The sequence below is a fragment of the Chanodichthys erythropterus genome, chromosome 23 (genome assembly GCF_024489055.1).
Source record: "Chanodichthys erythropterus isolate Z2021 chromosome 23, ASM2448905v1, whole genome shotgun sequence".
NCBI lineage: Eukaryota > Metazoa > Chordata > Actinopteri > Cypriniformes > Xenocyprididae > Chanodichthys > Chanodichthys erythropterus.
In genome coordinates, this window is record NC_090243.1 from 23,948,413 (window position 1) to 24,066,022 (window position 117,610).

Sequence of the window (117,610 nt, forward strand, 5' to 3'; positions counted from 1 at the left end):
GGGTTATAACTTGTGGCAAGAGATTCCTCAAAACCGCGCATGCGTCAAACACCTGTGTACACAGTAAAATCCCCAGAGTTAAATCAACTCTGCTCGGAGTACATATGGTCCCTCTCTAAATAGTGTTAAAGTTAATGAGATAATTAAGCAATTAATAAGGCTGTGACTGAAGTCAGTTGTAGTTCTTGTGTTTCTCTTTTCTTCAGTGATTCTGCTTGTTAACAGCAGGTGTTCATCACTTATGCACAATCATCACTTAATTAATTGTTTAATTATCTCATTAACTTTAACTCCCTCGGGTCGGCGGTCACGCCGGCGTGATCACCGTGTTTTTTTTCTAACCAGTGTGAAAGAGACTCAAAATACTCCGTCAATGTTGCACATACAATTATAGTGTGTGTACAGTTATACACCATTTTAATCTGTGGAATATGTTCTTTTATTTGTGTACACTCAGAGTAAAAACAAAATGTTGTGCTTTTTGTAAAATAAAGAAAACTAACATGATGCGTGATCTCTCGTCTCCCTCTGAACGAAGTCCAATCTGATAGTTCTCAGAAAATGAACTGTAACTTAGTGAATACTAATCACACAAAAAATTAGACTTGTATCTAAAGAAATGTTGAAATGTCAGGTTTTAAATCGTGTAAGTCAAATCGAAAACAAACCTTCTGTGTTTATGTAATCTGTAAGAAAAGAGAGCCATGTCAGAAGTCCTTGATTCAGCTCATTATCCGCCAATGCGGCCACGCTCACAGAGGGAGCACTATTCAGAGGCAAATTCAGTCAATACATGCATTCATCGTCTCAATCGTGTATTTATTGTCTTGAAAAGTGTTTTGAATAGCCATAGTTAGCGATCTCTGGCCTCTCTTAGTTCAGTTATTTCCTGGATTGCCTATTCTTCTTTAGCATTGGCATTTGTGGACTAAAGGTGCACAGAATGCCCTCCGGCTGCAAGTATGAATTGTAAACACAGTATCCAGCGTTCACAGTGACGACAACAAATAATGAATAAATACTCCTCTGCATAGAAATTGACATAAACATGAGAATCCATCAATATTTTTCCAAATGTGCATGCTTTTAAGCTAAAAGCCTATATGAAAAGCCAGAGGTAACATAACTGTTCATAAACTTTGTATAATAAAAATGCATTATATTTTAATAATAGAATACCATTATTTGTAAATAAATTGTAATAATATTTCACAGTATTGCTGTTTTTTCTGCATGTTTGATTTACATTATGATGAGCTTGAGACATGATCAACAGAGGGTTTTTTCACAGCCTATCTGACTGAAAGGCCTCATTATTTATGCAGGTCATTAGAGCTCTTTTATGCGATTATTTTGTATTCTCAGGTGAGAATCACCCATTATTCATGATTATTCACGCCTCCTGTGTTTCTTGACCAAAGATGTTTTAGAAAATTTAAATCTCTCTATTATTTTATATGAAGGAGTAGGAATGATAATTTTTACATAATTTTGAAGCAAAAACTCTAGTCTACAACCTACAATACCCAGAAGTCTTGTGAACACAGATTTAATATATATATATATTTCAGTGACTTGTTTTTTGTTTTTTCAATAACCACGCATAAACGTTATTCCTTCAAAAATACAAACATGTACATACATGTTCCTCACATATTATTGTAGCCTAGTTTGTGCTGAATACAGTGTAATGACACTTTTTCCATTAATATGTTTATGAACAACTGAAAAAGCACAAATGTCAGGGCATGTCAAAACTTCTCCAGGCCCCAAATCAGCCACAGACCCCTGAGGGTTAACTCTGCTTCAGTGTTATTTTAACACTGTTTAGAGAGGAACCAAATGTACTCTGAGCAGAGCTGATTTAACTCTGGAGATTTTGCTGTGTATGTGTATGAGTCACATGAAGTATACTTTGTGCGTTCCACTGTGCACCTACACGAGCGAATGCGTAAAAAAGAAGAAGAAAATACTGACTTGAGTTATGTTGTGTTGCGTTATGACAATGTACAAAGCCTTTCAGATCAAGCATCTCAGATATGCAAATGCAACATGGCCATACTGTATATGCAGTTTGAAATGGGTCAAATGGATCAAAAGGAAAAAACACACAAAGAGGAGCTGTTCATTTGTGCTATGGCAATCTGTGTAGTAATGCATGACACAGAATTCAAACCTCTACATATGATATTGTGCAATCATATGAAAGACATGCAACCATTATTATGTATTAATGCACTTGCTTTGACTAGTGATGAAAGACAGATGAAGACCAAACCAACTGTGTACACAATTTTTGTTCCATTTTTGAATTATGGCAGATATAAAGCAATTAGGGGGAGAACAAGAAGTTTTAAGAACTCATTCATACCAACTGCTATTTCAATGTTAAATAACCTGTAATTTAATATGTTGCTACTTGAATTGATGAATAGTTGATTCCCCTTACCCACCTCTTATTTTTTTTATTTATTACTCATGTTTCTTATTTTGTTTTTTCTTTAATGAATGCTTATGTGTGAGGCTGTATAAATGTGATGTGTGCCATCTGTGCAAACTAAATTTTAACTGGTGACCAATTCAAAATCAGATTTTATGATTTATTTTTTATTTATTTGGATAATAAACCCTTCATATAAATATTTGTGAGGATCACAGTGTTGATGGATAGGTAGATTTTATGGTAATATGTAGTATTATTTAGTAGTTATAATTTATGTTTATGTTAAAAGCCTTGAGCTGAGCTTCAAAGCATGTTCCAGATAGAGTCATTCACACAGAACACGTTTTTAAAAGTTGAAGTTATTTTAACTTGAGCACTGTTTTTAGAACACCATGTGATGCACGAGATGATGCAAAAGATGAGATGTGAGAATAAGTCAAAATTATCTTTATTTTTTATTCTGTGGCAAAAACAAGCTTTCATAGTTCAGTGTATTTCATAAAGCAAACACACAAATTATACAAACAAGCAAAACACACAAATCTCTGAGAATATGAATGAAATCACAGTGATTTATTACATATACATCAATCAACATCATCAACTCTTTTGCTAGTTCATTGCACTTTTTCTTTGGAGAATAAAAGCAACATGCAGCTATTTTCACTCACCATATACATTACTATTCTGTCTTAAGCTAATGATCTGCTGCTTCCGCTTACACTCATATGGCTGGTTAAACATGAACCTCGATTCATCAGCACTCCTCGTACATGATTCTGGAACTTCCTTCCCAGAAAGGTGTAAAAAACAGGGTTGATGCAGAAATACAAGTGACCGATGTTACCAGTGATGAACTCGGCATACGAAAGTCTGTCATCGCACTGTAGAGGGTCTCGATTCTCATTTATCATGCGTATGATATTATGCGGACCCCAGAAAGCGAAAAACATCAGGACTATTATGAAAATTAGCCTTACAGTGCGATGTTTCCCTACCATCCGCGTGGCTAAGACTGTTAGTGTTATCCGGAAGTAGCAGTAGACGAAAACAATCAACGGGAAGATGAAGAACAGCACAAACTGCTTGTAGAGGCTGAAGACCTTCCACTTCAAATCGCTCGAGTCTTCACAGATCAGTCCATACTTTGGATACTCCTTAACGGTGAAGTGGATGAAGGAATCGAGGCTCGCCAGAAGGCTAATACCCCAGGCCGCTGAAGATAATGCCAGGGCGTAGCAGCTTCTGCGTTTTTTGTTGGCGACCACACAATGAACCACGGCCAGGTAGCGGTCGAATGTCATGAGGGTGAGGAAGAGGATTGAGCTGTAGAAGCCGAAATAGTGGGCGCTGTACACCAACTTGCAAAGAGCTTCTCCAAAGATCCACTGGTCGGAATGGTGAACGGCCTGAAACGGGAGCGTAAGGGTAAAAATGATGTTGGAGGCCACCAGGTTGAGAAGAAATATATTTGTGACCGTGGTGAGCTTTTCAAACTTGTAGATGACAAGGACAACGACTCCGTTGCCGATTATGCTGGTGATGAAGATGATGTAGTAGAAGGGTGGAAGAAAGTTTTTGGCGAATTCGTTGGTGTCGATAGGGCTGCACATCAGAGATTGAGACCCATCAGTGCTCATCTCCGAGTAATACTCATATTCCTCGTATTCTTCTGTTGCATTAGGCATTTCCATCGTGATGGTTACCTACAACCTGCAGGATTGAGCTAGTTTATTAAAATGAAAAATTAGAAAAATCATTAAAAGTATGAATTTTACACTTACCGCAAAACACTTTTCACTGTTTTTATGGCAAGTTCATCAAAAGAAACCAGTCTTCTAAAATGGAGCAGCAACAAGGGATGTGTGTCCGTCTACTGCTGCAAAGAATCTGAATCATGTCTTGAAATAATCCTCAACTTCCTTGTTATATGACATCTGAGTTTACTCAAGACTCAGTATGCGTTTGAAGCCATTTAGTCACTAACAACATACATGATCATTATCATGAAACCACAGATCAACCACCAGGATTTTAATCACCTTTTATTTACTAGTGATTTCAGTAAACAACAGAGGATTAAATTTTCCCAGAATCACTGCAGTTTTTTAATGTACAAACAACATCCCAGCTAATAAAATTACGTAATTGCAACGTAATCTGGTGACCAAAGTTTCGTCATGGCTGGAAAAGTGAAAGGTGCCTGTGGGTACACGATCCATTCCACCTGCACGATCCGTTCCACCTGCATGATGAATGAAACTAATGAAACACTTGACGGCAAGGTGGCACAACTTGCGGCATATTTGTGTAACGTTAGTTGTATTGTGTTTAACATTTAACAGCGGGTCTATTTTGATGCCTTTAAATGTAGCTTACGCTATGCATTACGATGTGTTTACGTGGTTGCCAATCCAAAATAATAAAGGAGGTGTGAGTCGTTACATGAACATACATGTTCAGTTTCCTCCATACTCTCCTTTGCGATTCATTGCTGGTATAAGGCTTAACTTACTTAAAGGGGAAGTTTAATGCAAACGGAGTTTAATGCAAACAGAGATATTTTTTTTTAAAGTTATGTCAGTTTAATGCCTACAAAAACGACTGGTTTGACATCATAAACCCTGCAAAACACGCCCCCGGGAACACGCAACAAAGTGGGCGAGGCCATATCATGCAGCATAATGAAAGCGGAAGAGTTGTTTACACCTGTCGCGAGCGGTGCGACGCGACGCATCAAAAGATAATAGAAACCATTATAATCTGTGATATTTTCTACACTGGATGCGATGCTAAAGACAGCTTCCAGAATCTACATGAGTTCAATGCTGGATGGCTATTACTGCACAAATGCACAAAGGCTTTTACTGAAAGAAGCAGTTCCCACTTTAAAAGCAGAAGCTGCTGTTTATCAGCTCCAAACTGTAAGTAGGTTTTATTGTTTGTACATGTCTTTTAAACATATAGTTCTATTGCTATTTTTTGGTTGCATCAAGGACGTAAACAAAGAGCAACTCGTTTTTGCTTCGCTAGCCAGTTAGCTGTATTATAGCAGCCTGGTCTCATTGTTAATACGTAGTTATTAATACGTAACTTTAAAAGACACAAAACGTACATATTTGTACGTTTTGAATGGTGCTAAAACGTACAAATACTGACGTAATTATGGCACCAAAACGTAAACATACTTACGTTTTTACTGCGAATAAAACGTAAAATATTTTACGAATCTTTCATGTCATAAAAATATATGTATAAAATATATATAAATGTTCCCTTTTTAACATTTTTAGATTAATGTAATATCCCTAAACCCCACCCCACCCCGAACCTAAACCTAAGTTACCCATTTTATACATAATGTTAAAAGAATAAATCATAATGGACAGAAATGTGTAGGAAAATGACAATTTTAGTAAAAATATTACATTAAAACGATATTTTGAGCCACTTATCCTACACCTACCCCTAAACCTACCCATAACAATTTCTTAAAACTACATCCCAGCTAACACACGACGTAACAGTTACGTAATGTATTCGTACTTTTTGGTAATGTAATGACTTACTAACTGACAACGTAACTACGACGTCGCATGCCAGTAATTTCATTACCTTCAGATTACCATCTCACAACGTCGTCAGTACGTTCTCCTAACGTTATAAGATTACCAAGAACGTTCCAGATACGTCCTCTATTCGTGATATATTGGTAATTCCATGACTTACTAGTAACGTAACTACAACGTTGTATGCCCGTAATAATATTACCATCAAATTACCATATCACAACGTCGTCAGTACGTTCTCCAAACGTTACAAGATTACCAAGGACGTTCCAGATACGTCCTCTATTCGTAATATAATGGTCATTCCATGACTTACTGGCAACGTAGCAGCAACGTCATGTGCTCGTAATTTCATTACCATCATTTACACATTCTTTATATGTTATTATTACCAGAATTTGCAATATAAAACGTGTAATTAAATGTCAGACACAAGACTGAAATGTCCCCTTAAGAAATTTTTTTTTTCTTTTCACCAAATCAGAGTATGGATGACTGGTTTTTATATATAGTGACGTGACATACAGCGCGCGCCTCCACAAATGTAGTGCGCGCGTGCCCACAGTATGTTAATAAGAGTGTAAAGTTAATTTTTCTGAGAGAAGAATTTATTTTTCCGAGGTGACAACGAATAAATGGCTTTTATAAAAATGTATAAAGTTAACTTTGGAAAGACGCAAAACCTTTTTTATTGTTATGTTTACGTTAGTGCAGGTGGCCGTTAGAGTTGCCATGGCAACCGGGAAAACATTCAAGCTGCTGGAGAGGACAGCGTCGACGTTTCTCCGTGTTTCTCGTCAGTTTTATAGCAATAAAGTTCAACAACTGCGTCAGATTGGTTAAGTAACATTACCCACAGTCTACTTTAAGTACTTTTGTTAATATTTTTACCTCTGTGATTTCCTTGATCGTCTGAAATATATGTTAGCAAAATGTTACGTTAGCATAGCATATGTTTTTAATGATACTGAGAGCAAAACGTCTTGAATGCTTTTATTTTATGTTTCGTTGTAGGCTATATGTTTTTATTTATAGTTTGAGTGTATTTCATTATTTTTATTTGGAGTTTTATTCATGTTCTGTGTGTTTTTCAAAATAAATGAATTGAATTCATTTCGAGTCTGCATTCATCGTTCACAGCTGTTGGAATAGCCTTTACATTAGTTTGGGCAAATGAGGACATAAATTAGGTTAAACTACTGCATGTCCGCCCATAGAAAAATAAATAAATATAAGAATTACCAACTGATGACCAACACACAACTATTGATACACAACGTTGCCACGACGTCGCAGTTACTAACTGGCAACGTCACAAAGTTACGTTGTGGCGACGTATAGGCACCTTTCACTTTTCCGGTTGCCACGACGTAACTAGTTACGTCGCCACGACGAAAGTTTGGTCACCAAATTACGTTGCAGTTACGTAACAGTCACGTATTTTGGTTAGCTGGGATACTGTTAATAAATGAAAAACAGACAAACAAGCGTAACGTTAATCACAATCATTTATTTTTGCAAATATGTCAAAAGTGGTACCAAAAGTTAAAATGATGATGAGTTCCAGTCGCAGTCCTCTCTGGCTGTAACGTAATAGTTTTTATAGGGTACAGAGCAGAATATAATTTATTAATCCGTGAAATTATGAATCTGTCTTCTCTCCGTGAAGGCGCGCACTCATTTCAAATGTCAATCCACTGAAACACTGCAAATCGCAATCTGCGACGAAGCAGGTGAGAACCAATGAGCGTTCGATATCAGTGCCGTAAACCATGTCGTAACGCTTCTCGAGGGTGGCGCAGGCGCACTGGCGCTATTTTTTAAATTTGAATCATAACGTGCGCGGGCTGTGACTGTGACGGTCGCTGTTGCTGAGAATGAAGGTGAAGATCGACAGATAAAGGGCTGAATTTGAATCTGTTCCTCGCAAACATATGGATTCTAAAGATATGGAGTACAGCAAACAAATAAAATGGGTGTGATTTGTTAATTTATGTTGTGCTTTGGTGTATCTGATGGTTGTATTGTCAGTCACTGCATAGGAAAAAATAAAAATAAATCGCACAGCAAAATATTACAAAACGATTATAGAAATGTTATTCATTTTAAGGTTTCAAAGTGTAGTCTCGTTTAACATTATGTAACGTTAATGACAATTGAACACAACATATTTGAATCATTAAAGCCACGATTTTAATATTAATACATGGTAATTCATATACATTCACACTTTACGTTAGATGTTTTACGTTTTTTAAGCTGCTAATACTAAGTATTTGTACGCTTTAGTGCTATAAATACGTCAATGTTGTACGTTTTTGTGTGTATGAAAACGTTAGTAAATGTACGTGTGGTAGAACCACACTTCACGTAAAAATACACACGTATTCTCATGAGATCACGTTGATTATAGTGCATACTTCTCCAACAAACGTCTCTGTTCATAGACAAACAGTTGTTCATGCTATAAATTAAAGTAACCTTTACAAAAATGCTACTACTCAGTCATGTATTCGGCTACAGTAAAGCTTTAATCAGGATAAAACTGTATATTGAAAGCTAACAAACTAACAAACAAGCTATTTTTGTAAATTAACTTAAGTTTTGTATATTTCTTAGACAACATATGAATTACTTTAGGGTGGTTCAGGGAATTTTGTCAAGGCTTATTGTCTAATATAGCCTAATGCTGGGCTAACTATGATTATGGCTAGCAATGTGGATTATTTTAAGAGGCCATTCAAAGGATGGCACACACATCTATCGCTGTATGTTTGTTTAACATTTAAGCTAGCTAGTGCGCTGAAAGTTGGCGAATTTTCACCTATAAAACAGAAACTTGCTTTTCACCTATAAAACAGAAACTTGCTGATTTGTACTAGATAAAACCAACACACCATATGCATCGATTATTTTACCTGATATGAAGTGTGCACTGCAAACACGAGTATTATTTATGATCGTCTCCGTCCAGTCTGTACGCCGTATTGCTTTTAACCACAATTATCTTTTTGATTTCTGTGAAGGAATGTCTGCCGGAATCTAGTAAAACTTTAGTTGTGAGCCAAAAGTCCTATTCCTTCTATTCTGGCAGCCAAAAACACAACAAGACGACATTTTAAAGTCAAAACCTCAAACTTTTAGCGCGCCCGCTATTAGTTCTTATATATGTTTTGCCTCCAGCTAGAGCGGTGACGTCACAGTGACGTAGGCGATTAAGGGGTCTATATAACCAAAGCTCACGTAACTGGTAACAAATGGTTAGGGGCGTGGCGTTTCCGGACGCTTCAGCGAATCACGATGGCTCTGGATACACTGGGCCAGCTAACCAATCTGAGCACATTGCGTATTTCGGAGGGAGTGGCTTCATAAAAGCAGTAAGTCAAATGAGCCGTTCGAATGACAGTGGAAACAGAGGTGTAGAATAAAGGTAAAATATATGGAAAATACAGCGTTTAAAAAAAAACGAAGCATTAAGACATGTTAAACTGCGCCCAAAAACACAATCAAGCCTAGAAAAAAACTATTGAACCACCCCTTTAACTTGCTGTGTGTAGGGGATCTACATAATTTTATTTGATAGAGACTTTTATTTTGATTTTTGCAACGGGCGCCACCATTACATCAAGCGAAGAGTGAAGAGTGAACGGTGAGACGGTGAAATGAGCTGTGACGCACTGATGAAAAATGCGTTGATATTTCGGGTAGTTTATAGTGTCAAAGTTAAGTTTAGACCCGTGACGCACATTACAGACACATGATGTTATTTTCAAGTCTCTGTTCGCGATAACGAGTTTGTTATAGATCATGACGCAACAAGTTTTCCGTGGTGTCTATGTGTGTGCGTGAAGCTGAAAAGGCCTAACGTTACTAACAGTTAACAAGTGATTCTCTGTAGGAATTGAATACCCTCGCTTTTCTTTGAGTTTAAATACAGTTTTTGTTTCATTTGTTCAAACGAACTTAAAAACAGTGAACGCTGCTACTGAATCGTGTGGAAAAAGGTTCGTTGAGTCGTCGGATTGGGCTGTGTGTTGTTCGTCTTCTCAATACGCTTCCATCAGCGGGGATTGCGGCCTTGTTGGATCAAGCTGCTGTCATCAGGATCGCGGGTACAATCGCTGTGGGTTATTGAGTGAAGAGACATTACCCTGCCATCCGTTGGACACCATTCAACACCTCGTCCACGAACTAAGAGTGGTGATGTACATTATTTTCTTCGTTTTCTTCTGAACTCTGGTAAGCAAACCATCGTTTTCTTTCCTGAACAGAACTGAACTGTTGAATCGCACAATTATCATTATTGGAATTGTGAATAGTGAATTTACCTGCAAAGGGATTCATAGACTTTCTTCTGTGCACATTCTTGAACTTTTTGATTCGTGAATTCAGGAATGGACAGAGAATAACTTTTCCATTTTTTGCCCTGGATTTTTGAATTGGATTTTTGAACTTTTCATGCTGAATTGGAGTGAATTTAAGTGAATTTTTTATTCAAGTGAACTTAAAAGTGAACTTTAATTGAAAGTGTGAGTTAACTTGAATATATGTAAACATTTTCAGAGTGTTTAAAAAGGGACACTGATTCTTGTTTGTTTGGTATTGAACTGAAATTGAAACATTTGTTGATATTCATTTTCTTTGTTTTTTTTATTGATTGAAATTGAAATTCGATTGAACTTGAAATTTGTTTATCTCCTGTGAAAACAAAGAAACAAAGAATAACAATTAAGAAAAAATACATTTCAGTTAATTAACAAATATATTTATTTATTTACTAAGCTGAAACTTGTTAATTTTGAGTCACTTATACTAAGGAGTGGGGACGTCTTACCTGTCCTGTTAGATCTGGGGAGGGTGGGTTTTGCTGCATAATGGCGTCATGAACAGGATAAACTAGCGAGTGTTCTAATTAAGTGCAAGTTCCTGATCTTGGATTCAACGCAATGGCTGAATTGGAAGACTTAAAGAGACAGTTTGCAGAGATGCAAAGACATTTTGGTGAGCAGGCAGGAATGTTAGAGCAGTCCAGAGCCGAACAGAGAGAAGCGCTTTCCCTTGCTAAAGCTGTTATTGATCAACAGGCTGCTACCCAAAGAGCACCATCTACTGTTTACATCCCAAGAGACCGTGAACTCACAGAATTCAGTGGATGTAGATCCAGACCTTGTGAGTTGAGTGAAGAGGAATGGATAAGTTCAATGAAGTCCGCCTTTAAGGTGATGAAAATTCCAGAAGAAGACAAAATCGAGTTTAAACAGTATTTAAAAGATGAGGCTAAGATGACAGTCAAGTTTATGCTCAACGGAAATGAGAGGTCAGTGGATGAGATCTTTGATGCTTTAGACCAGACTTATGGGGACAAACTTCCCATTGGCAGCAGACTGAAAAATGCCTGGAGAAACCATCCGTTCTTATGCTTATGACTTGCAGGAGAAGCTGAGTATTATCCAAAACCGTGAACCATCCAGAGTTCCTGATGCTGTTGGTGTACTGAAAGAACAGCTTGTGTTAGGCCTCAAAGATGACTCGCTACGACGTGAAATGAAGAGGAGAGTAAAAACTGAGAGGGACCTGACATTTATCCAGCGTATGCAGGAAGCTATTACTTGGTCGGAAGAAGAGGAGGTGCAAGTTCCAAGCAATCTGAGAAGCAGTACTCGTTCACGCTACCACTGTGACTGATAGTTCAACCCCTCTCACACTGGAGAATCTTCATGGAGCTATTCAGCGGATAGCTGCCAGACAAGAAGAACTGTTTCAGATGGTAAATAATAAAAAGTGAAACCTCAAGAGAAGGAGGGCAAGACGAAGAGTGCACCTTTAAAAGATAGCGAAGGAAGATACATCTGCTATACGTGTGGTAAGCCAGGACACACTAGCCGACGTCCTCAGAACAGAGAGAATTCAAGTGGAGTGCAAAATCTGAAATACAAAGTGGAGGTGGAAAAAACAGCTGATCAAGTTACCTCAGTACCAACGTGTCCAGGTCCATCTGTGATCAGAAGCCACACTGCAGACTGTGATGCAGGGAATGTTTCCAAGGCTCTCTGTGAAAGTGCTTTTGGTGATTGTGATAGTAGTCACTTCTGAACCTTTGTCCAGGAGGCAAACAGTTCTTATACCAGCAATTCTCAGCTCAATAGTAAGACAGAGTCGCATTTCTAGAATCACTTTGGAGAAGTTCTGTTGTCGTCTGCCAACTGGGTTCGACTGACAGCGGCAAATGGTTTAGACATTCCCGCCATAGGATGTTTGGAAGCAGACATTGAGTGCATGGGGAAGACGTTGCATGGAAAGTGTGTTTGTGATCAAAGAGAGCAATCACAATGGTACTGAGCTGAAAGGATTACCTGGCATTGTTGGAATGAATGTGTTGAGTGACCTCAGAGATCTATTCATGGCTACTGAAGGTATGAAGAAGATGGACAGGTATACCCAAGGTGTTGGAGAAGCCAAAGTTCAACGAGTGTTAGCTAACATTAAGATGCAGACTGAGGCATTGAGCTGTGGAGACAAGATTGGTTTTGTGAAAGTAGCTGGGAAGCAAGCAATCACTATCCCCCCTTTCAGTGAGCGTTTTTTGGAAAGTCGCTGTAGAATACCACCAAAAGTGAGCTGCCAAGTGTTTGTTGAGGCCTCATCAGAAGTCAGCTTGCCCAAAGTGTTCTGATTGCTAAAGTCCCATTCAGAATGTTGAACTCTAGTGAGAAACTGTAAAGCTTATGCCGCGATGTAGGATAGCAACACTGTGTAAGCCGCAAGAAGTTGTTCCAAAAGTGCTTGTTGAGTTTGAGGAGAAGGAAGGAGTTTTGCATGTCAAGGCTGTGCAGCAACATCAGGTGAAAGTGGAGGAAAGCACCATTGAGCAGTTACCTGTTGCAGTGCAAACAAATCTTGAAAATCTTATAGAAGCTCAACGTGGAAAACTCAGATCTATTGACAAAGCACAGTGATGTGTTTTCAAAGAATGACTGTGACTTTGGTTATACAACATCTGTCACACACAACATCCATACAGGAGATGCTCCTCCTATTAAGCAGAGACATCACAGAATTCCACCCCAGGTATTTCAGGAAGTGAAAAGACATGTTGGAGATTTGGTGTCTCAAGGTATTCTCAGAGAAAGCTGCAGTCCATGGGCATCTCCAGCTGTAATTGTGATTAAGAAGGATGGCAGTGTGAGATTTTGTTGCGATTATAGAAGGCTGAATAAAGTGACTTGCAAAGACGCTTACCCCCTTCCGCGTGTCGAGGAGTCGCTTGACGCCTTGGGAAATGCGCAGCTGTTCTCCACGCTTGATCTTACATCAGGCTATTTCCAAGTGGCCATGAGTGAGGAAGATCGAGCAAAGACAGCCGTCACCACTCCCTTTGGCCTATTTGAATGGACAAGGATGCCGTTCGGACTTTGCAACGCTCCTGCAACTTTTCAATGTCTGATAGGAGTAGTGCTTGGTGATCTGACGTTTGACATTCTGCTCATCTACCTTGACGATATCATAGTCTTTTCGAAGGATTTTGATAGCCATTGTCATAGGCTGGAAGTTGTGTTCAACCAGTTGAGACAACATGGATTGACGTTAAAACCTAGCAAGTGCTTCCTTTTGAAACCTGAAGTTAAATTCTTGGGTCATCTAATTTACTTCAAGGGAATACAGGTGGATGGAGAGAAAACTCGGGCATTGGAAACCTGGCCTGTACCCAAGAATGTGAAGGAGTTGAGGCAAGTTCTTGGATTCATGAGTTACTACAGGAGGTTTGTTCCTGGTTTTGCTCAGTTAACCCGACCACTTCATGCTTTGGTTGGAAAAGGAGGAAAGATGAAAATATTGGAACCTTTTAACTGGACAGACTGCACTTGACAATCTCAAGCAGTGTTTAATGTGTCCGCCAGTACTCGCATATCCAGACTTTAGCCAGCCTTTTCCACAACTGACGGGAGCCTGCATGGTCTCGGGGCTGTCTTGAGTCAACGTCAGGGAGGATCTGAGCGTGTGATCGCATATGCGAGTCGGGGTCTTCATGGGTCAGAGAAGAACGATCAAAATTACAGTGCTTTCAAGCTAGAGCTGCTTGCTCTAAAATGGGCAGTGACAGAAAAGTTTAAAGAATAATTGATCTACTCCAAGTTTTCTGTGGTCACTGATCATAACCCTTTGCGCTACTTGGAGACAGCAAATCTAGGAGCTGTTGAGCAGTGGTGGATTGCTCAGCTGGCAGAGTTTGATTTTGAAGTCTACTATAAGCCAGTCAATGGATTGTCAAGGATTCCATCTAGTGAGGAGCCTGAGCAAGAGGACTCTGCTAAAGACTTCATTAAGATGAACTCAGATGAAGTGCGCACATGCTTATGGCCAGTCTCTGAAAAGCAGCAGAAAGTACAAACATCAGTCCAGGTATCTGTGACTAGGAGAGTCCCTGGATATAGCTGGAGTGATATAGAAGAGAATCAAAAGAACAACTCTAATATAGCACCTATCTACCGTGCTGTACTGAAAAATAAGAATCTGAATCCACCCGAACAGCGAAACATGGATGTGTAGTTGAAGAAACTTGCTAGACAATTCATTCGACTCGAGCTTAAAAAAGGAGTGCTGTTCAGAACTATTCTTGATCCAAGAAACGGGGAAGAAATTTGTCAACTGGTGGTTCCAGAACCTTTGCGTTACAAAGTGTTTGAGAGTCAGCATGATCATTGTGGTCATTTTGGAGAAAGAAGCACGCTGGAGAGCATGAGGAGAAGCTGTTACTGGCCAACAATGACTAAAAATGTTCAAAGTTGGATCCATGAATGCAAGAGATGCACTCACGCAAAGGATGTTTTCCCTAAAATTCGAGCCCCAATGACGTGCACTAATGTGTCTGCATCGCTTCAAGTCCTTGCCATGGATTATACTCTCCTGGAGGAATCTGTGGGAGGATATGAGAATGTCCTTGTTTTAACTGACATGTTCACTCGTTTCATGGTGGCAGTGCCAACCACAAATCAGACTGCCCACACCACAGCAAAGGCACTTATACAGCATTGGTTTGTCCACTACGGCTGTCCCGCACGACTACATTCCGATCAAGGTCGTTGTTTTCGAAGCCAATGTCATCAAAGAACTGTGTAAAGTCTATGGAATTGGAAAAAGTCGCACAACTCCATATCACCCACAGGGTAACTCCCAGTGCAAAAGATTTAACAGAACTATGCATGACATGCTAAGGACATTACCCCCAGAAAAGAAAAAGAACTGGAAGCAGTATCTACCGGAGTTGGTCATGACATACAATAGCTGAATCCATGATTCAACTGGCTATTCGCCATTCTACTTAATGTTTGGAAGGGATGCCCGAATGCCGATGGATATCCTTAACGGGAGAGACTTGGAGGAAAGTGGAGTTGAAAATCTTGATGACTGGGTGAAAAACCATCACGATAGATTAAAAACAGCTGTTGAAGTGGCCAACCGTGCAGCACAAGAGGTTTCAAGACAAAGAAAAAGAGCCTATGATCGCAGATCACATGGAGCACTTATGATACCTGGTGACCGTGTTCTGTTACGGAACCATTCACATAGGGAAAGAAAGAAGATACAAGATCACTGGGAATCCCTACCTTACATTGTGGTGAAACAGAACCATGCAGACATTCCAGTGTACACCATTCGCCCTGAGAAAGGAGGCCCATGTAAAGTTGTACAGGGATCAACTCAAGCATTGCACTTTTGAGTCATCACCACTACCTTGCACATCTAGAAATAAATCAAGAGAACGTACAGGACAGGAACATACTGACTCTGAAGGCACTTATGTTCTTGCAGTCAGTGCACTTGCACCTGACTCACACACAAACTAGTGTTGCACGATATACCGGTACTAGAAAGGCATTGCGATACCCTGCTTTTAAAAACGGTACGGTTCTTCATTTTATTAGTACCAGTACTTTGAGTGCCAGCTGTATTTCCTAATGTGCGACAGCAGGGAGCAGTGTGTGTGCAACGTGCAAGTGTGTTACAAAATAACTCAAGCGAAGGGAGCATCCAACTTGGCAAAGCCTCTTGCCGACAAACATCCCGATTTGTACAGAGAATTTAAAGAGCGACAGGTTAGTGAATGTGATGCCAGCGTTATGTTTATGCTCTCAAAAATTAAATGAGTGTTATTTATATTACTCATGCAAGCAGACATCTGCAAAGAGGTGTATTATTGTGTCTAATAAGTGATATCTGGTTGCTAAAATAAAATTAATTAAAAAAAAAACAAATATGTGAAGGGAATATACAGTTATATTAAACCAACTTATGCTTTAATAACATTGCTCTAATTATTTACAGTAATCAATATTCTCACTGTCAAAACACTTACATGCAGGGCTTGATGACAGCCACTCCCACTAGCCATTTTGGCGGGTTGAATATAATTTAAGTTTACAGCCAAATGGTCGTCGAAGATCGTCGTAGCACAAAATTACAGTCCAATCACACAATTCGTTATTTACGTGCAGTTAGTGAAGGAGGGATAGGCGGAATTGCGCTGAATGACACACAACAGAAGCGCTCTCTCGCTCTGTCTGTGTTGCGCCCGATCAGTTCTCCTCGCGCCTAAATAGTCAAATACACGTGCACACAGATGTCTAAATGTCCATCGTGTGGAGTATCTCGCGTGAATACAGTCGGTTATGGCTTAAGTGGATGTAAACAGGTGGGTAATAACTGAATATGCGTCAGTTACGTCCATGCATTCAGCAGCCCAATTAAATAGGCCTGTCCATCATTACTGTTAATCAAAAAACAAAAGCTGTTAAATGTTAAATAAACCTAGTGTATCTGAAAAAAAGATTATTTTTAATTTACTATTGTTTTTGTAATTTTCTTCTTTGTTCTTTTATATAGCCTAACACAAATAACTTGTTCTCATACTAGCTCATGCTCATATTGTCCACCTCTTTCCCACCTGTACATACCAGCTGATATACAATGTAGTCTTGATTTGGGTGGTCAGTCTGCATATAAAAGTTTGAAAGTGTTTTAAATCTTCTAAATCAAGTAAAATGACTCAAAGTAATTTAAGCATAAGAAAGTCAACTTTAATCACATAAAGTGTAATTTACCAACATCAAAATTGTGGCCAATAAAAATGCCGAGTGGCTAGTTACTTTGGAAAACCACTAGCCACAGTTCTGTCATATGTTATTTATTTACTTTCCCTACTGTTTTAGGTTTTTGCCATAGTATCGGTATCGTGATACTGAAGTTGGGTATCGTATCGAAGTCAAAATTTTGGTATCGTGACAACACTAACACAAACATAGGGTGTAGAAGTGAAGATGGGGATGAACTAGATGTGGGTGTTAGAGACCATGATAATGATATGTCAGCTGATGATTCAGTAGGTCAGTCTGTAATTGAGTCTGTAAATTCAGGTGGTTCTGATGCTGAAAGTGAAAATGAAAGTATTCCTGAATCTAGATGTTCTCAACGTCAGAACGGAGGTACTTTACCTGTTAGGTATAGGACTGACTATGTCTTGAAATAATTCTATACAAAGCTGAGTGTTCTTGAAGTTACATTTATTGTAAATGTATCTCAAATTTCCAAGTTGAGTAACTTTGAACCTTTTCGTGGTTTTACTGATGTTTTACACTGTGAAGAATTTTTACCTGCTATTCTCTGTTCTTTATTTTTTAGGGACTGAGTTGCTGAATGGAAGTCCAATGGTATGGCAGGGTTTAGCAGGGGGAATGTAGGGGATCTACATAATTTTATTTAATAGAGACTTTTATTTAGATTTTTGCCCTTGGCGCCGCCATTACATGCGCGCGAAGAGTGAAGAGTGAAGAGTGAAGAGTGAAGAGTGAAGAGTGAACGGTGAGACGGTGAAATGAGCTGTGACGCACTGATGAAAAATTGATATTTCGGGTAGTTTATAGTGTCAAAGTTAAGTTAAGACCCATGACACACATTACAGACACTTGATGTTATTTTCAAGTCTCTGTTTGCGCTAACGAGTTTGTTATAGATCATGACGCAACAAGTTTTCCGTCGTGTCTGTGTGTGCGTGAAGCTGAAAAGGCCTACTAACAGTTAACAAGTGATTCGCTGTAGGAATTGAATACCCTCGCTTTTCTTTGAGTTTAAATAGTTTTTGTTTCATTTGTTCAAACAAACTTGAAACAGTGAACGCTGCTACTGAATCGTGGGAAAAAGGTTAGTTGAGTCGTCGGATTGGGCTGTGTGTTGTTCGTCTTCTCAATACGCTTCCATCAGCTGGCATTGCGGCCTTGTTGGATCAAGCTGCTGTCGTCAGGATCGCGGGTACAATCGCTGTGGGTTATTGAGTGAATAGACATTACCCTGCCATCCGTTGGACACCATTCAACACCTCGTCCACGAACTAAGAGTGGTGATGTACATTATTTTCTTCATTTTCTTCTGAACTCTGGTAAGCAAACCATCGTTTTCTTTCCGTGAGTGAACAGAATTGAACTGTTGAATCGCACAATTATTATTATTGGAATTGTGAATAGTGAATTTACCTGCAAAGGGATTCATAGACTTTCTTCTGTGCACATTCTTTAACTTTTTGATTCGTGAATTCAGGAATGGACAGAGAATAACTTTTCCATTTTTTTGCCCTGGATTTTTGAATTGGATTTTTGAACTTTTCATGCTGAATTGGAGTGAATTTAAGTGAATTTTGAATTCAAGTGAACTTAAAAATGAACTTTAATTGAAAGTGTGAGTTAACTTGAATATATGTAAACATTTTCAGAGTGTTTAAAAAGGGATACTGATTATTGTTTGTTTATGGTATTGAACTGAAATTGACACATTTGTTGTTATTCATTTTCTTTATTTGTTTTTTTATTGATTGAAATTGAAATTTGATTGAACTTGAAATTTGTTTATCTCCTGTGAAAATAAAGAAACAAAGAACAATAACCATTATAAAACAAATACATTTCCGTCATTTCATTTTTTGTTAATTAAGCTGAAACTGTTGTTAATTTTGAGTCACTTACACTAAGGAGTGAGGGCGTCTTACCTGTCCTATTAGATCTGGGGAGGGTGGGTTTTGTAGACGACAATAGCACATAGTTTCACCACATCTTGAGCATTAGATATTGCAACACGATATGCATCACACACACAACTAACAATTTAGTTGTACAAAGACTAAAAGCATTGGGTGAGATGACCAAGATCCTGTTGCTCACTCAGTCTTTCTTAGATAAATGTTTAATATTTCCAAAATAAAAAAAAGTTCAAAAATTCTCTCTCTCTCTCTCTCTCACACACACACACATACACTCTCTCTCCCACACACAATTGTGTGGAACAGATCGGGCAGTGTCGTAAATCGTGGCAAAACGATTTTTTGCACAAAAATTTGCGCACATGCGTTTTCTAAAGAGTCTACTACGCATGGGTATAACGGATTGTGCAGGTGGAACTGCGACGTCGTGGCAACGTTGTGTAGGCCATCTAAAGTTGTGTGTTGGTAATTAGTTGGTAATTTTTATATTTATTTATTTATGTTTCTATGGGCGGACAGGCAGTAGTTTAACCTAATTTATGTCCTCATTTGCCCAGACAATTTTAAAGGCTATTCCAACAGCTATGAACGATGAATGCAGAGCTCAAAATGAATTCAATTTACAGACTCACAATTCTGTCGTTTTCCCCTCAGAATTGTGAGACACATGCAACTCTGAGAAAAAAAGTGAGAGAAAAAGTCAAAATGATCTGTTTTGATAGTTCAGTGTATTTCATAAAGAACTAATTTGAACAAGCAAACACACAAATTACACAAACAAAGCAAAACACAAATCTCTGAGAATATGAAAGAAATCACAGTGATTTACATATACATCAATCATCATCAACTCTTTTACTTGTTTATTGCACTTTTTCTCATGTAGAATAAAAGCAACATGCAGCTATTTTCGCTCACCATATACATTATCATTGTGTCTTAAGCTAATGATCTGCTGCTTCCACTGACAGTCATATGGCTGGTTAAACATGAACCTTGATTCATCAGCACTCCTCGTACATGATTCTGGAACTTCCTTCCCAGAAAGGTGTAAAAAACAGGGTTGATGCAGAAATACAAGTGACCAATGTTAGCAGTGACGTACTCTGCATACGAAAGTCTGTCAACGCACTGTTGAGGTTCTCGATTCTCATTTATCATGTGTATGATATTATATGGACCCCAGAAAGTGAAAAACATTAGGACTATTACAAAAGTGAGCCCTAAAGTGCGATGTTTCCCTACCATCCGCGTGGCAAAGACTGTTAGTGTTATCCGGAAGTAGCAGTAGACGAATACAGTCAACGGGAAGATGAAGAACAGCACAAACTGCTTGTAGAGGCTGAAGACCTTCCACTTCAAATCGCTCGAGTCTTCACAGATCAGTCCATACTTTGGATACTCCTTAACGGTGAAGTGGATGAAGGAATCGAGGCTCGCCAGAAGGCTAATACCCCAGGCCGCTGAAGATAATGCCAGGGCGTAGCAGCTTCTGCGTTTTTTGTTGGCGACCACACAATGAACCACAGCCAGGTAGCGGTCGAATGTCATGAGGGTGAGGAAGAGGACTGAGCTGTAGAAGCCGAAATAGTGGGCGCTGTACACCAACTTGCAAAGAGCTTCTCCAAAGATCCACTGGTCGGAATGGTGAAGGGCCTGAAACGGGAGCGTAAGGGTAAAAATGATGTTGGAGGCCACCAGGTTGAGAAGAAATATATTTGTGACCATGGTGAGCTTTTCAAACTTGTAGATGACAAGGACAACGACTCCGTTGCCGATTATGCTGGCGATGAAGATGATGTAGTAGAAGGGTGGAAGAAAGTTTTTGGCGAATTCGTTGATGTCGATGGGGCTGCACATCAGAAATTGAGACCCATCATAGTTCTTCTCCGAGTAATACTCATAATCCTCGTATTCTTCTGTTGCATTAGGCATTTCCATCGTGATGGTTACCTACAACCTGTAGGATTGAGCTAGTTTATTAAAATGAAAAACTGGATAAATCATTAAAAGTATGAATTTTACACTTACCGCAAAACACTTTTCACCGTTTTTATGGCAAGTTCATCAAAAGCGACTGTAGTCTTCAAAGGCGGAGCAGCAACAAGGGATGCGTGTCCGTCTACTGCTGCAAAGAATCTGAATCATGTCTTGAAATAATCCTCAACTTCCTTTTTATATGACATTAGGGCTGCGTTCAGCCCTGACAAAACGTTGCAAAGCGTTGCAAAACGTTTTTTAAATTGAATCGGAGGTGTGTTGAACACCCTGTTCTGATGACGCAGGAGTTGCAACTATGGCAGCTGAGAAGGCCATTCTTTGTGTTCTTTTTGAAGAATTTTTGGAGCCTGATGAAGTTGGTATAAATAGGTGTTTAATACTGCAAAATACGCTCGATGTTAGAGTCACTGCCCTTGCCATCCAGAATAAAACATCCCAATCCAGTGAAGGGATTTGTGGAAACTTCTAATTATTGTGATACAACACTTGCCTTGCATTTCAGGATGAAAAGACAAACATTTCAGGTGAAGGATAATCCACTTCTTACCTCCAAGACAGTGTTATGATGTATATTATTTTTATTGTTTGTATTAGGCTTATCATTATTGCTGATCACTGTTGTGCTTTGATATTGTAATATTTACCATTATATAATCAAAGTAGTATAGAAAAGTTTATGAAAGTGTCACTTCACAATACAACAGCAAAATATACAAGTATAGTATTTTTATGTTACATTAATACCCATTGTGCGAGCTGTCTCTTTAATATCGCATGGTTTATGTTGATGCTGATTGGGCTGACATTTCTGACATGCCCACCAAACAAGAGAAAACGCATCTCAAACCCGTTGCACACCATTGCAGACCGTTAACAGGAAACATGTCGTTCGACCCGGAAAACGTAGCAAAACGTTGCGCACCGGTTTGAGCTTGAACGTGCCCGTGAGTTTACTCAAGACTCCGTATGCGTTTGAAGCCATTTAGTCACTAACAACATACATGATCATTATCATGAAACCACAGATCAACCACCAGGTTTTTAATCACCTTTTATTTACTAGTGATTCTCAACAAACAACAGAGGATTAAAAGATAAACTGGACTTTCCCAGAATCACTGCAGTTTTTTAATGTACAAACAACATTACACTTTTGCAGTTCTAGAATCACTTAGTTCTGACTTACTTTCAAACCACACTCTAACAAATGCTCTAAAAATGGACAAACTGTCATGTCTTGTTTTGGTTTTGTTTCATGTTCACGGTTTTTGGTTTATTTTCACTGTTTTGCTATGTTTGTTTTCCTTGCTTTTTGCCATTTACTTTTGTCATGTGATTCCATTGCCCTCATGTGTTCATGTCATGTGCTTCCCCTGTCTGATGTGTCATGTTCTGATTGGTTTTTTGTCATGTGACTTCAGTTCTGTGTTGTCATTGGTCCTTTATCTTCATTGTTCACAGGTGTTCCTTGTTTGTCATTATTCCTTTTGTATAAATAGCCCTCATGTTCCATTGTTTTCTTGTCTAGCTTTGTTTATATGTAACCTGCTTTTGGTGAGTGTCAGTATCTGTTTTCAAGTCTAGTCTAGTCTCGTCTGTGTTTTTGTACCTGTTTGTGTTCTGGATTATTCACATTAAATACTGCACTTGGGTTGTAACTACACTCGCCTCCAGTGGACTCCCCTCCGTTACACAAACCCAGTGATTGGGTTGTTTTATCCCAGTGGTTGGTTTCATTTAACACCTTCCATGATACTATGTACTAAATGTACCAAATACTAAATATTTTTGGTGGTTTTGGCAAATAAAATTGTGTGAAAGAACTGAAATAGTAATTACATTTCAGTTTTGATGTCAGAAAATAATACAGATATAGGGCCCTATTTTAACTATCTAAACGCAAAGTGTAAAGCGCATGGCGCAGGTGCACTCGGGCGTGTCCAAATCCACTTTTGCTATTTTAACGACGGAAAAATGGTCCGTGCGCCGGGCCGCATTTTTGAAATGGGTTGTCCCTATTCTCTTAATGAGTAATAGGCGTAACGTTCAATAAACCAATCAAGAGCATCATCTCCCATTCCCTTTAAGAGCGAGATGCGTTCGCGCCGTGGCGGATTGCTATTGCAATTTGTTGGCTGAAAAGCTGAACGCTTTTCAAGGGAAGAAACCAATCTGCTCGTGCGCGAAGTTATATATATATATATATATATAATTATACGTAACATTATAAAATACACTGACTTATTAAACTCACCGATTCAACTGAGGAGTTCAACGAGTGATGTTTTGCTGAAATTACCTGTTAAGTGGCCAGTCAATCTTTCAGTCGTTGGATGCAGGCTTTCAAATAGCTCCGCGCGATGAGTCAGTTAATATATATATATATATATATATGTGTTTATATTGGCACGATTGTTCAATTAATTAGCCAATTTCGTTCATCATTATAAGTAGTAATAGGCTGAATTGAAAATAGGTAGCCTAATTCTAATACAAGCAATGACTATTCATCATTACATTTTTATATTTATGTAGCCTACACAATAATATTCTTTTTCACTGTAATCCTTTTGTTTTTAATATTTGGCATGTTTGTGTGATGCGCAAATGTGTGTAATAAGCAAAGTCAACGCGCACTGTGGACGCGCCCAGAGGCGCAGTTTCTACCAACGCGCTCTAACAAAAAAATATTGCGGCATTGACTTTAGACTTTAGACCAGGTTTGAGTTGGTCTATTGCGCAGTCTATTTTCAGCTCCTTAAAATAGCAATGCGCCGGCAATGCACCTGAACACAACTCTTTTTTAGACCAGCACGCACATGGGCGCACTAACTGGCGCAAATGCATTTACTAATTTAAGGACGTGACGCTGAACAGGAAAACGCGAACGGCGCCGGACGCAAACTAGCAAACACACTTGCGCTGCGCCTTGCGTCGCATTGTGCCGGGTGTATTATAGGGCCCATACTGTTTATCAAAACAGTAAAAGATCATGCTTAATTATTCATGCAAAACCTGATTAATATTAAACTCATTGGCATCATAAAACAAAAGTTATTATAGTTAACTACTTAAAACTAAATTCATAAAAACATGTTATGAATGCTACTTGAAATAAATGGTAAATGAATTCAAAATATTAAAAACTATAATGGTATTTCAATTATGTTAAAACAGCATTGAAACATAACTCCCATGCAAAAAAAACAAAACAAAAAAGCAAACAGAAATAAATAAATCTCTAAATCAGATGAACTGTTGAAAAGAATGTATTACAAGGACCAAAATCGTGAGGGTCAGTGTTTGCATGACGTGAATTTCGTCATCAGGATAGTCTGTGCGTACTGAACACACACCACTGCTGTAGTGACAAACTGGGTCCCAATTCAGATCTACTTTAAAGGCTTAGTTCACCCAAAAAATATCCAGATGGAGTCATTCACACAGAACACATTTTTAAAAGTTGAACTTATTTTCAACTTGAGCATTATATTTAGAACACCATGTGATGCAGGAGATGATGCAAAAAAATGTGAGATGTGCGTAAAACTGTGATATTTATTCACAATTATGAATTGTGAAGTCTGAACTGCAAGATATAGACTTACAATTCTGTCGTTTTCCGCTCAGAGTTGAGACACTTGCAACTCAGATAATTGACACTTTCTCTCACTTTTCTTCTGTTTTATCTTTTTCAGTGGCAAAAACAAGCTTTGATAGTTCAGTGTATTTCATAAAGAACTAATTTGAAGAAGCAAACACACAAATTACACAAACAAAGCAAAACACACAAATCTCTGAGAATATGAAAGAAATCACAGTGATTTACATATACATCAATCATCATCAACTCTTTTGCTAGTTCATTGCACTTTTTCTCATGTAGAATAAAAGCAACATGGAGCTATTTTCACTCACCATATACATTATCATTGTGTCTTAAGCTAACGATCTGCTGCTTCCACTGACAGTCATATGGCTGGTTAAACATAAACCTTGATTCATCAGCACTCCTCGTACATGATTCTGGAACTTCCTTCCCAGAAAGGTGTAAAAAACAGGGTTGATGCAGAAATACAAGTGACCGATGTTTCCAGTGATGAACTCGGCATACGAAAGTCTGTCATCGCACTGTAGAGGGTCTCGATTCTCATTTATCATGCGTATGATATTATGCGGACCCCAGAAAGTAAAAAACATCAGGACTATTACGAAAATTAGCCTTACAGTGCGATGTTTCCCTACCATCCGCGTGGCTAAGACTGTTAGTGTTATCCGGAAGTAGCAGTAGACGAAAACAATCAACGGGAAGATGAAGAACAGCACAAACTGCTTGTAGAGGCTGAAGACCTTCCACTTCAAATCGCTCGAGTCTTCACAGATCAGTCCGTACTTTGGATACTCCTTAACGGTGAAGTGGATGAAGGAATCGAGGCTCGCCAGAAGGCTAATACTCCAGACCGCTGAAGATAATGCCAGGGCGTAGCAGCTTCTGCGTTTTTTGCTGGCGACCACACAATGAACCACGGCCAGGTAGCGGTCGAATGTCATGAGGGTGAGGAAGAGGACTGAGCTGTAGAAGCCGAAATAGTGGGCGCTGTACACCAACTTGCAAAGAGCTTCTCCAAAGATCCACTGGTCGGAATGGTGAACGGCCTGAAACGGGAGCGTAAGGGTAAAAATGATGTTGGAGGCCACAAGGTTGAGGAGAAATATATTTGTGACCGTGGTCAGCTTTTCAAACTTGTAGATGACAAGGACAACGACTCCGTTGCCGATTATGCTGGCGACGAAGATGATGTAGTAGAAGGGTGGAAGAAAGTTTTTGGCGAATTCGTTGGTGTCGATGGGGCTGCACATCAGATAATGATTAGGGCTCCTCCCCGAGTAATCCTCATAATCCTGGTATTCTTCTGTTGCATTAGGCATTTCCATCGTGATGGTTACCTACAACCTGTAGGATTGAGCTAGTTTATTAAAATGAAAAACTGGATAAATCATTAAAAGTATGTATGAATTTTACACTTACCGCAAAACACTTTTCACCGTTTTTATGGCAAGTTCATCAAAAGCGACTGTAGTCTTCAAAGGCGGAGCAGCAACAAGGGATGCGTGTCCGTCTACTGCTGCAAAGAATCTGAATCATGTCTTGAAATAATCCTCAACTTCCTTTTTATATGACATCAGAGTTTTCTCAAGACTCAGTATGCGTTTGAAGCCATTTAGTCACTAACAAAATACATGATCATTATCATGAAACCACAGATCAACCACCAGGTTTTTAATCACCTTTTATTTACTAGTGATTCTCAGCAAACAGAGGATTAAAAGATAAACTGGACTTTCCCAGAATCGCTGCAGTTTTTTAATGTACAAACAACATTACACTTTTGCAGTTCTAGAATCACTTAGTTCTGAATTACTTTCAAATCACACTCTAACAAATGCTCTAAAAACAACCCAAATTGGGTTGAAAATGGACAAACCCAGCGATTGGGTTGTTTTATCCCAGCGGTTGGGTTAAATGTTTGCCTAACCTGCTGGATAGTTTAACTCAACTAGTGTTTACAAATTACTGTATTGTTGCTTAAAATGAACCCAAAGTATGTTGGAAATTAACATTTATTAATTTTTAATAAATTAACATTTATTAATAAGTTTAATGAATAACAATTAAACAATAATCATTTATTAAATTGCTTATTAATAAATGTTCAGCTTTTGATTATTATTCTTGTCTCTAGTAATTATGTGTCTGATTTCTAATTTCCAACATATTTTGGGTTCATTTTAAGCAACAATACATTAATTTTTACACAATAGTTAATAAAACTACCCAGCAGCTTGAGCAAACATTTAACCCAACTGCTGGGTTAAATCACTGGGTTTGTCCATTTTCAACCCAACTTAACCATGCATTTTTTACAGTGTAGTTTTAAAATTAACACAAGTTTGTTCTAATAAACTAAAGTGAGTGAATAAAACAATAGATTAGAAGTGAATGTTAGTGACAGATTATATAACAGCAAAAACTGTAATGTATCAATTTAGAAAGAGCAAAAATATCGAACATATTTCACTGGGGGGAAAAAATCTGTAACAAGCAGTTTGTATGGATTCACAAATAAATGTGAATATTTAAAATAATTACACCTGTCAAATTTGTATCTCATACCTTGCACATCTTAAATATTTTACTGCCAAAAGAGAAATATAAAATTCATGAGTTCCTGAACACACACAAATGGAATAAATAGTTGATTTAATGGTTCATGTTAATTTTATTTAATGGAATAATCAGTGAGATTTGCATGAATTTACCTTCCCTTCAGGCAGTGCAGATCATATAAAAAGTATGCAAATACGTAAATAATATAAAATAATAATAGCCAGCTATTTAAAGTACAATTATTAATTCAATGAAATGTGAAATGATGATGTCTGATGAGTCGATCAGAATATTTCCAGTCAAGTATTGGGGAAATCAAAATCATTTTCCCCATTATTTTTAAAGCATGTCTCTGAACACTTATTCTTAATATTCATTAGTACCAAATGACAAACAAACTAACATCTCTTATCGTGGTGCAAAGCTTCCTTGTTTGACAACAAAAAGTCATTTACTTTACTAATACTTAATATTCAGAAGTAATGGTGATAAATATTAATGTTAATTGCTATGTTTATGACATATCAACATCTATCCACTCGCGGTATTATTTCACAAATGACCTTATGAACGTGTTAATGGTGTTTACAAAACCCGCTGTGCACTGAAAGGCAAGTTTCACATCTATAAATGTCACTATTTTTCATCTAAAGGCCACTGATGTTTCATTGCACCATAGCAGCGCTCAGACAATGTCCCAAGCCATGTCTGTAAATTCCTCTGGATTTGCTATGGCGCTCCTGGCAGTCCGAGAGCTGAGCCCATGTGTTCGCTCAAATGTGTGTGTTAGAAATCCGGCCCTTTACTGTAGTGCTCATCCCTGAGGTTATAGGACTGGTAGCAGATGGACATGTCACACACGCCGGCCGGCCCTGGAGGACCTGGCTTGCCTGGAATGCCCGGAGTCCCGGATTTACCCGCTATTCCCGGAGGACCCGGAATACCAATGCCATCACTGCCGCGAGGACCCTGGATCCCTGTTGTTGTTGTTGTTGAGGGAATGCACAATCTGACAGTTACACAAGACTCGTTCCCAAATGCTACGTATCCATTTGTGCATTTTTCTACATATGCATGACAAATCACTGACAAAACAGATATTAATCATGTAATAATGTCACTGTACCCGTGTCTCCAGGAGGCCCTGGGTATCCTGGTCTGCTCTCTCCTTTATTGCCTTTAAATCCCCGTGGGCCTGTGTCCCCTAAAAGAATGACAAACATATTATACAATTAAAATACAAACCCAAATCCATTTCCATCATTTGGAAGCGTTAGAGCCAGACATCTTTGTCACCTTTAACCCCTGGGGGTCCTTGGATGCCCGGAGGCCCTGGGTAGCCCTGAGAGCCGTGTCTGCCGGGATAGCCGGGGGGGCCGCTGGAGCCTTTGGGCCCTGGAGCTCCGGGGTGTCCCGGGGGTCCTTTAACGCTCTCACAGGGTTCACAGCGCTGAGAGCCCATCGTCTGCAGCAACCGGGGCAGCTGATCTGATACAGACGCATTACACTGGAGATTACGGAATGGGGCGTATGATGATTTTTCTTGGACACACAGTAACTTTCCTCCAGTAAAATTCCCTCCACAGAAAGAGCATTTAAAAAAGCTGTATCTATATTCACATGCATCTTATTGTATTGTAAGTGATTCATGCATGCATGTTTTGTTTTAAAAAGCCAAAAATTATGATTTGTCATAATCATTATTTGTCTTTAAAGGACATACCAAGACAAAATTATGACATTATTATGACATTACAAACTGACATAAAACCAAAAAAGTAAAAATTATTAATTTTATCCCAAAATTTCGACCTAATTATCTCATAATTGTGAATGTCATAATTTAATTTTTTTTGTCATAATTTTGACTTTTAACGTCATTTTTGACTTGGCATTTCATAATTTCAGAATTACTATTATGATTTCTATGTCAGTTTCAACTTTTTATGCAATCATTTTGACTTTTTATCTTAGACTTTTTGTCATAATTTGACTCATCTCATAATTATGACTGTCAATTTTGACTTCTTATAATGATGAATTTTTATCTCATAATGACTTAGTATGTCATAATTTTGACTTTTTATCTCATAGTTATGACTTGTCGTATTTTCAACTTTTTATCTCAATTACGACTTACTTGGTATGTCATAATTTCAACTTTTATTTCATAATTATAACAGTATGTAATAATTTCGACTTTTTTAAATCACATAATTATAACTGGCTTAGTATGTCATAATATCGACTTGCTATATCATAATTATAACATACCAAGTCATAATAATGAGATACTAAGTCATAATTATGAAATAAAAAGTCATAATTGACATTGTATGTTATAATGTTAATTATTATTTAGTATGTCAATTGCAGTGGTGTAATGTAACGAAGTAATAATACTTCGTTACAGTACTTAAGTATTTTTTGGGAGAATCTGTACTTTACTTGAGTTTTTATATTTCTGTCAACTTTTACTTTTACTCCACTACATTTCCTAAATAAATTATATACTTTTACTCCGATACATTTTCCCAAAGCATTTTCGTTACTTACTACAAAATAAAGTCGGAAGAACACAGACTGCAAGCAAGCATGTGCAAACAAGTGCTCGCACAACCGCGGTTGATTTAATTTTCCGGGTTGCGTCCATTGCTGGAGCGGCTGGGAAGTGCGCTGTCATTACGAGACATTACGAGAGCGGCCTCTAGAGGCGAAATAAAAACTGTAATAAATCACTGATGCCTCGAATGGTTTCTTTTGACACGTGATGTGAGGCTGCGCGCAGAGCGGGTCACTTCAAAACGATTTAAAACGGATAACAAAACGGTATGTTATACAATGTACACTACAGTACATGTTTTCATATCACTATAAAGTAATTAGTTTGTTGACTAGATGCTGCATTAGTGGAGAACAGTATGTTTGTCGTCGAGGCTGAGACATTAGTAGTAACCTCAAGCGGTTAAAACAATGTGACAAAAAAACATTAGTTTATAACTATTTGTTCGCTGTTATGCATTCATTATCCGGCAAAGTTGCATATTTAAACTGTATTCTCATACAGCGACAGAAGCTTAACAAATCAGAAATGTAGCCTATTCAATTTCAGTTTTTAGCGGCACTGTAACACATATTTTGATTAGATAATCATCAATTTTTCTAAAATAGAGCCAAATAATGTGTGAAAGTACACATATAATAGACCCATGCTATGCCTTTGTGTGTAAAGATGGTAATTTTTAAGCATGACTGTTTGGATTTATATGAAATAGTAACATTTTACAATAAGACTACATTTGTAACATTAAATAAGGTTAATAAAAGTATTGTTCATTTTTAATTTCATCATTTACATTTTAACATTTTAAAGTTGTCTCTTGCATTAGTTATAATGCACTATAAATTAACATGAACGAATCATAAATGTATAATTAATATATTAGTATTTTTTATGTATAAAAATTACAATAAACCTTTAGCCAATTTAAAGAAACAAAATGTAAGAGTTAAAACTGAACACAATCTTGCTGCTCAAACTGTGTATAGAACAATTTTTAATATTTTTTTGCTCCTTTTGTATTTTACATTTACTTGTACTTTTACTTTCAATACTTAAGTACATTTAATATCAAAAAAATACTTTGCATACTTAAGTACAAAAAAAATCACATACTTTAAAACATTTACTCAAGTAACATTCTAAACAGCAACTTTAACTTCTACCAAAGTCATTTTCTGGCAAGATATCTATACTTTTACTCAAGTATGGTTTTCGAGTACTTTATACACCACTGGTCAATTGTGATTTTTATATCAAAATTATGACTGGCTTAGAATGTCATAATTTTGACATTTTATCTCATAATTATGACTTAGTATGTCATAAGTTTGACTTTTAACGTAATTTTTGACTTGGCATTTCATAATTTCATAATTATTATGATTTCTATGTCAGTTTCAACTTTTTATGCAATCATTTTGACTTTTTATCTTAGACGTTTTGTCATAATTTGACATCTCATAATTATGACTTTTTATGTCAATTTTGACTTCTTATGACGAATTTTTATCTCATAATGACTTAAAAAGTCAAAATTATGATATACTATCTCATAGTTCTGACTTGTCGTATTTTCAACTTTTTATCTCAATTACGACTTACCTTCATAATTATGAAATAAGTTTTTTTAAATCTCATAATTATAACTGGCTTAGTATGTCATAATATTGACTTACTAAATCATAATTATGACATACCAAGTCATAATAATGAGATACGAAGTCATAATTATGAAATAAAAAGTCATAATTGACATTGTATCTTATAATGTTAATTATGATTTAGTATGTCAATTGTGATTTTTATCTCATAATTATGACTGGCTTAGAATGTCATAATTTTGACTTTTAATAATATTTATGACATTGTATGTCAATTGTCTTTTTATGTCATAATTAAGATTCACCAAAGCATGATTATTTTTTTTCCTCCCGTTGCAGAAATGGGTTTCCATAGATGACCCCTTTAATTCAAAGCAAACTATAAAAACTCAGCAAGTTTCTGTAACAAAAGCTCCTTTCCAGTGAACTTTGCTTTTATCTAACAGCTTTAATTGGACGCTGCACGCTATTTTCAGCTCTTTACATATCAGGCCTGTTTCGAGTTAAAAAAGAGAAAAGGAAAAGCTCCTCAGGCTCTTGGCTCTGGAGAGAAGAATGACCTTGAAGAAGGTCGGATACTCACTTCTCAGAACGTCCCCACAGAGTTTCATTAAGTGCTCCTCTGAGGGAGGCTTACCCTGAAACACACATCGAGTCACTCATTAGATGGTGTCTGTACGTGAAAAACACACAGCAGCTATCAAAGAAATCATAATGCCTCACGGATAATAAAGGAAGAAACTCAGTTACACTGTCTTGACCTCAGGCCTTGTGGATTCTTTCATAACGCCTTTCATGAATCAGCCGAAATGATGCGTCCTGACATTGCCCCGGCCCATGCCGTGGTTTGTTTACCATTTGTTTATTTCTTGTGAAAGGAAATACCTGGTGGCTATAGCAAAAATTTTAATTGCTATCATGTAGTTTTGAGAAATGTAGGAAAACTCACAGGCTTCCCTGGAAAGCCCGGAGCGCCGGGTTGCCCCGGTAAACCATCCTGGCCCGGGAATCCGCGCGGTCCGACCACACCGATGTGTCCCACGTCTCCCTTCTGGCCATCGGGACCTTTGACCCCAGCCTCACCCGGCGTACCTTTCTAGTGGATTGAACACATGACCAACACTTATATCAGCCCACAGCCATGAATACTTGCAATGATATTCCTTCATGCTAGTGAGATTATTGCATTTAACAGCAGAGCAGAGCTGCACAATTAATGAAATTAACATCAAAATTATACACTGCATATTAAATGAACACATATGGTTTAAATGCCTTGCATTGCTTATAACAAGATTTGTCAAAGCAAAGATTCTCATAATTTCTAATATGTTTCTGTGCAGGACATTATATTGGATAATGTAATTTGAATAAATATAAGTTACTATTTTATTTTCTATTACTGTAGTATAATATACAGTGTTATTTTAGTATTATTTATAGTACTTTGAATTAGCTTTTATGTTTTTATATTTTCAGTATTCATTTTCATTTTAGTTTAACTTTTTTGTACTTTTATCATTTTTATTGTTTATAATCAGCTTTATTAATTTTACTTCAACATATTTTATTTCAGTTAGTTGAAAAAACAAGGACGCTTGTTAAGCAGCAAGATGAAATGTTAAAGATTAAATCTCAATCACAATCAGACTTTAGTGTGGAGTAAACACACAGAACGGAAATATTTAATAAGCCTCTTTTGGAGGAAATAAACATTCTTTTAAAGGAAGCGAGTGATTTGCATATATGTCTGGTACTGATTTGCCCACAAACATGAAATAATAAATATACATGGGACATTTGCTGTAGTTTGCACAGCATCGGCTGCGGCCTGACAGCACTCTGAATCCGGCTCAGATGAAGTGTCAAGCTGTCAAACGTGAAGGCGTTGTGGACGTGCTTCACGGCGCTCAGAAGTGCTCCGCCGTCCCATACGTGCTTCAGGAGGTGGAGACCATCTTGTTTCTTGTGCAAAATAGGCAGGGATGGTTTAATGTGACTGAACTGTGTAATTATACAAACCTCTCCTTTGCTCCCTCTGGGTCCGACTTCACCCTGGTTCAGCAGGAAAGACGGAAAGAGGAAACTGTTTTAAGATCAAATCAGAGACGGGCTCAATCAGGAAGAACGATGCCTGTTCCTCAGACTGAATCAATGACAGAAGTTGGACATTTCAGTGTCAGCACATCATAAAGAAGAATGCTTCAGACGACAAAACTGTGTGTAAGTTCATACAAGCAAGCAGTGAAGAAACTGAAAATACATACTAATACATAAGTTTTCAGGAGAATCATTTTCTCAATTTCCTGAATCCAAATGTTGCTCTGATTATAGACATAAGTTATATATTTAAAGAGATACTTCCTCCTAAATGTCATTTAGAATTATTTTAGAAACCTGATTTTATTTCATCTGAAGACTTGTCATATTTGCGACATGTTCTCTGACACAAATGGTGAGTCAATGTCTGTGACTAAAGTTTCTGGGGCCTTGCCGAGTTTATTCCCAGAAATCAGGAGTATCTTCTGCAAATTATAGAATGATTCAATGGGATAAACGTATCCGAATTTGGCAATTCAGCTGTAGATCTTTGTATTTGCTCTTTGAAGAAAAGGTTCTATTTGGAACCTTAAAGCAATGTTTCTCAGCTCCTCCGCTTCTTCGTTTTGTACGTCTCCCTTATTTAACACACGTGATTAAGATCATCAGCTCGTTAGGAGAGAGCTCCATGAACTGAACTGAGTGTGTCAGATAAAAGCGATAACAGAGGGCAGAGAACTTTTACTGACAAGAAGTGAAACTCCATTGCAACACAAACGCCCAGCAGCTGCCCTGCGCTTCCGCCAGTCCACTAGTTTCTATGGCAATATCAGCTGCTTTGTTAAAAAAACAAGTACATTTAAAGCTGAAATCCAACAACACAGAATAAAACACTATCACTAGTGATAATCAAATCCTTTTTACAGTTTATTTTACACACATTGGGTCTCATTCATGAAACATTCGTAAATATACGAGTAAATACGTGAGTGATTTGCGCGTAAAGAGACCTTCCCGAAAACTCTTCTCCTGATTCACAAATACTTCGTAAACGTCAGAAATGATAGTGAAATGTGTGTGTGTGTGTGTGTGTTAATGAATTCCAATCAGTCGTAAATGGGACGCACGTGCACGCTCATTCTCAATTACCATAAATCCCGCCCATTAAATCCGACTGACAACTATATATGGGCATCATATTATGACACCAAATGAAGGATTTTGGCCATTTTATAGGAAACAATTTCCATAACAAATAAGGGGGCCATTAGTTTGCCCAGCCCTATTGAAATCACTTAATTATTTGATTAAAGTGCTCCGTTTGCAGACGCTATTACTGGCTCTCACAATAAAAGTAAAAAGAAAAAACGTATGTAATTACTATATATATAATATTTTTTTCAAAATGCTGTGTAAATATGTACCTTATTAAGGTGAATTAAAATAAAACCTTATTAATGAGCAAAACGTTCGGATGTTACACACACTATTTACGCGTGGCTGGGAGCAGGTGTAGATTTCTTTCGTACCAACTAACATTTAGAAAATACGAACATTTTAATAAATCCGAAAATTTACACCAGAACCACTTTACACACGATTTACACAAAAATTCGTTCTGCTCGTGTTTCATGAATGAGACCCTTTGTGTTTAAGTCTTTCACTTTTTTCACAAAACCTTTGCTCTCTAGAAACCCAGTCAGTTTGGGTTCAAATTCTTTGAAGTTCAAGTATTATCATTATAAACACTGAATTAATACTGACATATGAAATTAAATTCAGGACATACATCAGAAAAATTGGGAATGTTGGACAATAAATATATAACGGAATATAACAGCTTGACGGTAAACTGTTTTTGCAATGTTGTCTTATATTAGTGTCAGACTATGTAAACTAAAAACACAGCTCTGTGTCCAAAAGTGGGAGTTATGGGATAACAGACACAGCGATGCATCATGTTCTATAAGATCATTATGTTTATTATGTGTGATCCATGGGATTAAAACATATATATTTCAGACCTAGTGGAGTAATTTACTATATTGTCTGAAATATATATTGTAAGTTTTAATCCCCTGGATCACGCTACAAACATGATGATCAAAATTACTAAATTTGAGAAGTTTTCTATTGCGTTTTTGACTTGGCTGTGAGATTCGCCGATTTTGAGTGCGTAAGATGTGATGGATTCTACTGGCCAGTTGTCATTTTCACCCCATAATGGCGGCCGTGCTACCGAAGCGCCATCTAGTGGCTGTTACCCAAAAAGCATCAGAGTTTCACCTCTTGGGTTCTGAGCTCTTTGCAGAGGGTCCCGAGGATGAGAAACACTGCCTTAAAGGGTTCCGTCAGGCACTTCAAAACCTTTTAGTGGATCCCATAATTTTTTGGATTTAGTTTTAATGATTTTTTTTTTTATTATTATTTTTGTTTTGTTTTTTATTTTAACGAAATTTCATGAATTAAGCTAATCATAAACATACACTCTAGAAAATGTGTTTTACATGGGATGTTTTAAGCCAGCGATTGGGTTGTTATAACCAGTGTTGGGTAAGTTACTTCAAAAAAGTAATTAATTACTAATTTCATCATCAATGTTGTATTTAAAATACTTTATTTGCAGGCAGAGTAATTAGAAAAGTAATTTATAAATAGAAGTAATTTGATTACTCAATAAGTAATTCAACAAATCACTTCTTAAAATCCCTATAAACCTGGACCGTATAGACAATACAAAGGAAACTCATTTAATAATTTAAATTATTAAGTCAAACATGGAATAGTTTAGCCTTTTATAGCTATTTAAAACATTTTAGCTTTATTAAAACATACTATAATATTTACATTTTTTAGTAACAAATAGGGATGTCACGATACCAAAAATCTAGTATTTGGTGCTGGTACCACCAAAAGTGCACAATACACAATTTGCTGGCAGTGTTGGGTTAAAACACTGGTTATTAAGTATAACGCAAAGAATGGGTTGTTTTAACCCGGCGATTGGGTTGTTTTGACCCGGTGAATGGGTTGTTTTGACCCAACGAATGGGTTGTTTTAACCGAGAGATTGGACTATTTTTAACCCAGTGATTTTAACCCAGTGAATGGGATGTTTTAACCCAGTGATTGGGTTGTTTTGACCCAGCGAATGGGCAGTTTTAACCCGGCGATTGGGTTGTTTTAACTTGGCAAATGGGTTGTTTTGACCCGGCAAATGGGTTGTTTTGACTCGGCGATTGGGTTGTTTTGACCCAGCGATTGGGTTGTTTTAACTTGGTGAATGGGTTGTTTTGACCCGGCAAATGGGTGTTTGGACCCAGCCAATGGGTTGTTTTAACCCAGCGATTGGGTTGTTTTGACCCGGCGAATGGGTTGTTTTGACCCGGCGAATGGGTTGTTTTGACCCAGCGATTGGGTTGTTTTGACCCAGCGATTGGGTTGTTTTTAATTAAAAGCCAAAGTAGGTTGGAAATGAACATTTATTAATAACTTTTATTAATAAGCAATTTAATAAATATTTATCATTTAATTATCATTCATTAATGTTCACCTTTTGATTATTATTGTTTCCTCTAGTAATTATGTGTCTGATTTCTAATTTCCAATATATTTTGGGTTCATTTTAATCCAGACATATAGTCATTTTTAAACAATTGTTGAGTTCAATTAAACTACCCAACCCATTTGCTGGGTTTGTCCATTTTCCACCCAAATTGGGTTGTTTTTAATCCAGCATTTTTTAGAGTGCGTACTTTATCACTAGAAAAAAGAAAAAAAAAGTGTGTGTTAAAACAATATGTTAAACAATAAAGTATTATGCAACCCTTTTGGCATGAAGTGTTCTTTAAACCCTGAGTTCTCTATAGAACCCCACTGAACGTTTTTTTCTAAGAGTGTACAAGTGAATATAATCATTAACATCCTACTGAAACCATAATCACTTTATGAGTGTCATTCAGAATTTAATTTGAAATGCACCTGCTATAAGTGTAGTTTTTAATAATACATTTTTTTTTTTTTTTTTTTTTTTTTTGGTGATGTGATATTTATGGGATATTTCCAGAAAGCTTAATGATGTAATTATCTATGTCGCAAAACATCCTCTGCTGTGTAAATTCATCTGAATTTCAGTTTAGTGAATTCCTCTTTCTGACATTCCAATTTAACTGATTTGAGCCACTTCTTAAATTCTTAATTTGGTACATGTTGGCTTTTCATCCATTCAAACCAAAGCAGCGCTGTCCATCTTCACATGCAGTGCATTAACAGGAGGCGCCCCCTGGTGGATGTAGGTGTTTGTACACTTACTGAAAAGCCTGGCATCCCAGGAAACCCTTTGCTGCCTTTTTCACCCTGTGAATGGGAGGAGGTCTGTGTTAGCAGGGGTCTCAGACTCTAAAAGGTTATCATTAGCATTCAAAATCAACGGGTGTCTCCCTATGACCTTTACAAGACTGTGTCACATGCTGTTTACTGAGAGATACTGAGCTAACTACACTGAGGGTGATGTTCCCTACAGAGACTGTTACGGTAATGTACACATCACACTGCAGCAGTTGAGCTTGTAATGTAAGCATAGCAACAATCACTAATGAGTGATTATAATATCAGTAAACATTATAAGCAAGCTTTGACATAATTAATAACTGGACTGAAGCGATCATCAGGGCTTTGAGGAAGGTTCATCTCTCAATCATCATTGTATTGCATTATATGTTTAACTACTAAAGAGCTTTGATCATAAAACTAAGCATTTAACTATAATCTTACTAAGACATATTGATATTTGTATGCATTTTATGTCAGTATCTGCTATATCAGATCTTGTTGATTTACATTACGAGCATTAGAATTTCATCTTAGAACTTAACAGGGTTATAAAGTCCATGATAAAGACCACACTAAAGCTGACTTTATGCTTTGAAAACATCTCGGTTAGAGTTAGATTTGAGATCTAAGACAAATCTGAATTTGTGTTGAAACCAAAACCAAACCTTTGATAAATCACACACAGCACTGGTAAAAAGCACTTTTCAAAATGTGAATGAAATGACAAAGGATCCACCTGAATGCCTTTGGGTCCAGACTCTCCTCTCTCTCCCTGAAAAACAGAGAAATATCAGTGTAACTTCCCCCTCTCCGCAACAGGAGAATAGTGTTCAGTGGCATATCAATCAAAAACTAAATTTAATGAGCTGAAGAGCCTGTATATCAAGCATATCTTCCACGCAAGCAGTCATTTAGCAGACACTTCATCCAAAGTGACTTACAATAGATTTATCGCAGTGACAGTACTGCCACCTTTCATAATACTACATATATGAATAGTCATGTAAGCCTACATAACACATTTACCATTGTGAGTAGCAAAATACGGCTAAATCACCTCAAGCTGTTTTGGATCAGCTGGTTTAGGTGTCTGACCAGCCTAGACTAGCATCTGCTGGGGTTTTTAAAATCTGGTAGACCTGGTCAAGAGTCCAGCTGGAAAAACCAAGGTAGCAGGTACAAGATTGTTTACCATGTCCTGAAGCGCAGTTCCCACACTAATATGGTTTAGCTTGATGTTGCAGCAGGGAATTGCATTCCTTTATCGAGATCAAACATTGCCGATGACCAAACAGATGCTGAATTATTCACTTGACAGACACTTTCATCCAAAGCAGCTCAAGCCACATCTGGGAATCTAATCTAAGACCTCGATGTCATTAGTGTCATGGACAGCTTCATTTCAGTATTTGGTTGTATAGCTTAGTTTATTCAGTAAGGACGTATTTAATTATGGAAGCTTGTTTTCTTTTCTCAGATATAAACTCGTAATTCTTCTTTTTCTTCTAATAATTCTGACTTCTATTCTCAAAATTGTGAGATATAAACACACAATAAATTATATAAAAATACTTTTTTCTGAGAATTGTGTTTATATCAAAATTCTGACTTTATATCACAATTCTGACTTTATATCTCGCAATTCTGACTTTATAACTCGCAATTCTGACTTTAAATCTCGCAATTCTGACTTTAAATCTCGCAATTCTGACTTTATAACTCGCAATTCTGACTTTATAACTCGCAATTCTGACTTTAAATCTCGCAATTCTGACTTTAAATCTCAATTCTGACTTTATATCTCAATTCTGACTTTATATCTCGCAATTCTGACTTTATATCTCGCAATTCTGACTTTATATCTCAATTCTGACTTTATATCTCAATTCTGACTTTATATCTCGCAATTCTGACTTTATAACTCGCAATTCTGACTTTAAATCTCGCAATTCTGACTTTATATCTCGCAATTCTGACATTACAACTCGCAATTCTGACTTTATATCTCGCAATTCTGACATTACAACTCGCAATTCTGACTTTATATCTCACAATTCTGACTTTAAATCTCGCAATTCTGACTTTAAATCTCGCAATTCTGACTTTATATCTCGCAATTCTGACTTTAAATCTCGCAATTCTGACTTTATAACTCGCAATTCTGACTTTATAACTCGCAATTCTGACTTTATAACTCGCAATTCTGACTTTAAATCTCGCAATTCTGACTTTATATCTCGCAATTCTGACTTTATATCTCGCAATTCTGACTTTATAACTCGCAATTCTGACTTTAAATCTCGCAATTCTGACTTTAAATCTCAATTCTGACTTTATATCGCAATTCTGACTTTATATCTCGCAATTCTGACTTTATATCTCACAATTCTGACTTTATATCTCACAATTCTGACATTACAACTCGCAATTCTGACTTTATATCTCGCAATTCTGACTTTATATCTCGCAATTCTGACTTTATATCTCGCAATTCTGACTTTATATCTCGCAATTCTGACTTTATATCTCGCAATTCTGACTTTATATCTCGCAATTCTGACTTTATATCTCGCAATTCTGACTTTATATCTCGCAATTCTGACTTTATATCTCACAATTCTGACTTTACGTCTCGCAATTCTGACTTTACGTCTCGCAATTCTGACTTTACGTCTCGCAATTCTGACTTTACGTCTCGCAATTCTGACTTTACGTCTCGCAATTCTGACTTTACGTCTCGCAATTCTGACTTTATATCTCACAATTCTGACTTTATATCTCGCAATTCTGACTTTACATCTCGCAATTCTGACTTTATATCTCACAATTCTGACTTTATATCTCACAATTCTGACTTTACGTCTCGCAATTCTGACTTTATATCTCACAATTCTGACTTCATATCTCACAATTCTGACTTTAAATCTCCTAATTATGACTTTATATCTCGCAATTCTGACTTTATATCTCGCAATTCTGACTTTACGTCTCGCAATTCTGACTTTACGTCTCACAATTCTAACTTTATATCACGCAATTCTGAGAAAAAAAAGTCAGAATTGAATTTATTTTACTTATTTATGTATTTATTTTTATTCAGTGGTGGAAACAAGCTTCCATATTAAACTGATCAAAACAGTAAAGACATTTATAATGTTACAAAAGATTGTATTTCAAATAAATGTTATTTTGAACGTTCTATTCATTAAAGAATCCTGAAAAATAAAATGTATCACTGTTTCCACATAAATATGAAGCTGTTTTTTTGAACACTGATAATAATCAGAAATGTTTCTTGAGCATCAAATCACCATATCAGAATGATTTCTGAAGGATCATGTGACTCTGAAGACTGGAGTAATGATGCTGAAAATTCAGCTTTGATAACAGGAATAAATTACACTTTACTGTATATTCACATAGAAAACAGCTGATCTACATTGGAATAATATTTCACTGTTTTACTGTATTTTTGATGAAATAAACACAGTCTTGTGTGAGCAGAAGAGACTTCTTTCAAAATATCAAAAATCCCCAACCGTTTGAACACTGGTGCATGTAGAGGTTTTATGATGTTTGTAGAACGGCAGCATTACCTTGTGTCCTTTAAATCCAGGAAGGCCCATCGCACCTTGAACTCCTGGAAATCCAGGCTCGCCCTGGTCACCCTGTGTGATTCACAATACATCTGAGAATAAACTCTTCACCTCACTTATCCATGAGAGCTCTGAATGCTAACATCACAATTGCATGACTAACTGCACAAAATTGGAGCTACCAAAAGACTCTCACCTTTTGACCTCCTGTACCAGGATTACCTGCGCTGCCTTTTTCTCCTGCACTACCCTGAACACAGACAACAGCCAAATGAGTCAACATCCACAAACACACACATCTGAGCACTCAAAACCACAAGCCAAACAACATCTCTCCATTATAACTTAGCTTGAAGAAGCCATTTGTTTCCAGGAACAGATAAAAAGACTATTAATCACTGTAAATGCTAAAGGAAATGCTGCAACAAAATGATTCTTCTATAATCCATTTGATAAGGGCACAATTCCAGGGATGGAATAAATGTAATCTCAGCACGGCTATTCCCACCAGATTCAAGTCAAGGTATTTGCATAATTGCTAAAGGTAATGTTTGGAGCAGACCAACCTTGGGGCCGTGGAGTCCGTCTGCTCCAGGGGCCCCTGAAGGGCCCGGCGCGCCCTGAAGGATTTAATCAGACAGAATGCAGAGTTAAACACTGTCTGACCGAAGCGGCCAAAGCTGATAACACACATTGTGTCTCGCTCTATAAATAAAGTTTCAGCACAACTTCAGAAGATAATTATTCAACAAAATGAACTCACTCAAATTAAAAAGCGCAATCAGAAACTGCATAAATAAATGACATTGGAAATTATGATGTGGAAAAGAATTACATATTCTTCACTTATAAAAGAAGTTCTCACTTTGGTTTAGGGTCCAATTCTCACTATTAACTTGCTTATTAGCATGTAAACTCTAAATAATGCTGGGATAAAAAACACCCAAGTTTGGTTGAAAATGGACAAACCCAGCGATTAGTTTGTTTTAACCCAGCGGTTGGGTTAAATGTTTGCCCGGTGTTTTATTTTTAAACCCAACTATTGTTTAAAAATGAATATATGTCTGGCTTAAAATGTGTTGGAAATTAAAAATCAGACACATAATTACTAGAGGCAACAATAATAATGAAAAGGTGAACATTTATTAATAAGCAATTTAATAAATGTTTGTTTAATTAATATTCATTAAACGTAATAAATGTTCATTTATTAAACATATTAATAAATATTAATTTCCAACCTATTTTGGGTTCATTTTAAGCAACAATACAGTAATCTTTAAACAATAGTTGAGTTAAATAAAACAATTAACCCACCCACAGGTTAAAACAACCAAATTGCTGAATTTGTCCATTTTCAACCCAACTTGGGTTGTTTTTAACCCAGCATTTTTTAGAGTTTACCCAATACCTAAACAACCTTACTAACTATTAATAAGCAGTAATTAGGAGTTTATTAAGGCAAAAGTCATAGTTAATAGTGAGAATTGGACCATAATCTAAAGTGTGACCCAATAAACTTACTTAAATTAAGAAAAAACTTTAAAATTAGTTTAGGTCGGTACGATAGGAACAAAAGTTTGTTTAAATAAATAATGTTTTGCTGAGCCAACTTAATAAATGTTAGTTCCTGTGTCATACTAACCAGACCCATGGTGCAAAAATGACTATTAATTTCAATTAAATTAGTGTACTATATTTTAGTTAAATAATGTTTTTTTATTTAATATTTTGTATTTTTACTGGATTTTTTTTGGTACTAAATTATATTTATGGAATAGTTATGATCCATTTATTAGGCTACATATCGATCACTTTTTGAGTTTTGACCTGAAAATTAAATTTCCAACTTGAACTGGAAAATCTTGAATGCTTTGAAGCACAGACTGGAGTTTGATGTCTTTTTAAAGAAGACACTTGGCAGATTATTGCTGAAGTGAAAAAAGTAAAAGAAAAAAAAAGTGAAACTAAAAAAAGTTAGTTTATTACTATGAAAAATGCTTAAAAAAATACTTACTCTAAATCTATGAGAACATGGAAGCAATAAATCTAAACAAGTTGTGTTTCAAATTTGAGGTTAGTATCTTATTAGCTTTCAGTAAGAGTTTGTTTGGGTGCAGTACCAAACGCTTCCACTAGATGAGATTCGCTTCCCATTCGTTTCCAATGTGATAATTTATGACCGCGAACAATACAAGTGTGACTATTTTTTTCAGAACCATTTAAACTTTTCGAATCATTTCCCTGATTTTCAAAAAAAAAAAAAAAAAATTATATATATATATATATATACTATATATACACACACACACACACACACACACACCAAATAAATAAAAACATAAGTAAAAAAAAAAAAAAAAAAGAGAGAGAGAAGTGACGTAAATTAGACCCTTGGGTAAGATGGGCCACCAGAATTGGCACTGAAGGACCCGAGTGGCATATTGTTACTACTGATTTTATTTCTAAATTTATCATAATTAATGGGGTTATTATTAAACATTTCCAGAATTAGATTTTAGACATTTGCTTCACATTAAAACCTACAGGCTAAATGAGCAAAATCATTCAATTTGAATTCATAATGTTGCTATAATGGCATATCTTCATTTAAAATATGGTCAATTCAGTATGTAAATAGTCATATGCCTGTATATAAGTCATGAAATTTGCCTTTAGATTCTGATTTGTCTGCCATTAATTATTCAGTTATTCAACTAAATTGTCAAAATACAATTTTAAATAGAATAGTTTTTTAGTATTTTACATTAATGACACTTTAAACACATATAATCTTGCATCTTGCCCCCTTTGAATAATTTTACATTTTGTGCTATAAGAACTAACTTGGCAAATGTTTCTATTTATTATATCATTTTTGGCTGAACTATCCCTTTAAAGAGGGCATGCTATTCCCCTTAAGTTTCCCCTTTCGACAGATGGAAATGAAAATGAAAGACTAACAGATGTAGGTGTTCAGCTACATCTAATTGTCTTGATTTCATTTTTTAGATTTAGAATATATCTTAGTATGGTATTTCTAAATTGCTGTGTAAAACCCAGGAATTGAGAAATATGTCCTAGTGAAAACTGTAATGACGTCTCAAACACCACTAGGTGGCAGCAGCACTTCCTCTGACGCAGGCTGAGTGTTTGGCTCTGGCCTTTAGAGGTCACCCTAACATTGTTTAGCCGATCGCTTAACACCTGACCTCTGTCCAAATTGCTCTTTCTCCTCTCTGGCTTTGAGCTGCGGATCTGATGAGCAGCTCTACTGCTGTCTGGGACGCGATCCAATCCAATTTCTCTGAAGTGTCCAATTTTAACGGGTCAGCTGACACAATAAGAGGGTAAAGAGGTACGCCTGATGTATTCTAGCGGGACGTTTACTCACCGGAGGTCCTCTCGGTCCAGGTGATCCTTTCTGCCCAGCTGCTCCTCTCGCACCCTAAACCCCCAAAGATTCAGTTTGTTACCGTTAAAGATACAGCGACGGTCTGCTTTAAAGGCAGTTAAAACATCTTGTTACACATGTACTGTATAAATCTATATATATTAATGACACTTTGAAACATCTATATGATGTGGTGTGTGAGTTCATACCTGTGGTCCGTTCTCTCCTGCTTCACCGGGAAGTCCACGAATTCCCTGGAGAAGACAAGATATGTCAGCGGCACGCTTCATGTACCGCCTAACGCTCTGACGGACGGGACAAGCGCTGCTAATGACCTTGTGTTTCGGGATCAAGCCCGATGTAATTCCATCATTCATCATGTTACTGTTATTACAGCATTACCAGGATGCCACTCAATTAATCCTACGCTCTGGAAAAGCTATTGCTCAAACGGTAGCCTGCCAAGGATAAGGACACAATTGACTCTCTGACATTCACACATTTTCAGTGTCTGTTTTTCTAGTCTACTGAAAGACTTTAATTGAGATCCATTACAAAGTCCCTCCGTCCATCTGCTTCCTTTGAGGCTCCAGTAAGTCAGCGATGCACCTCGTTTTACAGTACGACCAAGTCATTAAGCACAGAAATAAAAGAAAAACTGCACTGTTAGCACCAGCATGTTCCTCAGAAGTCTGTATAATATCAAGTTCTTTCTTGTGCTGCTGAAAACCCTATAACACGGTCAAAATGAAAATGCTTATAAATCTCACATTATGCCACATCATCACCTCATATTGGATTCAATCTTTTTGTCAGCTTGTTTTCTATTAATTCGGGCAGATTTTGTATTTATTTTTGGAACTGATTGATCGTAGGCCTTATTTATCTGAACTTATCTACCTCATTTTTTGAGTGAAAAAAATTATTTGTGCATAATTATGTCAATTTTACCTAAAATATGAAAAAATGTGCTGTTTATCACACTAGTGTGCTTTAAAGTTTAACCAGGAAATCTGTTTTGAAATGCTTTTATTTCATGGTCAAAAATGACCGGCCTGCAGAAAAATTGCTTATAAATCACTCGTTACACTATTTTATCACCAAATATTGCATTCAGTCTTGTCACGTCAGCTTGTTTTCTTTCAGTTGAGACAGGTTTTGTGTTTATTTTTGACGCTCCTGAACACTAATTTTCAATCGGTGTCATTTTTGACCAATATAAGCTCAAATCAATAAGGCCTACGATCAATCAGTTCCAAAAATAAATACAAAACCTGTCCGAATTAATAGAAAACAAGCTGACAAAAAGATTGAATGCAATATTTGGTGATAAAATAGTGTAATGTGAGATTTATAAGCAATTTTTCTGCAGGCCGGTCATTTTTGACCATGAAATAAAAACATACAAAATAAAAGTGTTTCAAAACAGATTTCCTGGTTAAACATTAAAGCACACTAGTGTGATAAACAGTGTAATTTTATCATATTTTAGGTAAAATTGACAAAATTATGCACAAATAATGTTTTTCACTCAAAAAAATGAGGTACATAAGCTCAGATAAATGAGGCCTACGATCAATCAGTTCCAAAAATAAATACAAAACCTGTCCGAATTAATAGAAAACAAGCTGACAAAAAGATTGAATCCAATATTTAGTGATGATGTGGCATAATGAGAGATTTATAAGCAATTTTTTGCAGGCCGGCCATTTTCGACACTGAACATCACAGTGTTACAATGTGAAAAAAAAAACAGAAAAACAATTTGTTAGACTCTGGGTGAGTAAATTCAGTAAATTTGAGTCCAATGAAATAACATTAATTAGCATTTTATGAAAATCATTTAAAGATTAAAGATAAATTCTGCTGACATTTGTACTCTTGTAAAAGGTCCTCAGAAACCTTATAACTTTTAATTGCTTTATTATTTATATACAATTATATATTTATTAAAAAAAAAATACTTCTATGTTAATAAGAATCATCAATGAAAAATAATGGGAATTGAGAATTAGCTAAAAAGTACCCCAAAGCTCTTTTTATACAACAAAATATCTCATATTCTACATTAAAGCATCATAAAACGTAACATTTAAATAGCATACATCAGCTGATCTTTCTGAAAAAGTTGCTTTTAACAAAAAAATACCTTCACAGATGAGTGAACGCTCTGTTAACACTTAAAAACTACCACTATTTACTCCAAAAATGAAATGCGAGAACCAAACGCCTCTTCCTTCCTGCCACAGTCTGGATAACATCTTCCCACAACCTGATGAGAAACTTTCACTAGAAAACACTCGTGCAACAAAGTGGGCTTTAGTTTCCGAGGGTCCCGCATCGCAGCATTCTTATGGCTTGTTGCCCAAATGTTTGCATGCAAAACAATTAATCTTCTGCAGTAGCTTCATAACTCTGAATAACAAGCATGTGACCGGATCCGGCACCTGTAACGGCAATGCTGAGAGACGTGTGGAGGAAACATCAAGGTCCGCGTTTGATTCAGCCGCCCCTAGAGATCATACAACCAAGGGTGAAATACAGTCGCACAGCTTTGAAATGGAGATGCCTGCATATTATCTAGCCATAATGAGTCATTTCATAGTGAGCGGCCTCCATCGATCGCATTTCACTCAAAGACTCTTCTTCTTTCAGAGAAGCTGAATTACATCAAAAAAACTTCTGAGGTTTAATTTGAGAGGAAACACTGCAGAAGGAAGGAGAGCGAGACTGTAAATGTAATTACATGCAAGATGAAAGGTGTCGCACCTGACGAGAAAAAGGAGTCGAGTGTTAATTTTCCAGGTTGAGATGTAATGATTAGCAGCAGGAAATGACTTATTAGCAAATCACAGTTATGCTTTCAAGTGCAAAGCAAAATTGTCCAAATATAACTGACTGACTCAGCCGAAGCAGCTCATTACTGGCACAGGATATTTATCATTATTTATAAAACAGAAATTAGTAAAGCAACCACATGTGGGTGACTCTCACAAAATCTGCCAAGAATGTGTTTGGGTCACATTGCACGTTAATATCAAAAGAGAAAAAGAATTAATAATATTTTGCATGAATAAAACAAGGCCTATTTAGGCCTTTAAAGGGTTAGTTTGCCCAAAAATTTAATTTCTGTCATTAATTCCTCACCCTAAGACCTTCATTCATCTTCAGAACACAAATTAAGATATTTTTGATGAAATCCGAGACTCATTCATTAAAACAGTCATGTGACTGCAGTTGATCAACCTTAATGTTATGAAGAGACGAGAATACTTTTGTGTATAAAAACAAAAATAAGGACTTTATTCAACAATCTCTTCCATCATTATCTTACGCAGGTGACGCAGTAACACAGCAAATGCTTCCATGTTCACGTCTGAATGCCAGCTCAGTATTGGCCAAAGCTGATCATGTGACGCATGCGTGTGACGCTGACGCAGGAGCCGGCCAATATTGAGTCGGCGTTCTGATGTAGAACCTGGAAGAGCTGGACGTAAACAACGAATGAGAATGACACAGAAGAGATTGTTGAATAAAGTGGTTATTTCACAAAAAAGTATTCTCGTCTCTTCATCACATTAAGGTTGATCCACTGCAGTCACATGACTGTTTTAACCATGTCTTTAGTACCTTTCTGGACCTTGAAAATGTTGATTATATTGCTGTCTATGGACGAGTCTCTCAGATTTCATCAAAAATATCTTAATTTGTGTTCTGAAGATGAACAAAGGTCTTATGGGTGTGGAATGACATGATTGTGAGTAATTAATGATGAACTAACCCTTTAAGATTTTTTTTTAAATTATTATTTATTTATTTATTTTTGCTTTGTGACAATATTTAAATAAAAAAATAAGCACTTAACAAAAAAGAAAATTAAAAAATAATCATTTTACTATTACTTATTTTTTAAATCAATGTTCTGGGGTCGATAAGATTTTTATTGTTCCTGAAAGAGTTTCTTCTGCTCACCAAAGCTGAATTTATTTGATCAAAAATACTGTAAAACAGTGAAATATTATTCCAATGTAAATCAGCTGTTTTCTATGTGAATATGTAGTAAAGTGTAATTTATATCCAGTGATCAAAGCTGAATTTTCAACATCATTACTCCAGTCTTCAGTGTCACATGCTTTCCTGTAGCTCAGTGGTTAGAGCATGGCACTAGCAATGCCAAGGTCATGGGTTCGATCCCAGGGATTGCACATACTCAGATACAAATGTATAGTATAATGCAATGTAAGTCGCTTTGGATAAAAGCGTCTGCCAAATGCATAAATGTAAATGTAAATGTCACATGATCCTTCAGAAATCATTCTAATATGATGATTTGATGCTCAAGAAACATTTATGATTATTATCAATGTTGAAAACAGTTAATATTTTCGTGGAAAATACATTTTATTTTTCATGATTTTTTAATGAATAGAAAGTTCAAAAGAACAGCATTTATTTGAAATATAATCTTTTATAATATTATAAATGTATTTACTGTGACTTGATCAGATTAATGCATCATTACTGAATAAAAAAATGCTTTTGAAAAAAAAATTTAGTGGACTTATTTATTTTACAAATAATACAGTTATGAAAATCACCACTGAGAATGATGACAATGCAAAGAAATAGTCTTAAAATATATATATATATATAGAAAATATATTGTGAGATTCACCCTTATTATTGAATAATCCCGTATGAATGAACACGATGCCTCATGATATGAAGTGTGTCCGTGTTCCTCGTGAGGTGTGAGGCTGTGTTGAGTGGGAGGAGCGCTTCATTCAGACTCTTTATTAAGTGTGTGGGCGACATTAACAAGCAAACCACGCTTGTATATTTTGGTGCTCTGCTGCCAGTTTCTACTCTCCACTGAGGCTGGATGCTCATTTGACATGCAATTACTTAATCTCCACTGCATGTATGGATTGAACTCAGATGTAGATCAAATATAAAATTCATTTTTCTCTCATTTAAGCATACAAACAAAGCTAATGCTAATTGACTACAGATGTAAAGCTGCCCACATCTGAGGCTGTAACGTGGAATTGAACTGTAACCTGTTCTACAGTGTGAGAGATCTGTGGAGGATGCTGAACTGCCACAGACTCAAATAAAATAAATATTTTTTCTATCAAATGAGCAGGATGTTTTGACATGGAAACTGTTGTAGAGTCATGCTGGCTCTCTGTCCATCTGTAAACACTGCGGCTGATGCAGGGCTTTAGATTCTACAGTCTTTTCTTTACTCGGGGTCTCTAGAGTTTTTACAATCAAATTTAAGGCTTTATAAATAAAATATAATATTATATGGGTGGGTAGAGTGATGTAACACAAGTTCACATGATACAGGTTTTGACCAAAACAAATTTATAAAATGGGAAAGAAATGGGAAAGTCAAAATTAGAGCTATTTTGTGTTTGCAAAGAGCGATGATGCAAAAGTTTATATCTTTCAGTTCTTAGATGGAAAAGCAGAATTGTGAGATATACTTGTTATTCTGTCTTTTTTCCTCAGAATTGCAAATATATATCCTGCAATTCAGACTTTTTCTCCTCTCAGAATTGTGATATAAACTCATAATTGCGAGTTATAAATTCTGAACTGGGAGATATGCACATGCAAATGTAAAAAAATAAAAAATAATAAAAAAAAAAAATCAGAAATGTGAGATAAAAATGTTGTTTAACCCTCTGGTGTTCTGGCAACTGAAAATGTGATTTTTTTTTTTTTTTTTTAAATGTAAATAAAATGTTTACTTCATCGGAATGGTACAAAACTTGGTAAAAGTTTTGGCACTTGCTATGTGAACACAATAAAAAAAAAAAATCACGGACATGAAAACATTGAAAAGCTTAAATGGTCCATAAATTAGTCACACTTGTGCTCCTCGCAGTCAAAAATGAGCGCATTGGAAATGACCGGGAGATGAATTTCATCTAGTGGAAACATTTGGTACTGCGGTCTAACAAAATCTTACTGAAAGATAATTTTTTGAGATATTGACCTCAAATTTGGACCACAACTTATTTAGAATTATGGCTTTGATTTTCTTGCAGTTTTAGAGTAAAACACTTTTTTTTAAAAAATATATATATTTCATTAAAAAATTAAAATAGTATTTTTGTGCATTTTTCATAACTTAAATTTACAGAATTTAATATTTATTGTTAACTTTTTCACACATTTTTCTAAAAAATTAAAGAATTCAAAATTTATGACAGTTTAAGTTGGAAATTTCATTTTCAGGTCTATGCTATGAAAAAGTCATTAAATGGATTATAACTACAGCATAAATATAATTTAGTACCATAAAATCCCCTAAAAATACAAAATGTTAAATAAAAAACATTATTGGACTAAAATACAAATTTTAAATAAAAAAAAAATAAATAAAAAAAAAAATCTGTAATTTTGGACTAACGCATGAACAGCACCAGAAGGTTAAAAGTCATGTAAAATGTTATTTAGGTTTAAATATTATTTAATTCTGTAACTGTAAATGTGTGTCGCCTATGAACCGCATATGTGAATATTATAGTGTTTACATCAAATAATGCTTTAATATCAGACTAATCATCGCAGGCTTCATCAGGCCAGTCTGTGACTTGCAACATAAACGTCTCTGTTTAGCTTCAAATGGCATCTTCAACAACGCTATTCTTTAAAAATAAAGACTATTTTTTTGCATTCAGATTCTGATCCCAAAAGCACAACAAAACATTTTTCTCTAATTCTGTGGTTTTTCCTTCACTTGTTAACGCTATATTTCTGCCACCACCATGTGAACGCAGCATGTTTATCACACAGAATGTTTATCTTATTCTTAAAACACGTTATTATCTTATTATGTTTCGTTTTTAAGAATGCACATTAGCTTCTTATTTCGATCCACCGGCTGAATGAAAATGCAGTTTCACTCTCTGACAGTAGGTGGCGCTTATGGAATATCAGAAACAAAGCTGCGCTTTTTAGAAATGCAACAAGTTTACGATATGACATTAACACCATTAAAAACACCACAAATTAAACATGGTCATCATTCATCAGTATATCTGTGGTATTCTTTGATTGCGAAGCACTTTGAAACCACGAGCCTGTAGAAGGTTTGACAGCGACAATTTTTTTACTGTAAAAACATGAAGCAATTTCATTAATTTCCTTAAATCGTCGCCTTTTGAAGTTTAATAACCACCTTAAGCCATATCACGATTCCCGTCCCCAAATTTAACACCTCTTGAAATTATAATTGAAGTGAAAGTGACTCTCTAACCATTAGGCCACAACTGCCCCAAAACTTCCACACTAAGATTATTTTTATAAACTTTAAGATTTTGTATGACCTTAAATTTGGTACAGCTGAATTGAGGACTTTTATGGACCCTGGTACTGTACTTTATGGAAGCAATGCAAAGGGATTGTCAGGTTTTTGACACTGATAATTAAAAAGGACTCAGTCAACATGTTTGTTTGGATTAAAAATCTGGTATTGAAGTGCATTTTAATACATGTGACATATATTTAACAAATGCAGCTTCTGTTAAACAGGATAAAAGAGGAAGAAGAGCAGAAGCGACTCACTGGAACACCTTGCGATCCATCTGCGCCCGGCAGCCCGACGTCTCCTTTCTCTCCCTGAGGAACAGACACAACAGATGTGATCAACAATTCACTCTTCAGATCTGAAACTGTTTAACTGTGGCACTCACAATCACTTTTAAGTAACAAGTTTAAAAACACTCTCAGAAAAATAATAAAGGCTCCATAAAGGGTTTGTAGTTGAACGAGAAACATATTCGGAAGTGAACAGAGAATATGACTTTATATTAAAGTGGCTTTGCGTTTGTTTTCTTGCAGAGTGCCAGATCTCGCTGGACACATAAAACAGAGCCTTTCACTGCAAAACAAGCCGGCAGTGCTGTACTTGAAAACCGTTTGTCTGTCTTTTCTATGTTCTTAGTGTTTAGTATAGGATACACTACTAAGATGCATAAATACATAACACATCATCTTGTTTTCCAGTAAATATATCAAAATATATTAAAGGGGACTTTTCACAAGATGTAATATCAGTCACTGGTGTCTCCAGAATGTGTGTGTGAAGTTTCAGCTCAAAATCCCCCACAGATCATTTATTAGAGCTTGTCAAATTTGCCCCTATTTGGGCGTGAGCAAAAACACATCGTTTTTGTGTGTGTCCCTTTAAATGCAAATGAGCTCCGCTTTCCAGAAGAGGGCGGAGCTTTAACAGCTCAACAACAACAAAGCTGGAGAATCTCACGCAGCCAAAATGACGAAAGTGTTCAGCCTTACATTGTTCAAACCGGAGTCGACACTGATGGAGAGACTCAGGAAGAAGTTACAACTTTTAGAATGAAACTGGGGGCGGGGTTTATGTAAATTTCAGAGTTAGTGATGTCACTAACCCATGAAGAAGCTTGTTGTAGTCCCTACCAGCCGTTTGTTGTAGTCATTAAAAAGCAATTTCTGTAAAAGAAAATATCTCTCTTTGCATTGAACTTTGAGTGTCGTAACTTTGCAGATGTTGTTTATGATCAAACAGCAACATTACACACTAACTAAAGTTAAAAAAGTGAAATTATAATCAACCAGCCCTTTAAATATATAAAAACAAGACGTAATTGAGAAGCAAAACTGTGCAAGACAAGACATTTTCATATGAAGTTTAGTTTTGGACCCCATTTATACATTTATTTATATATATTTTGAAGCATTATCCTGACTAAATTATGTTAGACATGCATACAAAAAGAAACATGCATAAAAAACAGAAAATTAAACATAATTCAGGATATATTTTCATACAAACAATGCACAAAATAATTGCATAAAGTAATTAGTATTTTTGCTGTGTTTTTTCTATAAGAAAATATTAATTCATTCAAAAATATTCTTAAAATAAATTAAATTAAAAGCAAAATTGTGATTTTGCGATTGCTTTTCTTATTTTTCTGGCTATATATATATATACAGTACAGTCCAAAAGTTTGGAACCACTAAGACTTTTAATGTTTTTAAAAGAAGTTTTGTCTGCTCACCAAGGCTACATTTATTTAATTAAAAATACAGTAAAAAAAAAAAAAAAACAGTAATATTGTGAAATATTATTACAATTTAAAAAACTTTTGTATTTGAATATATTTCACAAAGTAATTTATTCCTGTGATCAAAGCTGAATTTTCAGCATCATTACTCCAGTCTTCAGTGTCACATGATCCTTCAGAAATCATTCTAATATACTGATCTGCTGCTCAAGAAACATTTAATGTGTACAATTGTACAAAATATTTGTGTACAATATTTTTTTCAGGATTATTTGATGAATAGAAAGTTCAAAAGAAAGTGTTTATCTGAAATCTAATCTTTTGTAACATTATAAATGTCTTTACTGCCACTTTTGATTGATTTAATGCATCCTTGCTGAATAAAAGTATTCATTTCTTTAATTTCTTTTCAAAAAAATAAAAATTCTTACTGACCCCAAACTTTTGAACTGTAATGTATAATGCTACAGAAGCTTTGTATTTCAGATAAATGCTGTTCTTTTGAACTTTCTATTCATCAAGGAATCCTGAAAAAAAAAAAAAAAAAAAGTACACAACTGTTTTCAACATTGATAATAATCATAAATGTTTCTTGAGCAGCAGATCAGCATATTAGAATGATTTCTGAAGGATCATGTGACACTGAAGACTGGAGTAACGATGCTGAAAATTCAGCTTTGATCACAGGAATAAATTACTTTGTCAAATATATTCAAATAGTACACAGTTATTTTAAATTGTAATAATATTTCACAATATTACTGTTTTTTACTGTATTTTTAATTAAATAAATGTAGCCTTGGTGAGCAGACGAAATTTCTTTTAAAAACATTAAAAATCTTAGTGGTTTTTTTTTTTATGTTTGTTTTTTTAAGCTTAGTCCTTAATAAATGTGTTAGATTTATGCTGCTAATAAGTGTATGCAAAATAAACATCCTTAAATGGATAAGTTTAAAATGTGTAAAATGCCTTATCTAATGTCTTACTTGATGTACAGGAAATGTCTCTTGTCTTAAAATCGTTTGGCTACACTTTTATTTATTTATTTATTTCAACTGCATTTAAATGCCGGGAGTGAATCGTTCCATGTGTGTACGGAACACAACTCACTCCCAAAACTGCATGCAATAATTGACACCATGGCAACATCCTGGCGTCTTGCGTGTTTGGTGTCCAATATTCTGACCAAAGAAATATTACAGCGTCAAAAGACTCATTCTGTTCAGCCATTTTAACTAAATCACAGTCGACAGAGGCGTCATGTTTTGCTTCTTCACAAAGAGTGGCTCTCGTGTAAATGCAATCGTCACTATACCTGCATTTTTCAGGAGTTCATTCAGAGGTGGAGTGCAGTTGTCACTCCTGTAAATGACTGAACTGTGTGTGAACAGAACAGGATTAAGCACTAAATAGTGAACTGACCATAGAATTTAGCTGTAGTGTGTATGTGGATATTGTGAAGAACATTTTAATAATTTGCAGTGTGATGAATGTTAAAGGTTCTTCATGAAAGGTTCTTCATTTTAACAGTGCATTTCTACTGTAAATAACACCAAATATTGCTTTTTTTTCCCTTTCTCTCTCTTATTTGAGTGCATTTGTGAAGAGCAGATTTTGATCTGCATTAGTGCAGGTGTAGAGGAAGCAGGCGTCCTGTTCAACAGACATTCCCCTTAAGTAAAGATCAAATATTTGCCCTCCATGAAAGCTTCAAGTACACTCACTAACACTTCGGCTTTGTGAAGCCGTTTGAAAGGCTGGAAGAAAGAGAAACTAAGAGCTTGGCCTTCGAGGACATATAAAAACATCTAAGCAAGCAAACCGTTCATTAGAAGAGCAGTGAGACTGAAAGAGAAAACACAAATGTGGACTGCGGTGGCCTGGAGCTGGACCCAATAACTACTTCAACTCTGGCCTGACATCTGTAGGTGTGTTTGGCAATATAAAACATGTTCTATGGTGAACAAACATTCAAAGCATGCAGTTTGTGGAAAAGATGTCTCAGACACAAAACTACACAGTCCATCCCACTAATGTATGTCCAGCTTTAACACATGCAGGATGGCTAGACATCAAAACATCATCCATGCATGTACTATAAATGCTTTCTTTTAAATCAACTCTGCTTAGAGTACATATGGTCCCTCTTTAAATAGTGTTAAAGCAACACTGAAACAGAGTTAAAGTCAGTAGTTCTTGTGTTTCTCTTTTCTTCAGTGATTCTGCTTGTTAACAGCAGGTGTTCATCACTAATGCACAATCATCACTTAATTAATCACTTAATTATCTCATTAACTTTATCACTATTTACAGAGGGACCAAATGTACTCTGAGCAGAGCTGATTTAACTCTGGGGATTTTGCTGTGTATGATTCATTTTCAACACACATTGGAAAAACATGCCTGTGCAAATTTATATTACGTCACTTCTTGCACGTTTCAAAGTAAAATGCGCAGTGATTGGTGCTAAAAGTGTGCTCAGCTTTATCTCAGACAGGTGAATGTGAATCTGGCAATGTTTTTTTTTTTTAATGTAGACTGCTGTTGTTATCGCGGTAGTTCAGAGATGAAATGTCCGGTGAGTGCCGCTAGATGATTGCATTTGAAATGAATGAGGCACCTACACTAAACCAGACCGAAAGCAAAAGCGAATGTGAGATAAAACACGTGCTGAAGCAACCAAGACAGTTTAGCTGCTTCTACAAGCTCTTTTATCGTGACTTGTGTTTCACGGGGCTCGTACCCGAGCGCTTCACATCGTAAGTGTATCAGATTTGTATTGAGGAAGTTTACAACATCAGAAAAGCCAAACGAATCAATTTACAAATCATGCACTTTGGTAAATGTGTTTTAAGGTCAGAATGTAGTACTGTGGAAGAAACTAAGTCTCGAAAATCTGCCTTTGTGATCATCATTTGTGTGAACAGGAATAAAACTTGTTTGTGTTTATTTCAGCTGTAAACTGAATTTTATGTATAGGTCAGTTTTTGGAATTTTGCACAAAATGTAGGTGGAGGAATGTTTTTCCGATGTTGAAACAGTGTGTGACCAAATAACATACAGAGAGTTTACAATTTAGGGTGAGAAGTTTGTTCATGTCTGTAACCCTAAAATATGGACTAAAGTTTGTTTGCTTTAACAAAAACCACCAATTGAACATATGCACAGTTACTTCCTGGTTTTCCTTAAGCCAACTTGGGCATTTCCAGTGAACGGTTAGCTGATCATTCTGTACTCGCTTATTTTAGGGTTCAATTCTCACTTTTAACTAGTTGCTTATTAGCTTGCATATTACTAGTAAATTGGATATTTACATATAAAGCACATTTTAATGCCTTATTCTACATCCCTTAATCCTACCCAATACCTGAACTTAATCACTACAAAAACTAGTGAAAAAAATAGTTAGTACCTTACTAACTATTAATAAGCGGTAAATTAAGAGTTAAATGAGGCAAACATTGTAGCTCATAGTGAATATGTGTTCCCTATACTCAAGTGTTACCAAACCATCGGTGGTTGACACTTTAATGTTGTATTTATATTTTAATGCAGTTATCACATCATTTGCCAATAAACAGTTTTATTGATTGCAATAAAGACAAAGCTAATGGGAACATTTGAATATGAATAATGAAGAAACGTGGTGTCTGTAATTAGACATGCACACGCAACATTTTTCCAGCAATTCAAATGTTATTTTTAATGTGATGAACAAAAAAAAATTTTGTTCATCCTTCTAAGATTGTCCATATTTGTAAAAACAAATGTTTCAAGATGTAGGAAATTCAACATTTGATAGAATAAAAAATTAAAAATAAATAAAAAAAGACATTAATTATAACCATCAGATGGCAGCAGAGGAGCATTTATTGGCTCATATTAGCCATTTCCTGAAATAGTTTCCTTTTGAATAAATATTAAACATTATAAAATCACTAGGTTTAAAAATACATTTCGTCAAGGTGAAGTATGAAGTACTCACGACATCTCATGAAAAACAATAACTTTTCTTGTGAATGAATGACACAGAAAGTGAGAAACCTCACTCTCTCTTTATAATCACAAGATCAATGATTTCAGCACATTTGTGAAAACTCACATTTTGTTCAATGAATCTAAATAAAGTGCACAATAAATCTTTCATTTACAGTGTGTTGATGCTTTTTTCACATGAAAGTGTTAAAACTGATGGTCGAATTGAGCAGTGAGAGTCTTTATGTCTAAGTGACATTTCACCGGAAGTTTTCCAGCTGGATTATATTATTATATTATTGCGGAAGTTCATAAGAACGTTCTGTGCATATGGACAATTATGTGCAAAATACTAAAGTAGACATCTGTTCTTAAAATCTACAGAAAGCCTATCAAAATAGATCGTGTGAACTAAAATAAGAGGTTTTTACATGGATGTGATATTGCTTAGCAACACAGTTTCCCATAGCAAGTCATCCCACTCCACCCACAGCAATCACATCAGTATCACATTTTAACCAGATGTTAAACAAAAACAAAGAACAAGCTACACATTTCTGGCTTTAAACCCTCTGGAATTCCTGGAAACATGTTCTTTTCAATCACCAGAATGACAGGTCAAAATGATGTATCTGATAATACTGTAAATACTGACAGTAAATGCGCCATAAATGCTGTCCATGAGCACAGATATATGCCTAAAACAAATCTGCCAGCTCCATAATATGAAGTTCATCAATCTATTGACAAAGGGTCTTTCTCTACATTCGGTCAACACTGCAGTCAGTGGTTTGTGCAGGGTCATGTCCTGTCTTTTAGCCTTCCGCTTGCAAAGGTACATTTTAAGCAACAATACAGTAATTTTTAAACAATAGTTGGGTTAAATAAAACCTATAGGTTAAATCAACCCAATTGCTGGGTTTGTCCATTTTCAACCCAACTTGGGTTGTTTAAACCCAGCGTTTTTAGTGTATAATATTCTTTCTCCGCCCTGAAACTCAAACCATTTTCAGATGCCAACCCCAGTATGCCGTGTGTTAATATCATAAAAGTGTGACTAGTATCATAAATCAACGACTGGAATAATTCATTTACAAATCCATTTCCAGGTCAACCCACAGCGAATAGCTGGTCTGTTCCTCACACAAATCCAACATTTGACTTTCAAAGACTTATAATATTTGGGCCATTTTTATGACACGCTTATAGTCCTTTAATTTCGGTACTAATTTTGTTGGATCTAAACCAACGGTTCTTAATCAGGGGGACGAAGAGTGGCTTAAAATGAATCAAATTGAACTTATTATTAATAAAATTAATTTTAGTGTTTTTGTTAATCAATTATAATCATTTAACTTGACTAACTTAACCTAACTTTTTTTTTTTCTTTTGAAAAGCATTGCTTCTGTTTGTTTTCCATTTTCTCTTTTTTTAAAAAAAAAAATGATTAAAAACAAGCAGTCCTGCCATAATTATAGCAGAAAACTGGCAGAAGTACCTTACCTTGAGGGCTTTGAAAATTGTGCTGGACTTTGAGTCAAAAAAGTTGAGAATCACGTGACGTCGCGACTGCAGAATTACAGACTTTCGTGTCTCAGAGGTGTCGGTTTTGATATAATTGTCCACATTTTCACAGCGTTTCTGGACTAAATTGATTCAGACATATAATTTCAGGTGTATGATGTGCCAGAAACATAAAAGAAGTTGGCTACTTCAGAACCTAGTTTTCCAAAGCATCACTTATTTTCCTGTAAATCTATGGTGTGGATGTGTGGTAAAATTGGTGGCAAAAACATTGTTGGCTCCTCAAAGTTGTAAAATGAGTTCAGTACAAAATATGGACAAACTATCCATCTTGGGAGGTCATTGGAGTTAAAACATGCTGGTTTAGATCTGTATATTATTGATAAATCATCATACATCTATATTTATTCACACTTCTTTATTTACAGTGTGTTTAAAAAGTGCAGGTCACCGATTCTGACAGCAACATGCAGTAGACTAAACATTTCTGTGCATTTATAAAGCACTATTGTGTTAGTCAGACTGGTGAAGAAAAGACCTAAATGGGCGTATTTTATAGCACTGGGTAAAGTGTATACACAGCTAAAACAATATATATATATATCCATCCAGACTAGTGTGTTTCAGCAAAAGTGTCAAATGAAGACAAGATGTTTTATTATGAGCATCTGTCTGGAACCAGCAAACACACACAAGTGGATTTTCACAAGTGAAAATCTCTCTTGGCCAATCAAATTTGAGGACCAGAACTAACAGTTGTAGAATCCTATTAAAAATGAGTTGCAAATACAAGAACATCGCTGTTCACAGCTGAAATTTGCTGCACGATACATTCGGTATTATCTTCAAACACTTACATGTAGACAAGCACATACTCACAATACAGTACTAGGCCTATACACTGTGCTCTTACTGTAAAACAATCCCACCCAGCTCTACACACATATGGTTTATGCATTTTCTGGTCTGGTTTAAGCACTCTAGCAGTCTTGAATCTGAACATAAGAGTATATACTGTATAAGAACATTTTAGCAATAAATGCTAGAGCTATATTTGCAGTTGACAGATCTCTATGTCTGTCTATATATCCATCTTTCTAACCATCTATTCAACGAACTAAATTCTTTTTTTTTTTAAGTGTTTAGATGTTATTTTTGGAAAATAAGACAAAAGTACTGCTTAAGAAAATTCATTTTTGCTGTGACCAAAGTCTTTCAGAATAATGACTGGCCGTGTGTGAGGGCTGTGGAAGCTCACGACACATAAACGCATGTGTTTGTTTACATGTGTGCGTACGTGCCGTATGTGATTTGATTCTGAAACGGGCTCGAGATGCTCCAAAACTGTAAAACCTCAGCAGTAAAACCCAAAGGCCACATGAAAGCAACCAGAGAGGACTGGTTATCTAGCGACTCTCAACCAGAGGACCCTCGCAGGGACTGAAGCTTTATATGGAGCTGGGGAGGCTTTTGTGGTCTTTTAACAGTCCTGAAATCTGAAATGGGGAGGTTTTTGACCAAGTTTGCGGTTATCTTGGGACATTTTTCTCCTACTAAAGTTAGGAGCTTGTTTAAAGAGTTACACCGCAGGATCATTTTTAAAAATCAAAAAAGTGAGAAGTCCTCTGTTTGCTAGCCTGGAGTGTTAAACTTTATAGCAGCACCCAGTAAACTGAACCATTTGATGCTGACTGTACAGAAAAGACATTTGCACATAATGTTCCCTTTCAAGGGATCTCATGCTGCCTTGATTGACGCTATGCAAACGGTCTGCGTGAAGCAAGAGTCAAATCAGTCCAATGGTGTCAGAAGCGGGTGACATCACGACCAGGAAACTATAAAGCATGCCCAAACGGTGTCTTTGTGTATGTAATAATTTATATATATATATATATATATATATATATATATATATATATATATATATATATATATATATATATATATATATATATATATATATATATATATATATATATATATATATATATATATATATATATATATATATACACTACCGTTCAAAAGTTTGGAACCACTAAGATTTTTAATGTTTTATAAAGAAGTTTCATCTGCTCACCAAGGCTACATTTATTTAATTAAAAATACAGTAAAATCAGTAATATTGTGAAATATTTTTACAATTTAAAATAACTGTTTTCTATTTGAAAATATTTTAAAATGTAATTTCTTCCTGTGATCAAATCTGAATTTTCAGCATCATTACTCCAGTCTTCAGTGTCACATGATCCTTCAGAAATCATTCTAATATGCTGATCTGCTGCTCAAGAAACATTTAATGTGCACAGATGTACAAAATATTTGTGTACAATTTATTTTTTTCAGGATTCTTTGATGAATAGAAAGTTCAAAAGAACAGTGTTTATTTGAAATATAATCTGTTGTTACATTTTAAATGTCTTTAATGTCACTTTTGATCAATTTAATGCATCCTTGCTGAATAAATATTTATTTTATTTATTTAAATTCTTCTAAAAAAAAATAAAAATAAAATTCTTACTGACCCCAAACTTTGGAACAGTAGTGTTAATAATGTTACAGAAGCTTTGTATTTTAGATAAATGCTGTTCTTTTGAACTTTATATTCATCAAGGAATCCTGAAAAAAAAAAAAGTACACAACTGTTTTTAACATTGAAAATAATCATAAATGTTTCTTGAGCAAATCATCATATTAAAATGATTTCTGAAGGATCACGTGACACTGAAGACTGGAGTAATGATGCTGAAAATTCAGCTTTTCCAACACAGAAATAAATTACGTTTTATATTATATTCCAATAGAAAACAGCTGATTTTAAGTTGTAATAATATTTCACAATATTACTGTTTTTACTGTATTTTTAATTAAATAAATGCAATCTTGGTGAGCAGACGAAACTTCTTTTAAAAATATTAAAAATCTTACCGATCCCAAACTTTTGAACGGTAGTGTATATATATATATATATATATATATATATATATATATATATATATATATATATATATATATATATATATATATATATATATATATATATATATATATATATATATATATATATATATATATATATATATATATATATATATATATATATATATATATATATATATATATATATATATATATATATATATATATATACACACAAACAAAATGTCATTGGTCATTTTAAATTTCAATATAATTCTAAATTAATTAGGCCTATAAATATAATAAAAATAATTATAATCATTATTATATGTTGTAAATAATAAAATAAATAAATAAATACATAATACTTGGCAACTTTCCCTGATAAAAATATCAAGATATTTATGAAAAATATATCTTGATCTGAGAATGCAGTTTTTGGACAAAATTATTATACAGCTGACTCTTGCTTAAATCTACAATAGTGTGGTTTTATTGTGTTCACTTGTTCACCCAACAGTTATTCCAGAAATAGTATGATGTTAGAATTTTGCTTTGAATGATAAAATTAACAAAAATGATCCTATTATCACAGTTACAGTATAGAGGTCAAAAAGGCGTTGAATGCATGAATTGAGAAAAAAAAAATGAAGCGATTTCCAAATAATTTCCATAATGTTGTTTGCAAAAGACAAATGCTTTGTGCTTACGATTTAAAGCTTCAGCTGTCACTATCTATTGACTATTTATACTGTTAGAACATGCATGCAATTCTGCACACAGAGAATAAACAAGTGGATTGAATCGTTCCCAATGAAAAGCATGCAACTTGGCATTGTCTAACCAGGCCATTCCCGGCATGTGCAAGCAGAACTAACATTTAGATTCATCCGTCAGCCCAGTGGGAAAATGTGTTGACAGATTCAACTAGTTTTTAGCAATGATTTCCTTAGTGTGCATTGGAAACCGGCATGGGCTGACAGCAGGGTGGACATTAGTTTCATTCACAGCAGTGGACTGAACAAACACAAGCATTACGCCATTACTACTAAACCTGAACTTCAATTGAAGTTACATAAAACAGACAGCGTTCAGCTGTAAGTGTGGTAGGCCGAGGGTGTAGCCGTGAAAGAAGATTACAGGACACGTTAGACAGTACAACATGCACACATTTAGATCTCAACAGAACGCATTTGTTTTACATCTGAATATATCCATGATTTGATTGCTCAAAACCCATCCTTAAAGTGTAATTGTTATGCTTATAATATTCCCTGGAAAAAACAATGCTATTGTTACCGTTCGTATCATGTGTATCAAGCGCTGAGGAAGAGAATCATATATTCTAGACTCCAAAACAAAATTAGAAACCTTTAAAATAGCATAATAGGGGCACTTTAATCATCTCTTTCACTCATTTTCTGAGATGTTGTCATTCATTTGACCACTGAAAGGCTGTTTCATTACATTTAAAGGCATCATTTAGAATTTCAGGTATATTTGTGGATATCCAAACACGAGTCCAAGTACTATTAGGTTTGGAGCGTATGTACAGAGAATCCGCTGTCATTTGTGGCAACAGACTGATTTATGTCTTCACTGATTAAGTATTGCTTTGGTCTCTGGCAGAGGAGGAATACATTCACGCAGGAGAAATTCACTGGTCATAAATGTTCCTTACTGCTCATGAAACTTTATTTGCATTACTAGAACTGTCAAATTCAGAGCATTAATCTTATGTGATTCATTTTTTTTTTAAAACATTAAAGCATTTAATCACATTCTCTGACCCTTGATTAGAGGATTTTACCACTGGAGAAGTTCAAGCTTCTGTGGCTTTTTTTTTTTTTTTTTGATTCTTATATTTCATTTTATTTATTCATACATTTTATGTTTTACAAAGTTCAATTTTGTGTACAGTACATTAGTATGTTTTGGTTTTTGTCTCTTCTGCTCACCAAAGCTGCATTTATTTGATCAAAAATACAGTAAAAATTGTGAAAAAGTGTTCCAATATTAATCAGCTGTTTTCTATGTGAATATATAGTAAAGTGTAATTTATTCCTGTGATCAAAGCTGAATTTTCAGCATCATTACTCCAGTCTTCAGAGTCACATGATCCTTCAGAAATCATTCTGATATGATGATTTGCTGCTCGAGAAACATTTATGATTATTATCAATGTTGAAAACAATTGTGGAAACTGTCATAGTTTATATTTTTCAGGATTCTTTGATGAATATAAAGCTCATAAGAACAGCATTTATTTGAAATAGAATCTTATATAACATTATAAATGCCTTTACTGTCACTTTTGATCAATTTAATGCATCTTTGATAGATAAAAATATTAATTTCTCACTCGCCCTTTAGAATGATAGCGTATATGTTATGCATATGCTTCAATGGAATGATGAATGGCCTCTTTAAAATTCCACAGCTTTGTAGACATATTATTTAGGTTTAGCGATTTATTTCGTACACATTTCTGAATGGAACCATGTGAAGAACATTTTTCACATTTTCTCTCAGCAGTGGTTGGGAGCTGAAAGTCAAATATACATTTCCTGTTTCCTACAAAATGATGATGATTTCAATCCGCTTTGTCCAATTTGCAGGAGAGAGTCATTTGTCTTGCTCAATCAAGATTGCAGTACTTTTCAGACAAAACACTGGTCTGAACTTAATTTCTAGAGGAAAAATGATCCTGATTTGTCCATTTAAACAGTGATTGTTTTGTCTTGCCATCTGCAATTAGGCACATCTGAAGTACACACGACTGTAAAAGAATGCCTGTCTGTTTAGTTCCTGTAAACCATTAGCTGGTGCAATGTTCCTTGAAACTATATCAAGGCAAATGCACCTTATTTATTATTCTAGTGGCATCTAAGTAGAACCGCAAGAACAGATGATGCTTAACAAGCCTTTGGTTATACTTAATAAAATGCAAAAAATAAAAGTAGCACAACCGCTCAAAAACCAACGGCTGCTGCTACTCTTTTAAAGGACGTACAGCAAGTTGCTGTGATTTCAGAAACTAGTACATGTTTAACACTAACCATGACAATTGTGAACTCTACTTCAACAAAAGAGAGCCATTAGTGCAATAGCTGCCAACCCACACACACACAGAACCAGACTCGTCTGAATTACACTTCAGATCCCCTCATTAGAAAAACAGGAAGGGTGTCAAGCTGCACAGACGAGCTATACTATATTGGACAAAACTGCTTTTCCAGAAACAGCAGAAACCAAATCATTGTATCTATCTTTTATTCACTCAACCGCAGAGAGTCATGATGATAAAGAGTTTCAGTCACCATTTTTGGTAGCATTACTCTGGATTACTCTGCATTTCACAGTCTTTGCTAAAATGTATGAGCCACTGAGGGGGAAAAAAAAGATATACAGTTGCATGAAAAAGTATGCGAACCCCTTGCAGAATCAGTGAAAAAATTAACATACAAAATGCATGTTATTTTTTATTTAGCACATACATAAAAAGATGCTTTACATAAAAGATGTTTGCATATAGTCCACAAGACAAAAAAAATATCTGAATTGATTAAAATGACCCCGTTCAAACCCTTGTTTCTCAATACCGTGTGTGGTTACCTGATGATCCATGACTGTTTTTATGTTTTGTGATGGTTGTTCATGAGTCTGTTCTGAGGAAGATTGACTGACCTTTAATCCTGCAGGGCCGGCTGGTCCATCGTTCCCAGGGATTCCTGGTTTCCCCTGAAGGAACACAAATATATTACAGCAGCTCAAGCCATGATTTCTCTACCAAAATGTACAGTAACGCCACAATGAATAGTATTTCTCTTGATCGCTCTGTAAATATATACAAATGTGTGTATTCTGTGCAAAACAGAGCAAAAGTTTGGTCAAATATCATTTCTAAGAAAAGCCATTTTGTGTTGTCGAATAAGATTACACAACATTACCATTGGACCAGGCTCTCCGGGAGGTCCTTGTTCTCCTTTCTCCCCCTGCTCTCCCTGTTAAATACATGTGATGATTAATATCATAAATGCTTATGACAGCATACAAATAAGCCCTTTTAACTGCTTATTTCTTTAGAGCAGAATATAGTATTTAAACAAAAAATAGATCAAATAAAATAATATTTAAAAAATTAAATTAAGAACACTTTCTTCCAAACTGTCATTGCTATGATGCATATAGACACGATACTTCAATTTTACTAGTAATTTTACATTTATATAAATGGAGATTTCCATTGTAATATTCATTTATTATTATTGTAAAAAATATAGAACCTTTTTTCCTGGCAATCCAGCAGTACCAATATTTGGTCTCGATGCTCCCTGAAACAAAAAGACATTGTGTTTTACACAAAAGTAGATTTTTGCTTGGTATTTTTTGTCATTTTGGCTCTTCTCCATTTGCTATATGTCTAGTTTGAATACAGTGTGCATAAAACATCTCTGGCCGATGTCAGCCATGTTCTCTCTCTATATATACAAAGCCAAACAGCATCTGCTACATCCTCGTGTCAAAAGCTGAGTGTGCTTATAAAGGAAAGCACTGAGGAAGTGAAGTGCTAGTTTGCACCTGGAAGAGAAGTCTTACCATTGGTCCTGGCGGGCCCGGTTTCCCTGGCAACCCTCGTTCTCCTCGTTCTCCCTGGATGTAAAATAGAACGAATATGACTTGCAATAAAGGAAAAGAAACAGTCTGCTCACTCAATTACACCTAAAAACTGGTAATTAGCATCCTAAGCTAAAAACGTCACGCTCCAGCAGAAGAGGCTCTATTCTTGCCAAATGGCTGTTGCAACTGAATTTGAGAGAGCATCTAAAAGAATCTCCTAAAACAGTCACTTTGAGTGAGTGAAGTTGTTTTGCAAGACTTACTTTCACACCCTGAAGTCCTGGATCGCCTCTCAGCCCTGATAGACCTACATCACCCTAAGAGACAAGAGTAGAAACACAACAAGAGATAAAACAACATGCTTAGCAACACTGTAAAAATGTTCCCATGTCATATAACTGTAATAGATCTAACCTTATATTTCATGTAATATTACAGCAAAATGCTGTCAAATGCACCATTTTTGTATTATATTACTATGAATTAAAGTGAAATGACTTATAATTTACAGCAAAAATCTGTAAATTGACATTCCCAGAACTCCCTGTGTGACACTTCACATTTGATGCTTTTTCATTTCAATAATTGTTGGCGCACGCGGTAATGCACCGCTGTTTGCTAACCACCACAACAGGAAAAAGAGCAGAAGAAGAAGAGACAACAATTTAAGTGCCAACGCAAAACAGGAATGGTGAGTTCAGATGGCACACAAGAGCTTGCTTGTAGACTATATGCTGAGTTTCGGTTCATTTTTGTGACGTGCTCCACAAACTTCCGGGACGGCAGAAAGCGGTCTTTTTGTTTTCTCTATTTTACAAAAGCACAATGTTTTGTTGTTATTGCGAGTGTACACAAATAAAAATAGCCCTTTGCAGTTTTGAATGAAGTATTACTCTTATCTCTATGACCATAAACGGTGGAGTATTTTAAGTTGTTTCCGCTGTTATAATGAGACAAAATCATCTGGCATTGTGCCGATTTGTAAGGTTTGGAGTGAGTAAATGTAAATGAAAATAATCCTAACACTGGGGATTTGTTGCTTTTTCCTGTTGTACTGAAATTGTATCGAACGTGACCCCAAACTGAGGTACGTACCGAACCGTGATTTCTGTGTACCTTCTATATATTCATATATCCATCAGCTTGCGAGAAAAGCTACTTGTGCTGAGTTTTGATTCATCATGTCTTTCTCTTTACCATCAGTGTTATTATGGAGGATGTCAGTATATTATAAAGGTATAGAACTGATTTTATTAGCAGCAGAAAATGGATATTGGATTTAAAATGTTTTTTTTTTTTTTTATTTGTACTGTTTTCAGGATACTGTTACTGTTTTTTCTGTAAAAACAGCAGGATTTTTGTTGTTGTTATTGCTTTTTACAGTGAATGGTCTTAAACTGAAAGAGCATCTTACCTTTTCTCCAGGTATCCCTGGATCTCCTGGCTCTCCTCTTGAACCTGGGGGTCCCTTTATTGAGAAAACACACATTTCAGAAGCCTCATTCACACGGATTGGCTACTGCCAAAAAAAGAGGCAATGTCCTGAATGTATGGGGTTTTACTCACAGGCTTACCATCGGGGCCCGGAGGTCCTTCCCTTCCTTTCTCTCCTCGCAGACCCTGTTGAGATCAGACTTTGGTTGTAAATAACCCTCTTAAAAGTGACTGTATGCAACTACACAAGACATTATCACAGAAAATCTTGGTTGACCCTCGGTCCTGGTGGTCCTGGCGGTCCCGGCTGTCCTTCACTGCAGTCACACTCTTCCTCAGCGTCACCGGTGGGCTCACGGTCCAGAGGACACTAGAAAGGCCAGCATACACTGCTATCATGTAGTCCTAACAATCCATTCAAAATAACACTTCATTCATGAGAGTATATGATCAAAACCTGAACTTACCCGCTCATCATCCTGTAAAACAAGGTGAATAAAAAAGTAAGTTAGTCTGTCTGAATAGTTCAAGTCAAGTCTTTTAGCTTACAATAAGTCATGAACAGTGACTTACTAACTGAGAGATGATTCAAAACATCATGACATTTGATTCAAGTAAAAAAGCATTTGAAAACTCAGGGCAAAAGACAATGGTTTATGAAAGAATTAAGTAAATAACTGCGTATGATGTTACTAAAGAAGCAAAGACAGTAAATCTGACATTACTAAATAAGTCATTGATTATAATGGACAATTTTCACAAGTCGTCATAGTTCATATAGTTCAATAAATTATCTGCACGATTTATAAAATTGAAGGAAGGAAATATTACATTGTCTACACTATTTAGCAAATCGAGGGAAGGAAATAGTAAATTGTGTGAACGATTTATCAAATCGAAGAAACGGAAGAGTAAATCGAGAGAAGGAAATAGTAAATTGTGTGAACGATTTATCAAATCGAAGAAACGGAAGAGTAAATCGAGGGAAGGAAATAGTAAATTGTGTGAACGATTTATCAAATCGAAGAAACGGAAGAGTAAATCGAGGGAAGGAAATAGTAAATTGTGTGAACGATTTATCAAATCGAAGAAACGGAAGAGTAAATCGAGGGAAGGAAATAGTAAATTGTGTGAACGATTTATCAAATCGAAGAAACGGAAGAGTAAATCGAGGGAAGGAAATAGTAAATTGTGTGAACGATTTATCAAATCGAAGAAACGGAAGAGTAAATCGAGGGAAGGAAATAGTAAATTGTACGCACGATTTATCAAATCGAAGAAACGGAAGAGTAAATCGAGGGAAGGAAATAGTAAATTGTGTGAACGATTTATCAAATCGAAGAAACGGAAGAGTAAATCGAGGGAAGGAAATAGTAAATTGTGTGAACGATTTATCAAATCGAAGAAACGGAAGAGTAAATCGAGGGAAGGAAATAGTAAATTGTGTGAACGATTTATCAAATCGAAGAAACGGAAGAGTAAATCGAGGGAAGGAAATAGTAAATTGTGTGAACGATTTATCAAATCGAAGAAACGGAAGAGTAAATCGAGGGAAGGAAATAGTAAATTGTGTGAACGATTTATCAAATCGAAGAAACGGAAGAGTAAATCGAGAGAAGGAAATAGTAAATTGTGTGAACGATTTATCAAATCGAAGAAACGGAAGAGTAAATCGAGAGAAGGAAATAGTAAATTGTGTGAACGATTTATCAAATCGAAGAAACGGAAGAGTAAATCGAGGGAAGGAAATAGTAAATTGTGTGAACGATTTATCAAATCGAAGAAACGGAAGAGTAAATCGAGAGAAGGAAATAGTAAATTGTGCGCATGATTTATCAAATCGGAGAAACTGAATAGTAAATTGAGGGAAGAAACTAGTAAATTGTGTGCACGATTTATTTATTTTTTATTACATGCCATGTGCGGGGCTCCGTACGTAAACAGAAACATATAGTGTCGCTTAACATTGGAACTCATGGTAGATCTGTTGTCTGCTAATGAAATGAAATGAAATGTACAGATGCAATACATCTGTCCCACTTAAGATATTTCTATAGATAGTTTTAATAAAGGAATTGTTGGTGAACAATAAAAAGACCAATTCCTGCCCCACAGCCAATCAAATCAATGCAATTCTACAACAAAGTTAGTTTTTGTTCTTACCACAGAGTAGATTTCACATGCGGTCTCTCGCTCACTTTGATGTGGGTCACAATAAAGCCTCAGTTTCTGAATTTCTGTCTGTGGTGGTCAATAAGAAATGACAAAAACAACAACAACATCAGTTAGGCTTCTCTAAAACGGTTATAACAAACAGATGATTGAGCCGTAGTGTCTATATCAATCACTATTTTGTGATGTTAGGAGTTTCCTCAAACAAAAGCAGCACACGACTATGACCCGTACGCACTGTATTGTAAAAGCAGCCATACAAGAATACTGCAGTTTACTTTGACTGCCAGTGTTCAGTTATACAACAGGAAGCTATTCTTACAGGAAGTGTAGCGTCAGAGCCAAAACGCTTGGAAATCTGAGTCTTTCCATTGATGTAGATGGGCACAGCAGCTCCCAGAGCCTCGTCTTGGATCTGCTGGTCATCCAGGAAACAGGTGACGTGGCTGGGCTTAACCAGAACCTTCAGCTGGTGCCAGCTTCCATCGAAAAGAGCCTGCAAGATACTTCAGACACTGAGGAACTGGTTTGTGTTAATTTAAGATACATTGAAAAGATAAATAAACACTAAAAGGTGTGCACAAAAAAAATCAGCTTTTTCATTTGACACGAATGTCACAAGAGTCAGACAATTTTCCAAAACAAGCTGTACTGCATGAATGAGGGGCTATGATGGAGGAAAATAGCTCAATTATGCAAAAAACATCACACAGAACCACTTGGTTTTGGCATTAAGAGCATAAGAAGACATGGAACAGGAACTCTGAAGACATTTCTGAGAATTATTTTGTATTATTTAAATGTATAAGTGAGCAGCTTTAGTGGAAAAAGCATCATGCGACTTTGAACAGGAAATAATTTCAGCTAGTACAAAATCATAGTCACGGTTTTAAAAGGAAATGTCATAAAGCAGCTTATTTCTACATCATTATTCTGCCAAAACAGGTGTGTGGTGACTTCTGTTTAAAGTCACCATGAAATCAAAATTGACAGTTTTCTCTGTGCACATAATTTTTGTGTTATATTCATGTTCCTCCTATTCTTGAATCAGATTATCTTCCTTTCCCTCTTGCAGCATCTCTTCTCTTCACTCGGCTTGTATAATATGAGAATGCTGTAAAGAATAAGTTACTAAATTTCACTAACCTCAATGCCTTGTGCATCAAAAGTAGCCATCTGTTCCTCATTAACCATGCTTGTGGTAGTGAAGATGACCGATTTGTCCAGTCCGTTTAGTGTGACAGCGGCCTGAATCTGTCCATCTTTAGACAGAACCCTCCACAGGTCAAACTTCTCCCTGCTTGAAGGCCCTTTCAGCCTCAGAGTCGACACAAACACATAGGAGGGAGGGAGGCCTTCTGGAAAAATTTCCCTTTAAAACAATAATAAAACATCTATTAGTCAGATGAACATGCATAATAGAAAAACATTAAATTTTCAGGAGCTCTAAAAAGTGATTTAAAAAGTGCCAGAACCACCGATTATTATATATTAAACACTTTTAAATCAGTGTTGGAGTAGAGCATTATAAATAACATGTATGATGTATTTTTTTAATGTAACAAGTAATGCATTGATTTTCAAACTCTTCCTATGCCGTTGTTTCGATTTTCACAAAATTTGACCAGATCATCCTCAGACCATGTCGATAAAAAGTTATGGAATTTAAGTCGATTTGTCAAACGAATTTTACATAGCGCTTGCAAAAATAGACATAAGGCTCTATCATATTCAGACCAAACTTGGTCCATGTCATCACAAGCATGACCTGAGGTTACATGCAGTGCCACCTACTGGTCCAGAGATACGAAAAATTGCTATTTTTGCTTATAAATAACTTCTGAACGGTTTGTCGCAAAATGCTGTATTTTATGAATGCATGAAGGTATCATTATGAAACTCGGTATGGGTCATCGGCATGTTGCCCTGAAGGAGTCTGATAACTTTTGAACCAGCGCCACTCAGTGGTAAAATCAAATATTCAAATGCTTATAAGTTTAGATGTGGCTGACTAATTTTCACGGGAGTCATCTTCTTAGATTTCCCAATAATTGCCGAGTCCACCGATACCAAACATGCTAGGTTTCGCCTTATGGTTAGAGCAACGTTGTGATTTAGCGTTAAAACAACTTTCGCTAATATCTTCAAAACCATTAGTCCAATTGAGACGAAACCACCGTAGGAAATTCGAAAACATTCGCTAATGGCCAAATGTCAACATTTTGATAGTAAGAGGCAAAAAAACAAATGCAAACAAAGTTGGCCAAGGGTAATATTTTATGTCTATAACTTCAAAACGAAATTAAATATTTTCACCAAATTTAATTGAACAAAACATGAAATTGGCCCCAAATACAGTACCGTTGGTCTGATTCAAAACTGACATGAGGTATCTATGTCTTAGATGCAATTATGACATTGTTGGTCTGCTGCTTGTTTGCTTCTCTTGTGTTTGGCCCCTTAATTGCTGCTTGCAGCTATATTTATTATTATATATTCACACATTAATATTTGAGTGACTTTTTTTATTAATGCATGTTACTTTTCAGTTGAATTAATTTGCTTAAGCATTTTATAAACTACTGAATTAAAAATCTCTTCTCCATAACATGGGCACTTAGACATGAGCAGAATATAATAATATTCTATGTGTATTGTTAAAAGAAAATGAAGGTGCATGTACAGTAATACTGGTGATGTTAATAAAAACATAAGAAAAAAAGTATCTGCCAGGGTAGAAAAAGGTAACTCAAAAGGAACGTAACGCACTACTTTCTATAAAAAGTAACCAAGTAACATAGTTGTTAGTTTTTAAGGGAGTAACACAATACTGTAATGCATTACATTTAAAAGTAACTTTCCCCAACACTGATTGTGAAGATCAAAATTAGCATTAGGTTTAAACCCAACCTTGTGTTTTCAGTGATGTCAGTGCTCCTGTCTATCAGATACGCCGCCTCTGACAGTAATGAGCCATGTATCTTCTTAGCTTTCTGATGGATCTTCATGCCCAACATCAGCTCAAAGCCTTTCTCATCACGGGACGCCACAGGGATACGTGTGGGACATACAGATTCTGCCGTGGGACATAATTTCAAATGCATTACCACACACAAATTGGAGGATTGAATCATAACCTTTCAAACCAGCAAATTCGTTTTATTTTTAATCTGGTCTCAATTTTCGTACAATCCAGCTATTTCCCAGGAAAGGTTGAAAGCATATTTCACAACAAACCCCAGAAAACCTACAAAAATATGTTTTGCTATACTCAAGTTTGGTTCAACAAATGGACAAATTTGTTGATTATTATTGTTGCCTCTAGTAATTATGTGTCTGATTTTAATTTCCAACTTATTTTGGATTCATTTTAAACAAGTTGAGTTAAATAAAAATGCCCAGCACATTGGGCAAACATTAAACCCAACCGCTGAGTTGATGTCAAAAAAGAGCCAAAGGTAACAGTGGCAAAGAAACCCAAACTCCATCAGGTGACAGAAATGAAGAAAAAACTTGGACAGTAAATGTTTGTAATTACTTTCGGTTGGAGAAAGCAGACTCCTGTCACTATTAACAACTACTCTAACCATCCAAACCAGAGCTGCCAGCTGGATCGTGGTTGGCACATGCCACATCTGGTTCCTTTTCCTAGTTCCTCCCTACCATGGCATCATGCCGCTGGTTTGGCCCATGAGCTCTGTGGCTTTCCTTGTCCCTGGGCATGAATGGACTGTGGTATTTTAGTGGTTCACGGTTCTTTTAAGAACAGGAGAGGACTGGTAATGCCAAAACTAGTTTTAATGTTTATGGGATTGCTCACACGCATGTGAATCTTACCCTCGCACAGCTTCTGTTCCATAGCATCACGGATACGGTCGATATTGGTGTAGTCTTCCGCGTAAAGCACGTAATCCCCCTCTGGCTTGTTGGCGATGGTCACCAGCTCTGATGTGGTGATCTCCGTGCCAACGCCCACCGCAAACACTTTAATCCCTTGTGCTCGCGCCTCAATGCTCGCGTCCGTAACGTCATCCTGCGACTTTCCGTCAGTCACCACCACAGCAATACGGTTCTTCACGTCATTTCGTTGCGAAGACGCAAAGACGTGGTCCACGGCAAACTTGATGGCGCGGCCTGTCTGCGTGTTTCCACCTAAATAGCTGATATCCTCAATGGCTTTAATGAGATCTTGAGTGGTCTTGTGGAGACCGAGAGGGATCTCCAACCTGGGCGTGTCGCTGTATTGTACTACACCGATCTGTGAGTAGTGTGAGCTAACATCGAAGCCACTGGTGACATTGACCAACCAGAGCTTGGCTGTTTCGAAGTCCTCATCTCCCACACTCCAGGAGCCGTCCATGATGTAGACCAGGTCATTCACAGCAGTGCTGCAGCCTGCAGAATAGGGACAAGAACTGGGCTAGAACTAAATACCACATATACCCCTTTTCCACCAAGACAGTTTGAGTGCTGGTTCAGTGCCAGAGCCTAGTTTCAAATCAGTTCAAAACCCAAAGTACCAGATCTGAAGAGATGGTCCTCACTGCAAAACACAAGATCCAGGGGGTGGTCTAGATCCAACTCCTCCCACTTTACATATCCCTAAACCTACCTGTCTCCGTCCCCCAGATCTAAAACTACCCATCTCCACCCCTTGGATCTGGATCCATCTCCTCCTACTTTACATATCCCTTAACCTACCTGTCTCCGCCCCCCGGATCTAAACCTACCCATCTCCACCCCTTGGATCTGGATCCAACTCCTCCCACTTTATGTATCCCTTAACCTACCCGACTCCGCCTCCTGGATCTTGAGTGTTCTGCAGTGAGGGGCTACTGGATCTGAACCAGGAAAAGTGGTTCGTAAGTAGCACCAAAACATTGCTGGTCTAGAAGTAAGAACCGCTTGTGTCAGGGGCTGGGGGCGGGGTTACCGTGACCAAGACAGACACTTGTGACCGCCGTTTTTGAAATAGCAGCTAATCGAGCTAATAGCAGCTCGATTGTAATCTCCGTCTATACAAATTAAGGCGAGCTGCACGAATGCATTTGGTTCGCCGTGTTTGGATGCCGATGTAGGTTCGCAAGGCCATGAGCATCAATAAAAACGCAATGTTCGCCATTGTTGATGGAAGGCCTGTTCGAGAAACATTGGCACTGCATGGACCGAACGGCGTATGACATCGAAGTGCCGCGGGAGCGTTTGGAGAGAATACGACTCCTTGTGCTTTTGGATTGCTTTCGCAGTGTCATGCGCCGATCGGTCTGTGAGAAGCCAATGCATCTCGAACAAGCCTAGTGTGTTTGGTGCTGCTGCACTAGTATTGCTGGGAAAGATGAGGCGAATACAGTGACATAAGACCTGGTTCTGTGTTGGCTCTCTAGCCCGTTGAAAGGCAAACCGGTTCTTAGAAGGCTCGTCAGTCGAACCAATTCAGAACCAGCAATGGCTCTGAACTAGCACCCTGTTCATGCTGGTGGAAAAGGTGTAATAGAGAGTGACAAATAGCCACCTATCAAACTCAAAGGGTTACATTTCAAATTTAGATTTTGTTCCAAAACTAAAGCCAGAAGTATACGTAACATTTTACGTGTATGCGAGGGTCAGCGTACAGTGCGTGTGACGCGAATTTAGTCATCAGAAGAGTACCCGATTCGGTTCTGTTTATGCAGTCTTTCTTCAACAACTTTGTGAATCGACGCACCCAGGGCACGGTTGCCACCTTGTATATAAACTAATTACTGCCCCAAAAAAATAAATAAATAATGCACATGTGCGACTTATAAAAATCCAGCGGTGCATGTACAGTATGCGCGTACTTTGTAGGCATTCATTTTATATTTCAAGCATGTTGATTGTGCACTTAATGTAATAAGTGAAATAGGTTATAATTAGTCAAGACATCACGAAAACAACTTTTGATCAGGCATTACCGCCTGGGTCCTAAAGGAGACCGATTCCTGGGTGGGGGACTCGATTTCACATGCAAGCTACAGCGACAATGGAGGCCTACATAGACAAGAGATTGTGTGAAGAAGTTAGAAAGTTCCATCATTTGTACAACTCTAGAATGAAATAATACAAAGATGTTTACATACCCTGGCAGAATTTATGATTTCTTGGCCATTTTTCAGAGAATATAAATGACAACACAACTTTTCTTTCACTCATGGTTAGTGTTTGGCTGAAGCCGTTTATTATCAATCAACTTTTTAAATCATAATGACAATAGAAACTACCCAAATGACCCTGATCAAAAGTTTACATACCCTTAATACCATGTATTGCCCCCTTTAACATCAATGACAGCTTGAAGTCTTTTGTGGTAGTTGTGGATGAGGCTCTTTATCTTCTCAGGTGGCAAAGCTGCCCATTCTTCTAGGCAAAAAGCCTCCAGTTCCTGTAAATTCTTGGATGAACTGCACATTTGAGATCTCCCCACAGTGGCTTAACGATGTTGAGGTCAGGAGACCGAGATGGCCACTCCAGAACCTTCACTTTATTCTGCAGTAGCCAATGACAGGTCGACTTGGCCTTGTGTTTTGGATCATTGTCATGTTGCGATGTCCAAGTACGTCCCATGCGCAGCTTCCGGGCTGATGAGTGCAAATTTTCCTCCAGTATTTTTTGATAACCTACTGCATTCATCTTGCCATCAATGTTGACCAAACTTGTAGCTCACACATCCCCAGAACATCAGCGATCCCACCTCTGTGTTTCACAGTAGGAATGGTGTACCTTTCATCATTGGCCTTGTTGACTCCTCTCCAAATGTAACGTTTATGGTTGTGGCCAAAAAGTTCAATTTTGGTCTCATCACTCAAAAATTACTTTGTGCCAGAGGATTTGAGGCTTGTCTCTGTGCTGTTTGGCGTATTGTAAGCAGGACACTTTGTGGCATTTGCTTAGTAATGGCTTTCTTCTGGCGACTCGACCATGCAGACCATTTTTCTTCAAGTGCATCCTTATCATGCATCTTGAAATCTTGTTTTCAGAGAGTCCTGTATTTCACCTGAAGTTATTTGTGGGTTTTTCTGTGCATCCTGAACAATTTTCCTGGCAGTTGTGGCTGAAATTTTAATTGGTCTAACTGGTTTGGTTTCAACAGAACCCCTCATTTTCCATTTCTTAATTAGAGTTTTAACACTGCTGATTGGCATTCTCAATTCCTTCGATATCTTTTTATATCCCTTTCCTGTTTCATACAGTTCAACTACCTTTTCCCACAGACCCTTTGACAATTCTTTTGCTTTCCCCATGACTCAGAATCCAGAACCGTCAGTGAAGCACTGGATGAAAGATGCAAGAGTCTGTCAGGAGTCCAGAAACTCACTGACCTTTTATACATACACACACACACACACACACACACACACACACACACACACACACACACACACACACACACACACACACACACACACTAATTACAAGCAAACAGATCACAGATGAGGATGGTTAACTTTAATAGCCATCCAAACCTATTTGTGTCAACTTGTGTGTATGTTATCAGGCCAAAATCACCAGGGTATGTAAATTTTTGATCAGGGGTAGTTTCTGTTGTCATTATGATTTAAAACACAGTCGATTGATAATAAATGGCTTCAGCCAAACACTAACCATGAGTGAAAGAAAAGTTGTGTTATCATTCATATTATCTAAAAAATATCCAAGAAATCATAAATTCTGCCAGGGTATGTAAACTTAAAAACAAGTAAAAACAAGTACACTTTGGAACACTATGATTTGGAACATACTATATAGATAGTGATTTTGATTTCATGATGACTTTATTGACACTTTTAATTCTCAAAGGGATCATAAACTGGCAATACCCGCTCGGATATCATCGTCCTCTCCTGCTTGCGAGTACACCAGGAAGAGCAGTGCCGGGAAAGTCCTCGAAATCCACGACATACCCAACTAACGCTCCAGTGCTTCACGTATAAAGTGTCAATCTTCAGAGCCCTGTTAAATAAAGAATATTAAAAAGTGTCTGTCTGGGATGCAGAGCAACAATGCAATCTATAATCATTCTAAGAATCAGTTTGCTTACATAATTACTTAAAGATGTCTGTTTCATTTGATTATACCTCTGATGTTACACACTTAAGCTAATCAGATCAGTGCACACAGTTGTCCACAGGGGTGTTGAGACACTCTCAGAAACAATCAAGTAATTACTTCTGAGATTAAACATCCTCTACAGAATAATGGAAAGGCCCTTTACATCGTTTCTGTAATTCAGCTGATTTATTTTCAACGGTAATGATGCAAAAACCAATTATGAACTTGAATCCAAGACATGAAACAAAACATAAGTATGAACTATGAGCCAGACAATAACCTGAAACCTCAATACACAACCCAGAAACATGGCAAACTTGAGACTTTTAACGGATTAGTTCACTTTCAAATGAAAATTACCCCAATCGCTGGGTTTGTCCATTTTCAACCCAGCAGTTTTTCCAAAATGCAAATCTTGCTGGTCACGTTCACACATGCAGGATTCAGAAACACTCATATTGTTCTTCAAAAACTTTCAAATTTAACCCAAAGCTCTACCCAAACTTTTACATCCCTCTATAAACCAACCAGACGCACCCTAAATAATAAGCATAAATTTGTATAAATAAAACAACATGTGTCTTGTCTATTTTGCTAACATTTCACTGGCCAAGTAACAGGCCCCTCTATAACTTTACAGACTACGACAATTCCCTTTTATTCAACCATATAAAAGTCTCCTTGGTAAGACGGCCGTTTTGATTGGTACCAAACGACATGTGGTCGTATTTTCTCGCTTTGCTTCAGTGATTTCTACAAGCTCTCATTTAGCATAAAACACTGGCCAACAGACCACAGGCTGCAGCTAAATCACAGGAAAATAACAGCGTAAGCAAAAAACCTGGTCAACACAACATGGAAATACACATGGCATGAGGCCGTTCACCGGATTACGAGAAAATGCCCACAATTACACACAAACATGCACTTGTGCTGTAGATAGAAACACTTTTTGTTGCTCATCAATGCCTAAAAATCATGTTTGTACAGTATAATTTCTATTTCTTTAATAAAAAATAACAGCCAGCCTTTCAAAAAGCATGTTACACAAAGCATCTGTCCATTTTACAAGGGTTATTTTGAGGTAAAGCAAGCTCGACCGGGGTGATGGCGTTGTACATGGTAAACACAACAGAAGGAATCATTCCCATAAAACCATAATGAAACTATAGAGACCCATGACACCGACACACATTGAGGGCATGGGAACGTTTTGTTTGACTGTGGCTTGGACGCAATAACCTTGATGGCACAATGAAGTACATGACAAGCATTCAAAGACACTTCACGAGAATGTGGAGAATGCGAAGACCAAAAACATGCTTTTATGGAAAGATTTTATTGGATTGAGCATAAAATAGAAAAGAAACCAGCAGAAGTTCAATGATGTACTGCATTAAACGACTGCTCAGTGTTACAGTTTCAGGTCAAGCATCTCAAAATCACTTGCATTTTGAAGCCAGCCATGGAAGATTGCTGGTAAATTGCCCATCGCTTTCAGCAGCATGTTCACATGTTCCTGACTATTACACGTGCAACAGGAAAAGCTTGGGTTCACACAAATGCCCTCAGTCTGTACTAATGTTAAATCCATCAATTCCAAAATTCAACAACATTGCAAAAACAGCTACCAAGCTACACAGCATCAGTGGGTTAAACAGTAAATCAGCAATGGTTAACTGCATGCTTGTTTACATGTAGCTTGGATCCTCTCTGAGCTTCCAGCCGCTGATGAGTCCCTTCATCATAAAGAGCTTGTGATTGTGCCGCAGATCGGCGGTCCTGGTCCAGATGTGCTGTGGTAGAACTGAGCCTTTCATGCTGTTCGCTGTGGTGGAGGCCATCTCTACAAGATTGCTTCAATAAAAGAGATGCAGCATCTCTCTGACAAGGGGCGTATGCAAGGACTGAACGCAAACTATCTGTGTATTATCTGTGTAGTGGGATATCTAGAGAAGCACATCTTAAAACATAGTATTTTATTGTATTAGACTACTGTATTTTTGGAGTAACCCATAAAAAGAAACCCTTAAATGAAATTGCTTTAATATGTTAAATTGTCTTCTGAGCATTAATGAGATAAATGGAGTGTAATACATTATCAAAATCAAAGCCAAATTGTAGTATTTTTCAGATTTTACCATTAAAGGATTATTTCACTTTAAAATGAAAACTACCCTCAAGCTTTACTCAGTCTCAAGCCATCCTACACAGTAAAATCTGCTCAGAGTACATATGGTCCCTCTCTAAATAGTGTTAAAGTATCACTGAAGCAGAGTTAAAGTTAATGAGATAATTAAGCAATTAATAAGGCTGTGACTGAAGTCAGTTGTGTTTCTCTTTTCTTCAGTGATTCTGCTTGTTAACAGCAGGCGTTCATCACTAATGCACAATCTTCACTTAATTAATTGCTTAATTATCTCATTAACTTTAACTCTGCTTTAGTGTTATTTTAACATTATTTACAGAGGGATCATATGTACTCTGAGCAGAGTTGATTTAACTCTGGAGGTTTTTCTGTGTAGGTGTATATGACTTTCTTCTTCCAGACGATCACAATCAGAGATATATTTAAAAAATATCCTAGCTCTTCCAAGCTTTATAATGGTTGTGAATGTGGTAATGCATCCATCCATAAAACTCCAAGGGGTTAATAAAGGCCTTCTGAAGCGAAGCAATGTGTTTTTGTCAGAAAAATATCCATATTTAAAACTTTATATATTCAAACGTACGCAGAATGTGCAAGTCGATCTGCGCCAAATGAGTAATCCTCTGAACAAACAAATAGGGCTGTGCAACAAACTCAAGCTCTTCCCTTATATTGAAATCTTTAAAAATGATCAATTTAGACTTATAATCCATGACTGGTGTTTTGTTTTGCTCTATCTTCTGTGTTTGTCATCACATTGTGCGTCAGATCAAATGATACTCTTCCACCGCAAATCGACTTGCGCATTCTGAGTACGGATGTCCTCCGGAAGCTAGTTATTTGAAGTTATCCTCTGAAAGAAGATAGTCATATACACTTAGGATGGCTTGAGGCGAGTAAATCATGGGATAATTTTCATTTTTGGGTGAACTATCCCTTTAATAAATATCCTGATGCATCCAAGCTTTATAATGGGAGTATGAGCTGAAGAAAGCGACTCCATCCACATCCATCCATCATAAACATACTCCACACGCCTCCGGAGGGTTCTTCTGAAGCGTTTGTGTAAGAAAAACATCCATATTGAAGTAAAATATCTAGACCGCCATCCATATTCAACGTACGAAGAAAGCGTAACTTCAGAAAGCGTTCATCTGAGAGAAGAAATTCATATACACCTAAGATGGCTTGAGGGCCAGTAAATCTTGGGGTAATTTTCATTTTAAAGTGAACTAATCCTTTAATATGTAGATCTTTAATCTGTTAGTGGGTTAGTTCAGCCCAAAATGAATATTGTGATCATTTACTCTGGCCACATGTCATTTTTTCTGTGAACAAGAGGTTATTTTGACAAAAGGCTGAATTATTATTATTGTTTTTTTTTTTCTTTTCATAGAATGGAAGTCAATGATCACCAGATTTGTTTGGTTGCTAACATTCTTCAAAATATCTTCTACGTTCCACAAAAGAAAGTCATACAGGTTTGGAATGACATGAAGATGATTAAATGATGACAGAATTTTAATTTCTGGGTGAATAGGGTTTAATATTTGGGTGAATATTAACCTTTAACAATTGTCTAATACGTTGCCTGTGTTCATTTTTAGTCATGTTTCAGGAGAATTGCATTATTAAAACATCTGAGATTAAGGTAATACTTCAATAAAACCTAACTGAGAACTCTGAACAATTAAATCCTCTGGCTTGTTCTCAGAAATAATATCAGATGTTCTAGGATAAGTATGAAACAGTCAGTTACATCTTCATCAGGCAGTTCCTGGTCAATGAAAGCAGTGAAGCCTCAGAATAGATCAAATGTTGTCAAAGACACACACTTTTTTTTTGCCTCTTTGCATATTTATGTTGTACCTGTATGTGACTGACCCAGCTGAAGGAGTTCTACTCTACCGAGCACGACCAGTGCAATTTTTAGTAAGCAATAAACAAACCGCTTGACCACAAACTCACTTACCCTAGGGATTACCACAAATGTATGAACTCAGATGCTCATATGTATCCCTGGCTGGCATCTACAGACTACATACATCTTAAAGGATTATTTCACTTCTGAATGACAATTTCCTGATAATTTACTCACCTCCATGTCATCCAAGATGTTCATGTCTTTCTTTCTTCATTTGAAAAGAAATGAAGGTTTTTGAGGAAAACATTCCGGGATTTTTCTCCATATAGTGGACTTCACTGGGGTTCAACGGGTTGAAGGTCCAAATGTCAGTTTCAGTGCAGCTTCAAAGAGCTCTACATGATCCCAGACGAGGAATAAGAGTCTAATCTAGAGAAACCATCGGACATTTTCTTAAAAAAAAAACAAATTATATACTTTTTATCCACAAATGCTCATCTTGCACTGCTTTGTGATGCTCCACGCATGACGTGATCATGTTGGAAAGGTCACACGTGACGTAGGTGGAAGTACCGATCCAGTGACTTTTCCAACATGATTACGTCATGCGTGGAGCATCACAAAGCAGTGCAAGATGAGCATTTGTGGTTAAAAAGTATATAATTTGTATATTTTTTTAGAAAATGGCCGATGGTTTCTCTAGATGAGACTCTTATTCCTCGTCTGGGATCATGTAGAGCTCTTTGAAGCTGCACTGAAACTGACATTTGGACCTTCAACCCGTTGAACCCCAGTGAAGTCCACTATATGGAGAAACATCCTGGAATGTTTTCCTCAAAAACCTTCATTTCTTTGCAATTGAAGAAAGAAAGACATGAACATATTGGATGACATGGAGGTGAGTAAATTATCAGGAAATTTGAATCTGAAGTGAACTAATCCTTTAAGGAACATCATATAGGGGCCACACAAGACATCATCTATAAACAGCACTGCACCAGCATTCAATGAAGCAGAACCATATAAAGTCATTCTTTGATAGAACAAAAACTGTTGACTATGCAAATTCATCTAAACGTGAAGCAGATTTCAGTGCATATATGAATAATAGCAATTCTGTTCACAATTGCATAGTGACAAAGAGTGTAAAAATAAACAGCTTCAGTCAGACGTTTGAGATATTTTTTGCTCAAAATACAAAAGGAAGGAAGTAAAACATGTGGAGCTATGATAAATTACAGACTGACGCTCTGCACTGGTTGCAACTACAGGTTTAGTCCCTCCATAAGAACACACTGCTGCCATCTACAAAACTCTTCAGTGTTTCTGCTCTTTTATCAGTGCCACATGCATATTATTATTATTAATTCAAGTAATATTGTGTTGAGGAACTGAGTACCTGTCCGATAGCGGGCGTCTTCTTTGTGCCATCAAACATTTTTAAAGGGTAAAACAACTTTAGATTTCAAACACAGGCCTCTATAGCTAGTATTTATATCAATACAGGGTATTTGAGATGACAAAAATATATTATTAAACACATATAGACTAATATAGTTATGTAAATGTCTCAACACTTGTAACAGAAATCAATATTAATAAAACAAAAAAGACTAAATAGTATTTGAAGGTGTTCTTAGATTATGTTTTCTATGCAAATGATGAATAAATCATTAGTTTCAACCATGCAAGATTAATTTATATTGGCTCTTACCTCCTCTTTTAAAATTGCCTCCAGAAAAATTGAACTTGATAAATCATTACATCACTCAGATCAATGCTCTCGGTCTCCACTGGAGGAGCCATGACGCCTGTCACTCCCTACTCCTTATACAGCTAGATCCGATGACGTCAGAGGGACACGCCCCCTCAAAAACATGCATTCCTTTCTGTTGGGTTTTCTTGTGCTTATTATTGCAGAAGCCCAAATACATACTTGTTTCTCTATACTGCAGTTACATTGTACATTAATATGAATTAAAAGAAAAATCTTCACTAAATGCTGTTCCTGTTAGTTACAGTGATAGAACACAGCAGAACATGAAAGGGAAACACTGGCTCTCTATTTGTATGCTGAACCTCATCCACATTGCCCTCAATTTAAAACAGACAGCTTCCACACTCTGTTTTGCATTCACAATCCAGCACAAATCCCAAATTAACCTATTTTTGATCAATCATGCCACTACAAATATCAGTCTCTGCCATTTGACTGAGTAATAGCTGCATTAACATGGAGAGTGGGCGGAAGGACTGAGCTGTTAATTATTCATGCTCAGATTTAAATATGCTGACACTCTAATTAAAATGCTCTGCTGTTCGGTAGCGAATCAAAATGAGGCTTCTTCAAAGAGCTGATAAACCTAAGTCTCTTTATCTCAAAATGACCAGTACTGCCCCTGAACATCCAGACCTGTGCAGTATTTCTTTAGTCAGGAGGACCACACATGTTAAATCGCCTGCATTGCCTCAGTCTCACAGTGCTTTACTGCCCTCTACAGACACGGAGTGTAATTAGCTGCCTGGCACTTATGTTTCTTATGCATTTGCAGACTAATCTCTAAATTAATATTAATGCAGTGAAAATATATTAATGATCATTTAATCATCACACAGTAAATCATTTACAGTATATTTCATTTATCTTTCCTGTGTCATATATTAAACAATTAAAAATAAGCTGAGAGGAATCAGGGGTGAGATGCGACACACCACAAACAACAAAGCGTTGTCATTCATCATCCGTGATTGTGAGTAATCCAGGGCTGTGCTGAGGTCCGACCCTCTGTGCGTCTGACAATTTAATGTCATTATGAAAGGGAAATTGTTCTAGTCTTTTCTTCTCTATTGTGCCAGAGTGAAACGGCTTCGCAAACAAGAACAATTGTAGGGCTTGATTTTGTCTGTGGGGAATTGATTGGATGGTCGTGGTTTGCTATTGGTGGATCTCATGTGAGTGACAGGTTGCCCCGCCCACGTCATCAGTGAGGAGAAGAGATGCTGCAAGAGGGAGGAGAAGTTATTCTGATTCAAGTCTCCATTTTGATGTCATGGTGGCTTAACAGGGGAGAGTAAAACCAAAGAGTATAGAATAACACAAGACGTGTCACTCGTATTGTTTTGAATGGGAGAAAGTCTAACGCGCAATATGGCAGAATAAGTCCCGCCTTCTAAATAAGAGCCAATCGCCGACTGGTAAAGTCATCGCGTCACTTCAGCGGCCGTTAGAATCACCAGTTTCTATAGAAACAGTCAGACGCGCGCCTCCAAAGAGACGCGCATTTAGGTCTGCGCATGCGCATTAGCTTTATCCAGCCTGAAAAAGTTTTTTTTTTGTGTCATGATTCGAGCATTTAGAAACCAAATTTATGAGCTTGTTGTTGTTATATTTCATTGGTGATTTCAAATATGAAATTTAATCGTAAGGTTGGCGAACAGTTTTGGAGAATTTGATGTTTCCCCATTCAAAGAGATTGCATGATGCCCAGGATGCCCGAGGGGTGTTTCAAAGATGGCCGCCGAGTGAACTGACTTGTCTTAAAGGGACTTCGGTAAAACATACTGAACTGTATACCAATGACAGATGATTTCAATCAAAATTAGAAGGATAACAAGTGAAAACTATCAATTAAACTTTAATACACTTATTATTCATTCATTTCATTCATACATGGTATGCAGAGAACATGGCGGCTTGACTAATAAATTAATTCATCTTGACTGCCACTAGGGAGCGATTGCGACAGTCGAAACCGGAAGTTGCAGACAGTGAAAAGGCGACAACATTGTACAGTAAGTTCTTTTCAGTCTTTTAGCGTAAATTCATGCCTTTGAAGTGTGAACAACATTGAAAGTCTGAAAAATGACTGAAATGACAGAATAATGTTTTCATTTTGGGGATACACAAACATCTCATAGACATCAAACATTTTCTTGGTTTCGTGAGTTTATTTTGGATTGGATTTCGATTAAATTTGCTTCAATATCGATTCATTTGGATATATATAGGCCTATACATGGATATATGGAACATGTTTCTTTTTGAACTGTCAGCTGGTTAAAATGAACAACTGATTTGTATACAATTGCACACAATGCCATTTTTATAATAATAACGTTATAATAATAACTTAATGATATACGAGTAGGCTTACAAATATAGCTAATGCAGTCTATATGTAATTTAGTGCTTTCATTTATTTATTTATTGTAAAATTGCTAGAGTAGCCTATATTTCTCCGTAACCATAGCGGTAATTGATTGGCCTTTCGTTATGTGACATCAAAGACTTATTATGTGTAGAAAGATGGTGCACTATTATTATTATGAATGGGAGAAAGTGCAACAAGCAATATGGTGGAATAAGTCCTGCCTTCTAAACAAGTAAATGGTACAAACAAATGGTAAAGTCATTGCATCACCGGTGCTCCGGTTCCTATAGAAACAGTCAGACGCGCTTAGCAGAAAGGTCCATGTACGTTTTGATAGTTTGTTTTCCAATTTGAAATGAAATACGCAGAAACGAGAAAACGGTCGTTTCCCGTTTTTTAGTTTGTTTAAAAAAAAAACGGAAAAACAAGATTTTGACTCAATTTTTGTTTTTTTGAGGTCACGGATAGAAAACGGAAACAGACTTCAAAACTCGTTTTCCACATGTGGGCGGTCATTACACGCCCCTTTCAACCGATTGGTCTATCAAATCTTAGCCAGTGATGTCATATTCAGTTCGTTCAACAAAATAACAGTCCTCTGCTGCTATATCAGTAGATGTCATAAATCGGCTTTCTTCTGTGCAACCTAATGCGTATTTCACAGAAATATGTTTGCACAGATAAAAAAAAAAAAGTTTAAAAAACCTACAGTAAATTTAATTAAGTCTGTTTTTAAGCTGTCATTGTGTTTTTAAAATGTAAAATGTAAATGCCTCTACATCTGTTACCAAGCGCATGACATCCTTTGGGCTACTACCACCGATCAATAGGCTATTCTCTATTAGTGACTACTGCACTCATTTTTTATTTTTATTTTTTTCTTATTTGAATGTTTTGTTTACATTTTATACATTTAAATTCAATCATTTAGCAGACGCATTCTTTGCAGTAGACTATGCAGTCATATTAGAAAATAGGCTATCCACTAGGTGGCAACACCTAATAACGGTATCACCATCGCAAGGCTTTTTAGTTTTCCTTACTTATAAATGGCCATGCAGATTTTATCTCTTAAATTAATAACTTTTATGAACACAGTGAACATTATTATATGTCACAGTTTACTTGCTATCCTCACTTCTGTCTTTCCTTCGCTTTTGAATGGATTAGCTATAAATGGCCCTGAACATTTTACATTCAATTTCGATTTGACGGCTATTGGTGATTCTGCGTCAATTGCTTTAGTGGACAACAGCAAAACAAAAACTCTCGTATATTAAACATAGAACTTTTATTATCTTTGTAATTATTTTATTATCTTTTAGACCAATCGGCTTAAAGGGGCGTGTAATGTCCGCCCACATGTGGAAAACGTGTTTTAAAGTCATGTTTCCATTTTCTATCCATGACCCGAAAAAAATGAAAATCGGGGAAACAACCGTTTTCTCGTTTCTGCCTATTTCATTTCAAATTGGAAAACAAACTATCAAAACGTACACGGACCCAGAAAAATGCCATTTTCTGGTTTTCTGTCATGATTCGAGTGTTTAGAAACAAAATTTATGAGACAGCTGCTGTCAGATTTCATTAGTGATTTCAAATATGAAATTTAATCAAAAGCCTGCTGAACAGCTTTGGAGAATTTGATGTTTCCCCATTTAAAGAGATAGAAGCTGCACTGCCCGAATGGAGAGATCTGATGGCAGATCTGTCCATTTTCTCACAATCTGTTGAGTTTAGTGCATCAAAGAAAACCTTAGTTGTAAAGGTTATTCTCATAAAGGTTATTCACATTTATCTGTGGCAGCTTCTCTTGGAAGTCAAAAGCTCTATATTGATTGCTGTTACTCTGCTTTCCATTCCCTCTCGGTGCTGCACTAATGTATCTGTTGCGATCAAGGTCAGAGATTAAGATTCTTGTTTCAGCCTCTCCATCAAGGAGCATGTCACTGAAGGCCAATGGAAAGAGAAGCGTTTACTGAACTGTGACTCTTAACTGCATTAAAGTGTGCAGAGAAAATCATATTTCTGTGGCTGACTCTGAGATTATGGCATTAGTGTGGATGTTGTATTTGTTAGTGAGGGAAGAAGCAGGTTAATTATGCAGTAAGTGGTGTTTTTCTAATGGTGAGAGTCATAATGTAAGCTAATATCTTTGTAACATAACTAATCTATGGACATCACTTTCTGTACAGGAGACTCCCTCCCTAGGCAGCACTGAGATAATGTGGCCACTAGGTGGCTGCAAAATCCACTAATAAGCTCATTTTCTTCCTTTTTTGTGCAGATTCTGGGTGCATTTGTGATTATTGTCCAAAATTGTGTCTGGAAACCAGTGGCAGTTTTTGGCTGACATTGATAACTTAGTACATTTGATACTTAAGAGCATTACTGTCACTAGTTTTATTTACCTCATTTGATTTTTAAATTAGGCTAAAATTTGTGTTAGAGGATTCAGATTCAATACGAGGCTCTTCACTGAAAGTATCAGGTGAAGTAAACAACACATTATTAGCTGTTGTAGTGAGAAATAACACAATGACACACACATGAACACATGAACTCTACCTGATTAAATAATTGTGTCCTCTAGGTGGCACACTTTGGCTTGCTGCAGAAATAAAAATGATACAGTATTTCATGCAGTGAACAATATTCTAACAAAGGTTGATTGATGATAATACAGAGAGTATTATAACACATTTGAAAAACCTAATCCAGCATACTTGAATGTGAATCTAAATAAAAACTAATTAGAGTACCTTATTCCCCCAAATGTTTCATTTTGAAGATTGTTCCTGATTTTTCTTTGCATTATGAATAAATGATGTCTATAGTGTTTTAGGCACACTGTGAAAATATATTTTCATGATTTATCATAACAATTTTTCTTTTGTCAAATCAACTTAGATAATTAATGTAGTTCAGATAACATAATATTTTGAGTTTCTGTTGATTAAACCAATCACCTTCATTGTATTAACTCAAATTTTTAATTTCAAGGAACTCAAACTTTTAAGGCAACCAGTTAAACCAACAATTCTTTTTTACATTTTGTTTTGCTGACTTTATCTACTGTGTGTGTGTGTGTGTGTGTGTGTGTGTGTGTGTGTGTGTGTGTGTGTGTGTGTGTGTGTGTGTGTGTGTGTGTGTGTGTGTGTGGTGATTTTATGAGCTTTTATTTTTATTTAGCAATGTTTGTCATCATTGTTGAGGTTTCGGTGTATCTATAATGTTTCAGGCTGATAACTTAAACAATCACGTTTAGATGTTATGGCAAGATTGTTGATCGAGACTTTTGGATTTAGTGAACAAATTAAATCAGCTAGTATTACTTTTATAGAAACACTTTAGTATCTAGTTGCATATTGGCTGTTTATTAGTACTTATAAAGCACATATTAATGCCTTATTCTGCATCCCTAAATCCTACATAATACCTGAACTTAAACACTACAACAACTAACTTTAATAAGCTGTAAATTAAGAGTTTATTGAGGCGAAAGTCGGTGTTAATAGTTGTTGTGAATGTTCCCTATAACTGAAGTGTTACCACTTTAAGTTATGAAAACTTAGGGAACATGTTACTTTGATTTTTGATATTTCCTTATTATTGCTTTTAGTTTATTGTGTATCTGTTTATTCTTATGCTGTTGGAAAATGGTTTCTGATGCATGTTTTGTCATGTGAAGGATTCCAAGCTATGAGGAGACTGACAAATGATGCAAAACTTTAAATGACTGACAAATGATGCAAAAAGAAGCCCTTGTAAAGGCACTTTACTGTACCTTTGACTTTATACCAGCAGGGGGCGTCAGTGCACTTCTGTTTGTAAACTATGAGCCGGACACCTGAGCTGATGCTATTTTGTAGCACATTCATACAGTGTCATTTCATTCATTCATTTGTGCTTTGATCACCATTGCAAGTATATATTCTTCACTTTAACACTGTTCTTTTATTTTGGTTTATACATTATACACTCTAAAAAATGCTGGGTTAAAAACAACCCGAGTTGGGTTAAATATGGACAAACCCAGCAGGTTGGGTTAAAGGGCACCTATTATGCCCTCTTTCACATGATGTAATATAAGTCTCTGGTCTGGTCAAGTTTCAGCTTAAAATACCACACAAATTTGCCCCTATTTAGGGGTAAGCAAAAACATGCCTTTTACTATATTGCTATATTGCTGGCTAAAAAAAATAAATCCAAAATTGGTTGAAAAAAATGGCTGGGTGAAAACAACCCATCTTTAACCCAGCATTTTTTAAAGTGTAACAGAACATAAAAGTGTTTAAAACAAGACCACAATATTGGTATGGCATAATCAAATCATTGTCATGAAGTGGTGAATTGTTAAATTATGAATAAAATTAAATTACAGATTCAGTGACATTTTAAAATGCTGGTTTAAGTTGGGTTGAAAATGGACAAACCCAGCGTTTGGTTTACATGTTTTATTAAACTTAACTATTGTTTATAAATGACTATATGTCTGGCTTAAAATGAGCCCAAAGTATGTTGAAAATTAAAAATCAGACACATAATTACTAACAATAATAATCAAAAGGTGAACATTTCTGAATAGGCAATTTAATAAATGTTTATTGTTTAATTATTACTCATTAAACTTAAAGTTAATTTATTAAATTTTATTATTATTGTTGTCTCTAGTAATTGTGTCTGATGTTTCATTTCCAACATATTTTGGGTTCATTTTAAGCAACAATACAGTCATTTTTAAACAATAGTTGAGTTAAATAAAACAACCCAGTCGCTTCTCAACCCATCTCAATCCAACATTTTTTAGTTAACTACATTAGTTAATATAAACTAACAATGAACAATTACATTTTTACCAACATTAACAATAATTAATAAATGCCTTTATCAGTAGAAGATGGTGTATTTGCACATGTTGTTTTTAAAGAGTCTTTGTGAAGGGGTAAATGCATATACTGGACTGAGCAAACACTAATGCTTTTCCGCATGATCAGCAGCATTAGCATAACAACAATGGGCTCTGGGACGCTGGGAATATCCTTAGCATATAAAGCAGGTAAAAGTGAGGATGATTTTTGAGTTTTGATTCAAAAGCGTCTGGAGTTTCACCCTGCGTTGGATCTCCATTATGCTTTGAATTTGACGATACCAAATTCATCTAATCCTAATTAAGGTTTTAACAAGAAAATCGAATTCTGGAAGACGTCCTGATTCGCCTCGTTCAATCGCCATGACAACCGGAATATCAGCATGGCTGTGATTCCCAATGAGAGCTTTATGTTTATGTGCCTGTGTTTGTTAGAGATACGGAGGAGCTGTCGTTCAGTGCTGCATTTGTTTATGTAACTATATCTATATGCTTGACACGGAAGATAACGTCCTCTGATCTGTGTGCTGAGATTAAAGCGCATCAGAAAAGCAGCTTCTGTCACTGGGATAGACCTAGTTCCTTTTGGAGGTGTTGGCCGAGAAGAAAATGATGTTGTCTGGAATATTTTCCATCATGAACAACATCGTCCAGCCTTGCTTGTTGAAATGAGGAGCGTGTTCAGCAGCAGACTGACCCAAAATCAGTACAGCTTATCTAATGTGAGCACAGGGCAGAGGCATCATTGATTTTGGGAGAACTGGGCCTGAATCCCCAAGTATCCCCAATCCCCTGGCAACTTTAAATCTTCTTTTTCACATTTTATTTATATATATATAGTATGTAATAGAGTGTTGTTGACATGCCGTCATTTTACGCCGGACTGCTTCACAAACGAGGGTCAATTCAACACAAAAGATGAACATGACGGCACATGCTAACTCTACATAAATGTATCTACTTTTTCAGATACATTAATCTAATTTGTCCAATTTCATCATAAAAGTTGTAACTTCTTCCTGAGTCTCTCCATCAGTGTCACTCCGGTTTGAACAATGTAAGGCTGAACACTTTCCTCATTTTGGCTGCGTGAGATTCTCCAGCTTTGTTGTTGTTGAGCTGTTAAAGCTCCGCCCTCTTCTGGAAAGCGGAGCTCATTTGCATTTAAAGGGACACACACAAAAACGGCGTGTTTTTGCTCACGCCCAAATAGAGGCAAATTTGACAAGCTCTAATAAATGATCTGTGGGGGATTTTGAGCTGAAACTTCACACACACATTCTGGAGACACCAGAGACTGATATTACACAGGGGCGTTATAGGTCTGCTTTAAATTGATGACAGAATGCACTGGAGCAAATTGAAGATGGATGAGGTGGTTCCTCTATGACCCTGATCGCTTATGGTGAGCACAATCATGTAATGTGAATGTTAATGGTGTTAAATGTGCCACACACACACACACACACACACACACACACACACACACACACACACACACACACACAGGGCTGTCACGTCAATTCCTGGGGCTTAAAAGTAATTTATATCGAAGGGCTCCACCTATACACTCGACAGTGTGAAGACATGTTCATTAGGCCTCGCTGTGAAGCATTTAATGAATTATGAAATAGGCATGAATTAAGTGCTGTGCGTAACGTGGTGTGTTTCATGTACCTTTTGACAAAGAATGAACTCGTAATGTGTTTAAAATGGTGTTTCCAGGGTAAAGTGCCTAGCTCAGTTGAACGATTCTAACTGCATCATTCTCACTGCTTTCGACATCATTGTGATCATCATAGGACATGATTCATCACAGCTGCCATGAGTTAGGCTATATAGCGCCTGATGCACACAATGTATGTAAGAAAATGATAGATTACTTACAGTGGAAGCAGGGGAAATGGTTTTAAAGGGAGATTTAGTTTCATTTCAAAATGCTTTTGCTTCAGAGTGTAGTCAGCCATTTCTGTACGTATGGAAATAGGCCTTTCCTTTCTATATGACAAGTCATATAGTTAAGCTGTTGGATTTATATAGAAATAATTGCTGGATTCAACTGTTGTTTAAGCCACTAATACAACCTTTTAGATTCAAGGATCTGAAATGCTGCATTGCCAACTCCAGTTGTTTCATCAGGATCTGAGCCGTTCGTTTCACTGGTGCTGAATATTGTTGCTTAGGGAATAGGAATTTTAATTTAAATTTAATTTGATTTAATTTAATTTGTCATGTATGGAAGCTTGTTTCCGCCACTAAATAAAAAATTTAAAAAAGGTATCTGCGACTTTTTATCCTCATAATTCTTTTCATAATTTTCATAATTTTTTTCTTGCATTTTGAGTTTACGCCTAACGATTCATAACATGAAATTGTGAGTTATAAAGTCAAAATTGTGAAAAAAAAGTCTTTATATCTCAGAATTCTGAGGAAAAAAAGTCTTGCGAGATAAGAATTGCGAGATATAAACTCACAATTTTGAGAAAATATCAGAATTGCATGAAAAAAGTCAGAAATGTGAGTTTATATGTCCTGAAATTCTGATTTTATTTCTTGCTGTTGTGAGTTTATAAGGTTTTTTTGAGTGCATTAACAGGACTGAGTGCTCACAGATGAGGTGGATCAAGAAGAAGAGGAGGCCCAGTACCGAACCCTGAGGTACCCCATAACTATTTAAGTGGATTAGATATTTTATTTTATTTTTACAAAAACTGCACATTTTTTAATTAAAAAAAAATAAATATTAAAATATAGTAAAGTCATAAAAATCATTTAATAACTACTTTTTAGTGACCAAGAACTGGAAAATTAAGTATTCATATATAAGTGTAATTTATGAACTAATTTATAGCATTTAAGCATAAACTCCTGGATTTATTTTTTTATTATTTTTTTTTTTTTTTAAGAAATCAATGAATTTAAGTGTGTCCAAACTTTTGATTGATATATTGAAAATCTAACAATGAGTATTATACTTTCATAATTGAATGAGTCATTAAATTGTATTTATCGAATGTATTCATAAATATGAATGTATGGCTTCTTTCAATATTTTGAGTACCTTCTCCATGTTAGAGATACATTAGCACCCACAGGTTGTAGGAACAGTTGTTCTATTCCCTGTGGAGAGGGAATGGAAATAGATTTCTGTTTCCACTAATGACTTTTTAGTTGTGGCACCAGTGCGCTGTGTCAGCTTCTCTGCATGCCGTCGCAATATCCCGCATCCCTGAGGAGCCTGAGTCAGCACAAAACAGGATGGCATTCAAGAATGTCCAACACATTCACTTTTGACAACAGAATCATGTGTGCAATTATATTGGCAGGCTATTAGAACACTTGGTTTGTTTACTGCCCTGCTGCACAAACAAATATATTACATAAATATTTTCAGATAATTAATTGAATTTATCGTCATGTGGATTGGAATTAGCAGATGTTTGTGAAGACATTAATAATGCCATCATATTTAGTTAATTATCATTTATTATCATTAATCAGCAGTAATGACATTCTCATTACCATTATTTGTACTCCCAGATCTCTCTATTGTTCTGTAATGTGTTTCCTCTCATAAGGGATGTCCTGGTCAATAACCGGTCTGTTAATGGTTCATGGAAACATTGTGTTTCGGTGGACTTCATTAGGGTTTCTTTTATTGATGATTTTCCCCCATTATACATCTGTGCGTCTGGGCTAATTTTGTTCAGCTGACATTACAGAACACTCAAGTAAACATTTATTTATTTTCTGCAAATTTTGAGAATGGCAGTTCTGTTTTTGTAAGCATTTGGCATCAGTTTCGGAATGGTGGTATTATGGTTGTATATTACACTGCAGGGATGCAGAAATATCCCCTTCTAAATAGAATTTTCCCATTTCGCCACAGCAGAGCAACAGCTAATTTACTTAAATGTTAATAACATTGCTAATTCAGCAAACGTTAATCTGTTTGTCTTTACAATCATTCAAGTTGAGGCTGCACTGCTGCTGCTTTTAGAGTGTAATTCCTTTTGAGATTTCCAGTAAATATGTCCCTTTCCTGTTTCTCGGTTGTTATTTTGTGAAGTGAATGGTGGTTTACTTTTAATAAGATTTGCAATTGATCAAAAGCAGTGAGTAATAAAACATAACTGATTCCTCCTAAGGAGGCACAAATAGGGGAAATGCTACAACACACAGTTCTTAAATTGCTCAGGAAAGCGTTGTTGTGTATATCAAGAAGAAGAGGAGGCCCAGTACCGAACCCTGAGGTACCCCGTGACAATTTAAGTGGATTAGATATATTTCCCTCTCCTGAAGGATCTATACCTATGATGCAGGACTCAAACTTTGTGATACCTTGTGTGGAGAGGTTTATATCAACTCAGACTCATTGGAAAAACATTGCTTTGGCAACATTTCTGCAAAATAATATTACATTGCTCCTTGCATGTGTCGCGACAGTGGATACATTTGGATCAGAAAATCCAAACATACACTACAGAGCTGGTTATGTGATGCACACATCAAAATTCATTCATTTATTAATCAAAAAGTCATATCATAGTGTTGTGGTAGACAAAAACAAGTCTTCATTAATCAATAATCTGCCCCTGTAATCATCATTTGTGTGAAAAAGGAATAAAAGCTGTTTTACTGCCTCTAGTGTTTATTTCACTAAAAACTGCAGTGAGTTGTATGCATAGGTAAGTTTTCGGAGTTTTGCAAAAATTTAGGTAGAGGCTTGTTTTTTCCAATGGAGGATTTATTATGTGGACAGATGCAGATAGATCCAGCAGAATTAGGACTGATGATTTAGAGGCACCTCTCACAATTTACTGTTCTTCAATCACATTTTGAGATGATTTCTGTTGAATGATAGCTTTTGAAACCTGATTGATTGTTGTCTAGCAGGCTGATCTGTGACACTTGGCTGCAAATATTAACTCGCACAAGTGAATATTTGGTTTAGCATAAGTTATTTTAACTCAAGCCTGCTTGACTGATGAACGTGCCAGATGAGAGATGCGTTGATGATGTGTGTGATGGCCGGTACAAGTGCAGAAGAAATGGTTTAGAGAAGATGTAAAGGAATAAGATGGCAGGTGATGGCTGGAGAGAAGACATTCAGAGACCTCAGCCTCTGTGAAGGGAAAGTTGCATGTGGGTGGTAGGTGTTTGTGAGACTGTGGTTCAGAGAATGGACTGTTTATGGTTGTTGTCTGCATGTGAAAAAGTCATCAGCTGTTACAGAGGAGGTGGAGGCGGACAGAGGTGATTGTCTTCATTGATCTCATAAAAGGATGATGCTTTTGCAATGGGGATGTTGGTAGAAAAAGAACACAGATGACAGTGAGGAACATTGAGACAATAGAGAAAAAATATTTAAAGATTTGTTGGTGAAAGAGTTCAGGATTGAGTGCATTAACAGGACTGAGTGCTCACAGATGAGGTTGTTGTGTATATCAAGAAGAAGATGAGGCCCAGTACCGAACCCTGAGGTACCCCGTGACTATTTAAGTGGATTAGATATATTTCCCTCTCCTGAAGGATCTATACCTATGATGCAGGACTCAAACTTTGTGATACCTTGTGTGAAGAGGTTTAATATCAACCCAGGCTCTTTGGTAAAAAACATTCCTTTGGCAACATTCGTGCAAAATAATATTACATTGCTTCTTGCATGAGTTGCTTCACTTTTAAAATGAAATGTGCAGTGATAGGCACTGAAGCGTGATCAGTTTTATCTAAAACAGATGAAAATGTTTTATTACGCTGGTTACCGTACATATCATAGCAATTCAGATATTAAATGTCTGGTGAGTGGTGCGAAAAGGTTGCATTTGAAAATAATGTAGCACCTGTACTTACCCTATAGTGTTAACAAAAGCAAACTTGAGATAAAAACACATTTGCTGATGCAACCATGTCATTTTAGCTTCTTCTTTTGCAGTGGGGACATTGTCAGAAAAAGAAGAGAGCAGCTCAGGATCTTTCATTGTGCAGCATCTTTTTTTTTTGTTTGTTCGGTTCAGTGTTCCACAATGTCAAGGGTTAGACCTCAATTACAGAGGACAGATGTTGTCTAGACTGTATGTTAAAGTGGTAGCATTACTTGGATAAAGAAAGGAGAAGAGCAATAGCTATGTTTGCATTTCTTGCCATTGCAACTGAAGATTCCTTATGTTTGATCTTCATTTGAACTTTTATGGTTCAATTTTGACAGGAAATTATGGGTAGGGAAACATCAGATAAGCCCGTTTCTCCCACATGCACATGGAAGCTCAAAATATCAGAACATATAGAGGATGATAACTGACTCTGACTTACATTTGATGTTATTTTGAAGGAATAGTTCACCCAAAAATTCAGGGCCAGTGTTGTTGCCAGTATAAAATCAGATTTATATGGTTTTGATAACAGGTCTTTGTACCATAAAATTTGTTTCATAGCTTAAAACATCCTCCTCGTTATAAAAGAATCAATTTGTGACATCACATGGGAAAATATATTTGCATAGGCCCCGCCCGCTGACATTCATTCACTTAAAGTCAGCATGAAAGGGAAGTTGTGTTGATTTTTTCTTCCATATTGTGCCGTATATCTGAGCAAAATGTCTTCGCAAACAAGAACAAATGTAGGGCGGGGCTTGATTTCGTCTGTGGGGAACTGATTGGATGGTTGTGGTTTGCTATTGGTGGATCTCATGTGAGTGACAGGTTGCCCCGCCCTCGTCATCAGAGAAGAGAAGAGATGCTGCAAGAGGAAGATACTCTGATTCAAGATTACAAAGCTGCAATCCGGTTTGGGAATGCCTCATTTATCCTTTTCTATGATCAGTTTTGGGTCTTTGCTTGTCTATCTGGATCTGGAAGTCCCACAGTCGGTTAGTTTTGTCTTGTCGTGCTGTGCTTGTTCTTGTGCTGCCATTATTACTGCCTCAGTCCTGCTGTTTCCAGCTGCTAGAGTTTCCCAATGTCAGCCACCTCAGTTTTTCTGCATGGCAGTCCTGTTGCGTCATAGTGAAGAGTTTGTGAGAAATACCCTTACATCTTGACACGGTGGCTGAATATTTAATGATTAAACTCTATCACATGTGCAAAAATGCTGTTGCATTGAATACGACTGCTGCCAAAAATGAATATTTTGAGATGTTGTTGTTGAGCTGTTATTTGGGATAGAGCAATTTTTGTAAGTGTATTAATGTAAATAATAAAGAATAAAGCAAATGTAATAATAATAATAATTTTCCGCAGTTCAGGGCTCTCACGGATTCTTTCATGAATGGCAGCATTACACAAACCCCTCCATCATATTACATCATCCCTTGTTCAGAGAACAAAACCAGTGAATGTGAGATTGCGTTTCATGACAGACTATGACAGACAGTGAGGACATTCAGCTCAAGTCACGGCCCACAGAACTAATTGGATTCCCCTCAGCTTCTCTTCAAAACTCATGGCAACAACAAGACAGCAGAGGTGGACTTTAATTCATCATGGCAAATGATCTCAACTCGTTAGAGCCTTATAGTCATTAGTGCAGCTCTGCCCAATTAAGTGAAAGAACAACACCATGAAACAAACACTAGCACTCACTCTCTTTCTCTCAGTCCTGTTCTTTGTTTTGATAAAAACTGCTGCCATGACAACGGACATAGGTAAACACACAGGGGAGAACCGCAGACAGACTATGTTTCTTTGTCATTTCATTATCAGATCAATATGATGCAAATAATAGCATGTCAAAAGATCGAATTGTTCCTATAAAGTAACTTAAGACGATGAACGGATACAAAAGCTGTAAATGATAACATAAGACCTGTTATATGCATATAATAGATAAGATATGATCCAAGAGAGTAACAGAGATGAAATGTGGATTAAAGTCTGAATTTTATGGGTATTTTTATTTAAATAATTAAAGGATTAAAAAGGATTTAAGGGAATAAAGAAGAAATAAGAAAGGTAAAAGAAGTTCTAAGTCTAATAGTTGTGAAGTAATCCATGTAAACTCTTTGCAAATAATATTTTATTTTAAAATATGCACACATTCACTTATGTTTGTATGTCTAATATGTTAAAAATGTAAAAAAAAAAATGTAAAAAAAAAAAAAAAAAGTTATGAATGACATCATTTAAATGATTGCATATTTTCACCTCAAAATGGAGATATTCCATAAAAAACTATGTTACTGTGGGTCGTTAAACACCGGTTAAAAATATCCATTGAAAAAAGTTGTCAAATATTAAATGTTTAGCTAATTATATCTTACCAATCATTCACTGTAAAAACTAGAAGCGTTGGAATTCCCACTCGTCTTCAGTGAATAGTAAGCCCCGCCTTCTTTGATCTGATTGGCCATCATTTTGACATTGACGAGCGCTGCGACAGACCAGCCTAAAAATGTAACAACAAACAGCTGAGCGTAATGGAGAGCAATATAAAGAAATATCAAATACTGGGAGGGACAACTTGGCTCTTTCCATTTATTAGGGGACTGTTCCCCCTCAATGCCTTTGCTGATCACGGCCCTGCTTTAAGACCTGACGAACGGATTCAATATACTGTTACACATGTGTTTTCTTTCTCAACTGTTTACGCATGCTTAAAACATAACTGTGTTTGTGAATACTCACCAAGACATTTTGACATTTTGTGTGTATTTGACTGTTTAAGAGCAATAAGCAGCAAAAAAGAACTCAATTTAGTACTGAGAGGCGGCTTTCTGTGCCGCACTTTGTGTGTGAGCACAAAATCTGCAGGAATGAGTAAAATTATGTGCAATATGCACAATCCCATGCCAAAATGCAAGCCCTGTAACACCAACAATATTCATCCGCCAAATGAAACGAGTGAGGAGAGGCAGGTTTGTGTGTCGACTCAGAGAGAGAGAGAGAGAGCAGCTGGTATCGTGTATCAGTTCTGCTTAAAATTAGTATTGGAAGCGTTTCAGATAGATTTCAATATCGATATGTATTGAATTTTTGAGAACACTACATAGCACTTAGTTTATTATTTCAGATGCCTTTTTAAAAAACTAAAATGTGTATATTATATATATATATATGAAGAGTTTGGTTCCAAAACGCAATAACTCCATTTTGATTAATTTGAGTAAAAAGGTGTTTTCTTTACCAAGAAAGTGGCATGATGAAAACCACTATTTTCTGTTTCAAACTTTCACATAGCATCTTTTGGTTATAAAAACATTAAAAATTCAATTGTACATTTTGATTTTAAAAAGTTTATTATAAAAACGTATTATTTTTTCCCCAAAATGCAATAAATCCATGACATTTTTTTTTCACAAAATGCAATTAATCCATCAATATAAAAGTTATTTTTCAAATTGAAAATACACAATAAAGCAAGTTTATTCACATATATGACAGAGTCTAAACTTTGCCAATATTTATTTTATATACAGGCATTTTACTAAAAATACATTCAGCCGTTGCTCCCAAAATGAATTCAACGGATCATCTTGTTAATGTTATAAATTATTTGTCATCACCGATTAACGAGTATCTGGCGCCACCGCACGGTTAAATAAACACATTTGCTGAGTACATTGGTATTAAAACGGCTTTTTAAAAAAGCCTTCAATGTTTACAGTGGGTGGAATGGTGCGCTGTGATTGGTTGAGCGGATATATCACGTTCAGAAAAAGGAGACTGGCGTTTGTCGCGTTTTGGAAAGAAAGGGAGAAAACATGACAGAATAACATGACGGATATCACATTTTGCATTTTTCAATACCGACCAGATACTATACTGATTTTGGCGGAAACTCAATTTTTTTGAAAATGGCGTTTATCGTGTTTTGGAACCAAACTCTTCATATATATATATATATAAAAAATTCAACCCACCAAAGTGGCTAGTAGGAGTGACAGAGTTGCATTCCACTGCTGAAATACACCCGCATGGGCCATTTATCGCACGGCTACGAGTGTGATATTGCGTTTATACAACAGTTCGATGGCACGAGTGTGTAAATAAATAACTACAACAATGGAGTGTCTTTAAAAACCCTCTTTTGTGCAGAACTACTTCCTTACACCACAGATTCAAATCTCAAGTTGAAAATTTATATGTTGAGCCCAAGATTTGTTACTAATTCTAAAACATCATTTTATAACAAGTAACGAAGGAACTAGAGATCGACCGTTATGGGTTTTTCTATAGCCGATGCCGATGGCCGATATGTGCTGCTGATTTTTTCCTTTTGAAGTTTTCCCCTTCATTTGCATGCTAAAATGTCACACTAATAATAAGTGGATGCACAACATTTCTAAACTTAACATCATTTATTGAATACTGACTTGAACCATCTCTCGAATCTTAATCTTTTTGTGCACTGCACTGTATTAAAATAAAATATTTATCCAAAGTTAACCAAACAAATCAATAAACTGACCAAGTATTAAATATATAAAACGGGTAGGCTAATATAAACAAAATCTGTCAATCATTTACATAATTTTTAGAGCATTTATCAAGCAGAATTTTGTTGGAACATAAATGTAAACTTAAATAAACATTTAAATAAAATAAATACAACTTTATAAATAAAAATCAATTAAAAATGTTGTCATGTTGCACAGCCTTGTATGCATGTACAGTTCTGTGTGTCTGATATAACATTCATTCTTCAGGTCGATGTCCATAATATTATATCATTATAAAAATCCACTGAGGAAAGCAATCTTTGTATTTGTACTTTTTTACAATTTTCCATAAGTGCTAAAACAACGTCCTTTTGTTTACAAAAGTCCTTTTCAATTTAAAAGTCTCTTGCGACTGACTCAGTCACTCGTAAAGTTTGCCGCCATCTACTGGCGCATTAATGTAACATTCACTCAATCACTAATGGACCCTTTCTCTATACCAAATACAACACATTATTTATATAAAATATTTATTGAACAATGTTTAAATGAACACAATAGCCATTATAAATGACATCAGGAAATAAACACAATTGTACAATTCATTCAAACGTACAAAATCAGAGCTCTACAGGATGCAAGTTAAATATAGCCTTAATATTAAATTATTAAATTTAATATCACACAATTCGATTCGCTCAGGAACAAGTAAATCATCTAAACAAGATGAAGCTGTTCTCAGCGGGTACTCGAGCACTGGAGCTCGCGTCTCTGAAAGCGTCTAAACAAATTGTAAAATAGGCGCTATGAATTTGCTCGACCGCCATGACAGTCGCTTCAAACGGCTAATTTCACACAGCCAATCAGATTCGAGAACCAGAAAGAACTGTTGTATAAATATGTACATATTTAGTGAATGTGTGTCAGTTCCACTCAAGTTCACACATATGTCATTTATCAATAACATCTTACCATTTTTAACATTCAACTTTGACAGCTTCTTTTTAATCCAGTAGGATTTTCTTAGAAATGATTCGCTGCTTACATAATCAGATGCAGGGGACTTTCTCATCCTAGCATCTGATTGGACAAAAATCAGAGTAGTGCAGGATGAGTCATCAGTATTTTTGGTCCCAAAAGAGAAAGACTGTGAAAGTGAATTTAGTCAATAATTATATAATCCCAAAGTTAAAACAGAAAACTTTTATTTGTATTGCAGTCATTGATAGATTTAGAATTTAAAGTGAAATCTTTGCTTGAGAAGTGTGCTTAAAATGATTTGTTTTCATATTTTGTTGTGGTGCAGTGACATTCAAACGTCCTTTTACTTTCTTTGTATCTTCCAGGTTCTATATCCAGGTAACATTAGCCTACTCTGCAGGAGAAATCAATGCATGTTTTTTTCATTTAAAGTAAGCATAACCCTCTGAGTAAACTGTGCGCTAATAAGCGCTGGATTCTTCCATTAAAGACCCAGTTTGGGATTGGGGAGGATGAGACAGAAGCCTTCGGCGGTTTGTGCTGTGGTAATATCGTGTGCTATTTTTTCACCAGCGGAAATCAGTTTGATTGTTGCTCGAGAGCAGATCGCGCCGAGAAGCCGCAGCGGAGATGCTGGCGCTGTTCTCTCCTCCGCGCGTCGTGCTCGCGTTCCTGCCGTGAACATCACGGGTTTAATGCTATGAAACCTCCGTCCTGACAGCATTTATTCACTCTGTGCCTCGGTGCCGAAATGCAGGAGCGGATGAAGAGCCACGGAGCGGCGGCGCTGCTGACACTGTGCGCGATCCTCGAGGTGAGTCGCGTCGCGTCCGTACAGCACAACAAACGCTGCTTCTTAGTCATTTCACATCCTTCTGTGAGGTTAAACTCCATTATTTCTCCATCAGCCGGTGTAGAGTTGGGCTGTAGCGTTGATAAACCATCATTCGGTGATTTATACACAAGTAATGTTGAGCCTTTGTCTCTGTCCGCTCCTCCTACAATAAAACACAGAGATGAAGAAATACTGTAAACATCAGTGTGTTTAATCAGCTCGCAGTGAGCTTATCTTCAACTCTGAAGTGTTTTTAGAGCTGTTTTGGGATTGTTTTAGTCTACAGCTTCGTTTTTCTTTTCAGAGCCGAAATGACATTAGACGTGGCATGATTGTGTTTCATTGATCAGTATTCTCGCGCTGGCCTCGTATGAATTTTTACTGTTGGATTATGTTCATGAAAAAGCCTTTGCAGAAAGTTATGGGTGTCTGAATGTAAAAATATGCTAGTTTTCTTTTGTTTTGTACTCTTAGACAGTTCAAAAGTCCTACTGAAATGCAGTTACTATTATTATTTGAGTTGTAGTGAGATCAAATACTCATTTGTGTGTGTTTTATATATATATATATATATATATATATATATATATATATACTCTAAAAATGCTGGGTTAAAAACAACCCAGGTTGGGTTGAAAATGGACAAACCCAGCGGTTGGGTTAAATGTTTAACCAACGTGCTGGGTAGTTTTATTTAACTCAACTATTGTTTAAATATTACTATATGGCTGGCTTAAAATGAAACCAACATATGTTGGAAATTTGTATTTATTAGTAAGTTGAATTAATAATAACAAACATTTATTACATTTCTTATTAATAAATGTTCACGTTTTGATTATTATTGTTGCCTCTAGTAATTGTGTCTGATTTTTAATTTCCAACATGTTTTGGGTTCATTTTAATCCAGACATATAGTCATTTTTAAACAATAGTTGAGTTAAATAAAACTACCCAGCAGGTTGAGCAAACATTTAACCCAACTGCTGGGTTAAAACAACCAATTGCTGGGTTTGTCCATTTTTAACCCAACTTGGGTTGTTTTTAACCCAACATTTTTTTAGAGTGTGTGCGTGTGTGTGTGTGTGTGTGTGTGTGTGTGTGTGTGTGTGTGTGTGTGTGTGTGTGTGTGTGTGTGTATTTTGCTATGGGTTGGCTGTTTCTTTTCCAAATATCTTCCCAACCTTTGATATGCAGCATTTACATTTCAAAGACTTGCAAAGCTGAGGCATCAAGCACCATCAGCCCATCTTACTGTACAGCAGTACATTGCGTTTGCAGTTACAGTAATGGTATTACACCTCATCATTGCCATCATTAAACTGGCCTGTCAGGGAAAACAGAGATACTTTGTCATAAGCACTTTAGACGGGGATGAATCAATATGCCTGTTTATTCACTCATAAATTGTTGTGTAACATCAGTTCAATCCAGACAGGTCATAAAGCTCTGATTCTTCATGCACATACATGTAGTTTCTCAGTGTAATGATGTGCTCTTTAGAGCATACTTGAGTGAGTAGGTAGGACACATTCAAAGCTGAGCATAACTTGAACAGGGAATGCTGGTTCAATTGAGAGTTATGACACATCTGCACCTGCATCTTTTATGACTCATATCTACTTGTGCCACAGATCATCTGTAGAAGGCATTATGGGTAGTGCTATTAGAGCATTTGTTGTTGTTTTTAAAGTATAATTGCTAGTTTTTAAGAAAAGTTAGAACTGTGAGATCAAACAGTATAACCAGTCAATGTGTGTATTAAACGACACTTTTGGAGATGACATATCCTTCAGTGTGATATACACTCTAGAAAATGCTGGGTTAAAAACAACCCAAGTTGGGTTGAAAATGTAAAACCCGGCGATTGTTTTTTCTTTTTTAAACCCAGCAAATGTGGATGTTTTAACCCAGCGATTGGGATGTTTTAACCCAGTGAATGGGTTGTTTTAACCCAGAGAATGGGATGTTTTAACTCAGCGATTGGGATGTTTTAACCCAGAGAATGGGATGTTTTAACCCAGAGAATGGGATGTTTTAACCAAGCGAATGGGATGTTTTAACTCAGCGATTGGGATGTTTTAACTCAGCGAATGGGATGTTTTAACCCAGCGAATGGGTTGTTTTAATCCAGCGATTGGGATGTTTTAACCCAGCGAATGGGATGTTTTAACTCAGCGATTGGGTTGTTTTAACCCAGCGATTGGGATGTTTTAACCCAGTGAATGGGATGTTTTAACTCAGCGATTGGGTTGTTTTAACCCAGCGAATGGGATGTTTTAACTCAGCGATTGGGTTGTTTTAACCCAGCGATTGGGATGTTTTAATCCAGCGATTGGGATGTTTTAACTCAGCGATTGGGTTGTTTTAACCCAGCGATTGGGATGTTTTAACCCAGTGAATGGGATGTTTTAACCCAGTGAATGGGATGTTTTAACTCAGCGATTGGGTTGTTTTAACTCAGCGATTGGGATGTTTTAACCCAGTGAATGGGATGTTTTAACCCAGTGAATGGGTTGTTTTAACCCAGAGAATGGGATGTTTTAACCCAGTGAATGGGTTGTTTTAACCCAGAGAATGGGATGTTTTAACCCAGCGAATGGGATGTTTTAACCCAGCGAATGGGTTGTTTTAACCCAGAGAATGGGATGTTTTAACCCAGTGAATGGGTTGTTTTAACCCAGAGAATGGGTTGTTTTAACCCAGAGAATGGGTTGTTTTAACCCAGAGAATGGGTTGTTTTAACCCAGCGAATGGGATGTTTTAACCCAGCGAATGGGTTGTTTTAACCCAGCGAATGGGATGTTTTAACCCAGTGAATGGGTTGTTTTAACCCAGAGAATGGGATGTTTTAACCCAGAGAATGGGATGTTTTAACCCAGTGAATGGGTTGTTTTAACCCAGAGAATGGGATGTTTTAACCCAGCGAATGGGATGTTTTAACCCAGAGAATGGGATGTTTTAACCCAGTGAATGGGTTGTTTTAACCCAGAGAATGGGATGTTTTAACCCAGCGAATGGGATGTTTTAACCCAGCGAATGGGATGTTTTAACCCAGCGAATGGGTTGTTTTAACCCAGCGATTGGGATGTTTTAACCCAGAGAATGGGATGTTTTAACCCAGCGAATGGGATGTTTTAACCCAGCGAATGGGATGTTTTAACCCAGCGATTGGGATGTTTTAACCCAGCGAATGGGATGTTTTAACTCAGCGATTGGGATGTTTTAACCCAGCGAATGGGATGTTTTAACCCAGCGAATGGGTTGTTTTAACCCAGCGAATGGGATGTTTTATCTCAGCGAATGGGTTGTTTTAACCCAGCGAATGGGATGTTTTAACCCAGCGAATGGGTTGTTTTAACCCAGCGAATGGGTTGTTTTAACCCAGCGAATGGGATGTTTTAACCCAGCGAATGGGATGTTTTATTCCAGGGATTGGGATGTTTTAACCCAGCGAATGGGATGTTTTAACCCAGCGAATGGGATGTTTTAACCCAGCGAATGGGCTGTTTTAACCCAGCGAATGGGTTGTTTTAACCCAGCGAATGGGTTGTTTTAACCCAGCGAATGGGATGTTTTAACCCAGCGAATGGGATGTTTTAACCCAGCGAATGGGCTGTTTTAACCCAGCGAATGGGATGTTTTAACCCAGCGAATGGGCTGTTTTAACCCAGCGAATGGGATGTTTTAACCCAGCGAATGGGCTGTTTTAACCCAGCGAATGGGATGTTTTAACCCAGCGAATGGGTTGTTTTAACCCAGCGAATGGGTTGTTTTAACCCAGCGAATGGGTTGTTTTAACCCAGCGAATGGGATGTTTTAACCCAGCGAATGGGATGTTTATCCCAGCGATTGGGTTGTTTTAACCCAGCGAATGGGATGTTTTAACCCAGCGAATGGGATGTTTTAACCCAGCGAATGGGATGTTTATCCCAGCGAATGGGTTGTTTTAACCCAGCGAATGGGTTGTTTTAACCCAGCGAATGGGTTGTTTTAACCCAGCGAATGGGATGTTTTAACCCAGCGAATGGGATGTTTATCCCAGCGATTGGGTTGTTTTAACCCAGCGAATGGGATGTTTTAACCCAGCGAATGGGATGTTTTAACCCAGCGAATGGGTTGTTTTAACCCAGCGAATGGGTTGTTTTAACCCAGCGAATGGGTTGTTTTAACCCAGCGAATGGGATGTTTTAACCCAGCGAATGGGATGTTTTAACCCAGTGAATGGGTTGTTTTAACCCAGAGAATGGGATGTTTTAACCCAGAGAATGGGATGTTTTAACCCAGTGAATGGGTTGTTTTAACCCAGAGAATGGGATGTTTTAACCCAGCGAATGGGATGTTTTAACCCAGAGAATGGGATGTTTTAACCCAGTGAATGGGTTGTTTTAACCCAGAGAATGGGATGTTTTAACCCAGCGAATGGGATGTTTTAACCCAGCGAATGGGATGTTTTAACCCAGCGAATGGGTTGTTTTAACCCAGCGATTGGGATGTTTTAACCCAGAGAATGGGATGTTTTAACCCAGCGAATGGGATGTTTTAACCCAGCGAATGGGATGTTTTAACCCAGCGATTGGGATGTTTTAACCCAGCGAATGGGATGTTTTAACTCAGCGATTGGGATGTTTTAACCCAGCGAATGGGATGTTTTAACCCAGCGAATGGGTTGTTTTAACCCAGCGAATGGGATGTTTTATCTCAGCGAATGGGTTGTTTTAACCCAGCGAATGGGATGTTTTAACCCAGCGAATGGGTTGTTTTAACCCAGCGAATGGGTTGTTTTAACCCAGCGAATGGGATGTTTTAACCCAGCGAATGGGATGTTTTATTCCAGGGATTGGGATGTTTTAACCCAGCGAATGGGATGTTTTAACCCAGCGAATGGGATGTTTTAACCCAGCGAATGGGCTGTTTTAACCCAGCGAATGGGTTGTTTTAACCCAGCGAATGGGTTGTTTTAACCCAGCGAATGGGATGTTTTAACCCAGCGAATGGGATGTTTTAACCCAGCGAATGGGCTGTTTTAACCCAGCGAATGGGATGTTTTAACCCAGCGAATGGGCTGTTTTAACCCAGCGAATGGGATGTTTTAACCCAGCGAATGGGCTGTTTTAACCCAGCGAATGGGATGTTTTAACCCAGCGAATGGGTTGTTTTAACCCAGCGAATGGGTTGTTTTAACCCAGCGAATGGGTTGTTTTAACCCAGCGAATGGGATGTTTTAACCCAGCGAATGGGATGTTTATCCCAGCGATTGGGTTGTTTTAACCCAGCGAATGGGATGTTTTAACCCAGCGAATGGGATGTTTTAACCCAGCGAATGGGATGTTTATCCCAGCGAATGGGTTGTTTTAACCCAGCGAATGGGTTGTTTTAACCCAGCGAATGGGTTGTTTTAACCCAGCGAATGGGATGTTTTAACCCAGCGAATGGGATGTTTATCCCAGCGATTGGGTTGTTTTAACCCAGCGAATGGGATGTTTTAACCCAGCGAATGGGATGTTTTAACCCAGCGAATGGGTTGTTTTAACCCAGCGAATGGGTTGTTTTAACCCAGCGAATGGGTTGTTTTAACCCAGCGAATGGGATGTTTTAACCCAGCGAATGGGATGTTTATCCCAGCGATTGGGTTGTTTTAACCCAGCAAACGGGTTTTAAGACGTATAGTAATTTGTAAACAATATTTGAGTTAAATAAAACTACCCAGCAGGTTAGGCAAACATTTAACCCAACTGCTAGGTTTGTTCATTTTCAACCCAACTTGGGATGTTTAAAGGGGGGGGTGGTATCACACACAGTTTCTGCCAATCTCATGTTAATCTTGAGTACCTATAGAGTAGTAGTGCATCCTTCATTTGTCCGAAAACTCTTTAGTTTTATCATATTTATTAAAGATAAATACATCTTTTCGAAAACAGCCGAGCTCGTGTGTGTCGTGTGAGCGGAGCTAAAGAGTCACGAGCATGCGCAGCTTTTGCGTAGCGATCACAACACACCATCGCATTATCCCTGGATAACTTTTGAATCACTATAATGAATATAGCGTATAGTGAATGATGAATAATGGATTCACTACGTTCGTATTGTTTACATTATTTGCACTTAGGCGCCTATTGCCAACAAAACAGACATCTGAAGCAGTTTTACTCTCCACCTGTGGTTCCGACTCATGGATCATTATCGCTGTGACCGCTCCATCTTTCAGTTTCAAACGATCTGTAAATCCAGCGTGGAACTGGGCCTTGTTTATGAAACCATAAGGGCTCGAGCAGCCACAGAAAAACACGAGATAATCTCCATTCATTTTTGCCAATAAAAAAGTGATTGCAACTATCAGTTTCTATGGTTATTTTAATGACAAATATCCAGAGCACATCAATGTAATGCGTGTCAGCTCCACTTAACGCTGGGTTCTTTGGGAAGCAATGTTATAAAGCCGAAGGAAGCGCATTGATGGGCGTACTCTTGCTTTCTCGCTCTGCTCGATGTGTGTGCTCTTCCGGGGGAAGGAATTCCACCCTTATTACATAATAAAGGGCCATACTCTGAAAAAAATGTCCGAAGTTTGTGAGCAATCTGAAGAGTATTTTTGGCACAGAAATACTCTGTTATACGTCCAACTCGTTTTTTGAAACTGGCCATGTTTAGCATGATAATCCAACTCTTGAACAGTGTAAATAAGTCAGAATGCATGAAATAGCACCCTTTAAGAAACCAGCATTATTTACTGCATCTAAAACCATTTTGAATAGCATTTTTCGTAACACTTTACAACAAGGTTCCTTTGTTAACATTAGTTTTATATTGTAGTTACTGTGTCAATTAGTATCCGTGTCCTGTTGTGGCTTTGGAACCCTTCCACCGTATTGATTCCCGCCGCCGCCTTCTGTGACTTTGAGAAAAGGCGTTTTGCACAGACTGTGGGATCAGTCAGAAGTTGACAGACACCAGCAGGGAGTTTGATCCGGCGTTGTGCTGGCCTTGTAGCATTGATACAGGGATTTGCTCACTCGGTCCTGTGAATCTATATTTACCAAAGACAAAGGTTTTAGCCTAATGCCCCTGGTTAATGCTCGGTTAACACCAGCCCTGTCCTCTCCTTCACTCACTCTGGGTTTTGAACAGCAGCCAGTGTTAAACAAGGGCTTCTGTTAAAGGAGGGCTAGGCTGTGTGCGTTTGTGGAGCCGTTGGCCATAACAAACAAGGTTCTGCTCCGTAAACAACCATTGACCTTCAACCAGGAAAGGACTGGAATTGTTTGCTTACATCTCTGTAATTTTGTTTTCGTAAGTGATGACGTTACTGAAGGATGTGCTTCTTGAAAAGGCATGTAATTATTACAGCCTAAAAATGCTGGTTTAAAAATTGGGTTGTTTTAATATACTTTAGTTTTATTTAACTCTACTATTGTTTAAAAATTACTATATGTCTGGCTTAAAACGAACCCAAAATATGTTGGAAATTAAAAATCAGACACAATTACTAGAGACAACAATAATAATAAAAAGGTGAACATTTATTAATAAGCAATTTAATAAATGTATATTGTTTAATTATTATTCATTAAACTTATTAATAAATGCTCATTTATAAAAAACATAATAAATGTTGATTTCCAACATACTTTGGGTTCATTTTAAGCAACAATACAGTCATTTTTAAACAATAGTTGAGTTAAATAAAACTACCCAGCTGGTTGGGCAAACATTTAACCCAATCACTGGGTTAAAACAACCTTTTTCGCTTGCTTAAAACAACCCAATCGCTGGGTTAAAACATCCTTTTTCGCTGGGTTAAAACAATCCCATTCACTGGGTTAAAACAACCCAATCGCTGGGCTAAAACAACCCAATCGCTGGGTTAAAACATCCAATTCACTGGGTTAAAACAACCTTTTTTCGCTTGGTTAAAACAACCCAATCGCTGGGTTAAAACAACCTTTTTCGCTTGGTTAAAAAAACCCAATCGCTGGGTTAAAACATCCCATTCACTGGGTTAAAACAACCCAATCGCTGGGTTAAAACAACCTTTTTCGCTTGGTTAAAACAACCCAATCGCTGGGTTAAAACAACCAAATCGCTGGGTTAAAACAACCTTTTTTCTCTTGGTTAAAACAACCCAATCGCTTGGTTAAAACAACCCAATCGCTGGGTTAAAACATCCAATTCACTGGGTTAAAACAACCTTTTTTCGCTTAGTTAAAACAACTCAATCGCTGGGTTAAAACAACCTTTTTCGCTTGGTTAAAACAACCCAATCTCTGGGTTAAAACACCCCATTCACTGGGTTAAAACAACCCAATCGCTGGGTTAAAACAACCTTTTTCGCTTGGTTAAAACAACCCAATCGCTGGGTTAAAACAACCTTTTTTCGCTGGGTTAAAACAACCCAATCGCTGGGTTAAAACATCCAATTCACTGGGTTAAAACAACCTTTTTTTCGCTTGGTTAAAACAACCCAATCGCTGGGTTAAAACAACCTTTTTTCGCTTGGTTAAAACAACCCAATTGCTGGGTTAAAACATCCAATTCACTGGGTTAAAACAACCTTTTTCGCTTGGTTAAAACAACCCAATTGCTGGGTTAAAACATCCAATTCACTGGGTTAAAACAACCTTTTTTCTCTTGGTTAAAACAACCCAATCGCTGGGTTAAAACATCCAATTCACTGGGTTAAAACAACCTTTTTTTCGCTTGGTTAAAACAACCCAATCGCTGGGTTAAAACAACCTTTTTTCGCTTGGTTAAAACAACCCAATTGCTGGGTTAAAACATCCAATTCACTGGGTTAAAACAACCTTTTTCGCTTGGTTAAAACAACCCAATCGCTGGGTTAAAACAACCTTTTTTCTCTTGGTTAAAACAACCCAATCGCTTGGTTAAAACAACCCAATCGCTGGGTTAAAACATCCAATTCACTGGGTTAAAACAACCCAATCGCTGGGTTAAAACAACCTTTTTCGCTTGGTTAAAACAACCCAATCGCTGGGTTAAAACAACCTTTTTTCTCTTGGTAAAAACAACCCAATCGCTTGGTTAAAACAACCCAATCGCTGGGTTAAAACATCCAATTCACTGGGTTAAAACAACCCAATCGCTGGGTTTGAGTGTGCCTGATGAAGGTCTTTGACTGAAACAGTGTGCAGATCTTTTTTGTATTATTTATCCATTTTCAACCCATCTTGGGTTGTTTTTAACCCAGCATTATTTAGAGTGTAGTATAGTTTATTTGACAAAGTTTTGTTTTATTTTTTTATTTTTTTTGCTAATACTTTACAATGAGATCCCTTTTGTTAACATTAGTTAATGCATTAGCTATGAACTATCACATGTGTATTATTATGTATTATTAATGCATAAATATCATTATGACATTTTACAGCCTGAACTAACCTTGCCATATGAAAAAGTATCATTATATCATTTTATTTTCCTGTTTATTATTAAATACCAAAATGGATTTTAATTCAGAATTTTAAAACACGATAATTGATAAACATGAAGCTGTTGTGTGCATGAAATGTATGCATTTTTAATGAACTGTTGAATAAGTTATATGGATTATGCATTGGCCAAAAATGTCAGCCAATCAGTGAAAAGCTTGATTTCTCTGTTGAATATGCATGAGACGGTCAGGGAACAGACTGTGGGCTGTGCTGTCTCAGAGTGTGGTCTGTAATCTCCCAATTAACTGGAACTATTTCCAAGTTATGCTTCAATACAGCAGAGAGTCAGCGCATTATTGGAGGTGGAATGGGATTGGGACACGGTTTACTGTAGCCAAGATCCAGCAAGCTCCCATGGGATCAGCATCCCATATCGGCCTCGTTTATGAATCTGTTGTTTTCCTCGCCAAGAACAATTAGAGCATATTTGCGATTTCTGGCATGTATTATGTGTTTATGCCGCAGCACAGTGAATGAAAGGCCTGGCACGAGTCCCTCTGCTGGTACTGACATTGTTTCTCTGAACAAAATACACGACTCAAGCTCGACTAACAACAGACTGAGGAAATTATTCTGCTTCTTCCACTAGATTTCCCTGGTGAGAAGGACTTGAGGTTTGATTGGATTTAGCCTTAAAGCTTGCATCATTATGCGGCCATGCAAAAGGACTTATGGGGAAAAGCTGCCGTCATCGCTTGTTGACACCATAATAGCGACCTCTCAGATCTCGAACAGAAGTTTCTGCATATTATGGACTGTTGAGATCAGCCTTTTTTCATATATAGTGGAATAATGTGTAGCATTTAACACAGCATGACCAGAGTTTTATTTTTATCTCGGAGAGAATCAGACGGTATGAGCACTTGGATCTTAAATAGTACAATACAGTTTTTTAAAAATGCACTTTCAGATGATATAATATTAATGAAGGCCACTTAAGTGTACTTAAAGAGAGTTAATCATTAATAACTTTCATGTTCTTTTGTCTTTTAAAGAAGTGCACTTATTTTGGTGTTGACTAACATGCACATGTGAAATAACTTGGATATGTTTTTAACTGCATGTGTGTAATTCGATATTACATAAAGTTCGTATTTTTTAAATGTACTAAATTGCAACTTCATTATTACAAATATATTTAAATTCATGCCACACAAATTTCAATAGAAATTACATTAAAGTATATCATAGATGCTTATCAGTAGATTTAGCTGTACACTTAACCACATTTCAAAGACAACAAAAACGAGACACGACAAAATCAATCAAAACTCACAGCCAATCAGAAGAGAGTGTGGGCGTCGTCTCTGAAAGCACACTGCACTCGTCACCAAATCGATCAAAACTCACAGCCAATCAGAAGAGAGTGTGGGCGGAGTCTCTCTGAAAGCACACTGCACTAGCAACCAAATCGATCAAAACTCACAGCCAATCAGAAGAGAGTGTGGGCGGAGTCTCTCTGAAAGCACACTGCACTAGCAACCAAATCGATCAAAACTCACAGCCAATCAGAAGAGTGTGTGGGCGGAGTCTCTCTGAAAGCGCAAACAAATACTGTCACATCTGGTTAGGACAAAAACTCAGATTAACATGGAAAAGAGGTCTTGTGGTGGCGTCTGGTTAAATCTCTCCTGCCGTATCAGCGTCCCGATGTGTCATATTCGTGAGGTGTGAAAGTCAGCATTTTATGCTTTTCAAAATGTATTTTTAAGGTGTATACAAAATTGTATATCTATTATTCAGCATTACGTGAGTTCACAGTAAACCGATGTTGTCGTCGGAGAGCGCGGCCACACCTACAGCGCAAATTACACGGCACGAGTGAAAGGTCTCGTCTGACACGGAGGGTTAATTACCCGTCTGTGACCTTTCTCTCTCACTGTCAGATCTCGCTCGTTTCACCCCGTGACAAATGGAGAGTCGGGGGAGATGTTTGGTTTCTGGATATTTCCGCCCACACACATTGATCCCTCGGGCAAATGAAGCTGTTCCTCTGATTGTTAAATCTTTTGTCTGGCCTGAAACCGAGTTTGCCTTGATTCACCCAGACAAGAAAAACAATCTCATGGTCGTATACGACACAATATTCCACGGACTATCAGCACGAAGTCATGTCCACTTTGCAGTTGTTTTCCGGCCAGGATCAGGAGAAGAAATGGAGCAGCTTATATATCGTGTCAGTGCGAAGCTAATGTCATCAACAGAGTGCTTAGCGGGACAAAAACACTTGGTACTTCGACCACAGCAGTGACAGTCTTCAGGAATTGCTCATGTTCCTTTCCTGTATTCATTATGCTGCTGTTGTTCTCATAAGTGCATGAATATTGATTCTATAGGTAAGTGCAGAAATCGTCATTAGATGAACACCGGAAAGTAAAGCGTAAGACTGCAGTGTTAGCTGTTGAGACCGTCCCGGGGCATCAGATAGCGTTCGTCATGCAAATTCAGTAAGACATGTAAGCAGCACAGTTTGCTTGTCTCATACATATTCATCAGTCCGGAATTGCTTGGCAAACACTCAGATCAGCTCTGCAAACAGTCTGTAAACTTTGACTTTGCTACTGTTCACAGTATTAGTCATTACATGACTCATGCGAAAGTGTTCACGCCTGCGACGGAGAATGGCCTTGTTTAATCTTCCTGATGTTTGTTTACAAGAGGGCACAAAACTGGCCTGAAACTCTTTAACATGCAGGGCGCTTTGAGTTGATGTTGATCAGCTCGTCAAACCAAATATTATATGAGCTGTTTTATTTTTATTCATTTTTAGTGCTGTCAAAATTAGTGCGTTAATAAATAAAAATATTTAATGCAGCATTTTTTCTGTCATAATTTGGCTAGCGTTACATTATATGATCGTGCATTATATGAAATGCTTTTAAAGCATTCAAGCGCCACAAGACAATCGAGAACATGCTGTCTGTGAATGTCGTGTCATGTGACAGAAAGACGCGCCAGTATCGAGTTCTCTTTCGACCTTGAACAAACAATGACACACAGAATTTTGACATAATGGCCATTTTGTCAAATATCCTCTTAAATTAGTTAAACAACATCTTAAATGAACTTAAAGAGTTGTGAGAAAATGAGATCTGCGTCATGTTCGGCAGCGGCAATTCTTAAAGTGACAGCAGCCTAATAAACCAGTTGATGTGATGATGTCATTAATGTTCATCAAAGAACAAAGATAACAGAGAAAAGTGTAGCTTTAATAAAGATTAATCTATATTTCATTTATAATTTATGCAGTGAGGACTGTAAAGTGTTTGTTAACTTTATTCAAGTATATATTTCCTACCTGTTAGACAGGTAAATATGACATTTATTATAATGGGTTTGTTTTAAGTTCACTTAAATAAAAAAGTTATTATTTAAAGCCTAATAAATGCTGAAATTGATAGTTTTTAATTGTGATTAATGAAAAAAAAAGTGCAATCAAACATCGTTTTTTAACCGATTGACAGCACTATTAATTTTATCTGAGGTGTGCCATTTTTTGGGACTTTTTTTCATATCTGAACTTTTTCAATTGTACAGTAAATGTCAAAATGATATATTATTATTATTTATAAAATGTTATATTTATACATAAAATGTCTGTTATTCGGGTCATTGACATGATACTTCATTTTTTTGTCCAAAGATATGACATCCGAAGTATGTAAGGTAGTAAAACTAGATCTCTTTTATTGAATTCGAAAGATTTTAATTATATTTTAAAGGTATTTTAAAGATTCTGAAGAGTCAAAAGATCATTTGGTTTAACCGTCCAACTGTTCATTTGTGATTAAAATATCTTAAAATGTAATAAATGTATATATTTTTACTCTGGCATGATTTTATAACATCATATATCAACATAGTGCAAAATGATATTAAAATGATGTGTAGAAGTCGTCGCTTTGTTACAAGAAGAATGTCTGGAAAAATGAATTTCATTGATGTCATTCAGAGTAACCAATATAAAGAGACCATTATTAATCAAGTCATGCGGTCAGTATCATGTGAAAGGATGTGACATCATTCAGACACCTGTCATGAAGCAAAGTAACTAACTTTCTCTTAACTATCTGAAAAATTCATGTTTTCTCTTGATCATACGCATGTCCCAAAACATCAGGTCATTCGGTGCAATTGCTATAAAACATGGAAAATGTTGTAATATTTTAAAAACTTGTGCTAAATATAAAATGTTTGATTGTTCTTTTGCTAGATATCAGCCTGTTAGCACTGTTTGAAAATATTGTCATTCGGTAAAACCGAAATTTTGGTTAAACCAAATGAATTTTTTTGTGACAAATTTTGTCCATATTGTAAAAAATGACAAAAACCGTGTTAATTGATTATAAAAACCACATAATCTCATTGTTAACACTTAATAAAACTTCAAAATTAATTATATCTCCATTATGTTTTTTTGCACTTTTAA

The 117,610-nt window shown here is 36.6% G+C and overlaps 4 protein-coding genes across 4 annotated transcripts; all 4 read right to left on the reverse strand.

Moving 5' to 3' along the window:
* Positions 1–2,892: 2,892 nt before the first annotated feature.
* On the reverse strand, positions 2,893–4,333 carry ccr12b.2 (chemokine (C-C motif) receptor 12b, tandem duplicate 2). Its single transcript, XM_067378195.1, has 2 exons — positions 4,228–4,333; positions 2,893–4,156 (listed from the first exon to the last, which is right to left on the reverse strand). The coding sequence occupies exon 2, from the start codon at positions 4,135–4,137 to the stop codon at positions 3,136–3,138; it is 1,002 nt and encodes a 333-aa protein (XP_067234296.1). The 5' UTR covers positions 4,138–4,156; positions 4,228–4,333; the 3' UTR covers positions 2,893–3,135.
* Positions 4,334–19,755: 15,422 nt separating this feature from the next.
* Positions 19,756–21,194, reverse strand: LOC137013621 (C-C chemokine receptor type 4-like). Its single transcript, XM_067377510.1, has 2 exons — positions 21,068–21,194; positions 19,756–20,996 (listed from the first exon to the last, which is right to left on the reverse strand). The coding sequence occupies exon 2, from the start codon at positions 20,975–20,977 to the stop codon at positions 19,976–19,978; it is 1,002 nt and encodes a 333-aa protein (XP_067233611.1). The 5' UTR covers positions 20,978–20,996; positions 21,068–21,194; the 3' UTR covers positions 19,756–19,975.
* A 2,260-nt stretch (positions 21,195–23,454) lies between these two features.
* On the reverse strand, positions 23,455–26,203 carry LOC137013622 (C-C chemokine receptor type 1-like). The gene is made up of 2 exons (XM_067377511.1): positions 26,067–26,203; positions 23,455–25,991 (listed from the first exon to the last, which is right to left on the reverse strand). Exon 2 carries the CDS (start codon positions 25,970–25,972, stop codon positions 24,977–24,979), a length of 996 nt encoding a protein of 331 aa, XP_067233612.1. The 5' UTR covers positions 25,973–25,991; positions 26,067–26,203; the 3' UTR covers positions 23,455–24,976.
* Positions 26,204–26,386: 183 nt separating this feature from the next.
* On the reverse strand, positions 26,387–84,304 carry si:dkey-225n22.4 (collagen alpha-1(XXI) chain). The gene is made up of 30 exons (XM_067377509.1): positions 84,235–84,304; positions 78,276–78,408; positions 74,278–74,835; positions 73,351–73,516; positions 71,587–71,812; positions 70,763–70,936; positions 70,432–70,509; positions 68,736–68,747; positions 68,546–68,638; positions 68,401–68,454; positions 68,249–68,302; positions 67,098–67,151; positions 66,814–66,867; positions 66,501–66,548; positions 66,165–66,218; positions 65,902–65,955; positions 52,313–52,366; positions 44,941–44,985; positions 44,732–44,785; positions 41,904–41,957; positions 41,534–41,587; positions 41,338–41,409; positions 38,478–38,513; positions 37,721–37,765; positions 33,393–33,425; positions 32,320–32,466; positions 31,954–32,008; positions 28,503–28,694; positions 28,333–28,410; positions 26,387–28,183 (listed from the first exon to the last, which is right to left on the reverse strand). Exons 2-30 carry the CDS (start codon positions 78,355–78,357, stop codon positions 27,993–27,995), a joined length of 2,871 nt encoding a protein of 956 aa, XP_067233610.1. The 5' UTR covers positions 78,358–78,408; positions 84,235–84,304; the 3' UTR covers positions 26,387–27,992.
* Positions 84,305–117,610: the final 33,306 nt, after the last annotated feature.

Bases quoted from the DNA above. Each gene is read 5' to 3' on its own strand.
- ccr12b.2 (XM_067378195.1), bottom strand. From the start codon at position 4,137: ATGGAAATGCCTAATGCAACAGAAGAATACGAGGAATATGAGTATTAC.
- LOC137013621 (XM_067377510.1), bottom strand. From the start codon at position 20,977: ATGGAAATGCCTAATGCAACAGAAGAATACGAGGATTATGAGTATTAC.
- LOC137013622 (XM_067377511.1), bottom strand. From the start codon at position 25,972: ATGGAAATGCCTAATGCAACAGAAGAATACCAGGATTATGAGGATTAC.
- si:dkey-225n22.4 (XM_067377509.1), bottom strand. From the start codon at position 78,357: ATGTCGTGGATTTCGAGGACTTTCCCGGCACTGCTCTTCCTGGTGTAC. The intron at 70,510-70,762 runs GTAAGAATAGCT...TGACCACCACAG, and splicing joins GCTCTGACGCTACACTTCCT to ACAGAAATTCAGAAACTGAG. The intron at 41,958-44,731 runs GTGAGTAAACGT...TAAATCCTTCAG, and splicing joins CTGGACCGAGAGGACCTCCG to GGCGCGCCGGGCCCTTCAGG.